Here is a 144,179-nt window from a genome sequence, read left to right as displayed (position 1 = left end):
GGTAACTAGGTTGTGTTAAGTAGTACTATTCTTAGCAGTTTAATCCCTGTTACTCCCCCTATCGGGGGAGTTCTATATGGCCTTGATTTTCGGAACAGGGAGATGGAAGAAGATGATTGGTCTGTCCTCCTACTTCAAATTTGGCCGAAACACAAGTGGCTGTCACAAAACAGTCCGGCCATGAGATAGATAGATTTGATAGATAGATATACATAGATTGATAGTTAGATAGAATCGATAGAACATAAATAGATAGATTTGATAGATATATAATTACCCTGACAAAATATAACAATAAAACATGCGGTCTGGGACCCATGGTAACTAGGTTGTGTTAAGTAGTACTATTCTTAGCAGTTTAATCCCTGTTACTCCCCCCTATCGGGGGAGGTCTATATGGCCTGAATGATTACCCTGACAAAGTATAACAACAAGACATGCGGTCTGGGACCCATGGTAACTAGGTTGTGTTAAGTAGTACTGTTCTTAGCAGTTTTATCCCTGTTACTCCCCCTATCGGGGGAGGTCTATATGGCCTGCATGATTACCCTGACAAAGTATAACAACAAAACATGTGGTCAGGGACCCATGGTAACTAGGTTGTGTTAAGTAGTACTGTTCTTAGCAGTTTAATACCTGTTACTCCCCATATCGGGGGAGGTCTATATGGCCTGCATGATTACCCTGACAAAGTATAACAACAAAACATGTGGTCTGACACCCATGGTAACTAGGTTGTGTTAAGTAGTACTGTTCTTAGCAGTTTAATACCTGTTACTCCCCATATCGGGGGAGTACTATATGGCCTTCATGATTACCCTGACAAATTATAACAACAAAACATGCGGTCTGGGACCAATGGTAACTAGGTTGTGTTAAGTAGTACTATTCTTAGCACTTTAATCCCTGTAACTCCCCCTATCGGGGGAAGTCTATATGGCCTGCATGATTACCCTGACAAAGTATAACAACAAAACATGTGGTATGGGACCCATGGTAACTAGGTTGTGTTAAGTAGTACTATTCCTAGCACTTTAATCCCTGTAACTCCCCTTTTCGGGGGAGGTCTATATGGCCTGCATGATTACCCTGACAAAGTGTAACAACAAAACATGCGGTCTGGGACCCATGGTAACTAGGTTGTGTTAAGTAGTACTGTTCTTAGCAGTTTAATACCTGTTACTCCCCCTATCTGGGGAGGTCTATATGGCCTGCATGATTACCCTGACAAAGTATAACAACAAAACATGTGATCTGGGACCCATGGTAACTAGGTTGTGTTAAGTAGTACTGTTCTTAGCAGTTTAATACCTGTTACTCCCCATTTCGGGGGAGGTCTATATGGCCTGCATGATTACCCTGACAAAGTATAACAACAAAACATGTGATCTGGGACCCATGGTAACTAGGTTGTGTTAAGTAGTACTGTTCTTAGCAGTTTAATACCTGTTACTCCCCCTATCTGGGGAGGTCTATATGGCCTGCATGATTACCTTGACAAAGTATAAAAACAAAACATGTGGTCAGGGACCCATGGTAACTAGGTTGTGTTAAGTAGTACTGTTCTTAGCAGTTTAATACCTGTTACTCCCCATATCGGGGGAGGTCTATATGGCCTGCATGATTACCCTGACAAAGTATAACAACAAAACATGTGGTCTGGGACCCATGGTAACTAGGTTGTGTTAAGTAGTACTGTTCTTAGCAGTTTAATACCTGTTACTCCCCATATCGGGGGAGTACTATATGGCCTTCATGATTACCCTGACAAAGTATAACAACAAAACATGCGGTCTGGGACCAATGGTAACTAGGTTGTGTTAAGTAGTACTATTCTTAGCACTTTAATCCCTGTAACTCCCCCTATTGGGGGAAGTCTATATGGCCTGCATGATTACCCTGACAAAGTATAACAACAAAACATGTGGTATGGGACCCATGGTAACTAGGTTGTGTTAAGTAGTACTATTCCTAGCACTTTAATCCCTGTAACTCCCCATATCGGGGGAGTACTATATGGCCTTCATGATTACCCTGACAAAGTATAACAACAAAACATGCGGTCTGGGACCAATGGTAACTAGGTTGTGTTAAGTAGTACTATTCTTAGCACTTTAATCCCTGTAACTCCCCCTATTGGGGGAAGTCTATATGGCCTGCATGATTACCCTGACAAAGTATAACAACAAAACATGTGGTATGGGACCCATGGTAACTAGGTTGTGTTAAGTAGTACTATTCCTAGCACTTTAATCCCTGTAACTCCCCCTTTCGGGGGAGGTCTATATGGCCTGCATTATTACCCTGACAAAGTGTAACAACAAAACATGCGGTCTGGGACCCATGGTAACTAGGTTGTGTTAAGTAGTACTGTTCTTAGCAGTTTAATACCTGTTACTCCCCATATCGGGGGAGGTCTATATGGCCTGCATGATTACCCTGACAAAGTATAACAACAAAACATGTGGTCAGGGACCCATGGTAACTAGGTTGTGTTAAGTAGTACTATTCCTAGCACTTTAATCCCTGTAACTCCCCCTTTCGGGGGAGGTCTATATGGCCTGCATTATTACCCTGACAAAGTGTAACAACAAAACATGCGGTCTGGGACCCATGGTAACTAGGTTGTGTTAAGTAGTACTGTTCTTAGCAGTTTAATACCTGTTACTCCCCCTATCTGGGGAGGTCTATATGGCCTGCATGATTACCTTGACAAAGTATAACAACAAAACATGTGGTCTGGGTCCTGGGACCCATGGTAACTAGGTTGTGTTAAGTAGTACTATTCCTAGCACTTTAATACCTGTAACTCCCCCTTTCGGAGGAGGTCTATATGGCCTGCATGATTACCCTGACAAAGTGTAACAACAAAACATGCGGTCTGGGACCCATGGTAACTAGGTTGTGTTAAGTAGTACTGTTCTTAGCAGTTTAATACCTGTTACTCCCCCTATCTGGGGAGGTCTATATGGCCTGCATGATTACCCTGACAAAGTATAACAACAAAACATGTGATCTGGGACCCATGGTAACTAGGTTGTGTTAAGTAGTACTGTTCTTAGCAGTTTAATACCTGTTACTCCCCATATCGGGGGAGGTCTATATGGCCTGCATGATTACCCTGACAAAGTATAACAACAAAACATGTGGTCTGGGACCCATGGTAACTAGGTTGTGTTAAGTAGTACTGTTCTTAGCAGTTTAATACCTGTCACTCCCCATATCGGGGGAGTACTATATGGCCTTCATGATTACCCTGACAAAGTATAACAACAAAACATGCGGTCTGGGACCAATGGTAACTAGGTTGTGTTAAGTAGTACTGTTCTTAGCAGTTTAATACCTGTTACTCCCCCTATCTGGGGAGGTCTATATGGCCTGCATGATTACCTTGACAAAGTATAACAACAAAACATGTGGTCTGGGTCCTGGGACCCATGGTAACTAGGTTGTGTTAAGTAGTACTATTCCTAGCACTTTAATCCCTGTAACTCCCCCTTTCGGAGGAGGTCTATATGGCCTGCATGATTACCCTGACAAAGTGTAACAACAAAACATGCGGTCTGGGACCCATGGTAACTAGGTTGTGTTAAGTAGTACTGTTCTTAGCAGTTTAATACCTGTTACTCCCCCTATCTGGGGAGGTCTATATGGCCTGCATGATTACCCTGACAAAGTATAACAACAAAACATGTGATCTGGGACCCATGGTAACTAGGTTGTGTTAAGTAGTACTGTTCTTAGCAGTTTAATACCTGTTACTCCCCATATCGGGGGAGGTCTATATGGCCTGCATGATTACCCTGACAAAGTATAACAACAAAACATGTGGTCTGGGACCCATGGTAACTAGGTTGTGTTAAGTAGTACTGTTCTTAGCAGTTTAATACCTGTCACTCCCCATATCGGGGGAGTACTATATGGCCTTCATGATTACCCTGACAAAGTATAACAACAAAACATGCGGTCTGGGACCAATGGTAACTAGGTTGTGTTAAGTAGTACTATTCTTAGCACTTTAATCCCTGTAACTCCCCCTATCGGGGGAAGTCTATATGGCCTGCATGATTACCCTGACAAAGTATAACAACAAAACATGTGGTATGGGACCCATGGTAACTAGGTTGTGTTAAGTAGTACTATTCCTAGCACTTTAATCCCTGTAACTCCCCCTTTCGGGGGAGGTCTATATGGCCTGCATGATTACCCTGACAAAGTGTAACAACAAAACATGCGGTCTGGGACCCATGGTAACTAGGTTGTGTTAAGTAGTACTGTTCTTAGCAGTTTAATACCTGTTACTCCCCCTATCGGGGGAGGTCTATATGGCCTGCATGATTACCCTGACAAAGTATAACAACAAAACATGTGATCTGGGACCCATGGTAACTAGGTTGTGTTAAGTAGTACTGTTCTTAGCAGTTTAATACCTGTTACTCCCCCTATCTGGGGAGGTCTATATGGCCTGCATGATTACCTTGACAAAGTATAACAACAAAACATGTGGTCTGGGTCCTGGGACCCATGGTAACTAGGTTGTGTTAAGTAGTACTATTCCTAGCACTTTAATCCCTGTAACTCCCCCTTTCGGGGGAGGTCTATATGGCCTGCATGATTACCCTGACAAAGTGTAACAACAAAACATGCGGTCTGGGACCCATGGTAACTAGGTTGTGTTAAGTAGTACTGTTCTTAGCAGTTTAATACCTGTTACTCCCCATATTGGGGGAGGTCTATATGGCCTGCATGATTACCCTGACAAAGTATAACAACAAAACATGTGGTCAGGGACCCATGGTAACTAGGTTGTGTTAAGTAGTACTATTCCTAGCACTTTAATCCCTGTAACTCCCCCTTTCGGGGGAGGTCTATATGGCCTGCATTATTACCCTGACAAAGTGTAACAACAAAACATGCGGTCTGGGACCCATGGTAACTAGGTTGTGTTAAGTAGTACTGTTCTTAGCAGTTTAATACCTGTTACTCCCCCTATCTGGGGAGGTCTATATGGCCTGCATGATTACCTTGACAAAGTATAACAACAAAACATGTGGTCTGGGTCCTGGGACCCATGGTAACTAGGTTGTGTTAAGTAGTACTATTCCTAGCACTTTAATCCCTGTAACTCCCCCTTTCGGAGGAGGTCTATATGGCCTGCATGATTACCCTGACAAAGTGTAACAACAAAACATGCGGTCTGGGACCCATGGTAACTAGGTTGTGTTAAGTAGTACTGTTCTTAGCAGTTTAATACCTGTTACTCCCCCTATCTGGGGAGGTCTATATGGCCTGCATGATTACCCTGACAAAGTATAACAACAAAACATGTGATCTGGGACCCATGGTAACTAGGTTGTGTTAAGTAGTACTGTTCTTAGCAGTTTAATACCTGTTACTCCCCATATCGGGGGAGGTCTATATGGCCTGCATGATTACCCTGACAAAGTATAACAACAAAACATGTGGTCAGGGACCCATGGTAACTAGGTTGTGTTAAGTAGTACTGTTCTTAGCAGTTTAATACCTGTCACTCCCCATATCGGGGGAGTACTATATGGCCTTCATGATTACCCTGACAAAGTATAACAACAAAACATGCGGTCTGGGACCAATGGTAACTAGGTTGTGTTAAGTAGTACTATTCTTAGCACTTTAATCCCTGTAACTCCCCCTATCGGGGGAAGTCTATATGGCCTGCATGATTACCCTGACAAAGTATAACAACAAAACATGTGGTATGGGACCCATGGTAACTAGGTTGTGTTAAGTAGTACTATTCCTAGCACTTTAATCCCTGTAACTCCCCCTTTCGGGGGAGGTCTATATGGCCTGCATGATTACCCTGACAAAGTGTAACAACAAAACATGCGGTCTGGGACCCATGGTAACTAGGTTGTGTTAAGTAGTACTGTTCTTAGCAGTTTAATACCTGTTACTCCCCATATCGGGGGAGGTCTATATGGCCTGCATGATTACCCTGACAAAGTATAACAACAAAACATGTGATCTGGGACCCATGGTAACTAGGTTGTGTTAAGTAGTACTGTTCTTAGCAGTTTAATACCTGTTACTCCCCCTATCTGGGGAGGTCTATATGGCCTGCATGATTACCTTGACAAAGTATAACAACAAAACATGTGGTCTGGGTCCTGGGACCCATGGTAACTAGGTTGTGTTAAGTAGTACTATTCCTAGCACTTTAATCCCTGTAACTCCCCCTTTCGGGGGAGGTCTATATGGCCTGCATGATTACCCTGACAAAGTGTAACAACAAAACATGCGGTCTGGGACCCATGGTAACTAGGTTGTGTTAAGTAGTACTGTTCTTAGCAGTTTAATACCTGTTACTCCCCCTATCTGGGGAGGTCTATATGGCCTGCATGATTACCCTGACAAAGTATAACAACAAAACATGTGATCTGGGACCCATGGTAACTAGGTTGTGTTAAGTAGTACTGTTCTTAGCAGTTTAATACCTGTTACTCCCCCTATCTGGGGAGGTCTATATGGCCTGCATGATTACCTTGACAAAGTATAACAACAAAACATGTGGTCTGGGTCCTGGGACCCATGGTAACTAGGTTGTGTTAAGTAGTACTATTCCTAGCACTTTAATCCCTGTAACTCCCCCTTTCGGGGGAGGTCTATATGGCCTGCATGATTACCCTGACAAAGTGTAACAACAAAACATGCGGTCTGGGACCCATGGTAACTAGGTTGTGTTAAGTAGTACTGTTCTTAGCAGTTTAATACCTGTTACTCCCCATATTGGGGGAGGTCTATATGGCCTGCATGATTACCCTGACAAAGTATAACAACAAAACATGTGGTCAGGGACCCATGGTAACTAGGTTGTGTTAAGTAGTACTATTCCTAGCACTTTAATCCCTGTAACTCCCCCTTTCGGGGGAGGTCTATATGGCCTGCATTATTACCCTGACAAAGTGTAACAACAAAACATGCGGTCTGGGACCCATGGTAACTAGGTTGTGTTAAGTAGTACTGTTCTTAGCAGTTTAATACCTGTTACTCCCCCTATCTGGGGAGGTCTATATGGCCTGCATGATTACCTTGACAAAGTATAACAACAAAACATGTGGTCTGGGTCCTGGGACCCATGGTAACTAGGTTGTGTTAAGTAGTACTATTCCTAGCACTTTAATCCCTGTAACTCCCCCTTTCGGAGGAGGTCTATATGGCCTGCATGATTACCCTGACAAAGTGTAACAACAAAACATGCGGTCTGGGACCCATGGTAACTAGGTTGTGTTAAGTAGTACTGTTCTTAGCAGTTTAATACCTGTTACTCCCCCTATCTGGGGAGGTCTATATGGCCTGCATGATTACCCTGACAAAGTATAACAACAAAACATGTGATCTGGGACCCATGGTAACTAGGTTGTGTTAAGTAGTACTGTTCTTAGCAGTTTAATACCTGTTACTCCCCATATCGGGGGAGGTCTATATGGCCTGCATGATTACCCTGACAAAGTATAACAACAAAACATGTGGTCAGGGACCCATGGTAACTAGGTTGTGTTAAGTAGTACTGTTCTTAGCAGTTTAATACCTGTCACTCCCCATATCGGGGGAGTACTATATGGCCTTCATGATTACCCTGACAAAGTATAACAACAAAACATGCGGTCTGGGACCAATGGTAACTAGGTTGTGTTAAGTAGTACTATTCTTAGCACTTTAATCCCTGTAACTCCCCCTATCGGGGGAAGTCTATATGGCCTGCATGATTACCCTGACAAAGTATAACAACAAAACATGTGGTATGGGACCCATGGTAACTAGGTTGTGTTAAGTAGTACTATTCCTAGCACTTTAATCCCTGTAACTCCCCCTTTCGGGGGAGGTCTATATGGCCTGCATGATTACCCTGACAAAGTGTAACAACAAAACATGCGGTCTGGGACCCATGGTAACTAGGTTGTGTTAAGTAGTACTGTTCTTAGCAGTTTAATACCTGTTACTCCCCATATCGGGGGAGGTCTATATGGCCTGCATGATTACCCTGACAAAGTATAACAACAAAACATGAGATCTGGGACCCATGGTAACTAGGTTGTGTTAAGTAGTACTGTTCTTAGCAGTTTAATACCTGTTACTCCCCCTATCTGGGGAGGTCTATATGGCCTGCATGATTACCTTGACAAAGTATAACAACAAAACATGTGGTCTGGGTCCTGGGACCCATGGTAACTAGGTTGTGTTAAGTAGTACTATTCCTAGCACTTTAATCCCTGTAACTCCCCCTTTCGGGGGAGGTCTATATGGCCTGCATGATTACCCTGACAAAGTGTAACAACAAAACATGCGGTCTGGGACCCATGGTAACTAGGTTGTGTTAAGTAGTACTGTTCTTAGCAGTTTAATACCTGTTACTCCCCCTATCTGGGGAGGTCTATATGGCCTGCATGATTACCCTGACAAAGTGTAACAACAAAACATGCGGTCTGGGACCCATGGTAACTAGGTTGTGTTAAGTAGTACTGTTCTTAGCAGTTTAATACCTGTTACTCCCCATATCGGGGGAGGTCTATATGGCCTGCATGATTACCCTGACAAAGTATAACAACAAAACATGTGATCTGGGACCCATGGTAACTAGGTTGTGTTAAGTAGTACTGTTCTTAGCAGTTTAATACCTGTTACTCCCCCTATCTGGGGAGGTCTATATGGCCTGCATGATTACCTTGACAAAGTATAACAACAAAACATGTGGTCTGGGTCCTGGGACCCATGGTAACTAGGTTGTGTTAAGTAGTACTATTCCTAGCACTTTAATCCCTGTAACTCCCCCTTTCGGGGGAGGTCTATATGGCCTGCATGATTACCCTGACAAAGTGTAACAACAAAACATGCGGTCTGGGACCCATGGTAACTAGGTTGTGTTAAGTAGTACTGTTCTTAGCAGTTTAATACCTGTTACTCCCCCTATCTGGGGAGGTCTATATGGCCTGCATGATTACCCTGACAAAGTATAACAACAAAACATGTGGGCTGGGACCCATGGTAACTAGGTTGTGTTAAGTAGTACTGTTCTTAGCAGTTTAATACCTGTTACTCCCCATATCGGGGGAGGTCTATATGGCCTGCATGATTACCCTGACAAAGTATAACAACAAAACATGTGATCTGGGACCCATGGTAACTAGGTTGTGTTAAGTAGTACTGTTCTTAGCAGTTTAATACCTGTTACTCCCCCTATCTGGGGAGGTCTATATGGCCTGCATGATTACCTTGACAAAGTATAACAACAAAACATGTGGTCTGGGTCCTGGGACCCATGGTAACTAGGTTGTGTTAAGTAGTACTATTCTTAGCACTTTAATCCCTGTAACTCCCCCTATCGGGGGAGGTCTATATGGCCTGCATGTTTACCCTGACAAAGTATAACAACAAAACATGCGGTGTGGGACCCATGGTAACTAGGTTGTGTTAAGTAGTACTATTCTTAGCAGTCTAATCCCTGTTACTCCCCCTATCGGAGGAGGTTTATATGGCCTGCCTGATTACCCTGACAAAGTATAACAATAAAACATGCGGTCTGGGACCCCTGGTAACTAGGTTGTGTTAAGTAGTACTATTCTTAGCAGTTTAATCCCTGTTACTACCCCTATCGGGGGAGGTCTATATGGCCTGCCTGATTACACTGACAAAGTATAACAATAAAACATGTGCCTGGGACCCATGGTAAGGTTACTTCCTTTTGCACAATAGAGTACAGGTATGGCATCGATTTTAGGAACCCGGAGATAATTTTTAGGAACCGGGAGATGGAAAAAGATGCTTGGACACCCAGTACAGGTCGTTCTCCTTCAGCCTTTTTATACGAGGGTCCCCGACCCTCAACAGAAACAGCAGCATGAAACACCACATATGCCATCCTTTTGCACAATTCAGTACAGGTATGGGATCGATTTTAGGAACCCGGAGATAATTTTTAGGAACCGGGAGATGGAAAAAGATGCTTGGACACCCAGTACAGGTCGTTCTCCTTCAGCCTTTTTATACAAGGGTCACGACCCTCAACAGAAACAACAGCATGAAACACCACATATGCCATCCTTGCAAGTGGGCCTGGCACACACGCTGGGAGGCAGGCAACTGCAATTAGATTACACTAGCTGACTGATGTTTCACAGTCAAAAAAGTTTTTTATTTAAATATTTACAATACTGTTATAACAAATATGATTGGTGGCACTAGTTGGCAAGTGGGCCTGGCACACACGCTGGCAGGCAGGCAACTGCAATTCAATTGCACTAGCAGACTGATGATTCACAGTCAAAAAAGTTTTTTTTTTAAATATTTACAATACTGTTTTAACAAATATGATATATGATTGGTGGCACTAGTTGGCAAGTGGGCCTGGCACACACGCTGGCAGGCAGGCAACTTCAATTAGATTACACTAACAGACTGATGTTTCACAGTCAAGAAAGTTTTTTTAAAAAATATTTACACTACTGTTATAACAAATATGATTGGTGGCACTAGTTGCAAGTGGGCCTGGCACACACGCTGGGAGGCAGGCAACTGCAATAAGATTCCACTAGCAATCTGATGTTTCACAGTCAAAAAAGTTTTTTTTTAAATATTTACACTACTGTTATAACAAATATGATTGGTTGCACTAGTTGGCAAGTGGGCCTGGCACACACGCTGGGAGGCAGGCAACTGCAATTAGATTACACTAGCTGACTGATGTTTCACAGTCAAAAAAGTTTTTTATTTAAATATTTACAATACTGTTATAACAAATATGATTGGTGGCACTAGTTGGCAAGTGGGCCTGGCACACACGCTGGCAGGCAGGCAACTGCAATTCAATTGCACTAGCAGACTGATGATTCACAGTCAAAAAATTTTTTTTTTTAAATATTTACAATACTGTTTTAACAAATATGATATATGATTGGTGGCACTAGTTGGCAAGTGGGCCTGGCACACACGCTGGGAGGCAGGCAACTGCAATTAGATTACACTAGCTGACTGATGTTTCACAGTCAAAAAAGTTTTTTTAAAAATATTTACAATACTGTTATAACAAATATGATTGGTGGCACTAGTTGGCAAGTGGGCCTGGCACACAGGCTGGCAGGCTGGCAACTGCAATTCAATTGCACTAGCAGACTGATGATTCACAGTCAAAAAAGTTTTTATTTTAAATATTTACAATACTGTTATAACAAATATGATTGGTGGCACTAGTTGGCAAGTGGGCCTGGCACACACGCTGGCAGGAAGGCAGGCAACTGCAATTCAATTGCACTAGCAGACTGATGATTCACAGTCAAAAAAGTTTTTATTTTAAATATTTACACTACTGTTATAACAAATATGATTCGTGGCACTTGTTGGAAAGTGGGCCTGGCACACACGCTGGCAGACACACGCTGGCAGACAGGCAACTGCAATTAAATAACACTAGCAGACTGATGTAAAGTTACACTAATGTTACAACAGATAGGAGTGGTGGCACTGAGGATGGAAGTAGGCACAGTATATGCTGGCAGCCTGACACACAGGCTGGCACTAGTGGCAGGCTGGCCTGGCAAATAAAATTAAATAACACTAGAAGACTGATGTAAAAGTTTTTTTAAAAAAAAATTACACTAATGTTACACCAGATATAAGTGGTGGAAAACAGAGCTATTAATCACAGTATATGATGTGGGCCTGACACACAGGCCTGATGGAAAATGAAATTAGATTACACTAGCAAAATTATGTAAAAGTTTTTTTTTTTTAAATTTACTCTAATGTTAACCAGATATCAGTGGTGGCACAGAAGAATTAATCACAGTATATGATGTGTGCCTGACACACAGGCCTGATAGAAAATGAAATTAGATTACACTAGCAAAATGATGTAAAAGTTTATTTTTAAAATTTACACTAATGTTAAGCAGATATCAGTGGTGGCACTAATCACAGTATATGCTGTGAGCCTCACACACAGGCTGACAGGCAGGAAAATGCAAATAATATTAAAAAAAAAACTGAAGTTCTAGCCCTAATAAGGGCTTTTTGGGCTGAAGTTCTAGTCTTCAGGACTGTAGTGGACACTAAATACAGGGAGTGCAGAATTATTAGGCAAGTTGTATTTTTGAGGATTAATTTTATTATTGAACAACAACCATGTTCTCAATGAACCCAAAAAACTCATTAATATCAAAGCTGAATAGTTTTGGAAGTAGTTTTTAGTTTGTTTTTAGTTATAGCTATTTTAGGGGGATATCTGTGTGTGCAGGTGACTATTACTGTGCATAATTATTAGGCAACTTAACAAAAAACAAATATATACCCATTTCAATTATTTATTTTTACTAGTGAAACCAATATAACATCTCAACATTCACAAATATACATTTCTGACATTCAAAAACAAAACAAAAACAAATCAGTGACCAATATAGCCACCTTTCTTTGCAAGGACACTCAAAAGCCTGCCATCCATGGATTCTGTCAGTGTTTTGATCTGTTCACCATCAACATTGCGTGCAGCAGCAACCACAGCCTCCCAGACACTGTTCAGAGAGGTGTACTGTTTTCCCTCCTTGTAAATCTCACATTTGATGATGGACCACAGGTTCTCAATGGGGTTCAGATCAGGTGAACAAGGAGGCCATGTCATTAGATTTTCTTCTTTTATACCCTTTCTTGCCAGCCACACTGTGGAGTACTTGGACGCGTGTGATGGAGCATTGTCCTGCATGAAAATCATGTTTTCTTGAAGGATGCAGACTTCTTCCTGTACCACTGCTTGAAGAAGGTGTCTTCCAGAAACTGGCAGTAGGACTGGGAGTTGAGCTTGACTCCATCCTCAACCCGAAAAGGCCCCACAAGCTCATCTTTGATGATACCAGCCCAAACCAGTACTCCGCCTCCACCTTGCTGGCGTCTGAGTCGGACTGGAGCTCTCTGCCCTTTACCAATCCAGCCATGGGCCCATCCATCTGGCCCATTAAGACTCACTCTCATTTCATCAGTCCATAAAACCTTAGAAAAATCAGTCTTGAGATATTTCTTGGCCCAGTCTTGACGTTTCAGCTTGTGTGTCTTGTTCAGTGGTGGTCGTCTTTCAGCCTTTCTTACCTTGGCCATGTCTCTGAGTATTGCACACCTTGTGCTTTTGGGCACTCCAGTGATGTTGCAGCTCTGAAATATGGCCAAACTGGTGGCAAGTGGCATCTTGGCAGCTGCACGCTTGACTTTTCTCAGTTCATGGGCAGTTATTTTGCGCCTTGGTTTTTCCACATGCTTCTTGTGACCCTGTTGACTATTTTGAATGAAACGCTTGATTGTTCGATGATCACGCTTCAGAAGCTTTGCAATTTTAAGAGTGCTGCATCCCTCTGCAAGATATCTCACTATTTTTGACTTTTCTGAGCCTGTCAAGTCCTTCTTTTGACCCATTTTGCAAAAGGAAAGGAAGTTGCCTAATAATTATGCACACCTGATATAGGGTGTTGATGTCATTAGACCACACCCCTTCTCATTACAGCGATGCACATCACCTAATATGCTTAATTGGTAGTAGGCTTTCGAGCCTATACAGCTTGGAGTAAGACAAAATGCATAAAGAGGATGATGTGGTCAAAATACTCATTTGCCTAATAATTCTGCACTCCCTGTACACTAGCCTAGCTATCTATTTCCCTATAAAATCAGCAGCAGCAGCACTAAACCTCCTCTCACTAAGAATGCAGGATCGTAATGAATCTAAAATGGCTGCTGCCCAGGAGCTGGGAGGGTCTGTGAGGGAGTGTCTGCTGCTGATTGGCTGAAATGTGTCTGCAGACTGTGAGATACAGGGTCAAAGTTTCCTCAATGATGACGAATAGGGGGCGGATCTAACATCGCATATGTTCACCCGCCGCAGCAAACGCGAACAAGCTAAGATCGCCGGGAACTGTTCTCCGTGAACAGTTTGCGACATCACTAGTAATCAGGTCTCGGGGAATTGCAGTGGCGCCCTATCTGGATGACATATTGGTTCAGGTGCCATCTTTTCAACAAGCAAACTCTCATACAGAGATCTTTTTGTCTTTTCTATGTTCCCATGGATGGAAAGTGAATCTGGAGAAAAGATCCCTTGTTCCAACTACAAGGGTGGTTTTCTTAGGAATCATAATAGATTCCCTATCTATGAACATTTTTCTGACAGAGGTAAGAAAATCCAAGATTATTTCCTCTTGCCTCTCTCTTCAATCTACTGTTTGCCGGTCAATTGCTCAATATATGGAGGTAATTGGTCTGATGGTCGCGTTCATGGACATCATTCCCTTTCCTCGATTCCATTTGAGAGCTCTGCAGTTATGCATGCTCAGACAATGGAACAGAAACCATTCGGATCTGTCTCAGAGGATAGATCTAGACCAGTCGACAAGAGACTCTCTTCCGTGGTGGCTTGCTCAGGAGCATTTGTCTCAGGGCACATGCTTCCGGAGACCTTCCTGGGTGATAGCCTACTAGGCTGGGGAGCAGTCTGGGACTCATTTAAGGCTCAGGGACTATGGAGGAGTCTGCTCTTCCAATTAACATCTTGGAGTTGAGAGCGATTTACAATGCTCTGATGGCTTGGCCTCAATTGTCCTTAGCCCAGTTTATCAGGTTCTACTCGGACAACATCACATCAGTGGCTTACATCAACCACCAGGGAGGAACTGGGAGTTCTTTAACCATGAAGTAGGTCGCTTGGATTATTCAGTGGGCGGAAGCTCACAATTTTTGTATATCAACCCACATTCCAGGAGTGGACAACTGGGAAGTATATTTCCTGAGCACACAGACATTTAATCCCCGGGAGTGGACTTTCCATCTGGAGGTGTTCTCCAGGTTAACTCTCAACTGGGTGGGTGCTTGAGTTGGATCTGATGGCGCCTCTGCAGAACGCCAAGCTTCCAAGCTACGGTTCAAGGTCAAGAGATCTGCAGGCCGCTTTGATAGATTCTCTGGCAGTTCCTTGGGTTTTTGGTCTAGCATACCTGTTTCCCCGTTTGCACTCCTTCCACGAGTCATTGCGCGTATCGAACAGGAGAGAGCATCGGTAATTATAATATCTCCTGCATGGCCTCGCAGGATCTGGTATGCAGACCTAGTAAAGATGTCATCTCTGCCACATTGGGGATTTCCTCTGAGGAAGGACCTTCTAACTCAGGGTCCATTCCTCCATCCAAATCTCGTTTCTCTGAAGCTGACTGCTTGGAGATTGAACGTTGGGTTTTCTGAGTCGGTCTAAAGGCTCACAAGCCTGTTACTCATAAAATTTACCATAATATATGTTGTAAAAATATTTATTGGTATAAATCCAAAGGCTACTCTTGGAGTAGGGTCAGGATTCCTAGGGTTTTGTCTTTTCTCCAGGAAGGTCTGGAGAAAGGGTTGTCAGTCAGTTCTCTGAAAGGTCAGATTTTTGCTTTATCTATTCTTTTACATAAGCATCTGGCAGGTGTGCCAGATGTTCAATCTTTTTGTCAGGCCCTGGTTAGAATCACGCCTGTGTTAAAACCTGTTGCTCCTCCTTGAAGCCTTAACCTTGTTCTTAAAGTTTTGCAGCCATTTGAGTCAATACATTCTATAGATATTAAGTTATCTTGGAAGATTTTGTTTTTTATTGCTATCTCTTCTGCTCAGAGAGTTTCAGAACTCTCGGCTTTGCAGTGGGATCTGCCTTACCTTATCTTTCATGCAAACAAGGTGGTTCTTCATACTAGATTGGGTTTTCTTCCGAAGGTTGTTTCGGATTGAAATATTAATCAGGAAATTGTTGTTCCTTCTCTCTGTTCCAATCCTTCTTCTTATAAGGAACGTCTGTTGCACAACTTGGATGTTGTGCATGCTCTTAAATTCTACCTACAGGTGACTAAGGATTTTTGCCAGTCTTCTGCCCTGTTTGTTTGTTTCTCAGGAAAGCGTAAGGGTCAGAAGGCTACTTCTACTTCTCTTTCCCTCTGGTTGAGAAGTATAATTTGTTTTGCTTATGAGACTGATGGTCAGCAGCCTCCTGACAGAATTACAGCTCATTCCACTAGGGCTGTCTCCTCTTCTTGGGATTTCAAAAAATGAAGGTTCAGTGGAATAGATTTGCAAGGCTGCAACTTGGTCCTCTCTGCATACTTTTTCTAAATTTTACAAATTTGATACTTTTGCCTCGTCTGGGGCCTCTTTTGAGGGAAAGGTTTTTCAAGTGGTGGTGCCTTCTGTTTAAGTCTGCCTGTCTTGTTCTCCCTCCCTATGCATTCTGTGTCCTCTTGCTTGGGTATTGGTTCCCACTAGTAATTGGAATGACGTTGTGGACTCTCCATATCTTAGGAAAGAAAACAAAATGTATGCTTACCTGATAAATTTCTTTCTTTCCGGATATGGAGAGTCCACGACCCCACCCTTAATTAATACAGTTATTTTTTAATAAACCTCAGGCACCTCTACACCTTTGTGTTATTCCTTTTTCCATTTCCCTTCGGTCGAATGACTGGGGATTATGGGTAGTGGACTGACACTTAACAGGTTTGCTGTGGTGCTCTTTGCCTCCTCCTGCTGGTCAGGAGTGATATTCCCTCAAGTAATTTGAATGACGTTGTGGACTCTCCATATCCAGAAAGAAAGAAATTTATCAGGTAAGCATAAATTTTGTTTTTTCTGCATAAGGATACTACCACGAGAATGCAAAAATTTTACTTGTGACCTGTAATACGTGCCCAATTGGGTTGCAATGGTAAAACCTTTGAGTGCAGATAAAACACTCATAATCTAGACCATATTTGTTTTTAAAAAATTGTATTATACACTTCTTGTAAAAATTGTGCTTTGTCCCATGCTCCCTAGAGAGACCAAAAAGCGAGAATTGTAACCTGCGTTTTAAAAATTCTGAAGATTGCCTAAACAAGCTATATCATTTGCAGGTTATATAATTTGCTTTTTGGCCTCTTGGGGAGCATAGTACAAACCTTTTTTTTTTTTTACACTAAAGTTCTGAGCTATATGTTAAGTAGTATCAACATTAACTCAAAGTACATGTGTGCATATACTCAAACACACACACATGCATAAAGACAGCCATAAACACAGGCACAAACCAGGGTTTGATGACTTGCAAATCGACTCAACATGATTAACCCCTTAATGACCACAGCACTTTTCCATTTTCTGTCCGTTTGGGACCAAGGATATTTTTACATTTTTGCCATGTTTGTGTTTAGCTGTAATTTTCCTCTTACTCATTTACTGTACCCACACATATTATATACCGTTTTTCTCGCCATAAAATGGACTTTCAAAATCTACCATTATTTTCATCATATCTTATAATTTGCTATAAAAAAAAATACAAAATATGATGAACAAATTGAAAAAAACGCACTTTTTCTAACTTTGACCCTCAAAATCTGTTACACATCTACAACCACCAAAAAACACCCATGCTAAATAGTTTCTAAATTTTGTCCTGAGTTTATAAATGCCCAATGTTTTATTGTTTACATGTTCTTTGCTTTTTTTGCAAGTTATAGGGCAATAAATACATGTAGCACTTTGCTATTTTCAAACCACTTTTTTTCAAAATTAGCGCTAGTTACATTGGAACACTGATATCTTTCAGGAATCCCTGAATATCCCTTGACATGTATATATTTTTTTTAGAAGACATCCCAAAGTATTGATCTAGGCCCATTTTGGTATATTTCATTCCACCATTTCACCGCCAAATGCGATCAAATAAAAAAAAAAAATTCACAAAGTTTAGGTTTCTCACTGAAATTATTTACAAACAACTTATGTAATTGTGGCATAAATGGTTGTAAATGCTTCTCTGGGATCCCCTTTGTTCATAAATAGCAGACATGTATGACTTTGGCTTTTCTTTTTGGTAATTAGAAGGCTGCTAAATGCCACTGCGCACCACACGTGTATTATGCCCAGCAGTGAAGGGGTTAATTAGGGAGCATGTAGGGAGCTTCTTAGGTTAATTTTAGCTTTAGTGTAGTGTAGTAGACAACCCCAAGTATTGATCTAGGCCCATTTTTGTATATTTCATGCCACCATTTCACCCTCAAAAGCGATCAAATAAAAAATATTTTCACTTTTTCACAAACTTTAGGTTTCTCACTGAAATTATTTACAAACAGCTTGTGCAATTATGACACAAATGGTTGTAAATGCTTCTCTGGGATCCCCTTTGTTCAGAAATAGCAGACATATATGACTTTGGCATTGCTTTTTGATAATTCGCTTCCAGCTGCTTTCCAGACCGAGGACGTGCAGGGTACATCCTCAGTTGTTAACTGTCTTTTTTTTTTAAGACGTACCTTGCACGTCCTCGGTCGTTAAGGGGTTAAAGAAGACTTGTGACTCGACTTAGACAACAATGTCTAGCGACTTTCCTTGGGCATGTGCCCTCTGACATGGAAAGTCTTTATACCTTCTAAAACCAAAGATCATAGTTCACTCTAGGCTGGTTCCTGGAGCTTGACAAACAAAACAATATATATGTATAAAATAACTATCGGCTAGATTACGAGTTTTGCGTTAGATGCTGTGCGGTGCTAACGAGCAGTTTATGCTCACCGCTCACTTACAGACAGCGCTGGTATTACGGGTTTTTTAAAACCCAGGGTTAACCACAAAAAAGTGACCGTAGAGCAAAATTTTGCTCCACATCTCACCTCAATATCAGCGCTGCTTACGTTAGCGGTGAGCTAGCTGAACGTACTCGTGCATGATTTCCTCATAGGAATCAATGGGGGAGAGTCGGCTGAAAAAAACCTAACACCTGCAAAAAAGCAGCTCCTAACGCAGCCCCATTGATTCCTATGGGGAGACAAAAGTTATGTCTACACCTAACACCCTAACATGAACCCGAGTCTAAACACCCCTAATCTTACACTTCTTAACCCCTAATCTGCCGCCCCCAACATCGCCCACACCTACATTATATTATAAACCCCTATTCTGCTGCTCCGGACACCGCCGCCACCTACATTATACTTATGAAACCCTAATCTGCTGTCCCCAACATCGCCGACACCTACATTATATTTATTAACCCCTAATCTGCCACCTCCAATGTCGCTGCAACCTACCTACACTTATTAACCCCTAATCTGCCGCCCCAACGTCGCCGCCACTATATTAAAGTTATTAACCGCTATACCTAAGTCTAACCCTAACCCCCCTAACTGAAATATAATTTAAATAAATATATATAAAATAACTATCATTAACTAAATTATTCCTATTTAAAACTAAATACTTACCTATAAAATAAACCCTAAGCTAGCTAAAATATAACTAATAGTTACATTGTAGCTAGCTTAGGGTATATTTTTTATTTTACAGGCAAGTTTGTATTTATTTTAACTAGGTACAATAGTTACTAAATAGTTATTAACTATTAAATAACTACCTAGATAAAATAAAGACAAAAGTGCCTGTAAAATAAAACCTAACCTAAGTTACAATTACACCTAACACTACACTATAATTAAATTAATTCCCTAAATTAACTACAATTAAATACAATTATCTAAAGTACAAAAAAAAAGTTTTTTAAACTAATTACACCTAATCTAATCCCCCTAATAAAAAAGCCCTACCCTATACTAAATTACAAATAGCCCTTAAAAGAGCCTTTTGCTGGGCATTTCCCCAAAGTAATCAGCTCTTTTACCTGTAAAAAAAAATACAAATCACCCCCAACATTAAAACCCACCACTCACACAACCAAACCTACTCTAAAACCCACCCAATCCCCCCTTAAAAAAACATAACACTAACCCCCTGAAGATCACCCTACCGGGAGACGTCTTCATCCAACCGGGCAGAAGTGGTCCTCCAGACGGGCAGAAGTCTTCATCCAAGCTGGGCAGAAGTGGTCCTCCAGATGGGCAGAAGTCTTCATCCAGACGGCATCTTCTATATTCATCCATCCGGCGCGGAGCGGGTCCATCTTCAAGACATCCGACTCGGAGCATCCTCTTCTTTCCACGGCTATGACTGAATGAAGGTTCCTTTAAATGATGTCATCCATGATGGCGTCCCTTCAATTCTGATTGGCTGATAGAATTCTATCAGCCAATCGGAATTAAGGTAGAAAAAATCCTATTGGTTTATTGGATCAGCCAATAGGATTGAAGTTATTGGCTGATACAATCAGCCAATAGGTTTGAGCTGGCATTCTATTGGCTGTTCCAATCAGCCAAAAGAATGCAAGCTCAATCCTATTGGCTTTTCCAATCAGCCAATAGGATTTTTTCTACCTTAATTTTACAGGTACTTTTGAATTTATTTTAGCTAGGTAGTTATTAAATAGTTAATAACTATATAATAACTATTCTACCTAGTTAAAATAAATACAAACTTGCCTGTAAAATAAAAATAAACCCTAAGCTAGCTACTAATAACTATTAGTTATATTGTAGCTAGCTTAGGGTTTATTTTATAGGTAAGTATTTAGTTTTAAATAGGAATAATTTAGTTAATGATAGTTATTTTATTTATATTTATTTAAATTATATTTAAGTTGGGGGGGTTAGACTTAGATTTAGGGGTTAATAACTTTAATATAGTGGCGGCGACGTTGGGGGCGGCAGATTAGGGGTTAATAAATGTAGGTAGGTGTCGGCGATGTTAGGGATGGCAGATTAGAGGTTAATAAAATGTAACTAGTGTTTGCGAGGCGGGAGTGCGGCGGTTTAGTGGTTAATATATTTATTATAGTGGCAGCGATGTCCGGTTCGGCAGATTAGGGGTTATTTTTTTTTTAAATGTCTGCGATGTGGGGGGGGGGCTTGGTTTAGGGGTTAATAGGTAGTTTATGGGTGTTAGTGTACTTTTTAGCACTTTAGTTAAGAGTTTTATGCTACGGCGTTGTAGTGTAAGACTCTTAACTACTGACTTTTAAATGCGGTACTAGTCTTGACAGGAGAGGGTGTACCGCTCACTTTTTGTCAGACTTGTAATACCGGCGCTATGCAAGTCCCATTGAAAAAAGAGGATACGCAATTTACGTAAGTGGATTTGCGGTATTTCCGAGTCTGGCTAAAAAAGTGAGCGGTACACCTGTACCTGCAAGACTCATAATACCAGCAGGCGTTAAAAAGCAGCGTTGGGACCAGCCAACGCTGCTTTTTAAGCCTAACGCAAGACTCCTAATCTAGCCGTATATGTCTTACAAGGTGAAGAGTAGTGATGTCGCAAACATAAAAATTTGGGTTCGCGAACGGCGAACGTGAACTTCCGCAAATGTTCGTGAACGGATGAACCGGGCGAACCGCCATAGACTTCAATAGGCAGGCGAATTTTAAAACCCACAGGGACTCTTTCTGGCCACAATAGTGATGGAAAAGTTGTTTCAAGGGGACTAAAACCTGGACTGTGGCATGCCGGAGGGGGATCCATGGCAAAACTCCCATGGAAAATTACATAGTTGATGCAGAGTCTGGTTTTAATCCATAAAGGGCATAAATCACCTAACATTCCTAAATTGTTTGGAATAACGTGCTTTAAAACATCAGGTATGATGTTGTATCGATCAGGTAGTGTAAGGGTTATGCCCGCTTCACAGTGCGCAGTGTAGGTGATATACCTGCCCTGACCATGCTTTGCAGACCAGTATCAGTGGTCAGATGGACCCTTGCCCCAACACTGTGTGCCAGACATGCCATTATAGTAGACTTATCTAGCTTTGGCGTTGCTTTTTGGTAATTAAATGCCACTGCGCACCACACGTGTTTTATGCCCAGCAGTGAAGGGGTTAATTAGGGAGCATGTAGGGAGCTTGTAGAGTTAATTTTAGCTTAAGTGTAGTGTAGTAGACAACCCAAAGTATTGATCTAGGCCCATTTTGGTATATTTAATGCCACCATTTCACCGCCAAATGCGATCAAATAAAAAAAAATTGTTCACTTTTTCACAAACTTTAGGTTTCTCACAGAAATTATTTACAAACAACTTATGCAATTATGGCATAAATGGTTGTAAATGCTTCTCTGGGATCCCCTTTGTTCAGAAATAGCAGACTTATATGGCTTTGGCGTTGCTTTTTGGTAATTAGAAGGCTGCTAAATGCCACTGCGCACCACACGTGTTTTATGCCCAGCAGTGAAGGGGTTAATTAGGGAGCATGTAGGCAGCTTTTAGAGTTAATTTTAGCTTAAGTGTAGTGTAGTAGACAACCCAAAGTATTGATCTAGGCCCATTTTGGTATATTTAATGCCACCATTTCACCGCCAAATGCGATCAAATAAAAAACAATTGTTCACTTTTTCACAAACTTTAGGTTTCTCACAGAAATTATTTACAAACAACTTATGCAATTATGGCATAAATGGTTGTAAATGCTTCTCTGGGATCCCCTTTGTTCAGAAATAGCAGACTTATATGGCTTTGGCGTTGCTTTTTGGTAATTAGAAGGCTGCTAAATGCCACTGCGCACCACACGTGTTTTATGCCCAGCAGTGAAGGGGTTAATTAGGGAGCATGTAGGCAGCTTTTAGAGTTAATTTTTATTTTATTATTATTTTTATTGAAGCTATAAAGAACATTACAGAACATATTCATCCAGTGACAATGAAAATATATCAATAAGACATACATTAGATACCCAAAAACATAACAGGAGAATAGAGATAAAGACATTCTGCGCATGCGATTTGACTGTCTCTGGGAGAATATCAGAACCAAAGTTATATAATACAGGACAGTGTCAGGTATTCACTTTACAAATATTGTGAGCAATGAGATATACAACTAAAATCTAACAAACAAGAGTATAGTTAAGAGATATGTGTGACCTGAGTAGAGATAGAAGGGAATGGAACCTCATTTTTGTATATAATAAAGCTAGGAATGATCCTCCAATTGCTAGTCATACAGTTAATTAATCTGAAGAGGAGACAGCATTTAAGGCAATTGGGGGTTAGATCTGGTTTGGCCACTTTTGGACCAAGTTAGCGGGGAGGGAAAAAGGGGTGCAGCGGGCAAGAGCCGCTCGAAGTGGAGTAGGGGGGGAGATGGGGGGCGGAGTCTTATAACGAACTAGACTAGTGAGGCTGGAGAGGCCAGCAGGGATCATATTCTATAAATTAAACAAGCAAACAAAGGGTATACTTCAGAGGGATAACCTGTTGTATATGCAGTAAATAGGCAGTGACATAAGACCCTCAGGATGTAATGTGGAACATGATAAGATATATCTATAGCACATAATATTCCCGTAGAATCCTGTATATACACCTGCGCCTAAGTATCTAAATAAGGGCTGTGCTTAATGCTCCATGAGAAATATAGCTGTCAAATTGTTCCTCTGTTAAGGCTATTTGGTATACTGCCACATGAATTAAAAGCTTATACTCTAGGGACTCAGCAATGGCCCACCAAAATATCACTGTAGAAGACAGGCACATATATTATAGGCGTAAACATGAGTTATGTTTGCTATCTGCGCACTGTCTAGTTAGATATAGATGTTTTGGAAAGTATATACAATCAAGCATACATGTAAATCTTAATTTAAGGATTATATAAGTAATATTATAACAGAAATAACAACAGAAATATGCAGATCTCAGCCTGACCTATATGTAAACATCACAACTGTATATTGTGAGCATATCACAGGGCTACCCCGCCTAAGCAATGCGATATCGGTGGGATCTACAGGAGACAACCGCAAAGGGATATTGAGGCAGTACTAATATAAACTACTGTATCTAGAGCATGATTACATCGCCCCATCTCTAACTGTGCAGTCGTTTACACAAAGGACTATGTTACTACGTACACAAGCTCAGGTACTTAGTTATGCAGCTCATACATAGGTAGTATAAATGGGCATAATCATTTTTAACAATCATCTTAGCCCTACCTAGAGAGGGCCCCAAAACATCTGCAGATAGTAAAAGAACATGTGATGTGGAATATTCAACAAGTTATAGATTTAGTGCTTAACATACAACTAGATCAATAAACGTGAGGGATGCACCAGTCTCTGTGAAGGCATTAAGAAAAGGAAGACTAGCAGGGCTGGGAGTTTGTTACCTGTATAGATAATAGTAATATGATTCAGCCAATACTAAAGCTATGTGGGACCATGTCTAGTGTTCCTGGATTGGGGTTCAGTGATCAATAACCTTAGGCAGTGTGGGACATCTTCTCAGATATCAAGCTCTGTCCTCATAAATCCCAGCGGCTGTCCCTGCTGAAGAGATGATGGACCTGTTTCAGAGCTATATATAGCTTAACCTATTCCGTACCTGCGTGGGGCATAGTGAACCTCTGGGCTCACAATGTGGGCTAAACACTGGGGTAAGTGGTTGTCTGCATCACAAAATCATAGGGGGCTATGTGAGAGTATATATTTGAGAGAACAATCTCATTAAAATAACTATAAGTCAATTGACTTTACTATACAGTCCTCCAAACACATCTACAAAGGGAAACATTTAGCATGAAAATAAAAAGGAACAAGCAAGTGTTAAAATAGCAATTAAGAACAGTGTCTTACAATACATTTTCTCAGAGGGACAGGCTCAGTCTGTGGTATCAAACTGTTAAGTTTTCATCTATGACTAAGTCTCTAGAATGGTAAGCGACAAGTCCTTGCTGTAGCTGCTAAAAGTTAGTGATTAGCTCGGGAGCAGCCAAAGATAACTTATCCGATGCCTATCTTGAGATTCATCAGGGGTCTTGAGCAAACTAATCCACTGCAGAGTAGCTTTGAGAATACAGGAGCTGAGTTGAACCGGACGATCCGTGTTCTGTTATTATTCTGTATCCTGGACCAGCCCGCTCCTGAAGTTGCGTGTGTTAGCGATCTCGTTCCCAATTCTAGGACCATGTGTTCAGCAGCTGAGACAGCAGCGGAGGGCTTTCCTTCTTCATTGCGCACCCAGGAGTTAACTGTCTCCTCAAGTACTACAGGATCTCTGTTACCGCTGGTGTTGGAGTCTGATGACCCTATAGGGATCGGTATGTTTCTTGCAGACCAGGCGGCATCTTGTGAGGTGAAATGCTGGCAGGTATCTGTGCCTAATGGGGCTAGATTGTTTTTAGATTCTGACCTCTCTGGTGGAGAGGGAGAGGGGGCGGCCGATAAAGCGCCTGCATGCAGAGTCAGCCTTGTGTGGGGTACGTATACCTCTCCAGAGGTATCTCGCTCTGAGACAAGCTCCTCATGTAACTCAAGGAAATGAATGTCTAGCTTTGCCTCTAGTTGCCGCAACAAACATAAGATCGCCGCCATCTTGGTTAGGTTTCGAGTCTAGTGTGGAGTAGTAGACTTTTGAGAATTAGCCATGTGGAAAATTAAGTTAAATGGTGTTGCTGTATTACATGAGAGAAATGCACACTGAAAGCTGCTATTGTTACATATAAGCCACGCTACCGGCCGGCCCTCCAGACCCTGATAGATAAGGCCGCGTGATGGTTCTCTAAGCGAAGTGTATAAGTTCCTTCAAATTCCTGTGTCTCCGACTTTTCCTCAGCCCCAACATTACAGCTATTCCTTCTGGACTTGAAATTGAAAGAGCTTGGTTATAATTCTTAAGGGAAAAAGCTGTTTTAAATGAGATGATAGCAGGAGCTTCCTGAGAACATGTCTTACTTCTTTGACGGCTAGCACCACCCCTAGAAATCTGTATTTCTTAATGTGAAGGACTGCTGTAGGTGAAATCTTTTTTCATCAGGTCTCAATGGATGGCCTCTTGTCCTTTGTATAGTCCTGCTCTTGATCTTCATAGTCTGTAGAGACCGCAGCACCAGAAGTACACTGCAGGCAGTTTAGAGTGCAGCAGGCATTTACTCCTTCCGCTTTTAGAGTTAATTTTAGCTTAAGTGTAGTGTAGTAGACAACCCAAAGTATTGATCTAGGCCCATTTTGGTATATTTAATGCCACCATTTCACCGCCAAATGCGATCAAATAAAAAAAAATTGTTCACTTTCTCTTGTTAAGTGTATCCAGTCCACGGATCATCCATTACTTATGGGATATTAACTCCTCCCCAACAGGAAGTGCAAGAGGATTCACCCAGCAGAGCTGCTATATAGCTCCTCCCCTAACTGCCATTACCAGTCATTCTCTTGCACCCAACGACTAGATAGGATGTGTGAGAGGACTATGGTGATTATATTTAGTTTTATACCTTCAATCAAAAGTTTGTTATTTTATAATAGCACCGGAGTGTGTTATTCCTTCTCTGGTAGAATTTGAAGAAGAATCTACCTGAGTTTTTACTATGATTTTAGCCGGCGTAGTTAAGATCATATTGCTGTTTCTCGGCCATCTGAGGAGAGGTAAACTTCAGATCAGGGGACAGCGGGCAGATTAATCTGCAAAGAGGTATGTAGCAGCTTATTATTTTCTGACAATGGAATTGATGAGAAAATTCTGCCATACCGATATAATGTAAACTCAGCCTTAAATGCAGTAGCAGCAACTGGTATCAGGCTGTCATGTATGTATATTTTACACTTCAGTATTCTGGGGAATGGCACTTCACTGGAATTATACTGTGTGCATAAGACATTAGCCTAATTTGCAGGGACTGGCAACAGGCTCTTTAATAACACTTAATTTATGTTAAACGTTTTTTGCTGGCATGTAAAATCGTTTCATTTTCTGAGGTACTGGGTGAATAAAATGTTTTGGGCATTATTTTTTCCACTTGGCAGTTGTTTTATTTAATTTATGACAGTTTACTGATCTCTCTCACTGTTGTGTGTGAGGGGGAGGTCAAAAAATTCAGTCAGAAGCTCATTGTATTTCCTGCATGATCCGGTTCATCTCTACAGAACTCAGGGGTCTTCAAAACTTGTTTTGAGGGAGGTAATCATTCACAGCAGAGCTGTGAGATTGTAGTTGACTGTGATAAAAAACGTTTATTTCTGTAACTTTTTTTTCTGCTATCAGGGTTAGTTATCCTTCGCTAATGGGAACAAGCCTTTGCTAAAATTGTGTTTTTTACAAAGATTTGATGCTATAACCTTTCAGTTTATTAACTTTCAACTGTCATAACTCTTTCTGTGCTTCTTATAGGCACAGTACGTTTTCATATTATAGTAAATTACTTGAAAAGTATTTCCAAGTTGCTAGTTTATTTGCTAGTGTGTTAAACATGTCTGATTCAGAGGAAGACATCTGTGCTATATGTGCTAATGCCAAAGTGGAGCCCAATAGAAATTTATGTACTAACTGTATTGATGCTACTTTAAATAAAAGTCAATCTGTACAAATTGAACACATTTCACCAAACAACGAGGGGAGAGTTATGCCGACTAACTTGCCTCACGTGTCAGTACCTGCATCTCCCGCTCGGGGGGTGCGTGATATTGTGGCGCCGAGTACATCTGGGCGGCCATTACAAATCACATTACAGGATATGGCTACTGTTATGACTGAAGTTTTGGCTAAATTACCAGAACTAAGAGGTAAGCGTGATCACTCTGGGGTGAGAACAGAGTGCGCTGATAATGTTAGGGCCATGTCAGATACTGCGTCACAACTTGCAGAACATGAGGACGGAGAGCTTCATTCTGCGGCTGACGGTTCTGATCCAAACAGAATGGATTCAGATATTTCAAATTTTAAATTTAAGCTGGAAAACCTCTGTGTATTACTAGGGGAGGTGTTAGCGGCTCTGAATGATTGTAACACAGTTGCAATACCAGAAAAAATGTGAAGGTTGGATAAATATTTTGCGGTACCGTCGAGTACTGACGTTTTTCCTATACCTAAGAGACTTACTGAAATTGTTACTAAGGAGTGGGATAGACCCGGTGTGCCGTTCTCACCCCCTCCGATATTTAGAAAGATGTTTCCAATAGACACCACCACACGGGACTTATGGCAAACGATCCCTAAGGTGGAGGGAGCAGTTTCTACTTTAGCTAAGCGTACCACTATCCCGGTGGAGGATAGCTGTGCCTTTTCAGATCCAATGGATAAAAAGTTAGAGGGTTACCTTAAGAAAATGTTTGTTCAACAAGGTTTTATATTGCAACCCCTTGCATGCATTGCGCCTGTCACGGCTGCAGCAGCATTTTGGTTTGAGTCTCTGGAAGGGACACTTGAATCAGCTCCATTAGATGAGATTGCACACAGGCTTAAAGCTCTTAAGTTAGCTAACTCATTTATTTCAGATGCCGTAGTACATTTAACTAAGCTTACGGCTAAGAATTCCGGATTCGCCATTCAGGCGCGCAGAGCACTGTGGCTAAAATCCTGGTCAGCTGACGTTACTTCTAAGTCTAAATTACTTAATATACCTTTCAAAGGGCAGACCTTATTCGAGCCCGGATTGAAAGAAATTATCGCTGACATTACAGGAGGTAAAGGCCATGCCCTGCCTCAAGACAGAGCCAAACCTAAGGCTAGACAATCTAATTTTCGTTCCTTTTGGAATTTCAAAGCAGGAGCAGCATCAACTTCCTCTGCTCCAAAACAAGAAGGATCTGTTGCTCGCTACAGACAAGGCTGGAGACCTAACCAGTCCTGGAACAAGGGCAAGCAGGCCAGGAAACCTGCTGGTGCCCCTAAAACAGCATGAATTGAGGGCCCTCGATCCGGGAACGGATCTAGTGGGGGGCAGACTTTCTCTCTTCGCCCAGGCTTGGGCAAGAGATGTCCAGGATCCCTGGGCGCTAGAGATAATATCTCAGGGATACCTTCTGGACTTCAAATACTCTCCCCCAAGAGAGAGATTTCATCTGTCAAGGTTGTCAACAAACCAAATAAAGAAAGAGGCGTTTCTACGCTGCGTACAAGAGCTTTTATTAATGGGAGTAATCCATCCAGTTCCACGGTCGGAACAGGGACAAGGGTTTTACTCAAATCTGTTTGTGGTTCCCAAAAAAGAGGGATCTTTCAGGCCAATCCTGGATTTAAAGATCCTAAACAAATTCCTAAGAGTTCCATCATTCAAAATGGAGACTATTCGGACAATTTTACCCATGATCCAAAAGGGTCAGTACATGACCACAGTGGATTTAAAGGATGCTTACCTTCGCATACCGATTCACAAAGATCATTACCGGTATCTAAGGTTTGCCTTTCTAGACAGGCATTACCAGTTTGTAGCTCTTCCATTCGGATTGGCTACGGCTCCGAGAATCTTCACAAAGGTTCTGGGTGCTCTTCTGGCGGTACTAAGACCTCGAGGAATTGCGGTAGCTCCGTACCTAGACGACATTCTGATACAAGCTTCAAGCTTTCAAACTGCCAAGTCTCATACAGAGTTAGTACTGGCATTTCTAAGGTCGCATGGATGGAAGGTGAACGAAAAGAAGAGTTCTCTCTTTCCACTCACAAGAGTTCCCTTCTTGGGGACTCTTATAGATTCTGTAGAAATGAAGATTTACCTGTCAGAAGACAGGTTAACAAAGCTTCAAAATGCATGCCGTGTCCTTCATTCCATTCAACACCCGTCAGTAGCTCAATGCATGGAGGTGATCGGCTTAATGGTAGCAGCAATGGACATAGTACCCTTTGCACGCCTACATCTCAGACCGCTGCAATTGTGCATGCTAAGTCAGTGGAATGGGGATTACTCAGACTTGTCCCCTACTCTGAATCTGGATCAAGAGACCAGAAATTCTCTTCTATGGTGGCTTTCTCGGCCACATCTGTCCAGGGGGATGCCATTCAGCAGGCCGGACTGGACAATTGTAACAACAGACGCCAGCCTACTAGGTTGGGGCGCTGTCTGGAATTCTCTGAAGGCTCAGGGACAATGGAATCAGGAGGAGAGTCTCCTACCAATAAACATTCTGGAATTGAGAGCAGTTCTCAATGCCCTTCTGGCTTGGCCCCAGTTAACAACTCGGGGGTTCATCAGGTTTCAGTCGGACAACATCACGACTGTAGCTTACATCAACCATCAGGGAGGGAAAAGAAGCTCCCTAGCAATGATGGAAGTATCAAAGATAATTCGCTGGGCAGAGTCTCACTCTTGCCACCTGTCAGCAATCCACATCCCGGGAGTGGAGAACTGGGAGGCGGATTTCTTAAGTCGTCAGACTTTTCATCCGGGGGAGTGGGAACTTCATCCGGAGGTCTTTGCCCAAATACTTCGACGTTGGGGCAAACCAGAGATAGATCTCATGGCGTCTCGACAGAACGCCAAGCTTCCTCGTTACGGGTCCAGATCCAGGGATCCGGGAGCAGTTCTGATAGATGCTTTGACAGCACCTTGGACCTTCGGGATGGCTTATGTGTTTCCACCCTTCCCGATGCTTCCTCGATTGATTGCCAGAATCAAACAGGAGAGAGCATCAGTGATTCTAATAGCGCCTGCATGGCCACGCAGGACTTGGTATGCAGATCTAGTGGACATGTCATCCTGTCCACCTTGGTCGCTACCTCTGAAACAGGACCTTCTGATCCAGGGTCCCTTCAAACATCAAAATCTAATTTCTCTGAAGCTGACTGCTTGGAAATTGAACGCTTGATTTTATCAAAACTTCGTTTTTCTGAGTCAGTTATTGATACCTTAATACAGGCTAGGAAGCCTGTTACCAGAAAGATTTACCATAAGATATGGCGCAAATACTTATATTGGTGCGAATCCAAGAGTTACTCATGGAGTAAGGTTAGGATTCCGAGGATATTGTCTTTTCTACAAGAAGGTTTAGAAAAGGGTTTATCCGCTAGTTCCTTAAAGGGACAGATTTCAGCTCTGTCCATTCTTTTACACAAACGTCTGTCAGAAGTTCCGGACATTCAAGCTTTTTGTCAGGCTTTAGCTAGGATCAAGCCTGTGTTTAAAACTGTTGCTCCACCATGGAGTTTGAACTTAGTTCTTAATGTTTTACAGGGGGTTCCGTTTGAACCCCTTCATTCCATTGATATCAAGTTGTTATCTTGGAAAGTTCTGTTTTTAATGGCGATTTCCTCGGCTCGAAGAGTCTCTGAGTTATCTGCCTTACATTGTGATTCTCCTTGTCTGATTTTTCATTCAGACAAGGTAGTTCTGCGTACTAAACCTGGGTTCCTACCTAAGGTGGTCACTAACAGGAATATCAATCAAGAGATTGCGGTTCCATCTTTGTGTCCTAATCCTTCTTCGAAAAAGGAACGTCTGCTACACAATCTAGATGTAGTCCGTGCCCTGAAATTTTATCTACAGGCAACTAAGGATTTTCGACAAACGTCTTCCCTGTTTGTCGTTTATTCTGGTCAGAGGAGAGGTCAAAAAGCTTTGGCTACCTCTCTCTCCTTTTGGCTTCATAGCATAATACGGTTAGCCTATGAGACTGCTGGACAGCAGCCTCCTGAAAGAATTACAGCACATTCTACTAGAGCTGTGGCTTCCACTTGGGCCTTTAAGAATGAGGCTTCTGTTGAACAGATTTGCAAGGCTGCAACTTGGTCTTCTCTTCATACTTTTTCCAAATTTTACAAATTTGACACTTTTGCTTCTTCGGAGGCTGTTTTTGGGAGAAAGGTTCTTCAGGCAGTGGTTCCTTCCGTATAAAGAGCCTGCCTGTCCCTCCCGTCATCCGTGTACTTTAGCTTTGGTATTGGTATCCCATAAGTAATGGATGATCCGTGGACTGGATACACTTAACAAGAGAAAACATAATTTATGCTTACCTGATAAATTTATTTCTCTTGTAGTGTATCCAGTCCACGGCCCGCCCTGTCACTTTAAGGCAGGTAATTTTTCCATTAAACTACAGTCACCACTGCACCCTATGGTTTTCCTTTCTCTGCATGTTTTCGGTCGAATGACTGGTAATGGCAGTTAGGGGAGGAGCTATATAGCAGCTCTGCTGGGTGAATCCTCTTGCACTTCCTGTTGGGGAGGAGTTAATATCCCATAAGTAATGGATGATCCGTGGACTGGATACACTACAAGAGAAATAAATTTATCAGGTAAGCATAAATTATGTTTTTTCACAAACTTTAGGTTTCTCACAGAAATTATTTACAAACAACTTGTGCAATTATGGCATAAATGGTTGTAAATGCTTCTCTGGGATCCCCTTTGTTCAGAAATAGCAGACTTATATGGCTTTGGCGTTGCTTTTTGGTAATTAGAAGGCTGATAAATGCCACTGTGCACCACACGTGTTTTATGCCCAGCAGTGAAGGGGTTAATTAGGGAGCATGAAGGCAGCTTGTAGAGTTAATTTTAGCTTAAGTGTAGTGTAGTAGAAAACTCAAAGTATTGATCTAGGCCCATTTTGGTATATTTAATGCCACCATTTCACCGCCAAATGCGATCAAATTTAAAAAAACTAAAAAAAAATCGCAATTTTAGGTTTCTCACTGAAATTATTTACAAACAGCTTGTGCAATTATGGCACAAATGATTGTAAATGCTTCTCTGGGATCCCCTTTGTTCAGAAATAGCAGACATATATGACTTTGGCGTTGCTTTCTGGTAATTAGAAGGCCTCTAAATGCTGCTGCGCATCACACGTGTATTATGGCTAACAGTGAAGGGGTTAATTAGGTAGTTTGTAGGGAGCTTGCAGGGTTAATTTTAGCTTTAGTGTAGAGATCAGCCTCCCACCTGACACATCAGACCCCCTGAACAGCTTCCTTCCCTCCCCCACCCCACAATTGTCCCCGCCATCTTAAGTACTGGCAGAAAGTCTGCCAGTACTAAAATAAAAGGTTTTTAAAAAAAATAATTATTTTTTTAGCATATTTACATATGCTGTGGTGTAGCATCCCCCCTTAGCCCCCAACCTCCCTGATCCCCCCCAAAACAGCTCTCTAACCCTCCCCATCTGCCTTATTGGCGGCCATCTTGGGTACTGGCAGCTGTCTTCTATTATTTTTAGTGTTTTTAGTGTTTGTTTTTTTAAATGTACACTACTGTTACACCAGATATGAGTGGTGGCACTGGGCAAGTGGGCACAGTATACGCTGTGAGCCTGACACACACGCTGGCAGGCAGGCAACTGCAATTAGATTACACAGGAAAAAAAAAAAAAAGCAGATGTTCTAGCCCTAAAAAGGGCTTTTTGGGGTGCTGTCCTTACAGCAGAAATCAGATGAGTCCTTCAGGACTGTAGTGGACACTGAATACACTAGCCTAGCTATCGATTTCCCTATTAAATCAGCAGCAGCTACACTGTCCCTCCTCTCACTAAGAATGCAGCTTCTGAATGAATCTAAAATGGATGCTGTCCAGGAGGTGGGAGGGTCTGGGAGGGAGGGTCTGCTGCTGATTGGCTGGAATGTGTCTTCTGACTGTGAGGTACAGGGTCAAAGTTTACTCAATGATGAGGAATAGGGGGCGGACCGAACATCGCATATGTTCGCCGTCCACGGCGAATGCGAACATGCTATGTTCGCCGGGAACTATTCTCCGGCGAACTATTAGCGACATCACTAGTGAAGAGATAACTGTAAAGAAGATAACTATAATCAGACACAGTGCTATCAGATGGGGGTAAACTGTTTTTCAATTCATAGCAATTGTCACCTGTTCCTTTTTATTGTCACATGCTCTCATCTTCTTTAATATTTTTGATCCACGTTTTCTTCTGGCTCTGCTCAACTTTTACCCTGACAAAGTCACATTACATGACAAAACACAGCAGTGGTACACTGAGTGTGTAATATTAAGAATTGAGAAACTAGTATGGTTTATTACATTAAAACTGAATCATAATATAATGAGAGATTTTTCGGACTAAATATTTAACCATATGCTAATTTTCCATAAAGGCTGTGAGCATTGTGGAATTTTAGACACAGGGATAAAGTCAGAAATCATCTGAAAGGGCACTCCACCCTGTAGGGTTGCTGCTGGTAGAAGTTTGCCTTTGAGCACATGTGTGCCTGTTATGTTATAGGGAAATCCATACCCTTTATCCCTCATGTATGTGATACATGATTGGAATACATGCTCATAATGTTTATTTATTTACACCAATGTACACTCGCTCTCTCTGCGATACTTTACTGATTTGTGTGATTATATTAGAAGGGATATAATTCTCATCATAAAAGTTCTCACACTCTTTTTTTTTTTTATTATTTTACAAATTTGGTGTTCAAGGAGAGTTTAATTTGGCATTAAACCCTTCCTTGGATACTTCATCTGGGGGTTCCTCTATATCAAAAAGAGTACTTACTAAAAAAAACTAGGTTACTTCACTCACCTGGCCATTCATGATGATTGGAGGATACTACACCCCTATTATTAAGATTACACTTTCTATTAATTCCCTCATCAAACCTACCTAAGACTCCATTACATAATCACATATGTCACAAGTTTAGGTTTTGGTAAATAAGCTGTAGTGCATCCCCATACTTGGTCAGATCATGCTGCTATAAGTTGTGATTTTGTATGGCCTATTATCAGATTTTCATAGTCTAGATGAGTCAAAAGAGTTTCCCCCCTTCGGCACTTCAATCACACATAGTAGTTTTACTAAAACCAACAAGTCAGTAGAGTTTATACAATATTATAGACCAATATACAGTATATACAGATAAAACTAGCTTTGAACCCCAGCATGAAGCTAAGGATAATACAGTAAAGACTTTACATCTAATTTTGTACCCACAGGATAATCATATTCCAATGCTATTGCTGTCAGCTAATGCTGAAAAATCCTTTGACCGGGTTAGCTAGAAGTTCCTATGGACAATCTTTTGGGGCATAGGTTTTGGCAAAGTTATCGAATAGAAGAGCAAGAAGCGCCAGAGGGCTTAAGTGTGCGATTATATGATAGATTTATTACCACATTGAAATAAAATACAAGTTAAAATGTGTAGATAAGACTCCAATAAGTGCTAGGTAGGTGTAGTTCTTATACAATGATTACACAATTTTTAGTCTATTATAAAAACATAAATGCAGATAAAAACACACTCGCCTAGATTTAGAGTTTTGTCTGTAAAGACCCGCGTAGCTAACGCAGCTTTTTTCCCAACGCACCCTTAAGACAACGCTGGTATTTAGAGTTGTCTGAAGGGCTGCGTTAGGCTCCAAAAAGGGTGCGTTGAGCCGAATGTACCGCCACTTCAACCCTCAATACCAGCGTTGCTTACGGTAGCGGTAAGCTGGCAAAACGTGCTCGTGCACGATTCCCCCATAGGAAACAATGGGGCAGTTTGGGATGAAAAAAAACCTAACACCTGCAAAAAAGCAGCGTTAACCTCCCAACGCAGCCCCATTGTTTCCTATGGAGAAACACTTTCTAAGTCTGCACCTAACACCCTAACATGAACCCCGAGTCTAAACACCCCTAACCTTACACTTATTAACCCCTAATCTGCCGCCCCCGCTATCGCTGACCCCTGCATTATACTATTAACCCCTAATCTGCCGCTCCGGACAACGCCGCCACCTACATTATACCTATGTACCCCTAATCTGCTGCCCCTAACATCGCCGACACCTATATTATATTTATTAACCCCTAATCTTCCCCACCCAACATCGCCGCTACCTTACCTACACTTAATAACCCCTAATCTGCCGACCAGACCTCGCCGCTACTCTAATAAAGTTATTAACCCCTAAACCTCCGCACTCCCGTCTCGCAAACCCTATAATAAATAGTATTAACCCCTAATCTGCCCCCCCCAACGTCGCCGCCACCTAACTTCAAGTATCAACCCCTAATCTGCCGACCGGACCTCGCCACTACTCTAATAAATGTATTAACCCCTAAAGCTAAGTCTAACCCTAACACCCCCCCTAAATTAAATATATATTTATTTTTTTTAAATATCATTTTTATTAGGAAGGACAAAATGCACACATAAAACAAGATTCCATGATGTTGTCATATTACAACAGGGAGTGGTTGTTCATTACAATGTTAGAGGGTAGAATACAAGTTCCATGTTTAACACATTATTTACCATAACAAGATAACAGTTGAAAGTTGTATTTCAGTATATGTCAGAAAATGGGAATGTCAGTTGTGCATAAGTCCTAATCCCAAACTCTACTTTTTCCTTTTTCCTTTTTCTTTTCAACATACAAAACCGTAAACCTAACTAAACAATATAACTCTAACTAACAAGTGCAAATAGTAAAACCTCTGTCAGAGGTAACCGTTACGGACCTGTCAGGGCAGGACCGCTGCAGTGCTGGAAAAAAAAAGGGAGGATATTGTAGTGGTAGTAATAGGGGAGGAGGGTGGAGAGGGAGATAGGAATATAGGTAGGTTACGGAGTTTGACATAAGATCCCCTATAAATTTTTAGTTGAGTAAGTGGTCCCAGTCTCCCCTAAGTGTGTCCTCCATGAAGGCAACTGAGTCCCTAAATGGTCTGAGAATTAGCCTCTGAACCTCCAGCTCAAAAGTGAGTATAAGTCTGCGCCATTTACGGAGGAACCGACTTAATCTATTCTGAACATCGGTTCTCACATCCATCTGTTCTATGAAAATTTGTGATTTTTGAAGCTTCTAAAAGAGGGGCCTTTATCTGCTATCCAGTGTTGTAGTAAGTGTTTCCTAGCCACTAAAATAATTAGGCTTAGTATCGAGTCTTGTTGTCGGAGTCTCTCATCCCACAACAGAAATATTATAGTCTCAGGGAGTATGTCAATCTGTATCTGTAACCGCCTTCTCAACCAGAATTGTATCTTACCCCAGTATTGCCTAATTGGGGGGCACTCCCATATGTAATGGAAAAGCCCGGGGTTAGCTAAGGCGCATTTGGTACACCTGTTCGGGCAGGATGGAACCCATTTTGCCAGTGCCCTTGGGGTGAGATAGGCCCTGTGCAGGAAACGTATTTGAGATTCTCTGTACGAAGCTGACAAAGTCGCTTTCCTGGTTTTTTTCCAAGCTGTTCCTTACTTCTATCCAAGAGACCTCTCTCATACCCTCTCTAACCCAACCTGCCTGTATCAAAGACTGATGAGAAGTGGAAAGGTGGTGTAGGAGTGTATGGTAAATTTCCGAAAGCGAGAACCTACCCATGGCATATAGTGTCTGAGAAAGGCGGAAGGGAGAACCCTCCCAAAAATCTGCACCGTCTCTGATCAGCGCCCCCACATAGTGACGAACCTGTAAGTAGGCATAGAAATGAGCTCTTGGTATATTGTAATCTCTCTGCAAAGCTCCAAATGTTTTGATTGTTTTTGATAGCGGGTCTAACAAGTGTTTAAGTGAAGACAGTCCACGCGTCTCCCAAATGCGAAAAGGCAGGGTCTCAGAGCCTGCCGGAAAGTCTGGGTTTCCCCTAATAGGTAAGTAAGGAGAGGCATGACAAGTTTTACCCAGGTATTTATGTGCCAGTAACCAGGCCTTCAAGGGGTCCTTGTATAGCATGCTAAGACCCAGGGGTCGCAGGGATCTTGCGTCTGGCATGTGTGGAAGGTAAGCCAAAGAGACATTACCCAGCACCGCCTGTTCTAGATTTATACGACAAAAGTGTCCAGTGCCAACCTGCCAATCCACCACCAGTCGGGTCAGAGCGGCCCAATTGTATAGCCGAAAGTCTGGGAGCGCCAGACTTCCGTGGAGAAAGGGCAAGCTAAGCTTGTCTCTTGAGATCCTTGATTTTTTCCCCTGCCAGATAAAGGCTCTCACTGCCGAATTTAAGAGTTTGATATCGGATTTGTTCAAAAGTAAGGGGAGCATGAGCAATGGATAGAGCAGTCGTGGGAGTACCACAATCTTGAGTAGGGCCACCCTTCCCGACAATGAAAGTGGGAGAGATCTCCAGCTGTTCATCTGAGCCTGAAGTTTCGCGCAAATAGGGGTCAAATTGTTAGCATATAGTCTGTTGGGATTAGCCGAAATCCTAATACCCAGATATGTAATATCCTGGTTAGCCACCGAGAAGGGGTACCTCGCATCCAAGCCCCCAGCGCGGTTCAACCAGAGAATCTCAGATTTTTGCACATTGACTTTATAACCGGAGAATAGGCCAAATTCAGCAAGAATCTGCAGAATGTTAGGTAGGTGCACTTGGGGGTCCTGCGCGAAGAGGAGCATGTCATCTGCGTATAGAGCCAGATGCTGCGGAATACCATCGATGAACGCGCATACATGAAGCCCGTCTGGTCCTCATGGATGATACTGGGCAAAATAAACTTCAGCCTCTCGGCAAACAACTTGGTAAGGATCTTATAGTCCGAATTCAATAAAGAAATCGGCCTATAAGACTCAGGTAGCAGACAATCCTTACCCGCTTTATGGATTAATGTGATAGAGGCCAATAGAAATTCCGGGGAGGGGGTTTTCTCCCCTTCGGAATAGGCTGAGAACAGATCCACAAGGGAGGGGGCCACTTGCGGTTTGAGTAGGCGATAGAATTCAATCGGTAGGCCATCGGGACCAGGCGCCTTACCCATCGACATGCTCATGATGGTTCTTTCTACCTCCTCTCTTGTTATAGGGGCATTCAGCGTGGCTAATTGCTCCTCCGATAGTTTTGGGAGAGTTATGGTCTCCCAAAAGCGATCCCTCGCCTCGTTCCCCGTGGGGAGCTCGCTTGCTTATAGAGAGGAGTAGTAGGAGGCAAAGGCCTCTGCAATAGCCCCCGAATCCCTCAGGACTCTGTCCCCGACCCTAATCGCCGCAATATGCTTGGAGGAGGTGTTTAGTTTCACCAGGGTGGCCAAAAGTTTTCCAGATTTGTCCCTGTACCGGTAATATTTACCCCGGGTCCGTGTGAGCGCCTGAGAGGCCTGGTGCGCAAGGAGTGAGTCATACTCCAGTTTGATGCCGGTATAAGCGCGGTAAGTGTTGTGAGAGGGGGCAGTGCAATATGCACGATAGGCCTCCGCCAAACTATCCCTCAATCCCGCAACCTTCTCCGTGCATTGCCTTTTTCTGCGGGCCATAAATGCAATGATGTTGCCCAAAAGAACAGCTTTAGCCGTGCTCCAAAAGAGTGCTGGCATATTTAGGTGTTGGATATTGTTTATCCTATAGTCATCCCAACAGTGAACTAGGTAGGACTGAAATTCTTGGGACGTTACCAGATATTTTGAGAAACGCAGGGTATGTCTGTTGGGCACCTTGGGTGTAGTATCAAGGAAAAGTGCTATAGGGGCGTGATCAGAGACAATAACTTCACCAATCTTTGTGTCTATGACCTGAGTGAACATCGAGTTTGAAATCATAAAGAGGTCAATGCGTGACATGGAGGGCGTTGCCCTGGAGATGCAGGTATAGTCTCTGCCATCAGGGTTGAGTTGGCGCCAGATGTCTGAGACATCCAGGGCGCCCCTCAAACCCTCAAAGACTTCTCTCTCAAATTTGTCTGAAACCTTGGGTAGGCTTCTCACTGCGCATCTGTTAGGGTCTCTAAGCCTATCACAATGGGGGTTGGGAGCGAGATTGAAATCTCCACCTAGAATGATGTGGGTACCCAGATAGGGCGTGAGTAGGGTCGCGATGGAATCCCAGAACTTTCTGTCTCTTTGGTTCGGGGCATAGATGTTACATAAGGTGTAGGTGTTGTCTAAGATTCTAATCTGCACTACCAGGTATCTACCTTCAGGGTCTTTAAGCACATCTAAAATCTCATATTCCAATTGCTTAACGAAAAGTATAGCTAATCCTCTACTAGCTGATTTATATGAAACAAACTCAACTCTTCCCCCCCAGCCAGTCTGCAATTTACTATGTTCTATATCTGAGAGGTGGGTCTCCTGTAAGAATACAATCTCTGCACGTTTTTTCCTAAGGTGGGTTAAAATCGTCTTCCTCTTAATAGGGGAGTGGATTCCCCCTATATTCCAGGAATATAAATTAAATCTTATCTAGTGGGTATGATGTTAGTGTTAAGGGCAATTTCATGGCTAAGGGCGTGAGGTGTAGGTGGCATCGCAGACAAACACAGGGGGAGTGGGTGGAAGGGGAAAAAGGAGGAGGACTGTGGGGTCGAAATAAGAGGAAAAAAAAAAAAAAACATTGTTTCAAACCTTTGCAGTGTGTGTAGAAGCTCCCGGTTCAGCCCTTCACCATGCCGAGTCCCAGCCAGGCCCCATTGAACAGACATTGCAAACAGTGGGGCTGTAAAGAAATTCAAATTTGTCATCAGAACCCAATCTAATACAGCATTTATAATAAGATCAGAAAAAATTAACATGTTATGACAGATATTCTTTTCATCATGTGCACCGATAGTAGGAAGCAGCCATAGAAAGGCTGCCTCAACTAAGAACTCAAAACATTTGTAACAAAATCTTGTGAAATCACAACCGGAACAGCCCTCTAAGGCTGTCCCGAGTGTGAACCCTGTGCCTGGGAGCGGGCCAAACACCCGGCCCTTCCCCAGGGAGGGTCCCAATAGTAGCATGATAAATTGAGACAAAGTCAGTATCCAAGCCCAATCAACCATTATGTCAATATAAGTCTGGTACAATTGAATATAATTAAACATTTATTAGCTATACCTATACTTCCCATTCAACCCTCCTCCCCTCTCAGTTGTCTCTGAGGGTTGTGTGTGGGGCTGCGCACTAGGGGCTCATATTTGTCTAAGAATTCCTGGGCAGCAGCTGGGGTCTCGAAGAATCTGGAGACCCTGGGGGTGACCAGTTTGAGCCTAGCGGGGTACAAAAGGTAGGCCTGTTTACCCTCCTTATGAAGCTGTGAGCAAAGGGGTGAGAGTTCTCTGCGGCGTTTCATTAGGTCCGCAGAGAAGTCCTGGAACAGTAGTAGCCTTGAGTTTTCAAACATCAGCTCGCCTACTTTTCTGTAGGCTCTTAAGATGGCAGTTTTGGTTTGAAAATGCAAGAATTTTATCATTATGGGGCGAGGTTGCTCCAAATTCTGACTAGGTCTATCCGGCCCTACCCTGTGCGCCCTCTCCACCCCTCCAATAAGGTCTTTGATAGATACATTCAGCAGTGATGGCAAAGTGTTTTCTATAAAGTGAATCAATTCCTGTTGTTTAACGGATTCTGGGAGACCAAGGAGACGCATATTATTGCGCCTCAATCTATTTTCTAGATAGTCTATTTTCATCTGGAGGGATGTGTTTTGTTTCTCTAAGTGAGCTATTTTACTTGATGTATTGATATTAGAGTCTTCCAGATCAGATATTCTACCCTCCGCCTCCCCCAACCTGGTTGAAAACTGTTTGACTTCACCCGCAAGGGTGTCTACACCCCTTTGTAGGTTGTCAATTTTAGGCATGAAAAGCAGGGTGATTTGTTTTACAATAGGGTGGGTTTCCACCTGCTCCCCCTCTAGCGGGGTTTCAGAACTGTGACCCTGAGTGGTTTGATCACTAGCAACTCTATGGCGGCGGTCATTGGCTTTACTACGACTCGCCATTGGGGTGTTGGTTAAATATTTATCCATATACCTAAGAACTGTCAAGGGAAGAAGTAAGGTATTTAAAAGCAGGTGTTACGTTGTTATTACAAAGTAAAATGGTAGATGCCTCTAATAAAGACACCAAGACAAGATAAGGCAATTATAGAACAGAATGCATCAACCAACAATGAGCAGAATAGTATGCAACAGAGGAAATATTGTCAAAACCTTTCAACAGTAGGGACATGGAATTCTTGCGCTCTCACCCCAGTCTGCAAGCTCCTCGCAAGAAGACAGAGTCCCAGTGTGAGCTAGGGAGCAAAACCAAGCTGCTTTATAGGGGAAAGAAGAGTGGTTAGAGGCAAAAACTGACAGCAATTATATACAATGCAGTACAATGCAACTTTATGCAATATGGTAAAGAGAAAATTGACCCTGGGGTTCTAGGAGAATGTCCCCCGTATAGGGGTCTGTAAGGTTTCTGTCCCTTGGATGACAAGGAGCACAGGCACAGTGTGATTCAGTTCCCCTCTCCAGAGGCCCTGCAAAGCACAGTGACCTCTTCTTTCTCCCCGCAATGCAGGGGCAGCCAGGAGGTGGTCAGTCTCTAGAGAAAGTTACTTTCTTAATACTTATTTCACCAGGTCCTGCTGTAAGATATCCTGTTAGGTTCTGGCGTAGGACCAGCAAGAATGTCCAGCAAAGTTCTACCCCGCAAAAGGCCAGGCAGATGTAGGAGTAGTTACCTCCATGAGTGACAAAGAGAGACCCAGTCCAGATGTCCAGGGGCCGTGAGGGGAGTGTATTGGTATCAAACAGGCCAAGCAAGTGTCTCTGTGACGTGTTTATAATGCAGTTAGCAACGGTGGCCGGTTATATGTATGGGCAGAGGAGGCTCACATGGGGGAGCAGGTGTAATGATCTTACCCGGTGTAGCGTCGGTTCCCTGTGAGCACGGGGCACCTCCCCGGTGTGCTTGTGAGTTTCAGTGCCAAGCGGAGAGAGCCTGCGACGGCCCTCTCCGGTGTCAAAGGACCCTCCTAGGCGAGTGGGCCGATTCAATGATCCTTCGGTCGTCCACTGCCAAACAGCAGCAAAGACCATGTGTCCAGGCGCCCAGCAGTTCAATGGAGCAAAGGTCCGGAGTCTGGGGTATCAGGCGTCGGGTGTTATAATGGCCTTTCCCTGCAATATTCGGCCTCACCTTCCGCTCCACACTACGCCGACTCTAGAGGACAGCGAGCCACGTGGGCCCAAGATGGCGTCAGCCGCGCCTGCAACGCAGTTCCCCACAGCAGACCCGTGCAGCCAGAAATCGCCGGGAACAGAGAGCGGGAGCCGGACTGACCCCCGCAAGTACAACGGCAAGTAGGCGTCCGATGATTGTGTCTCCTCACTCTGAGGTGTTAGAATAGGGGTCTTCGGTGGGGGAGCTGGAATCACTCCTGTGAAAAAGTGCAGAAGGGGATCACCACCAAGTAACCTCTCCGCTCCGGACAGCGGGACCTGCCTAGGATTTTTTCGTGGGGCTCCAGGGAGGCAGCTGGGTAGATGAGGGGCAAAATTAGCCTTAGGTGAGCTGCAAAAGGTAGTTTATTGGACAAGTAAGAGCAAGTTGGTGCGGAGCTCTGCTGCTCTGCTGCCTATCCCGGAGCCCGCCCACCGGAAGTCTTCAATTAAATATAATTTTAATCTAACTAAATAAATTAAATCTTATTAACTAAAGTATTCCTATTTAAAATTAAATACTTACCTGTAAAATAAACCCTAATATAGCTACAATATAACGAATAATTATATTTTAGGATTTATATTTATTTTACAGGCAACTTTGTATTTATTTTAACTAGGTACAATAGCTATTAAATAGTTATTAACTATTTAATAGCTACCTAGTTAAAATAATTACAAAATTACCTGTAAAATAAATCCTAACCTAAGTTACAATTAAACCTAACACTACACTATCAATAAATTAATTAAATAAATGATCTACAATTACATACAATTAAATAAACTAAACTAAATTACAAAAAAAAACAAAACACTAAATTAAAAAAAATTAAAAAAGATTACAAGAATATTAGGCTAATTACACCTACTCTAAGCCCCCTAATAAAATAAAAAAGACCCCAAAATAATAAAGGTCCCTACCCTATTCTAAATTAAAAAGTAACCAGCTCTTTTACCAGCCCTTAAAAGGGCTTTTTGCAGGGCATGCCCCTAAGTAATCAGCTCTTTTGCCTGTAAAAAAAATACAACCCCCCAACATTAAAACCCACCACCCACATACCCCTACTCTAACCCAAACCCCCCTTAAATAAACCTAACACTACCCCCCTGAAGATCTCCCTACCTTGAGTCGTGTTCACCCAGCCGGGCACCGATGGACCAAAAGAGGACATCCGGAGAGGCAGAAGTCTTCATCCTATCCGGGCAGAAGAGGACATCCGGACCGGCAGACATCTTCATCCAAGCGGCATCTTCTATCTTCATCCATCCTGAGCGGAGCCATCTTCTTCCAGCCGACACGGATCCATCCTCTTCAACCAACGCCTACTCGCCGAATGAAGGTTCCTTTAAATGACGTCATCCAAGATGGCGTCCCTCGAATTCCGATTGGCTGATAGGATTCTATCAGCCAATCGGAATTAAGGTAGGAAAAATCTGATTGGCTGATTAAATCAGCCAATCAGATTCAAGTTCAATCCGATTGGCTGATCCAATCAGCCAATCAGATTGAGCTTGCATTCTATTGGCTGTTCCGATCAGCCAATAGAATGCGAGCTCAATCTGATTGGCTGATTGGATCAGCCAATCAGATTTTTCCTACCTTAATTCTGATTGACTGATAGAATCCTATCAGCCAATCGGAATTCGAGGGACGCCATCTTGGATGACGTCATTTAAAGGAACCTTCATTCGGCGAGTAGGCTTCGGTTGAAGAGGATGGATCCGCGTCAGCTGGAAGAAGATGGCTCCGCTCCGCTCCGGATGGATGAAGATAGAAGATGCCGCTTGGATGAAGATGTCTGCCGGTCCAGATGTCCTCTTCTGCCCGGATAGGATGAAGACTTCTGCCACTCCGGATGTCCTCTTTTGGTCCATCGGTGCCCGGCTGGGTGAACACGACTCAAGGTAGGGAGATCTTCAGGGGGGTAGTGTTAGGTTTATTTAAGGGGGTTTGGGTTAGAGTAGGGGTATGTGGGTGGTGGGTTTTAATGTTGAGGGGGTTGTATTTTTTTTTACAGGCAAAAGAGCTGATTACTTAGGGGCATGCCCCGCAAAAAGCCCTTTTAAGGGCTGGTAAAAGAGCTGGTTACTTTTTAATTTAGAATAGGGTAGGGACCTTTATTATTTTGGGGGGCTTTTTTATTTTGTTAGGGGGCTTAGAGTAGGTGTAATTAGCCTAATATTCTTGTAATCTTTTTTTATTTTTTTTTATTTAGTGTTTTTTTTTTAGTTTAGTTTATTTAATTGTATGTAATTGTAGGTAATTTATTTAATTAATTTATTGATAGTGTAGTGTTAGGTTTAATTGTAACTTAGGTTAGGATTTATTTTACAGGTGATTTTGTAATTATTTTAACTAGGTAGCTATTAAATAGTTAATAACTATTTAATAGCTATTGTACCTAGTTAAAATAAATACAAAGTTGCCTGTAAAATAAATATAAATCCTAAAATAGCTACAATGTAATTATTTGTTATATTGTAGCTATATTAGGGTTTATTTTACAGGTAAGTATTTAGTTTTAAATAGGAATACTGTAGTTAATAAGATTTAATTTATTTTGTTAGATTAAAATTATATTTAATTTTGAGGGTGTTAGGGTTAGGGTTAGACTTAACTTTAGGGGTTAATACATTTATTAGAGTAGCGGCGAGGTCCGGTCGGCAGATTAGGGGTTAATACTTGAAGTTAGATGGCAGCAATGTTAGGGAGGGCAGATTAGGGGTTAATACTATTTATTATAGGGTTTGCGAGGCGGGAGTGCGGCGGTTTAGGGGTTAATAACTTTATTATAGTGGCGGCAAGGTCCGGTCGGCAGATTAGGGGTTAATAAGTGTAGTTAGGTAGCGGCGACGTGGGGCAGATTAGGGGTTAATAAATATTATGTAGGTGTCGGCGATGTTAGGGGCAGCAGATTAGGGGTTCATAGGGATAATGTAGGTGGCGGCGGTGTGCGGTCGGCAGATTAGGGGTTTAAAAATTTTATTATAGTGGCGGCAATGTGGGGGGACCTCGGTTTAGGGGTACATAGGTAGTTTATGGGTGTTAGTGTACTTTAGAGCCCTGTAGTTAAGAGCTTTATAAACCGGCGTTAGCCCATAAAGCTCTTAACTACTGACTTTTTTTTTTGCGGCTGGAGTCTTGTCGGTAGAGGCTCTACCGCTCACTTCAGCCAAGACTCTAAATACCGGCGTTAGGAAGATCCCATTGAAAAGATAGGATACGCAATTGGCGTAAGGGGATCTGCGATATGGAAAAGTTGCGGCTTGAAAGTGAGCGGTAGACCCTTTCCTGCATGACTCTAAATACCAGCGGGCGGCCAAAAGCAGCGTTAGGACCCCTTAACGCAGCTTTTGATGGCTAACGCAGAACTCTAAATCTAGGCGAAAGAAAACACAGTAAAAGGTGTATCTGTGCAGAAAAAAATAGAGTAAAAAAGATTGCTAAGTGTATACTTAATGGTGTCAGTGACCCATATCCACTTGGAAAAAATAAAGTGGATTAAATTAACCTAATTGGAAAAAAAACAAGAGAAAATAAATTTTTATATATACCGTAATGTTCCGAGCATAGTCCGCTCCTGATTAAAAGCCGCACCCTTAAAGTTTGGTGCCATTTTAAAGAAATTAAAATTGTATTATTACTGCCTCCTCTTAACCCACTCAGCCTCCTTCCCTCACACAGTGCCCACTACTCACCCTATTAACTACCTACCTACAAGCCTCTCCTCAGCCCTCCTCACCCTCTTAGCCCCCTTTTTCCTCACACAACCCCCTCCTCACCACTTATCATACATCCCCAATCCTGACTCACCCTTCTCACCCTCAGCACACACACATAAGGTGGCTCCCACCCTGGCTCCATCACACTCTCATCCTGTGTGCTATAGAGATTTACTGGTATTCTTAAAGGGGTTAACCTAGTAATAGGTAAAAGTAAATCAAATACAGTACTGTTAGACTTTATTGGGATCAATTTTAGTCTACCTCAATCCTGTCACTCTGCCTCCTGTGTCACAGCTGATACCGGTAACTCACAGCAGCTCCCACTCTCATCTTAAGCCCCTCCCACTCCCATCGATGTGGGCCGCATTGTTGCTGGGGGGATATACTGTGCCGGACATCTGCTTCTGTGGCACGGTGCGGTGGATCTCTGTTGGGATGGTCTGGTGGTGCTCTCCAGGTTGGGCTCATTGCGGGTGGGTCGGGCGGAGGGTTGCTTTTTTTCTCCTACTGAGTCGCCAATTACAAAAATAACTTTGAGTAGGGGATCGTCCCTGGTGCCCATCCTGTCTGGGAGTGTTGTGTGTGGGAGCTTCGGTTGTCAGCTGTAGACAGAATCTCCAGGAAGGGCAGTGGTTTGTGCACAAACTCCTCCCTGTAACGAGAACCGTGCTCCTGCCCAACCCGGACCACTCACGGCAACATTCCGAGTATAGGCCGCACCCCTAATTTAAAGACTTACCTCAGGGGACAAAAGTGCGGCCTATACTTGGAACAATACGGTATATATATATATATTTATATACGTGTGTGTGGATAAAGAGGACACAACAAGTGGGCGGACAGGTCCTTCTCCATTCGGCTATTGACTACAGTTTGTATCTCACCGCTGGAATACATTCTCTTCTGTACACTTTAGTTTTGTGCTCTCAGCGGACAAGTGGATATTTTACTAACGTCCTATTACACTCTCCAGAGTGTTATTTCCTATTTACTTAACTATATAATCATCTACATTTGTGCCATCCACTAACAGCACTGGGGACATCACTATACCCTATCATCTGCCTATCAAAAAAAAGGGTCTGTGACAAATATAACGATATACCCATCAGTTCACAGGTCCAACGAACTAATACAACAGGCAGTAGTTAAAACTAGCATTGGCAGTGAAAGTAGCTACACCATCAGTACCATCAGTGCTGTTTCAAAGCTTTTATCTTACCTCATAAATGATTGAGGTTTAATAATGTAAGCATATAAATAATAATACATAATAAATTTTACCTATAATATACAGTATTACGCTATGTGTATTTCTCTTTTCTTTTCCTGTATATCTTGGTTAACCATCTGAGGGGACAAAGATTCTCACCAACATCTGAAAGAAAACCAGAGAGTCCAAGATTTCCATTGAATCCATTGGCTCCTTCCAAACCAAGGGGACAACAAGTGGTCTAGGAAGCTTGGAGGTCACTACACAGGGATAAAGAGACACAATCATCTTTACTCATACAGAGCGGATACCTTACCTCATAAGATTGGGGTCAAAGCTGGTAAGCAGGAATTACTTTCTTCATTATACTACATTAAGAAGTCTCCGACAAAAGAAATCCATTTCAACAACACAGATCTGTCATTTAAAAACGGTTTAAAAACTGTTTTGATTTGAAGAAAATATGTTTATACTTCAGAAAGAATAAGTCTAGCAGTGCGCCTTTTCATCATTATTGATTGCTATTTTTAATATATATATATATATATATATATATATATATATATATATATATATATATATATATATATATATGTAGTGGGGGGAAAAAACAAAGTGTTCAAGATATAGAGGCTTAATATAAAATAAATGTCCAGAAAAAATAATAACAAGTAGATTGTGCAAAGTGTCAAAAAAATATATGTAATAGTCAAATGTTGCGGGTATTAGGTATCCAGAGGTTGTGCACATTGTAGTCGTAGTGAAAACCCTTAAATATGTTATTCTCCTTGGGGAACCTGTGGAAGAAAGAGAAGAAATGTGATATGTGTGTTTTGGCCGTTAACCCAGCCTTTTTTTAAGATTTCTTCTCTTTCTTCCACAGGTCCCGGACCAGAAGTTTATGAGGAATTTTCCACCATGATTGTTTCAGGTATACATAGATCCAGAATTGCAATCTGAACCACACATTGGAGATTGATACATAAATTATACTATATCACAAGCTTAATTTCTCATAAACATAATGAAATAACAATAACATTAATACTCTCTTTACAGTTAAAGGCTTTTCCCATATATGTATATATAGATGCAGATAGCTTATATGTTATATAACCTAACAGGGAATGTTGTAACACATCCATTGGGAAGACTTATAGAAAATGATGGACCTCAAAGTACTTTTTTAGACATTTGGTTATGAAACTATCCATAATATGGATCCACTTCATCTCCATATGGCCCAAAGAATTCTGAATGCCCCCCCTCTCCAATTAGGCTCCACCTTGTGGATGCCCAAGAACTGTAATTCTGCAATATTTCTATTGTGTTTATAATTGAAATGGGCGGAAACTGAGTGGTTGAGAAAACCTTTTTCGATGTTATAAATATGTTCGTTTAATCTGGTTTTCAATAAGGTACGTGCTACATTAATCAGATCACACGAGCAGCGTAACATATAAATGACATTCTTGCTGTTGCACATGATTAATTGATTTATGTCATAACTTTTTTTGCCATCTTTAGAATGGAAATGATTAGTGATTTTCGGTAATTGTTTCATTTGTTTACATGCATTGCAATATTGTCATCTTCTAAATCCCATTTGTGAAGGAAGTAGCCAATTTTTGCTAATTTTATTATCCACCTTGGTGAGATTATTAGAGAACTGATATTTAAGATTAGGAACTTTCTTAAAAATTATATTTGGACCATCCCCCAAGAACCCTGATAGACCAGAGTCTCTAGAGAGGATTCCCCAATGTCTCTGTATAATTTCCCTCAAATTTTTGCTTTGTGTATTATGTTGGAATATCAAAATGTTTGCCAGGTTCTCTCCATATTCATTACTGAAATATTCTTTATTCTTATATTTAAGCAATTCCTTCCTATCTAGTTTTAATATTTCCTCAATTTTTTCATCTAACTTGAATTCACAATAGTTTTTTTTCTAAAAAACATTTTTTAAGATTTTGAGATTGCTCTTTACAATTTCTTCTAAGACGGAGAAACTGTCCCTTTGATATGTTATTTAACCAATGTATTTGATGGTAACTGTTTGTATCAATATAATTATTTACATCTATACTTTTAAAATATTTTTTAGTTTTTAAAATATTATCTTCAATGTAAATTTCCAAATCTAAAAATTCCATTTTGGCTTTACTATATTTCCACGTTAAATCTACTTTGAATTAATACCCTTTTAAGTCTCTCATGAATTCTAGCAATTGTGCTTCACTGCCTGACCATATTAAAAATAGGTCATCTATATAGTGATGATAGGACACCAGATATTGCGCACAGGATGACTCATATATATATATTTTTTCCCAGTTTGCCATATATAGATTGGCTTAACTGGGCGCAAATCTGGTGCCCATTGCTGTACCCCCAATCTGTAAAAAATAATTATTGTCAAAAAAAAAAATTGTTTTTCGAAAGTAAGTTTAATGCCCTCCAGGATAAATTCTAATTGTTTAGGGCCTAAGGTCTCATCCTTTACTAGAATATTTTTTACAGAAGCTATACCCAATGACTGATCTATAATGGTGTATAGTGAAGAAACATCGCTTGTGACCAACCATCACGACTTATCCCATTCTATATGTTCCAAGATATTCAAAATACTGATGGGTATCTTTTAAATATGATTTCATGCTTTTAACATAAACTTGAAGAAATTGGTCAATATAAAAAGAAAGGTTGCTGGTAAGGGAATTGACACCCGACACAATGGGGCAGCCGGGCGGATTCTGTAAATCCCTATGGATCTTTGGTAACACATAGAATGTGGGTATCCTGGGAGATTTCACATTAAGAAAAGTATGTTCCTTTTTATTTAAGATGTTATTTTTTAATCCTTCCTTGAGATATTTATCTAGTCTATCTCTAAACTTCATAATTGGGTTGGAGGTAAGTTTCGTATAGGTATTAGAGTCATTCAGCTGTCTGTAACATTCTACCTGATACTGTTGCTTATGTAGTATAACAGTACCCCCGCCTTTATCGGTGGGCTTGATGACAATTTCCTTATTGTCCTTTAACTGTTGGAGTGCCAGTTGTTCATCCTTTTAAAAATTAGAATTATATTTGACTTTTAACCCCTTGTGCCATCACAGAGTTTCTCACTCAGGTGCTAACGACGGCTCAGAGCCGTCGCTAGCACTCTCCCACCTTGAGGAAGATCTGGGAGCTCCCACCCACTCCTACCCCAGCGATCGTGCCTGTAGAGTGACAGGCATTGCTGTGGCTTCCCGTTTTGCGTGGTGACGTCACGCGTAATGACGTGATGACGTCAGCACGCAACTTTATGTAAAAAAGACAATGAACATTATAGGGAAAGGGGGCATGCTGCTTAGAAGCCTGTATCTCAGGCATCTAAGCAGCTACAGACCCCCAAGACCCACCATTGGAAAGGTAATCACCTAACCTTTCCAATGGTATAAGTATTGGGGATCTGAAATTAAAAGAAAAGTAAAACAAAATGTAAAATTAAAAAACCCTCAAATGTGCTTAGCACCCAGGTGGGAAAGTGCTTAGCACTCAAAGGGTTAAATTATTGATGTCCCTATGTACTAATTCTAAAAACATTTCCATGGGAGTTGTTTTATATTGTGCCGGATTAAAATTAGATTTATTTTTAACTCCTACATGTTTAAACTTTGTTGGTTCCATAGAATTGTTTTTTATGATAGGATTATTGGCAAAGTATTTTTTAAGCCATAAGTTCCTGATGAATTTTTGTTCTCCAATATATGAGTCAAATTTGTTTATTTTATGACTAGGTGCAAAATGTAACCCTCTATTTAGAACCAAATTTGAGTATCAATTAATTTCGTGGAGGATAGGTTGAAATACCTTTGACCTCCTGATTGGCTTTGGTTCTATTTTTTTATATTTTCTGTGCATAATTTTCTCCTTTTGTTGAATAGATCTGAATATGACCTCCTATACCTTCTTTTTCCTGTGTTTAAAAAAACTCCTCATCTTCAAACTCATTTCTAGCCAAATAATTAAATCTGTTATGAGTGATAAAATATTTCTGATAGTGTACTCTAGAAGTTTTAAATTGATTTTTAGGTTGTTGCCAAATATTTTCTTCTCTAGTCTGTGTGGGTAATGTCGTTCATTATTGAAATCATCAGTGTATCTGTTCTTATAATAATAATCCTTTCTTTCTTTCCCAGCTAGTGTAGTAGGTTTCTGTCTAGTTTGTTTAGAAAAAAAAGCTATTGTGAATCCAAGTTAGATGAAAAAAATTAGGAAATATTGAAACTAGATAGGAAGGAATTGCTTAAATATAAATAATATAATATTCCAGTAGTAAATATGGAGAGAACCTGGCAAACATTTTGATATTCCAACATAATACACAAAGCAAAGATTTGAGGGAAATTATACAGAAGCATTGGGGAATCCTCACTAGAGACTCATTCATGATTGTAAGTCTATCAGGGTTCTTGGGGGATGGTACAAATATAGTTTTGAAGAAAGCTACTCGTGTGATCTGATTTATATAGGACATACCTCAAGACTATTGAAAACAAGATTAAACTAACATATTTATAACATCGAAAAAAGGTTTTCTCAACCACTCAGTTTCCACCCATTTCAATTATAAACACAATGGAAATATTGCAGAATTACAGTTCTTCGGCATCCACAAGGTGGAGCCTAATTGGAGATGGGGGGACATTCAGAATGCTTTTGGCCGTATGGAGATGAAGTGGATCCATATTATGGATAGTTTCATACCCAACGGTCTAAATAAGGACTTTGAGGTCCATCATTTTCTAAAAGTCTTCCCAATGGATGTGTTACAACATTCCCTGTTAGGTTATATAACATATAAGCTATCTGCATCTATATAAACATATATGGGAAAAGCCTTTAACTGTAAAGAGAGTATTAATATTATTGTTATTTCATTATGTTTATGAGAAATTAAGCTTGTGATATATTTAGCTCGTAATATATTGACAAATATGTATTTGTACTGTAATGCCTAAATTCATCTGTTCATGATGTATACAATATTGTTTCCGTTTTAGTCTTGACAAATGCTTCCATATATCACAAATAATGTATCTATTAATTTCTATTTTGGCCTTAACAAATTTTTACATATATTATAAATGATGTATCAAATCTCCAATGTGTGGTTTAGATTGCTATTCCTCATAAACTTCCGGTTCATTAGCAATAGGCTGTATAAAGGACGGATATGACATGCGCACTACATTAGTTGACAAAGCTGCAAGTTGGTCAGCAAAACGTACGTTGGAACTTTTAACTTTGCTACGTCAAAACATGCCAATGACTCTCAGGGCAGAGCTAGACCTAGCCGGTCAAAGACAGTGGTTAGTAAGCGGTTCAGTTTCTGCTTTCTATCCGCATCCATTCGGCAGTCTGGTTGACTCTGGACAGTATGTATTGACTGTTTTCCTTTGGTATCCCTGTATACTACTGTTTACTGAGCATTTGTGACGTATTTTAATATTTTAATAAATATTTCTTACCCGATCATGCTGTGGGATAATATTTGTCTACCAGTATAAAGTAGGTGCGCGCATCATATAGAGCTTGTATGAGCTCCAACAAATGTGAGTAATCATTCGTCCCATCATTATCTCTCGCCCAGTGGGCTTACATTGTTACACTTTTTTGTGTTTCCTCTCTTTTCTCATTTGAGGACCCATTAAAGATTCAAGACATTCAGAAAGTTTTGTCAGGAACGGACATATTCTTTCATTATTATTGATTTATTTACCTTTGTCTCACATTTATTTTATTATTATTTTATTGTTGTGATTTTTTGTACATTTATTTTATGTAAGAACTACTCCTACCTTGTACTTACTGGAGTTTTATCTACACATTTTAACTTTTATTGTATTTTATTGTTGTAATAAATCTGTCCTATTTGCACACTTAAGCCCTCTGGGCTCCATGCTCTTCAATTCTACTTCCTTTTAACAATCGTTTTAGGTGATTGTTTACCCATAGTGAGTTTGTGTGCTATTTCTTTTGGCGCTGAATTCTATATACCTTTCTCACAAAGTTATCCTCACAATCAGCCAATAGGAATTAGGGTTGCAAAAATCCTATTGGCTGTTCAAATCAGCCAATAGGATTTTAGCAACCCTAATTCCTATTGGCTGATTTAAATTTTTCAGCCAATAGGAATGCAATGGTACCCCCAGTATTAAAGGGGTAACTTGCATTTGAATCCTCAGTGTGCTGCAGACAATTGCATGAAGAGGACCTCCATGTCGGATCTATGGACTTCCGCCTGGACCTTTGTCTGGACCTCAGCGCATCGACCGCTCCACCTCTGCAGGGATAAAGAAGATGCCGGTCCAGCGATGGATGAAGATGGAGCCGCCTGGATGAAGATGGAGCCGCCGGGATGAAGATCGTTCAAGCGGGACTTCAGCAACTGTGAGTACCTAAAGAGGGGTTAGTGTTAGGTTTTTTTAAGGGTTTTTTGGGGTGTTTTTTTTTTTAGATTAGGGTTTGAGCATTTCTTAAAAGAGCTAAATGCACTTTTAAGGGTAAGAAAAAGAGCTGAATTCCCTTTAAAGGGCAATGCCCATACAGATGCCCTTTTCAGGGCAATGGGTAGATTAGTTTTTTTTAGTTAGGTTTTTTTATTTTGGGGGTGAGGATTTGTAATGTTAGGGGGTGTTTGTTTTTATTTTTAGAAAAAGAGCTGATTTATTTAGGGCAATGCCCTACAAAAGGCCCTTTTAAGGGCTATTGGTAGTTTATTATAGATTTTATTTTGGATTTTTTTTTAAAAAAAAAACAGGGTATTAGAATAGGAATGTCTTTTATTATTTTGGATAATTTGTTTGTTATTTTGTGTATTTTTTTTTTTTCTTTTTGGGGTGTTTTTTTTTTAGAATAGCCATTTTTTATTTTTAATGGGCAGCAAAAGAGCTGAATGCCCTTTTAAGGGCAATACCCATGCAAATGACCTTTTCAGGGCAATGGGTAGATTAGGTTTTATTTTATTTTTATTTTGTGGGTTTGGGGAGTGGAGGTTTGTATACTGTTAGGGGGGTTTGTTTGTTTTTTGTAGAAAAGTAGCTGATTTCTTTAGGGCAATGCCCTACAAAAGGCCATTTTAAGGGCCTACAAAAGGCCCTTTTAAGGACCCTTGGAAGTTTATTATAGATTAGGTTTTTTTTTTTTTTTTTTTAGGAGTATTTTTTTTAGGAGTTTTTTTTAGGAGTATTAGAATAGGAATACTTTTTATTGTTTTGGATAATTTCGTTTGTTATTTTTTGTAATGGTAGTTTTTTTATTTTTTATAATTTTAATGTTTTTTTATTTTTTGTAATGGTAGTTTTCTTTCATGTAATTAGCAAGAGTCCATGAGCTAGTGACGTATGGGATACACATTCCTACCAGGAGGGGCAAAGTTTCCCAAACCTTAAAATGCCTATAAATACACCCCTCACCACACCCACAATTCAGTTTTACAAACTTTGCCTCCCATGGAGGTGGTGAAGTAAGTTTGTGCTAGATTCTTCGTTGATATGCACTTCGCAGCAGGCTGGAGCCCGGTTTTCCTCTCAGAGTGCAGTGAATGTCAGAGGGATGTGAAGAGAGTATTGCCTATTTGAATTCAATGATCTCCTTCTACGGGGTCTATTTCATAGGTTCTCTGTTATCGGTCGTAGAGATTCATCTCTTACCTCCCTTTTCAGATCGATGATATACTCTTATATATACCATTACCTCTACTGATTCTCGTTTCAGTACTGGTTTGGCTTTCTACTACATGTAGATGAGTGTCCTGGGGTAAGTAAGTCTTATTTTCTGTGACACTCTAAGCTATGGTTGGGCACTTTTATATAAAGTTCTAAATATATGTGTTTAAACATTTATTTGCCTTGATTCAGGATGTTCAATATTCCTTATTTCAGACAGTCAGTTTCATTATTTGGGATAATGCATTTGAATAATAAAAATTTTTATTACCTTAAATTTGACTTTTTCCTGTGGGCTGTTAGGCTCGCGGGGGCTGAAAATGCTTCTTTTTATTGCGTCATTCTTGGCGCTGATTTTTTTGGCGCAAAAAAATTTCTTTGTCATTTCCGGCGTCGTACTTGTCGCCGGAAGTTGTTTGTGATTGCGTCATTTTTTTGACGTTTTGCGGCAAAAATGTCGGCGTCGCCGGATGTGGCGTCATTCTTGGTGCAAAAAGCATTTAGGCGCCTAATAATGTGGGCGTCTTTTTTGGCGCTAAAAAATATGGGCGTCATTATTGTCTCCACATTATTTAAGTCTCATTGTTTATTTGCTTCTGGTTGCTAGAAGCTTGTTCATTGGCATTTTTTCCCATTCCTGAAACTGTCATTTAAGGAATTTGATAGATTTTGCTTTATATGTTGTTTTTTCTATTACATATTGCAAGATGTCTCAGATTGACCCTGGATCAGAAGCTACTTCTGGAAAAACGCTTGACTGAGTTCAGTCCTACCAAAGCTAAGTTCATTTATTTTAAATTTTATGAATGTTTATCTTTAGCTATGGTTTGTAATAGGTTATCATGATAAACTTTTACATGCAGAATCCATTAGTATTTATGCTTTATATATTGCCATTCTTTTTACATCTTATGTACAAGAAATATTTAGAAGATTTTTAAGAAATATTTTTCTGATTCTATTTTTCAGGCTTTGTCTGACTTTGTGCCTTTCTAATAAAATTTTTAGGTCTTTTTCAACTTCTTTTTTAATTATTGAAGTTTCAAATGACCAACAACATACTGATTTATCCTTCTCTGATGATGTTTTTTCTCATTCAGAATTTTCTTCATCAGATATTGACACTAACAAATCTATTTTTTTATTAAAGTACATTTGTTCTTTGTTGAAAAGGTGTTGATTATTTTGGATATTAAGGTAACTAGTTCTTTAAGACTAGCTGACACTATTTCTGCCTATTTATTTCTTCTGTGTTTTCAGAGGTTTTCTTTCCAATTCCCCATTCTAGGGAATGGAATAGGCTGAGAATTTTCTTTTATTCCTTTTTCTAAGGTTTTAAACTATACTCTTTGCCGGCAGTTTAATTCAATTTGGAGGGTTCTCCAATTTATTGGGGCTATCTCTACTCCTACTAATTATGCTATTGTTTCTATAGCAAAATAGTATTTATTTTCCTTTAGATGGTTGTATCTTATTTATGGAAAATTATTTAGTTTCAGGTACTTTTCTTGGACCTATGATTTATTTTGATGTTGCAATTGCTTCATTTTTTCTGTTTACTTTAAGTTCAAGTATCAGATTATGATTTATTTTAGCATTGTTAAAGGGACAAAATTTACTAGACTAGGTGCTGTTGCATTTGTCTTGTTGTTTTGCATTTATTGATTATGCAAGTCCACTGTATTGTCTGGTCCTTTAACTGGACTATCATGCTAATAATTTAATTTGTGTCTTCATTTTATTGAATATTTTCGCAAATGAGGTTTAATCTATGTCTTTAGCTGTTTGAGCTAGAAGAATTTTGTGATTTCTAAAAATCCATATTTCTTTTGTTCTAAGATAATCAATTATCTGTTTTATAATTGGATTCAATTCTTAACTGTTACTCTGGGCTTCAAGATTGAGTTCTAAGATTAAAACTTTAAGCTTATACTAGTTTGGTTGTTTCTTATTATGGAATGAATTCCTGAATTTTTTACCAAGTAACATGTTTTTAATTGGAAATTTTTTCCGTTCGAAATCAGCTCCCTTAAATTGCGATGTATGTGCCGTATTCCAGCTTGGCTGGAAAGGGGCAGGTTAAGACTTTTTTGAAATGTATTTGGTTCTATTCAGGTCCAAATTTCTTTGATTTTATTCCAGTAAGGCTAACACTTTCTTTAAGTGTGTTTCGGTCCTATTTATTTTGGGTACTGTTGAAGCATGGCTGGTCACCCGTGGGGTTCAAGCGCTGCTCAGACCTTGAATCTTCTGGGGTATTTCTTCCAGTTCCATTTTTAGGAACTGGGTTTTGGAGTTTTTATTCAACTATTCTGCCATTTTTTGGGCAGTGATAGCATTATTTGTTTTCTTTAGATTCAATAAATGCATATTTTTTCTGTATTCATTCAGATTATTTTCTGAGGATGCGGAATCTCATATGATTCACTTTGTTCTTCAGGACATAGTTAGAGGATCTTTTTTTCAAAAGCTCTTGATTCCTCTCACAAGGGTCACCTTTTTTTGGGTTTCCAGATAGTTTGTGTCACTGTCTTTGTCTCTATCAGACAAGGGACAATTTTATTGGGTTCCGTCTGTCGGTACCTTTAGTCTCTATTATTTCCTTCAGTTGCTATATATGCATAGAAGTTTTTGGTCTTATGGCCACAGCATTGGATTCAATTCCCTTTGCTCATTTTCAATAGAAAGAACCTTTCCAGTCTTTTATGCTGAATTATGGTGCAGGGATTCTAGGATTTCGCTTTTTAAATCTTCAAAATCCTAATATTTATCTCTCTTGATTTGGTGGTTAAGATCACCATCATTTAGTTCTACAGGTCTCTTCATTTCTTTCAACCTGGACCATGATCTCTACAGATGTGAGTCTTTTTGGTTGGGAGGCTGTCTGAGGATCTCTGTCAGCACAAGGGGTTTGGAAATCTCAGGAGGCAAGATTACCATTTGATATTTTAGAACTCCGTGTTTTCTCAGAGTTTTTCAGTTAATTTTCTTTTTGAGGAAGAGACGTTTATTGTTTTTCAGACAATATCACAACTATGGTGTATGTCAATCATCAGGGTAGGACTATCAGTCCTTAGGCTGTGACAGAAGTGTCTCGGATATTAGCTTAGGCTAAATCCAGCTCCTATCTAAATTCAGTGGTTTTTTTCCCAGGTATAGATATTTGGGAAGCGGATTATCTCTGTTAATCAAGCTTTACATCCGGGAGAATGGTCTCTCATACCCAGATATGTTTTTCATTTTTTCAGATGTGAGCATTTCTAGAAATAGATCTGTTGGCATCTCATCTGAATAAAGAACTTCCCAGGGGCCTATTCAGGTCCGGGGATCCTCAGGCGGAAGTAATGTATGCATTGACATTTCTTTGGAAATTATCTTTTTTGCCTATTTCTTTCCGCCTCTAGTTCTTCTTCCAAAGTGATTTTCCAAAATTCTTATGGAGTATTTGTTTGTTATGCTGGTGGCTCCAGCATGGCCTCTCAGGTTTTGGTATGCGGATTTGCTAACCTTGAACACTTCCGTTTAAACCAGACCTTCTTTCTCAAGGCCTATTTTTTCCATCAGGATCTCAAATCATTAAATTTGAAGGGATGGAGATTGAACGCTTGGTTTCAGGCTCATAAATCTGTCTCTAGAAAGATTTATTATTAAGTATGGAAGACCTACTTTTCTTGGCATTCTTTTAAAATTCATAGAATTTTATTATTTTTTTCAGGTTGGTTTGGATATGGTTTTGTCTGCAGTTCTTGTTAGGACAAATCTCTACTCCTTCTGTTCTTTTTTCACAGAAAGATTGCTAATCATCCTGATATTTATTGTTTTGTTCAGGCTTTGGTCCGTATCAAGCCTGTCATTAATTCAATCTCTCCTCTTTGGAGTCCCAATTTGGTACTGAGGGCTTTACAGGCTCCTCCGTTTTGAAACTATGCATTTTCTGAACATTAAATTACTTTCTTGGAAAAGTATTGTTCCTTTTGGTTATTTCTTCTGCTAGAAGAATTTTTGAGTTATCTGCTCTTTTTTGTGAATATCTTTTTCTGATTTTTCATCAGGATAAGGCAGTGTTACTTCCTGATATTCATCATTTTTTTCAGGTATCAAACCTGTCATTAAGCCAATTTCTCCTCCTTGGAGTCTTATTTGGGTTCTGAAGGTTTTTCAGGCTCTTCTATTTGAGCATATGCTTGCTCTGGACATTAATTACTTTCATGGAAAGTATTGTTCTTTTTGGACATCTCTTCAGCTAGAACAGCTTTTGAATTATCTGTTTCTCTTTTTTCTGATATTTTTCATCAGGAAAAGGTGGTTTTTGCTGTCCTCATTTCAATTCTTACCTAAAGTTGTAAATTCTAACAAACATTAGGGAGGAATTATTCTTTTCCTAAGACTTCTTTGGTGAGATTCTTACTTTCTATGTTGAAGCTATTCAGATTTCAGATAGACTTCTAGTCAATTTTTTATCTTTTCTGGTTTTAGGAAGGTCAAAAAGCTTCTGCCATTTATTTGGCATCTTGCTTAAACTTTTGATTCATCATGCTTATTTGGAGTCGGGTGGATTCCCGCCTCGGAGGATTACGGCTCATTCTACTAGGTAAGTTTCTACTTCCTGGGCTTTTTTAAGAATGAAGCTTCTGTTGATCAGATTTGCAAAGCAATGATTTGGTCTTCTTTGCATACTTTTACTATGTTCTATCATTTTGATGTTTTCTCTTCTTTAGAAGCAGTTTTGGTAGAATGGTACTTCAGGCAGCTGTCTCAGTTTGATTCTTCTGCTTATAATTTCAGTTTTTTTCATTATAAAACTTGAAACTTTTTTGATTTGGGTAGTGGATTCATTTTTCGGCGGAATTGGCTGTCTTTATTTTTATCCCTCCCTCTCTAGTGACTCTTACGTGGAAGTTCCACATCTTGGGTATTTATTATCCCATACGTCACTAGCTCATGGACTCTTGCTAATTACATGAAAGAAAACATAATTTATGTAAGAACTTACCTGATAAATTCATTTCTTTCATATTAGCAAGAGTCCATGAGGCCCACCCTTTTTTGTGGTGGTTATGATTTTTTTGTATAAAGCACAATTATTCCAATTCCTTATTTTTTTGATGCTTTCGCTCCTTTCTTATCACCCCACTTCTTGGCTATTTGTTAAACTGAATTGTGGGTGTGGTGAGGGGTGTATTTATAGGCATTTTAAGGTTTGGGAAACTTTGCCCCTCCTGGTAGGAATGTGTATCCCATACGTCACTAGCTCATGGACTCTTGCTAATATGAAAGAAATGAATTTATCAGGTAAGTTCTTACATAAATTATGTTTTTTTATTTTTGTAATGTTATGGTTTTAGTGTAAAGCAGCTTAGGTTTTATTTCACAGGTAAGTTTGTATTTATTTTAACTAGGTAGTTAGTAAATAGTTAATAACTATTTACTACCTAGTCTACCTAGTTAAAATAAATACAAACTTACCTGTGAAATAAAAATAAAACCTAAGCTAGCTACAATATAACTATTAGTTATATTGTAGCTAGCTTAGGTTTTATTTCACAGGTAAGTTTGTTTTTAGTTTTAAATAGGTATTATTTAGTTAATAATTGTAACTTTAATTTACCTCTATTTTAATTATGTTAAAGTTAGGGGGTGTTAGGTTTAGGGTTAGGTTTAGGGGTTTATATAGTTTAATTTAGGTTGTTGCAATGTGGGGGGGCTGGCAGTTTAGGGGTTAATAGGTTTATTTAGTTGTAGTGATGTGGGAGGCCAGAGCTTTAGGGGTTAATAACTTTATTTAGTGGTGGCGATGTTGGGGTGCGGGGGAATAGGGGTTAATAACTTTAGTATAGTGGTGGTGATATCGAGAGCGGCAGATTATGGGTTAATAGATTTATTTCAGTGGCGGCGATATCGGAAGCGGCAGATTAGGGGTTAATAACATTATGTAGGTGGCAGCAATGTCGGGGCAGCAGATTAGGGGTGTATGTTAGTTTAAAGTAACTTTTTTCCCCCATAGACATCAATGGGGCTGCATTATGGAGCTTTTCATTCCGCCCTTCAGGTGTTAGTTTTTTTCTAACACTCTCTGCCCATTGATGTCTATGGGGAAAGTGTGCACAAGCACGTCAAAGCAGCGCTTGTATTTTGTGTGGTATAGAGCTCAACGCAACCATATTGCACGCACAAGCCGGCTTTTCAAAAACTCGTAATGGCAGCGCTATGGAGGGTGAAATAACGCAACTTTTGTTGCGTTCGTTTTGCACCTTCTATAGCGCAAAACTTGTAATCTAGGGGAATATGTTCGAGTGAGGCTCAATATTTTATTAATAGCATTTTCAATTACTAACGGCAAGGATGCCCCCTATCGCCTCTTTTATTTGTCTGTTTCATAGAAGCCCTAGCAATTAATACACAACGGGATTGAATTACGTTATTTGCTGACAATATACTATTTTATATCACACACCCCAGGACTTCCATCCCCTCCCTACTAACTTTACTAAAATGTTCCATTATGTATCCAACTTTCTCATAAATTACACTGAATCTGAAATATTTTTCAGGGAAAATTGATCATGTGTATTTACATAAATATTAATCAGTATATGTAGCTATTATCTAGTGTTGCTTGTCAATATATAATTGCATACAGTAAAGTTTTTAAACTTTAACAAAATAATTTATATTTAGCTATTATGATATTCAAGGTCCCCAACATAGCTGCATTATTCCTATCATTATATTTATGATATAAATAGCCACAAATTTCCCCATGTTATTCATATATGGTTCCAGTAAGTCTCTAAGTGTATAAACATTAGTGGGTTTTACAAATAGAGAGAAAGCAATGGCACTACTTTGTATTGTAAATAACTATATATATATATATATATATATATATATATATATACACAGTATATATATATATATATATATATATATATAGTATATATATATATATATATATATATATATATATATATATATATATATATATATATATATATATATATATATAGGCAATACCAGCCAAATCACAGGGTGCTACACCTGTACACATGTCAAGGGGATATTTATATTTAAACTGTTGTTGATAAACTACCCAATAGGAGTCTCAAAGTATCTGGCTACACAATATCATAGCTGCTATGTAGTTAACACTGTATATGTGTAACATATTGTTATTTGGTCTATTACCTTGCTCACTGACTCTGCAATTTTCACTAGAGGTACATCAGAGTGATTTTAATATTCACTTTAATATTTACTTTTCCTATTTTAATTGTGTGTGTTTTTTTACTTAATAAAGGTTATATTTTAATGTAGTTTAACCCTTATACATAAGTGTTGCTACCACTTTCCCCCTATTCCACTCAGCTACATAGCTGCAAGTTATCAACAGTCTCATTACTCAGTCTATGAACTATTACACCTCATTAACCCCTTTAGTGCTATATATGTAGTCTTTCTTAAAGAGTGGGTCTCTCCACCTCTCTTTCGATTTTTTGCAAATTAGTGGGTTTTAACCTTGGTTGATGGTCAAATAGAGATACTGACTTGTTTTTAGAAAAAAATTATCAAATACATTTTTGTTTTTTTATAGCTTAATGATGAGTGCCTTTTTTTTTAGGGAAAAATATTCTGACTGCTAAATCTTAGCTCATTAACAAAAATATTAATTAATCTGTAATTAATGTGAACCTATCCTAATCAGTTGGGATGGAGTTAAGTGTTTTCCATAAAATACACACTCACCTACAAAAGGGGGGCACAAGCAGGTGTCACAAGAGGGGCCACACAAAGCATGCACAATCGCGAAATCCTGTCCAGAGGAGATGGGAGGCTAAGCTGACCAAATAGTCAAGTGAGGATAATGGTGAGAAAGGGGCCAGGGGTAACCTAAAAGGGTCTATTTACACTGAACCCCAGTGAAGGATCTTACAATATTGAAAAGTATGAAATAAACCCACAAGAAAAAGTTTTGTTAGTATAACTTAAGTTTTTTTTACATTTATATTTGAAAATTTAAATCTTATTTTATCTTATAGTTTGCCATGATTATTAGCTTACCTGATACTTGCCAGCTATGCTAAGAATTTAAATAACACGCGTTTCTGTTTCTCTATTATACACACAAGCTAATAATAATAATAAGGAACCACTTGAAACATCCACCTTTCCCTAATCAGCCTGGCCATTGCTCCACCCATCTGACAATGCTACAACCTCCCACTATCAGAGGGTAATGGCACTCCAACCTATAAGGCACAAGCTCAGCTTAAACTGGGTGAAGATTTTTTTTTTCCATGGGCTTACCAAGGCAAGCTGGAATAACCCTACCCCAGCCATAGAAGAACCACCAACAACCCTAAAGGAAGCAGCGAAACACTGCCATCAAGCAAATCCCCAGGGAGGAAGGGTAAGGAAAACATTGCCTTCACCAGAACAGAAGAGGACCTGATGGACACAGAATTTAAATTGTACCCACAAATGCTCCTTACCAATCCCTACCAGGCATTATCCCATAATGGTGTTTCAATCCCATAAGATGATTTACACTACTATTTTCATGATACTGCAAAATATAAAATTCCATGGTAGCAAGACATTGAAATAACATTTACTGTGCAAATATACCAGATTTATCAGTAAAAGATTGCCATCTAAAGGTGGAAATAAATATTAAATATTGCAAAAGAAAGTACTTTATTGGACTGATAAATTAATGACCAGAATTTTGAAAGGCTTAAATCTGGAAGGCGACATAAAATGTTTATTATTGATATTGTCATTTATTATGTGACTTTTCAAGGTCTACATTGTTTTCTTTAATAATCATAGATTTTATCCTATGATTCAGCACCATATTTAAGCCTGAATCACATAAGGATTGTTTGAGTATCTGCCACCCATGCCCTTTTTTAAAGTAATTACAATAATGTGATCTGTTTCTCGTTATCTGCCCCCCCCTCCCTTATTACTTATTAGTGCAAAGGCAGCTTGGATTATATTGTATGACATTGCATAAAAGACTACAATCATTGCAAGATGTCATATATTTTATTTATTTTTTACAAGAATATATTAATAATCAGAGATAAAATTTCACAGCACTTATTTATTATTTTGGATAGAACCAATATTTACCACCTTACTCTGACTATAATAATAACAATTAATCATGAATACTAGACCAAAAATAACATTTATGATGTGATATGGGATCAAATAGACAGATGATCCTGATAATTGTCTGATGCTCCATAACATATATTTAAAATTTCCAAACAAAAAAAATGGGTTCCATGTCTCTTTAAATTCTTAGATTAAAATCCTGTTCAAATGAAAAACAATAATTTGTTGGATATTGCAAAAGAATTTTACAAAACAAAAATCATAAAAATAAAAATGTATATTGGGATTATTGACATTTTGCATTATAGCCTTCTATCCATTTTAAAGACCATCTTTGTTTCAAGGGTTTGCTAAATAAATTCAGTACAAAATATAGTTCCCAATAATTTGTCAAGTGAAAAATGTATTATGTACATGTAGGACACAAACTAAACAACTTATATAGCCTGTATCTCCAATTTTAAAATAATTAATAAAAAAAATATATAATATTAAGGACTATAGGATCTTACTCAAAAAGTAGAAAATGTGAAAAAATTAATTTGATTAAAACACAGTTAATATTTAGAATAATTTAATGGTCATAATAATATTAAAAAATATATATATATCTTGTATCAGATGGCATTTATTGTAGTAGGAAATACTTGTTTTGACGCATACACTTTATGATAATTTAAAATAATATAATTTAAATATTTGTTGTTCATTTAAATAAATAGAAATAATACAGTGATGACAGTCAGTGTTTACCAAGTCTGTAATAATTGAAGCCCTAACTACAGGATATACCTTAAATGTTAAATATATTTAAAGTGTAGCATTAATACAAATAAAACATTTTTTATATTTTTATTGTGCATGTTTTAAAATAATTTATGTTATTCCATATGCAAACAAGAAATATGTTTTATTTTTCTAATATAGAATTATTAATTTAAATTATGACCACTATATTCCTCTAGTTTAAACTCATTAACAAAAAGATAGCAGCTTTATATTTATGAAAAAGCATTTGCTTTCGGTTATTTAAATATTTATTTTGGGTTTATCATTATAGATTATATAAAGTATTTTCTGCAAAAGATAAAGAACCAAACAAATACTTCTGTTGTCTTTGGCAACAGAAGATAAAATGGCTCTTACAAATCTCTCTCCCTTAGGGAGCCCTCAGGTTATCCCTTCCCCACAACAAATTTTTTAAATATATATTACACAACATCATTTTCTCAACGAAAAAAATATAATACATTAAAAAAAAAAGTTTGATTGTTAATTATTTTATCTCAAGATAATAAATACAGAGTGGGCGCATGCAGCTCACATTATTTGCTTCTAATGATATTTACATATTTATAAATATGTAATAGTTTTCAATCCATTTCTCATATTAATGACCAGAGAAAAAAAATATGTAATGCAACACATAGAAGCACTTTGTATCTACAATATTTTAACCAACATGAAAAAAACGAAATGCACTGTGAAATACCAAACCAAAGATTAATATTTTCCTGCAACAAAAAAATGTATATACTTTAGCAAAATTGTTCTTCCAGTTGAAACACTAATCATAGAATGTATCTACAAACAGTTGTTCCAAGTTTCCTGGATCCTCTAGGGAACTCCCACTTTTGGATCTCTATCCTGCATTCCTCCATTTCTCCCTGTTTGTCATACCTTTTAAAGAATGCCTTAAACATTGTTTTGTTCCAGACAGCCTCAATTCTCTGAGTGAGCCAAGATCCATGGACACTCAGATCCCTCTCCTAGGACACACAGAGTCTACTCTTCAAAACCCAGACTTTACCGCTGAACTAAGCAGAGCAGCATGACCTGCTCAGATCCTCCATAAAAAAAACACCCAATACCTGCACTCAGGCCACCAACCATAGCTTTCAGCTACTCAAATCTCCCTGTATCTCCTTCTGGTCCTTTCTTACTGTTATAAATGTTGATAGTTGTACACAAATATGCCAGATATTTCAATGAGGAAAAAGGTTGATAAGCTTTGCAACTTGTACAGAATCTACCCCTTGTTTTGATATTGGATTTCTATATTTGGTCTATATGTTAAACGGGATAGGTAAAAGTTATCAACCTATTTGCAGCCAAGGAGTCAAAAGAGGAAATGTCTGTGCTCATGAAATTGTATGTTGTTTTAAGTGAAGCGCAAAAAAAAAAAACACATTTATTTTAGCACTTGAGGCTCTAATTTTGATGGAAATGACTAATCTTTTCTGGACCATCTCATCACATGACCTTTTGTACTAAGACAATGCATTCTGCATTGCTTTCCTTTTGTAGACTCTAAGCATCGAGCAAAGATCTTGGACTTTCTCAACCATAATAATTTAAAATGTTTTCTTGAACTGATTACATATTTTAAATAAAATGCACTGTCTGATTATTTAAAAAGAAATACTATAATATACTTTGTGTTACTAAACAGTATTTTATAAAATACAAGATTATCACATATATAATATTTGTTGAATGTAGTTTCATCACAGTTTGCTTGGGAAGAGGTGGTGCTGTCAGTGCAAAAAAAAGATGTTTTGGAAAGGTGATGATTAAGAAATGGGCAAGCTTAATAAAATTTAATATTATAGTACAAAAGTATAGATTGCCATATTGGTCCTGGAGAGTAGCAAATTTGTTGCAGTGTATGATATCTTTTTGGTGGAGCAACTGTAGATTCTTCATAAAGTAAATACGTATGAACCTTCACTTAAAGAAGAAATCGTATTGGTTTTGAAAGCTCTCCTACTTACTTATGAATTATTATTACCAGTTGGTCCTTTTAAGACATCACATAGTCGAATATACTAATCAATAATATAATATTATGATATAAATTTTTAAATATATTCAAATTGTTTTTTTTTGCAAAAAATAACCACACAGCATGTAATTAAGGAATATTTCTCATTCATTCATAAGTTGTTTGAATGTTTTACACTTTTTCAGGTTATTGTTTGTTATCTATAAAAAAAAAGATGACTGTACTATAGAGGAAGTACTTTCAATAAATAAATAAATACTTGCATTTGCTGTTTTATTCTTCTTTCAAACCTCTTGTATATTCTGCAACTTCATTTGGGGATGATTGGCAAACATCTATGAACATTTTATATAGAGCGTTTTTGCAAATATTTTTTGAGATTCTCCTAGCCAATTTCAGAGAGGGCAATACAGTTTATATAGGAAGCAGCTGTAATTATCACAGAAACATTCTTATCTACTGTATATTCTGGGTTTTAGTAACCCGTTTTACCCATCTTTCCCCGCTAGCCAAAGCTATCCTTAAAACAGATTCTCTTATTTGCTACCTACTTAGGTATCATGATATATTTAGTTTATATTATATGTCCATTTTCCCTTGTTATAGTTACCACTGCTCCACCATCAGATCAATCATTCTGTTGATACTTAGGTCTGGAGAGTCAAAAATGTCAGTAGAAAATATACTCGAACTAATGGGGCTGCTGGGCCCAAAATTAGAAGTAGATCCAGAGGTCAATGCTTCTAGCCAATCTGCTGGGTCAAAGGGAGCCCGAGACAATGAAGAAGAAGGTAATTGGGAAATATTTTTTTCATGATGATCTGGTGAAGGTGGCATTTCAATCTGATCAGCAGAGAAGATAACTGAGAGACCTTCTTGACCAGACAGTAAGTCATAATGTCCAGGTACAGGAAATTCCAGGATTCCAGAATTATTTATTGTTGAATTCTGGGGTGTGATATCACTGTAGAAATGTTTTGGAAAATTTCCATGTTGCATTGCAGGAGATGGCGCACTTCGAGGATCCATATCAGACTTATAATGTTCCAATATGTTATGATCTAAATGCATCAACTCATCTGAAAAATAAAAGTAATTACATTGATATCTATTGCTCTCTTTCGCACAACTGAGAAACAGCTAATGCTAAAATGCATGAAAATATGTCAACATGAGTCAGCTGTATACGATTGTTGGTGTTATTTGTAATTTGTTTATTTTTTACTTTAGATCATTATGCTTTAGTTTGTACTTTTATTTACTTGACAGAATAGTAACCTTCTGAAACATTAAACATATTTGTACTTTTCTGTAAATATACATCACCCTTTTTACAATTAAATGGACAAGGAAGTCATTTGTTATGATCTAGAAAGTTTAAAATTTAAAAAAATGTCTAATTTACTTCTATTATCAAGCTTATCTTGTTCTGGGTTTCATGACAGCATACCTAGATAGGCTCAGCAGCGTATTGAGCACTATATATAACATTACTACACATATTAATTCAAATATTGCTGCCATATAGTTCCCAAGACATAAGAACATTCTTGAGCATACCTTGGTATAATTTCATATAAAGGAGTTAACTTTTAACAAAAGATACCAAAAGAAAGAGGAAATTTTAATAATATAATTATATTGGAAATGTGTTTATAATTGTACTCTCTGTTTCATTACTTAAAGTTTAAGATTAATTTCTATGTCACTTTAACTAGTACATGTCAGGATTATTATTATTATTATTTTTGTATTATTATTATTATTCCGCCACTTTTTCAAATGCTTATAATAACAGCAGCATAACTCAAAAACTCATGAAACTTGGCACAGTGCTAGAGATCTAGGATGTGCATAATCCTGTGCAACATAAATGTATATATTGTCCTAGATTAGAAGGGGAGCACAAAAATAATTGTGCTATTGTGCTTTAAAGGGACATAAACTGCACAACTACAGTTGGTTGGTTACTACTCACAATACTATGGTTTTTCCTCCTGTGTCTGCAGCTGTCTTAAAAGTTATTCTCTTATTTTAACCCCTTACAAATATCAGTTAGTGAAGCTCTGCATCTTAATACTGGGTGCCGCCATTTTGGAGCTTCTATTTGTTATATTTGCACTTTCCATTAAAAGTATAGGGTGAGCTACAAATGTTTTAGCCATGTTAAGATACTGTGGTTAAAATATTTGATTATTCACTTAAGAGGACATTGTACTGTATTCTTTGAGAGAAGTTATTTTAAAAAAACATACAGTTCACTATCAATTGCGCTCCTCTTGTAATCTAGTCCATAGTGTTTTAAAACCATTTATCTTTCACTATATACAGATAAGTGCACTCTTGTTTTTTGTGGTTTTTTTGTGGGGTCAAACTCTTGCTAAGCAAACAGATGCTTTTTACTTATCTTTTATCTGTTTAAGAAAAAACTTTATTTTAATGAATATCCTGTGCTCTCTTGTGTGCTGTGGCATTTTGTAGCTAGCTCAGAAGGAAGCCATTTTAAGAAAATAACAAGACCCCAAAGTCCCTAGTAGAATTACTTGCTGTTTGACTGAATATCTGGTTTGACCTTTACTTGTGTGCTCGTTTGATAATCTACTAAGATTTTAGTTGTCGTGTAAACGTTATACCACCCAGCTACATTCAGAGACAAATAAAATAAGCGGTTTTACTTCAAATATCCTACCTGTACACGTAAGTGGCTCATCTTCCAATATTTCTTCAATTGATTGACTAATTGCCATCTGTGAAGAAAAAATACATGTTTGCTTAAGGACTGCTGTTATATAGCATTATATGTACGCTTATTTGGTGAATTCAATATACCTGTGCTTTCTGAATGGCTTCCTGCAACTCTTCTTCAAAGGAGCGAGGCTTTTGAACAGGACTCTCTGGGCTTGCAGTAATCTGCATGGGAAGCTCAAAATCTTTGCCTATCAAGTCACAGGACTGAGGACAGAAGACCTACAGAAGAAGATGTTAAATTATAATCAAAGGGATTATTATTTTACTGCCTAAAATTAAATAATTAGTTTTTATACATATAATTAATGCTCCTTATTATTAAAGTTTGATAGATAGATAGATAGATAGATAGATAGAACAGCAATGTGGTGCAAAAGTTAATAGTAACATCAATATAAAAGCATTAATCACTGCATGGATACCTGTACATTTATTTGTGCCCACTTCTGTATTTCCCATCCAACTTTCAGTTGGCAAACTAAACATGTCTGAAGCACTATATGGCCGCAGTTTTGCAAGACTAATCTTAAAGGGCCACTGTAAGTAAATATTTTCTATGCCTGTTACTAACTAACTACCCCAAATACTCTTTTATCAATAGCATTTCATTAACATATCTCTACCGTATAGCAGAAATCTTGTCTGCAAATTTAATTGTTTTCCAAACCCACTCCGTGGGTATCCTTTGCTCTGTACCAATCCGTTTACAATACCTAGGTTGGTTTTAATTAATCTTTATAATATGTTAGTTGTTAGTTGTTTAGCTTAAAAATTATAACAAAAAGTAATCCTTTAACAATGTTACAGCTAGATTATGAGTTTTGCGGTATGAGTGAAAAAGCAGCGTTATGGCTCTTTTTGACTATTGCTGGTATTACGAGTCTTGCAGGTTTAGCTGCACCGCACACTTTTTTGGCCGTAACGCAACGTAAATACCGCAGCTTTCAAAGTCCTTTTTCAATGGGACTTCCATAGCGCCGGTATTATGAGTCTGCCTGGGAGGCCAAAAAGTGAGCGGTACAGCCAATATCGTCAAAAGATCCATACCGTAAACTGAAAGTCAGTAGTTATGGGTTTTATGCAACAAAGCCATAACATAAAACTAATAACTAAAGTGCTAAAAAGTACACTAATACCCATAAACTACCTATTAACCCCTAAACCAAGGCCCTCCCGCATCGCAAACACTAAAATAAAATTATTAACCCCTAATCTGCTGCTCCCGACATCGCTGTCATTATAATAAAACATATTAACCCCTAAGCTGCCGCCCCCCACCTACATTACACGTATTAACCCCTAATCTGCCGCCCCTAACATTGCTGCCACTATACTAAAGTTATTAACCCCTAACCCTAACACCCACTAACTTTAATGTAATTAAAATAAATATAAATAAAACATACTATTAATAATTAAATAATTCCTATTTAAAACTAAATTCTTACCTATAAAATAAACCCTAAGCTAGCTACAATATAACTAATAGTTACATTGTAGCTAGCTTAGGTTTTATTTTTATTTCACAGCTAAGTTTGTATTTATTTTAACTAGGTAGACAAGTTAGTAAATAGTTATTAACTATTTACTAACTACCTAGCTAAAATAAATACAAATTTACCTGTAAAATAAACCTAACCTGAGTTACACTAACACCTAACCTTACACTGCAATTAAATAAATTACATTAATTAAATACAATTAACTAAACTACAAATAAAACACTAAATTACACAAAATAAAAAAGAAATTATCAAATATTTAAACTAATTACACCTAATCTAATAGCCCTATGACAATAACCCCCCCCAAAAAAAATAAAAACCCCTCTAGTCTACAATAAACTACCAATGGCCCTTAAAGGGGCCTTTTGCAGGGCATTGCCCCAAAGAAATCAGCTCTTTTACCTGTAAAAAAAAATACAAACAACCCCCCAAAAGTAAAACCCATCACCCACACAACCAAACCCCCCAAATAAAATACTAACTAAAAAACTTAAGCTCCCCTTTGCCCTGAAAAGGGCATTTGTATGGGCATTGCCCTTACAAGGGAATTTAGCTCTTTTTCAGCCCAAACCCTAAACTAAAAATAAAACCCACCCAATAAACCCTTAAAAAAACTAACACTAACCCCCGAAGATCCACTTACATCCATCCTCAACGAAGCCGGGAGAAGTTTTCATCCAAGCGGCAAGAAGTCCTCAACGAAGCCGGGAGAAGTCTTCATCCAAGCGGCAAGAAGTGGTCCTCCAGACGGGCATTAGTCTTCATCCAGATGGCATCTTCTATCTTCATCCATCCGGCGTGGAGCGGCTCCATCTTCAAGACATCCGGCGCGGAGCATCCTCTTCTGACGACGGCGACTGAAGAATGAAGGTTCCTTTAAGTGACGTCATCCAAGATGGCGTCCCTTGAATTCCGATTGGCTGATAGAATTCTATCAGCCAATCGGAATTAAAGGTGAAAAAATCCTATTGGATGATGCTTTTTTCACCTTTAATTCCGATTGGCTGATAGAATTCTATCAGCCAATCGGAATTCAAGGGACGCCATCTTGGATGACGTCACTTAAAGGAACCTTCATTCTTCAGTCGCTGTCATCAGAAGAGGATGCTCCACGCCGGATGTCTTGAAGATGGAGCCGCTCCGCGCCGGATGGATGAAGATAGAAGATGCCATCTGGATGAAGACTTCTGTCCATCTGGAGGACCACTTCTTGCCGCTTGGATGAAGACTTCTCCTGGCTTCATTGAGGATGGATGTCCGGTCTTCAAAAACTGTAAGTGGATCTTTGGGGGTTAGTGTTAGGTTTTTTAAGGGTTTATTGGGTGTGTTTTATTTTTAGCTTAGGGTTTGGGCTGAAAAAGAGCTAAAAGCCCTTTTAAGGGCAATGCCCATACAAATGCACTTTTCAGGGCAATGGGGGCTTAGGGTTTTTTAGTTAGTATTTTATTTGGGGGGTTTGGTTGTGTGGGTGGTGGGTTTTACTGTTGGGGGGTTGTTTGTATTTTTTTTTTACAGGTAAAAGAGCTGATTTCTTTGGGGCAATGCCCCGCAAAAGGCCCTTTTAAGGGCCATTCGTAGTTTATTGTAGGCTAGGGGGGTTTATTTTGGGGGGGTTATTTTTATAGGGCTATTAGATTAGGTGTAATTAGTTTAAATATTTGATAATTTCTTTTTTATTTTGTGTAATTTAGTGTTTTTGTTTTTTTTGTAATTTAGTTAATTGTATTTAATTAATGTAATTGATTTAATTGTAGTGTAAGGTTAGGTGTTAGTGTAAGACAGGTTAGGTTTTATTTTACAGGTACATTTGTATTTATTTTAACTAGGTAGTTAGTAAATAGTTAATAACTATTTACTAACTATTCTACTTAGTTAAAATAAATACAAACTTGCCTGTGAAATAAAAATAAAACCTAAGCTAGCTACCATTTAACTATTAGTTTTATTGTAGCTAGTTTAGGGTTTATTTTATAGGTAAATATTTAGTTTTAATTATGAATTATTTAGTTATTAATAGTAGGTTTTATTTAGATTTATTTTAATTACATTAAAGTTAGTGGGTGTTAGGGTTAGACTTAGTGGTTAATACCTTTAGTATAGTGGCGTTGATGTTGGGGGCGGCAGATTAGGGGTTAATAAGTGTAGGTAGGTGGCGGTGATGTTGGGGGCAGCAGATTAGGGGTTAATAAGGGTAATGTAGGTGTCGGTGATGTCGGGGGCAGCAGATTAGGGGTGTTTAGACTCTGGGTTTATGTTAGGGTGTTAGGTGTAAACATAATTTTTGTTTCCCCATAGGAATCAATGGGGCTGCGTTACGAAGCTTTACGCTGCTTTATTGCAGGTGTTAGGTTTTTTTCAGCCGGCTCTCCCCATTGATGTCTATGGGGAAATTGTGCACGAGCACGTAAAACCAGCTCACCGCAGCTCACTGCAGCGCTGGTATTGGAGTTCGGTATGGAGCTCAATTTTGCTTTACGCTGCAATATTGCCTGCTAACGCCGGGTTTTTGTAAACCTGTAATAGCAGCGCTATAGGGAGGTGAGCGGTGACAATAAATTGCAAGTTAGTACCGAGCAGCTCTTACCGCAAAACTCGTAATCTAGCCGTTATACATTTGCAAAGTACTAGATGGCAGCAGTGTTTGCATGTACTGGTCCAGATCTGATCTGTCTAAATCATGAAAGAAAAATTTGGGGTTTCATGTCCCTTGAATTATGAGAATATACAAAACACTGCTTGTTCTGCTCTTAATAAGCAGTTGCTCGCCATAGATCTTAAATCAAAACGGAGTGCGTTTTCATTTAGAAACCTTTAGTAACAACCATATTGAAGTAAAAAAGCAAAATGTACTTGTTTCTATAGCTGCACCAATAACATTTTATATTATTGTGTGTGTATATATATATATATATATATATATATATATATATATATATATATATATATATATAGATGAAGAAGCTATTGCTGACCATTAAAACTGAAGGCACTGGAGTGGTTGAAACGTATACAAGCAGGGAAAAACAGGGTACCTGGTGACATCATAGTACAAGAAGATATAGTTATTGGAAGTTCATACTTACCTCATATCGATTAAGGTATAGTGAGTGCACACTAGAAAGTTAGAATATTCTTCATCATACTAATTACGGATTAACCTCTTCACTCTGAGAACACTTTCTAAGTGCACTATAACTATACATATAACACCGATAAATTAATATAGCATGCAATATAAAAGTTTGTATAATTTAATAATTATGGAGCTATATCTCCTGTCTAATTTGTCCACAATCTTTCTAAATTAAAAGGTAGTAGGCCACGAGAGTTATGTATAGCTTAGGACCCAGGGGTACTAATTGTGAAAGAGTAACTGGATCATATACCAGAGCTTATAAGGAAATGTTAAATTAAGAAAGACATTAATAAATCATACATTTTACCTTATTTGTGTGTGTGGCTCATATATATAGAAGGTTATTTATTTGACTGCCTTGTAGAACAATTCTACTCAAAGATCGATGTACAAATCGCCGCTCCCCACTACCTATCCTCTCTAATCAACAAGTATACTCCAGCCCGCCCTCTAAAATCCAATAATGACCTGCTCCTTGTATCTTCGACTATCACCTCTTCCCATGCTAGACTGCAGGACTTCTGTTGTGCAGCACTTACCCTCTGGAACACTCTCCCTCGTTCTGTCAGGCTTTACCCTAATCTTTCTTCTTTTAAATGCTCCCTGAAGACTTTTTTGTTCAGAGAAGCCTACCACCCAACTCAGTAATAAATTAATGTATCTTACCTAACATTTTCCTCATCTAACTCTTCATTAACATCTTTCTCAATCTTGCAGTCCTCACCTCCTGTTCCTCAACCTCCTAACCTTCTAGATTATAAGTTCCCACGGGAATAGGGCCCTTAATTCCTCCTGTATGTGTTTGTAAAATTTTGTCTTGTCTCTTACATGTTTATATCATTGTTTTATTTAAATGAATTGTACCCATGAACAGCGCTGCAGAATATGTTGGCACTTTATAAATAAGGTAATCTTATCTCTAGGTAATGTGTAAATGGGGCCCCTGGCAACATAAATCTAGTCTTACTGATGTGGGTAAGTATACAATCTATTAGATGGATTTTTTGGCATACCATCCCTTTACTTACCATACAAGTGTCATTAACTTCTGGGTTTACTCCTGATTCTTGCAAAGGTTGCTGCACCTCTAATCTTTCATTGCTGAGGCTGTACACATATGAGGTCTCTTCAGTTTCTGATCTTCCACAAGGAGAAGATGACGGTGTACAAATCTCTGTTTTAATAGCCGATCTAGGTATTAGTTTTTCACTTTTGCGTCTATTTTTTAAACGTTTGTGCATTTCTAGCTCTACCCTAAGGTCTTCTGCTTGCTTGTGTTCCTGCTGTAGTTTCCATGTCAGGTTTTCAATTACCTTCTGCTTTTCTAGAAGGACTTCGTCCTCATCAATCCCTTGCATAGGTATATCCTTATCGTCTATGCTTCCCGGCACTTCAGAACTCTCTGGTTGACTGCAAGGTATCTCTGATGAGTCTTGTGGTACTTCACCAGATGGAGGAGATGAAACAGTCCGAAAGGTACAAAAACTGGATTGAGTGTTTTCACATGTTGGCCGATTTGCAAATGTGGGAAGTTCAAGAACTGGAGTTAGCAGTCCTGTACTTTGAATGGGGGCTGGGATTGGCTTGGCATATTGAATTTGATAAGGCCTTAAGCGTTCTAGTAATGCTGGCTTTGTTCCTGATACAGGAAGCCCACGTTTGCGCAGATGTTGACGAAGTTCAGAAACCTAAATTTAAAACAGAGTAAATTTTATTAAAATTGCTACATATACACAAAAAGCAAGACTGGTAGAGCATAACATGTGTTTTCATCTATTTGTTGTCCATAATTTAAAACTCCATGCCATCCTCCATTCTAAACTGTACCTCAAACCTCAACAAATCCTGTAATCTCCCGAGCTATCTACTCCTATCTACTTCTTCCCATATCATTGACAGAAATCATCCCTTACCGTTAGATCATCCAAGTTTGCAGGCAGCAACTCTGGTTTCAGAGGTGAAGATGCAGTTGAATTAGAGGCAGTTGCCATAGCTGTTGTACCAGGTGGAGGTGACAGGTTTATTGTGGAGGCACCAGCAGGTGATGCCCCTGTGAAGCTAATGACCTGATCTGCTGAGATGCTAGAATATAAAACAAAGGAAATAAATGTATAATGCAATCTAATATTGTCCCTATTTCTCAAAATACTCACAAAGATATCTATACAAAAAAGAATAAAAAAGCAAACAGTGTATAAAAAAATATTAAAGGTACAGTCAAGTTAAAATTAAACTTTCTTGATTCAGATAGGGCATGTAATTTTAAAAAAAAATTCCAATTTACTTTTACCATAAAAGTTTGCTTTGTTATATTGGTATTCTTTGTTGAAAGCTAAACCTAGGTAGGCTCAAACTGATTTCTAAGCCTTTGAAGGCCGCCTCTTGTCTTGGTGCATTTTGACAGTTTTTCACAGTTTGACACTGCTAGTTCATATGTGTCATATAAATAACATTTTTCTCACTCCCATAGAGTTATTTATAAGCCAGCACCAATTGGCTAAAAGGCATGTCTGTCAAAAGCACGGAGATAAGGAGGCAGTCTGCAGAGGCTTAGATACAAGGTAATCACAGGGGTAAAATATGTATTAATGTAACAATGTTGGTTATGCAAAAGTGGGGAAAGGGTAATAAAGGGATTATCTATCTTTTTAAACAATAATCATTTTGGAGTAGACTGTCCCTTTAAGCAAACATTCCATTAAGAGCTACCTTGTGGTTAGTGGATGCACAGCTTGAACACAGAATGTTTGGTTTTGCTGTTGATTGAGAATCTGTAGTTGCAAAAATATCTGTTGCTGTTGCAGCAAACGAGAATAGGCAGCATCCATTGCAATTGGTGGCCTTTCTGCTTTTTGATCTGGTGGAATGTACTGGTGATATTTCAGCTTCTTCACCTTTGGTTTTGCATCTTTTGGCTTCTTCTGACGTTGGCTCTTTCCTACATCAGATGGCTTAGATGCAACCTGAGGTTTTAAAAAAAAAAAAAAAGACAGAAATTGTAAAAATGATGCTAAATTTATTTAAACATGCTGCAAAGGAAATTTCATTATTCAGAGAAATAAAATAGAAGAAAATGGCCAGTCTAGACAAGTGGTTCTACTCTCTTCTGATGTCCTTTAACCTACTGATTGGCTTACCTCTATATGGTGATCTAGATTATTGGTCTCCAGATAAGTGGAGCTAGATGAACACATATGGTGAGCCAATGATAAGAAGCATGTATGTGCAACCACCAGTCAGCAGCTAGCTCCCAGTAGTGCTTTGCTGTTTCTGAGCCTGCTAGATAAGCTTTTCAACAAAGGATACCAAGATAATTAAGCAAATTAGATTACAGAAGTAAACTGGAAAGTTGTTTAAAATGAAATTCTCTTTCTGAATCATCAAAGCTTATTTGTGATTTTACTGTCCCTTTAAGGACTTGATTCTGTAAAGCTGAAGGCTCAGGCAAGACTCTTTGAAATGTTCTATCAGTACTAGGAGATTCTTTACAGTATTCTCTATAGGCAACTTTTACTTTAATAGTTGTGTATCTTGCTAAGGGTAGTATGCTACATTTTCATATTAGTAGAAGAGAAACATAAATGAGAGTATAGTCCTAAATAAAATTTACACTTTGCAATTTAAAGTGTATTAAAAGATATACAAATTTAAATTAAAGTACACATTAAAAATCATATTACTAAAACACATTACATTTTTTATTAAATGTATGCATCAAAATGTGAATTTAGATTAAGAAGAGTCTAATAGCCTCAGTGATTGGGCTAAACAGGGATTTTTTTCTTTAGACATGTCTGAAGTTTTCTCATAGGTCTCATAGCATTTAATCATGATATAATTGTCAGTCTCACTGTTTTATCTGACTGACAAGATTGTTTCAAACTACACAGTGCACTGAATATACTGGTAGCAAAAGACATATATGAAACATAGTGAATGCACTGAAAACGGTGCAATTTGATTTGCATACACTTCAAAAAGATATGTCACTATTAGTGCCAGTGGCTCCCTGTCACATATGCTCTCCCTTGTGAGATTCTCTATTGCCAAGAGCTTAATTAATTTCTATGAGACACAGCTTGCCACTCATTGGGACTTAGCCTCCTTTCTGAAGAATTGAGTGAGTTCTGAATATGCGTAGTTAGCGTGATTTTTCTCTCACGCCAGCAAATGTTAGAGTCTCTAAAGCGAGGATTAATTTATATTCTCCTGAAAAACAGCTGTAATGCTAGAATATTGTATACTCATATCTGCGTTAAATGACCAGTAAATATAGTAGATGCAATAGCACTGTATATTTCCACTCTTATATAATGCATTTTGTTATTGGAAGTAAATTGGAAAGTTGTTTAAAGTCATGAAAGTTTAATTTTGACTTGAGTGTCCCTTTAACAGCGGTGCACAAATGTATTTTTGGCTTCTGATTTATTCAGTATTTACTCTCCTGGCTCAGATCAACAGGATTATCCTGTTACCAGCATGCCATTAAATTAAATTAAAGAATAAATAAATGGCAAGGTTAATGGAAAATACATTTAAAAATGTTCACAGGTTTTCTTCCAATTAATCTTTAGATTAAATTGTAATGATTTATTGGAAAGCTCCGAACCTTTGGTGCACCAGATGACATCTGTGTAGGGTGATGAGGTACTGGCCTGATGGTTGCCAAACTAACAGCCTCTGTAACTGCTCCTGCATTTGGCTGGTTCACCTCAATTATCGGGGGTAGGTCCAGCTGGAAATCAATTAAGAGAAAAATAAGAAATAAATATATACTCACAACTCAACTGGTGACTAATAACCCTTTTATTTTTTTTAACATAAATAACCTCTTCTAGTATAAAATGTATCTTTTCCCCACTGATTATTGGCAAAAAAAATAAACAGGGGGAAGAGTAGAGGTGAAGTAAAATATATTAGTGATGAAAAATAAACAAAAATGCACAGTATACAGGGAAACACTATTGTTTTAAAAAGGGGCATCCTGTCTCAAACTATTTACTGTTATAAACCCTTAAAGGGACAGTCTAGTCAAAATTAAACTTCCATGATTCAGATAGGACATGCAATTTTAAACAACTTTCCAATTTACTTTTATAATCAGATTTGCTTTGTTCTCTTTGTATTCTTTGTATAAAGCTAAACCTAGGTAGGCTCACATGCTAAAGCCCTTGAATCTGTCTCTTAGTGCATTTGGCAGCTTTTCACAGCTAGACAGCGCTAGTTCATGTGTGCCATATAGATAACATTGTGCTCACTCCCATGCAGTTATTAAGGAGCCATCACTGCTAAAATGCAAGTCTATCAAAAGAACTGAGATAAGGGGGGCTGACTGCAAAGGCTTAGATACAAGTTGATTATGCAAAACTGGGGAATGAGTAATAAAGGGATTATCTTTCTTTTCAAACAATAATGATTTAGGACTAGGAGTAGACTGTCCCTTTAATAAAGACACGTACTGTAGGATCTAGTATCCATAAGATGAGATCCTTTCTTACAAATGCCCCCCAAAAGAAATAGCAGGTTCTGGTTCAGTAATACTGATGCAGTATACAAACACAGATAATGTGTACATACAACAAGTCAATCTGCTGCAATACTATTAATAATGAGAATACAAGAGAGTGCTATACCAAACCCAACATACGCTTTGGTACAGAGGATTTCTTTATGGGTTTTATTCCATAATTAAGAGAAGAGAGGGATCTGATTACTTTATTTCCCATTCAATGTGATCAAGGGAGGTTTTACAAAATAAGAAAACAAATAAAATGCCCTAAACTTTAGAAGCCAAAGAGAAGCTATGTGCCAGACATAATAATTAAAATTTAGTTTGAAAAAATATTGTATGAATGTCATAAAAGATGATTTTGTTTTCTAACAGCTCAGTGTGATATAAAATATAAATATGTCATACTTCATCTGTAGCATGCATGTTAGTGGGTATCCAGACTAGTTAATGAATGGTTAAACTATTATATATCCAATGCATATATTTCTATAAAGTAATTACCTATAACCAATCACAATGTTCAGCAATGATTGGGTGTAGGTTGCATGTATCACCTCATGGTATTGTCTTTCTCATTATGCGCCATTCTGGGATCTGACCTTACCTGGAATACAGTGCTAGTAGATGTTGGGGACAAGTTAACTCCAAGCCCAGGGGAAGGTGCAAAACGAGGTGATGAAGAAGTAGAGGATGAGGAGGAGCTGCTCCCATCATCATCAAACGAGAAAGTATCAGTAGATGAAGGGAGCTGGATATGGTCTATTGGAAAACAATATGTTGTATATTTATATTTTGTAATTATCATAAAAACATGAAGGTCTTAATGAAAACAAATGTAAAGCAAAGCCAAGGTACAGAACCATTTTAAAGCATGTAACTGTTGGTATATAATATGTCTAGGGTTGCCACCTCGGCCATGTTTTCCTGGACACTTATGATTTACACATGCTGCAGGGTGTGCAGGGAGGAACATAAATAGTGATATCCAGGTTCACTATTCATGTGCTGTTTAGGTCTGCAATGCATGTTCCCCTCTGCTTACCCTACAGCATGTGTAACTCATAAGTGTCCAGGAAAACATGGCTGAGGTGGCAGCCCTAAATATGTCAGCAGCATGAAAGTGCACGTGAGCTGCACATCATTTTATAAACAATTGCTCATTGGCCTAAAAGATGTGACTCAAGTAGAGAGTTTATGATTGGACATAACAAGCGAAATTCCTGAGATAGGGCACTAGCCCCCACTTTGGACACATGCAAAGTGTCTGCAGTAGATTACCGCACCTTTTATCATTAGAAAAGCTATTCTGATTCCTGCATAGTAAATTATGTTGCTGTTTTGCCATTGAGTTAACCTGTTGCATTAAAGGGACATTCAAATAATAAGTATAATGGAAATATACATTTTAACCAACTATTGGCTTTGACTTTGTGCTGATCTAAGTGCATAGGAAGCTAATGATTGATACACACAAAATATGCTCTTAATAAATGGACATAAAACACATCTTTTTTTTGTATACAAATTGTTCCTCCCACACTCCCTAGAGAAGCCAAAAAGCAAGTATCCTGCAAATGCTGCAAAGCAAGTAGCTGGTTTAGGCACGTTGCTGCATTCTGAAAACTTAGGTTACAGATTTTGCTTTTTGCCCTCTCTATGAACAAAGCACATGTTTTTGCACAAAGCAAGATGTATATAATGTCCCTTGAAAGGCACACAAATTGTGTATGCACCATCCAGCAGCTGCATATTCTCAGCATCAGAGGGGCGATGCCAATGTTAGAGAGCAGGTCTAGAGTAGAATGTTTATTGGACATAGGTTCACAGCACAAAAAAGAAAGATAGAAGTAATCAAGTAGTCTGTTGAACACATTTATCAGATGTAAATGATAAGGGCTAGATTACAAAAGGAGCTCTTATTTATTGCGCACCCACAAACAGGAAAATTTGCTCGTATGCGGGCGCGATAAATAATCAGCCAGAGATCAGATCTCAGGTTAATTTTATGAAATGTTCCCCAAAATATAATGGTGTGTATTTTATTAAAAAATAAAAATTGTAGCATTTTTATTTTTTAATAAAATAACTGCACTAGGCAGTTTTTGGGGGTAAAGCTGGTGGAAGTGGGGTTCTTGCAAAAACGGCACTGAAAAGTGCCTTTGCATTGCAGTCTATGGGAACTGTGTGTTCCCAGTAAATATATAAGTATATGCTTATATACATATATATATTTATGTGTTAATATGTGTACTTACACATATTAACACATACATATATATGTATATATTCAAATACATACTGTATATATTTACACTTTGCTGCCCATCGCTGCGTGACTTACCCCCGTTGCTGCGCTTTGATTCTGTGCAGCATATGACGGCATCAGAACGAGGCTCCCATTGGAGCCTATGGAAGTGCGCGCTCATGAATGCAATGCTTCCCAGCATTACAAATGCAAGCTCCAGTTTGCATTGCTGACAACTTGTAATACCAGCACACATTATCATGTGCTGGTATTACTCAGTGCAGTGCAAATATCACTTTCACAAAAGTGATATTTAGTGATCCACTAGTAATCTGGCTCTTAGTTTATTATAACAAATAAAAAATTTATGTAAGAACTTACCTGATAAATTAATTTCTTTCATAATGGCAAGAGTCCATGAGCTAGTGACGTATGGGATATACATTCCTACCAGGAGGGGGCAAAGTTTCCCAAACCTCAAATGCCTATAAATACACCTCCCACCACACATATACTTCAGTTTAACGTATAGCCAAGTAGTGAGGTGTAAAAAGGAGTAAAAAAGCATACAAAAAGAGGAACTGGAAAATAATATTGTGCTTTTATACAAAAAAATATAACCACCAAAAACAGGGTGGGTCTCATGGACTCTTGCCATTATGAAAGAAATGAATTTATCAGGTAAGTTCTTACATAAATTATGTTTTCTTTCATGTAAATTGCAAGAGTCCATGAGCTAATGATGTATGGGATAAAATACCCAAGATGTGGAAGTCCACAGAAGAGTCACTAGAGAGGGAGGGATAAAATAAAAACAGCTATTTCCGCTGAGAAATTAAATCCACAAATAAGTTCTTATAAACAGAAGAATCAAACTGAGACATCTGCCTGAAGAACTATTCTACCAAAGACTGCTTGAGAATAAGCAAATATATCAAAATGGTAAAATTTAGTAAATGTATGCAAAGAAGACCAAGTTGCTGCTTTGCAAATCTGATCAACTGAAGCTTCATTCTTAAATGCCCACGAAGTGGCAACTCATCTAGTAGAATGAGCTGTAATTCTCTGAGGCGGAGACTGTCCCACCTCCAAATAAGCCTTGTGAATCAAAAACTTTATACAAGATGCCAAAGAAATGGCAGAAGCTTTCTAAACTTTCCTAGAACCAGAAAAGACAGCAAATAGACTAGAAGTCTTCCTGAAATCCTTAGTAGCCTCCACATAGTATTTCAAAGCTCTTACCACATCCAAAGAATGTAACGATTTCTCAAGAAAATCCTTAGGATTCAGACACAAAGAAGGAACAGCAAATTCCCTACTAATGTTGTTAGAATCCACAACCTTAGGAAGAAGTTTAAACGAAGTCCGCAAAACAGCTTTATCCTGATGGAAAATCAGAATAAGAGACTCACAAGAGAGAGCAGACAATTCAGAAACTCTTCTAGCAGAAGAAATAGCCAAAAGGAGCAACGCATTCCAAGAAAGTAGTTTAATATCCAAAGAATGCATAGGCTCAAAAGGAGGAGCCTGCAAAGTCTTCAAAACCAAATTAAGACTCCATGGAGGAGAAATAGACTTAATAACAGGCTAGATATGGACCAAAGCCTGAACAAAACAGTGAATATCAGGAAGTTTAGCAATCTTTCTATGAAATAAAACAGAAAGAGCAGAGATTTGTCCCTTCAAAGTTCTTGCAGACAAACCTTTATCCAAACCGTCCTGAAGAAACTTTAAAATTCTAGGAATTCTAATAGAATGCTAAGAGAATTTATGAGAAGAACACCATGAAATATAGGTTTTCCACACCCGATAATAAATCTTCCTTGAAACAGACTTACGAACCTGCAATATAGTATTGATTACTGAGTCAGAAAAACCTGTATGACTAAGCACTAAACGTTTAATTTCCATACCTTCATATTTAGTGATTTGAGATCCTGATGGAAAAAAACGGCCCTTGAGACAGAAGGTCTGGCCTTAAAGGAAGTGACCAAGGTTGACAACTGGACATCCGGAAAAGATCTGGATACCAAAACCTTTGAGGCCATGCGGGTGCTATCAGAAACACATGCAATTGTTCCATTATGATCTTGGAGATCACCCTTGGAAGAAGAACTAGAGGCGGAAAAATATAAGCAAGTTGGAAAGGCCAAGGAACTGCTAATGCATCCACCATCTCCACTTGAGGATCCCTGGACCTAAAAAGGTATCTGGGAAGCTTTCTGTTTAGATGGGAAGCCATCAGATCTATTTCTGAAAGACCCCACATCTGTACAATCTGAACAAACACATCTGGATGGAGAGACCACTCCCCTGGATGCAAAGTCTGATGGCTGAGATAATCCGCTTCCCAATTGTCTACACCTGAGATATGAATCGCAGAAATTAGACAAGAGTTGGATTCCGCCCAAGAAAGTATCTGTTATACTTCTTTCATTGCTAAAGGACTGTGAGTCCCTCCCTGATGATTGACATATGCCACAGTTGTGATATTGTCTGTCTGAAAGTGAATCAAAAGTTTTCTCTTTAATAGAGGCCAAGCCTGAAGAGCCCTGAAAATAGCACAGAGTTCTAAGATATTGATTGGAAACCTCGCCTCTAGAGGATTCTAAACCCCTTGTGTTGTCATAGACACCCCCAGACAGCTCCCCAACCTGAAAGACTTGCATCTGTTGAGACTACAGTCCAGGAAGGATGAACAAAAGAGGCCCCATGAATAATACAATGATGGTCTAACTACCAAGTCAGAGAGAGTATAATGCTAGGATTTAAAAATATCAATTGTTATATCCGAGTATAATCCCTGCACCATTGATTCAGCATGCAAAGCTGCAGAGGTCTCATATGAAAATGAGCAAAGGGCATCGTGTCCAATGCTGCAGTCATGATACCTAAAACTTCCATGCACATAGCCACTGAAGGGAATAATTGAGACTGAAGGTTTCGACAGGCTGAAACCAATTTCATTTGTCTCTTGTCTGTTAAAGACAGAGTCATGGACACTGAATCTATCTGGAAACCTAAAAAGGTGACCCTTGTCTGAGGAATCAAGAAACGTTTTGGTAAATTGATCCTCCAACCATGTCTTTGAAGAAACAACACTAGTTGATTCGTGCGAGATTCTGCTAAATGAAAAGATCAAGCCTGTACCAAAATATCGTCCAAATAAGGAAACACCGCAATACCCTGCTCTCTGATTACAGATAGAAGGGCACCAAGAACCTTTAAAAATATTCTTGGAGCTGTCGCTAGGCCAAATAGAAGAATGACAAATTGGTAATGCTTGTCTAGAAAAGAGAATCTCGGAAACCGATAGTGATCTGGATGAATCGGAATGTGAAGATAAGCACCCTGTAAGTCTATTTTGGCATGTAATGACCTTGCTGAACAAAAGGCAGAACAGTCCTTATAGTCACCATCTTAAAAGTTGGGACCCTTACAAAACGATTAAAAAACTTCAGATCCAGAACTGGTCTGAATAAAATTTCTTTCTTTGGGACAATGAATAGATTTGAATAAAAACCCAGACCCTGTTCCTGAAGTGGAACTGGTATAATCACCCCTGAAAGCTCCAGATCTGAAACACACTTTCACAGGATTTGTTGGAACGTGAGAGAGAAAATATATTCTCACAGGAGGTCTTACTTTGAAACCTATTTGTTACCCTTGAGAAACAATGCTCTGAATCCACTGATTCTGAACAGAATCTGCCCAAATGTTTTGATATAATTTCAATCTGCCCCCCACCAGTTGAACTGGATTGAGGGTCGCACCTTCATGCAGTCTTGTGGGCTTTGGTTTCTTATAAGACTTGGATTTTTTCCAACTTGAAGATGGCTTCCAATTGGAGCCAGAGTCCTTAGGGGAAGGAATGGATTTCTGTTATCTACTCTGAAGAAAGGAATAAAACCGTTTGGAAGCTTTAGATTTACCCTTAGATTTTTTTATCTTGGGGCAAAAAAACTCCCTTCCCCCAGTGATAGTGGAAATAATAGAGTCCAACTGAGAATCAAATAAATGATTACCCTGGAAAGATAGAGATAGTAATCTAGATTTAGATACCATATCAGCATTCCATGATTTAAGCCATAAAGCTCTTCTAGCCAGAATAGCTAAAGACATAGATTTAACATTAATCTTGATGATATAAAAAATAGCATCAAAGATAAAATGATTAGCATGTTTAAGCAAACGAACAATGCTAGACAAATCAAGATCTGTTTACAGATGTGCTAAACTATCCAACCAAAAAGTTGATGCAGCCGCAACATCAGCCATAGAAATGACAGGCCTGAGAATATAGCCAGAATGTAAATAAGCTTTCCTTAGATAAGATTCAATCTTCCTATCTAAAGGATCCTTAAAAGAAGTACTATATTCCATAGAAGAAGAGTTAAAAGAAGCACCAGGCTTAGACCATTCTTTAGCAATCACGTCAGAAACCGCATCTGGAACAGGAAAAACCTCAGGAGTAATCACAGAAGGTTTAAAAACAGATTTTAAACATTTACTGGTTTTGTTATCAAGAGGATCAGACTCCTCAATACCCAAAGTAACCAATACTTCTTTCAACAAAGACCGAATATATTCAATCTTAAAAAGGTAAGAAGATGTATCAATTTAAATGTCTGAAGTAGGATCTTCTGAAGCAGAGAGCTCCTCTTCAGAGGAGGATATTTCAGTATGAGACGTTTTAAAAGACCTTTTACGTTTATTAGAAAGTGGAATAGCAGACATAGGCCTCAATTTATCAAGGTCTGTCGGACCTGATCCGACAGTGCGGATCAGGTCCGACAGACCTCGCTGAATACGGCGAGCAATACGCTCGCCATATTCAGCATTGCATTAGCAGCTCACAAGAGCTGCTGGTGCAACGCCGCCCCCTGCAGACTTGCGACCAATAGGCCTCCAGCAGGGGGGGTGTCAATCAACCCGATCATACTCGATCGGGTTGATTTCCGGCGATTTCTGTCCACCTGCTCAGAGCAGGCGGACAGGTTATGGAGCAGCGGTCTTTGTGACCGCTGCTTCATAACTGCTGTTTCTGGTGAAGTTGGGGCAGCAGATTAGGGGTTAATAAGTGTAGGTATGTGGTGGCGACATTGGGGTGGCAGATTAGGGGTTAATAAATATAATGTAGGTGTCGGCGATGTTGGGGCTAGCAGATTAGGGGTTTATAAGTATAATATAGGTGTCGGTGATGTCGGGGGCGGCAGATTAGGGGTTAATAAGTGTAAAATTAGGGGTGTTTAGACTCGGGGTTCATGTTAGGGTGTTTTACGCTGCTTTATTGCAAAGTTCCAAATTGCAGTCTATGCAAATATCCTGTTTGTTTCTACAAAGTTCCAATTTGCAGTTTATGCAAGTTTCCTGTTTGTTTCTACAAAGTACCAGTTTGCAGTTTATGCAAATTTCCTTAAAGTACCAGTTTGCAATTTATGCAAGTTTCTTTAAAGTACCAGTTTGCAGTTTATGCAAGTTTCCAGTTTGATACAACTGTGTCCAGTCTACAGCATATGCAAGTATCCTGCTTGTTATTACAAGGCTATGCATTCCTGCCTGTTATTATACAGTTCTACAGAATATGCAAGTATCCTGCTTGTTATTACAAAGCCCTGCATTCCTGCCTGTTATTTCACTGTTCCAGATTATAGCATATGCAAGTATCCTGCTTGTTATTACAGGGCTCTGCATTCCTGCGTGTTATTACACAGTTCCAGTTCTACAGCATATGCAAGTATCCTGCTTGTTATTACAAAACCCTGCTTTCCTGAGTGTTATTACACTTTTTTTCAGCCGGCTATCCTTGTTGATTCCTATGGGGAAATCGTGCACGAGCATGTACGACCAGCTCACCGCTGACTTAAGCAGCGCTGGTATTGAAGTGAGATTTGGAGCAAAATTTTGCTCTACGCTCACTTTTTGTCTTTTAACGCCGGGTTTCTAAAAACTCGTAATACCAGCGCTGCATGTAAGTGAGCGGTGAGAGAAAACTGCTCGTTAGCACTGCACAGCTCATAACGCAAAACTTGTAATCTAGCCGTAAGCTAGCTACAATATAACTAATAGTTACATTGTAGCTATCTTAGGGTTTATTTTTATTTTACAGGTTTGTATTCATTTTAACTAGGTAGAATAGTTAGTAAATAGTTAACTATTTACTAACTACCTAGCTAAAATAAATACAAATTTACCTGTAAAATAAAACCTTACCTGTCTTACACTAACACCAAACCTTACACTACAATTAAATAAATTACATTTATTAAATACAATTAACTAAACTAAATTGCAAGAAAAAACCCCACTAAATTACACAAAATAAAAAAAGAAATTATCAGATATTTAAACTAATTACACCTAATCTAATAGCCCTTTCAAAATAAAAAAGCCCCCCCAAAATAAAAACTAGCCTAAACTAAACTACCAATAGCCCTTAAAAGGGCCTTTTGCGGGGCATTGTCCCAAAGAAATCAGATCTTTTACCTGTAAAAAAAAAATACAAACAACCCCCAACAGTAAAACCCACCACCCACACAACCCACCCCCCAAATAAAATCCTAACTAAAAAAATCTAAGCTCCCCATTGCCCTGAAAAGGGCATTGTATGGGCATTGCCCTTAAAAGGGCATTTAGCTATTTTCTGCCCAAACCCTAATCTAAAGCTAAAACCCACCCAATAAACTCTTAAAAAAACCTAACACTAACCCCGGAAGATCCACTTACAGTTTTGAAGACCGGACATCCATCCTCGAAGAAGCCGGGAGAAGTCTTTATCCAAGCGGCAAGAAGTCCTCAACGAACCCAGGCGAAGTCTTCAACCAAGCCAGCAGAAGTGGTCCTCCAGACAGGCAGAAGTCTTCATCCAGATGTCATCTTCTATCTTCATCCATCTGGCGCGGAGCTGGTCCATCTTCAAGACATCCAGCGCGGAGCATCCTCTTCAATCGAAGTCTTCTTGCAGAATGAAGGTTTCTTTAAATTACGTCATCCAAGATGGCGTCCCTTGAATAGAATTCTATCGGCCAATCGGAATTAAAGGTGAAAAAATCGTATTGGCTGATGCAATCAGCCAATAGGATTGAGCTTCGATCCTATTGGCTGATCCAATCAGCCAATAGGATTGAGCCTGCATTTTATTGGCTGTTCCAATCAGCCAATAGAATGCGAGCTCAATCCTATTGGCTGATTGCATTAGCCAATAGGATATTTTCACCTTTAATTCTAATTGACTTCTCCCGGCTTCGTTGAGGACTTCTTGCCGCTTGGATGAAGACTTCTCCCGGCTTCATTGAGGATGGATGTCCGGTCTTCAAAACTGTGGGGAGCTTAGGTTTTTTTAGTTAGGATTTTATTTGGGGGGTTGGATGTGTGGGTGGTGGGTTTTACTGTTGGGGGGTTGTTTGTATTTTTACAGGTAAAAGAGCTTATTTATTTGGGGCAATGCCCCGCAAAAGGGCCTTTTAAGGGCTATTGGTAGTTTATTTTAGGCTAGGGGGGGTTTTATTGGGGGGGGGGGCTTTTTTTATTTTGATAGGGCTATTAGATTAGGTGTAATTAGTTTAAATATCTGATAATTTCTTTTTTTATTTTGTGTAATTTAGTGTGTTTTTTTTTGTAATTTAGGTAATTGTATTTAATAAATGTAATTTATTTAATTGTAGTGTAAGGTTAGGTGTTAGTGTAAGACAGGTTAGGTTTTATTTTACAGGTAAATTTGTATTTATTTTAGTTAGGTAGTTAATAACTATTTAGTAACTATTGTACCTAGTTAAAATAAATACAAACTTGCCTGTAAAATAAAAATAAACCCTGATAGCTACAATGTAACTATTAGTTATATTGTAGCTATTTTAGGGTTTATTTTATAGGTAAGTATTTAGTTTTAAATAGGAATTATTTAGTTATTAATAGTATGTTTTATTTAGATTTATTTTAATTATATTAAAGTTAGGGGGTGTTAGGGTTAGATTTAGGGTTAGGTTTAGGGGTTAATATGTTTATTATAGTGGCGGCGATGTCAGAAGCGGCAGATTAGGGGTTAATAAATTAAGTAGGTGGCGGCGATGTTAAGGGCAGCAGATTAGGGGTTAATTATATTTAACTAGTGTTTGTGATGTGGGAGTGCGGTGGTTTAGGGGTTAATATGTTTATTATAGTGGCACCGATGTCTGGGGCGGCAGATTAGGGGCTAAGTATAATGTAGGTGTTGGCGATGTCGGGGCGGCAGATTAGGGGTTAATAAGTGTAAGATTAGGGGTGTTTAGACTCTGGGTTCATGTTAGAGTGTTAGGTGTAAACATAAATTTAGTTTTCCCATAGGAATCAATGGGGCTGCATTACGGAGCTTTACGCTGCTTTATTGCAGGTGTTTTTTCAGCCGGCTCTCCCATTGATGTCTATGGGGAAATCGTGCACAAGCACGTAAAACCAGCTCACCGCAGCTTTCAGCAGCGCTGGTATTGGAGTGCGGTATGGAGCACAATTTTGCTTTACGCTCACTTCTTGCCTGATAATGCCGGGTTTTTGTAAACCTGTAATACCAGTGCTGTAGGGAAGTGAGCGGTGACAATAACGTGCAAGTTAGCACCACACTCCTCATAACGCAAAACTCGTAATCTAGCCGTATGCAATGGGAATAAATTACTCAAGTCCAGACTGGCTATTTTTAGTGAAGAGTGACCATCTAAAAAGACATGCAGCAAACAAGACGTTAATTTGTTCAGAGAACATTCAGACTGTATATTTTTTAATCTTTTGGAAGCTAAAAGGAAAAAAAAACATTTTGCTTTACAAGATTTTTACTGTCCTTTTAAAAGTGTCTTACAATGTCATATCTAAATCATGAACATTTTATTTTAATGTCTATGCTTCTTTAAAAATAAAACAAGCTGTTCAGCACCTTCTATCTAAGAAGAATACTACCTCACCCTTCATTCCATTCTTCATGCCTTGAGCCAAAGGAAGTATATTTTTCTTTACAAGTTCTAATGGTCCAGGCCTGTGAAGGATTTTTTCATTCAAATCTTCAGCCAGCCGAGCCTTTTTCTCTTTAAGTTCTTCAGACTCAACTAATCCTTCTAAATAAAAGAAGAGAGTGCTCTTAGTATCTAGCTTTATATAAATACCAATGGTCTATTAAAAGGGACAGTCTACTCCATAACTGTTATTGTTTAAAAAGATAGATAATCGCTTTTTTTACCCATTCCCCAGTTTTTCATAACCACCACAGTTATATTAATATACTTTTTACCTCTGTGATTAACTTGTATCTAAGCATCTTCTGACAGCCCCCTTATTTCAGTTCTTTTGACAGACAGTTTTTTGACAGCATTTTAGCCAATCAGTGCTGACTCGTATGTAACTTCACAGGAGTGAGCACACTGTTATCTATATGGCACACATGAACTAGAGCTGTCTAGCTGTGGAAAACTGTCAAAATGCACTGAGATAAGAGGTGGCCTTCAAAGGCTTATGAGTTAGCATATGAGCCTACCTAGGTTAAGCTTTCAACTAAGCATACCAATAGAACAAAGCAAATATTGATTCTAAAAGTAAATTGGAAAGTTGTTTAAAATTCCATGCTCTCTCTGGATCATGAAAGTGTAATATTGACAAGACTGTACCTTTAAATGACACCGTCTGGTGTTCAATATATAAAACATGTCTATTTGCCCCAATTCATAACAACAACAAAAGAACTAACACAAAGTTATGCCTCAAAAATATGATTCTTAGTTAATACAACACATAAATCCAAAATGACACAGAATTAAATCCAACCTTCTGAAAAATGCATCTTCACAGCTGCCCCTTTGTGAAGCTTGTTCTGGCCATTGCACTTCATTAAGTCTTCAGTCTGGTACAAATATAAAACATTTCATAAGACAGCTGTCCATAACAAGTGTAACATGTTTATATATCTCTATGTTTTCATGCAGTAGCTCATATGGGACCAACAACAGAAGGGTGTTAGGTTTTTATGATGATGGTCAATACAGCAGTAAATTAGGCTGAGATTTAATACAAAGTTAGGATCCTTCATTACTCCAGACCAGTTACAGATAAGTTCAAGTCATCACTGAAATCCATCTGTACTATGGCCCCAAGCTATAATCTGAAGCAGTAATGGATGACTTCCTAACACATAGGCAGCAGATCAATATTTTAAAAATGTTGAGGGTCGCACATAAATGTATGGCTGTTAAACAAACACATAATATATGTCCCAGTAGCACAAATACAAATTTAGATAAGGTAGCTAGTCTTCCCTCCGTGGGGCTTTTTTGAGGTTTTGTCACCCCAAAGTACATATTTTTAGCATTCTTTTCTCCTGGGGCCACAAACACTATACCACACATTTTTAGTATTCCTTTCTCCTGGGGTCACAAACACTATGCCCAAATTTTTAGTTCAGCTTTTCCAGTGGGGCCACAAAAACTAGTACAGAAGGCAGCATGTAGCCGTCTGGCCAACAGTTGTTCATCCCTGATCTAAAGTAAACCATTCTCAAGCAGAAGGAATGAAAGGAACTTACTTTGTTTTGTCCCATGATGCCATTTTGCTCAGGGAAGTTTGAATGTGTCTTATTGGTTGCTAATGATGTAGGAAAGAGATAAACAGAGATACAAATAGGTTAATTTAAAGGTTAGCCATCTGACTTCAAATATAGACATATTTTATGGGAGGTATTGACTTATACTATTCCGGGTTTTTATGTTCCTATGTATCATACTGTTTGGTTTGGATCCAGGTTTTGCTGGTGTTGGATTTGTGCTTTCTTACTGATTGTTAATATCATAATCTAAAAATAAAATACTCTTCAAATGTTACATCACATTAGCCAAATGTATAATCCAATTTGAATATATGAATGCCTGTTACATGTGTATAAAATGTAGGACACAATGTTTCATATAGTTATGTAGGTTTCTGTCCAGAGAAAGTTTCTATTGGGGGCAAACCATAATGAATAGATAGATAGATAGATAGATAGATAGATACATAGATATAGATAGTAAATGTTGAATACATAATCAATAAACCTGACTGCTAGCTAAACAAATATAATTCTGATTGTTATATTTGATAGAGTGAGGTTTGAGCTACAGTATATTGTTAACTTTTTAAAACATAATGGAATACCTGTAATTTACTGGGCGTGTGAAAAAAAAATGTGTATATATAATAATATATATATATTTATATATATATATATATATAACAGCTTTGAGCAAAATTAATTTATCAACAGATAAAGGAGGTTGAACTAAAAATGTCCAAGATCATGTGATATGCTGATTGAAAGGTGATATCTGATGTAATGACATGCTGCTGGATTAGTTTAATACAAAGAATTAGTGTATTTTACACAGGCACCCAATAACACCAGATAACAGGGTTTAATTAGAAAACATGGCAAAAAAACAGAGTGGAGCATTTTGCATGGTGTTTCTAATGGATTAGAACAGACCACATTGTTTATACTAAAATCATTTTTGATGAGTGCCACTGTTTGGAGTCTGCCACTGAACTTTTATACTTTATGAAAAAGGTCATAAGATTACAAAATAAATAAATAAGATTTAAATAATATATAATGTGTAAAAAATAACCCAAGTCTAATGGTTTAATTAGTTGTAAAACTCACACGGCATCAGGTTGCGCTCGGACATTTGCTCCTGGGAACGTCTATGCTGCATTCTTAGTTGGAGCACTGAAAGAAAAAGAAAACACAACATTTAAAAATCTTTAAAATGAAAGAACAAGTATGTTATAGCTATAATTCACCCTAGCAATCTGTAGCTTCCATATCAGATGATTTACTTATTCAAGTCTTGCATGATATTACCATTGTGATCCCTGAATGTCACAAGACTTTAATGTATCTGTACTGTCAGAAGGTAATGCCTACATACATGATGATAGAATGCCTTTTGTAATACTATAGTAAGAAATTCATGGAATGAGAAGTACCCTCAGATTCTGACCTCATTAAAAAGAGAGAGGATTTGTGGAGGGACATCTTAATTAAAGGGACACTAAACATTGTTTTTTGTTTTGTTTTTTTTATGTTATATACGTTATCTATCTGAAATTCTTTATTGACCCAACAGGTTACTGTTGTTACTTTAGTTGTGTATTTTTTTTATCCATGTAGACACTTATTTGCCCATTATTATTTTTAATTTTTTGTTATACAGTTGTACAACCAACCAGCAGTCCCATTAACAATAAACAGAGCATTTTCTCTCCTCCTATGCTCAAGCTGTATTAATATAGCATAGAAAGATCATATATATGAGGTTTACTTTCCCCTTAAGGAAGTTGATGTTGATGTAACAAAAAAAATGGAACATTAGTGTTTTTTAGTTTTCACCCATATATGAATGTTATATAGTTGATAAAAAAAATGTTATTTTTTGCAATAAAAACAATAACTTATTAAGTATTCGGATACACAATAGTTACTATGACATACTACTATTTTTTAGGTTCATGGTCCAGCAGCAATTCACTGTATTTACAGAGATGATAGTTCCAACCACATACGTAGAACTAGCGGTGTGCTATCTACTAGTACTAATAATATATTCACTAATTATATGGGAGAATATAAAGGGACAAAGACTTCTAAAATATGATCATGCATTAAAAAAAAGAACATTAAACATGTTGAAACTATTTTTATTTATATATTTTGATAAAAAGTTTGTTATAAGTATTTATTTTGATTTTCAAGATAAAAGGAAGTGTAACAGGGCCTTAAGGCTTGATTGCTCATTGGCTGATAAGTAGAACTCATCCAGTTTTATTGTTTGACAGCGACCTTGTAACCATAATTTTTTTTTCTGGACTTCAAAATACCAGTGCACATTTGCGTGCGCTGGTATTACGAGTGGAACGCAAATATAGCACTCACGAAAGCGCAATTTTGCGCTCCGCTCGTAATCTGGCCCAAAATTTCCCTAAATAAACTGCTGAATATGCTTCATAGAACCATCTATGAATTGGGGAGATTTGTATCACATTCAATAAGAATTTCTATTACCTTAAAATGTTGCTTTTTCATTAAAGTTTTTAATTACAGTTGATTTTTTTTTTTAATTGAATGCCTACTATTTGGTAAAATCAAACATACCTTTCTATTAATTGTATTCCAAAAGCAATGCATAGTCAATATGATATAATTTGTTTTTGTTTTTAATAGATTTAGTTGCATGTTTTTGTTTGATTTTTGTTTTTTTTGTTTGTTTTTTTTTGTTTTTTTAAAGAATGGTAACATAATAAATATCTGTTTGGAATAAAACCCCATTCCTGTTTTTATGTAATGTTTAATCTCCATGAGCTACAATCAGTATAATCACAATATGGTTTACAAATGTATAATGGAATATTACTTTAAACTGTACCATTTCTGGACCTTAATACATGAGAAGCCAAATGTTCTCCAAGCCCCCTTTCCCACCACAGCCTGTGTTAGATTTCAGCTGAGAATTTTTCTGAGGTCCTGGGATGACACGAGAGGCCGAGGAGATGTGGGTCATGTTCTATATCAGTGTAGTTTCATGCCCCCACAGTTGTCTCTGCCCAATGTTTGTGCTGAGCAGCTGAATGATTTTGAGTGAAGGCTATTCTATTTATTCCAGTAATATGAGATTACATATCTGTTAACCCCCCTCATTTCTCATACTCCCTTTATCCAAAACATACATCATAACAAGCAAAATAATGGTACAGTGTACTCCTTTATACATACATTGAGAATATATCTTGATCTTTTTAATATTATCTTATTTTATAGTACCTGTTATATATGATTTTCACTATGTACCTTTCCTTTTAACACATTTATTATAGGCTTAAAGTTTTGAGTAAATAAGGATCAATATTTTAAAGGGAAATGGAACCCAAAAATGTTCTTTTGTGATTCAGACAGAGCATACAATTTTCAAAAAGTTTCCAATTTACTTCTTTTATCAAATTTCCTTCGTTCTTATTGTATTTTTATTGTTGTTAAATAGATACCTCGGTAGGTGTCTGGAGCACTACATGGTAGGAAATAGTGCTGTCATCTAGTGTTCTTGTAATTAAATAACATTCTTGCAAAACTTCTGCTATATAGTGCTCCAGATGTTCTTTTTAGATTAAAGGGAAAATATATATTTTTTAGTATGGTGCCCACACTGATCTGAAGCACTTGTATGACAGCAGTTTTGCAAGAATGTTTTTAACAAAGTTATACATTGCAAGAGCACTAGATGGCAATAGAGTTTACACAAACTGCTGCAATATATAGTGCTCCAGGCACATGGTATCTATCTACCATGAGAACAAAATAAATTTGTAAAACTGAAAAAAAAATTCTAAAACTTTAATTCAATAAAAAAGTACTACTACATATATCTGAAACACTGTGTTAATATGGCTGATCAAAACTCTACTCAATACACAAGTGTATTTACAGGAAAATATGTATACTTAGTGTGGGAGATCCTTTCTCATGGAAAAGGTTTGTTTCTGAAATGCTAATTCGGCATTACTCTAGATCAGACTTTGGATGTTAGAGTCAGACCAAGTTTTAACAAGACTTTTCTAGACAGTGGTTTACAGCTTTCATTATAATAGATTCCATCCAGAAACTGTCATGTAGATCTGGACCTCATGAATTAACAGCAAAAGATAATAATTATACAGGAGACACTGAAATGTGTCATTATTGGGTGTAAATTTATTGGCAGATTAAATTTCATTCAAGAATCATGCCCATATGAAATTTAATTGAGTGAATATGCTTCTCTGCTGAATTTAGTTTCTCATCCCAGACACATTTTAAGATTTAATGTGCTTAAGGTGTCTAAAATGTCTTTCTATATTTAGAAGATACTACCCTTTAATTCTTCCTGACTGTGTAAGATACAGTGTCTAACTTTTCCTCATAGACAAGGTAGTAAATCATAAAGGGCTAGATTACTAGTATGTTAGCAATATTGAAATATCGAACTTGCATGGGTATTACAAGTTGAAAGTAAATGCAACAACACGAGTGCAAACTAGATTTGCAGTAGTCGAGTTGGCGCGTCTGAAAAGGGTTAGGGCTAAATAAAAAGTTGCACCAAACACAACTTCTTTGTAATGAACACTGGAATGTAAAGTATGAATAAATATCTTACGTTAAGTTTAGTTTGTTTAATGTGCATCTGGTTAGCATGTGAGCGATAAGTGTTAGTTTTTTTCAGTTTTCGCACAGCATTGAAGTCTATGGATAGAGGAAGTTTACGCGGTCACAATATCTGAAGTCCTTTCGTTTGCGCATAAACCATTTACTTTTAACTTGTAACACGTGCGCTAACCCATGGTGTTTCTGCATGAGCCAAAGCACTAAATAGTGCACCTTAAAATAATTCTTGTTGGGTTAGTGCACAAGAAGAATTAGTATACTCCTGTCGGACAACATGAGTTATATTAAGGTGCGTTATGTATTTATTATATATAAAATATTGAAAAATATTAATAATTATTTTAGATGTACTAAAATATTCTAAAAAAATACATAGAATATATATGTATATTTTACAGTTTCTCTCACAATTCTTAATAATTATTCTTAACATTTTTTCAATATTTTATATTTAATATTTAGGTAACGGGCCTTTAGATAACTAATTCTTCATGTGCACTAACCCGAGACCACAAAAGACCTAAAGCTTGCACTCTGAAAAATGTATATATAGATATAGAAATATTTATTTAAAATAAAAATGATCCTGTATGTGAAGAACATTGAAATGTGAAATATTAATAACTCCTGTTGGGTTAGCACACGAGCGAAAAGTGTTTGTTTTTTTCTTCTGCGCTCTCCATTAAAGTCGATAGGGAGAATAACCCAGTCACGATATCCAAAGTCCTAAAGTTAGTTCACGTCAGGTTTCGCTTGCATGCAAAAGTTTAACTTTTAACTTGTAGTACGCGCACAAAATCTTTACTTCTAGCAGAGTTAACGCTCATGCGAAAGCACTAAATCTCACGCCACCTGTAATCTGGCCCATAATACGTGTTGTAAATCTATTGCTAGATGTTTAAATAAAAGGTAAAACTATCTGAGTGCATTTGTATATGCAGCAACACAAAACAACCATTCATTTAAAGGAATATGAAACACAAAAATGTTCTTTCATGATGCAGAGCACACATTTTTTTTAAAAAAATTCCAGTTTACTTTTATTATCAATTTTGGTGGTATGCTTTGCTTAATGAGTTGCAATGCTTTACTGGGAGCTAGCTGAACACATTGGTAAGCCAATGACAAGAGTCCTATATGTGCAGCCACCAATCAGCAGCTATCTCCCACAGTCTGACCCTACCTAGGTATGCTTTTCAACAAAAGATACCAAGACAACTAAGCAAATTAGAAAACCTAAGTAAACTGGAAAGTTGTTTAAAAATATATGATGTATCTAAATCATGAAGAGAAAAACATGTGGGTTCATGTCCAATTAAGGTCTCACCTCATGGTCTAGTTCACTGTTCTCCAACATCCTCTACTTGATAGCTTCAAACAACAGTCTGCCAAAGAGGAAGCTACTGATGATTTTGCTGACCAGAATGTAAAGAAAGTAAATCTCCCTTTTCATATATAATGGCAACACCACAAATTAGTTTAAGGAGATACTAAAGTCAAAATTAAACATGATTCAGAAAGAACATACAGTTTTACTTCCTTTACTAAATGTTGTACACTGTTTTTTATTAACACACTTTCTGAGGCAAAAGCTCCTACTGAGCAACAGCACAGGTTCTCATTATATATGTATACTAGTCTGTGATTGGCTGATGGTTGTCACATGATATAGTGGGTCAGCAAATGGGGGGAAATAAATTTGCCAGAAAAAAAATCTACTGCCTATTTGAAATGCAGAACGTTATATTGCATTGTCTTTTTATTATGCACTTTTTAATTATGCAATTCTATTGTATTTAATGGTCATTTAAGGTTATTCATAACATTAATCTATTCTCTGCCATATACATTAATTTAACAAATGGTGTTTACCTGTTAATCATCTAACTTGTCACATCTCAAATACTGCAACTCTATACACTTTGGCCTAACACTTGGCCTAACACTTTGGCCTAACACACCTGCTGTTTCCCACACATCAATTTTAAATGTTACTGTCTGACATATTCACCCATCAGTAATCTTCTGCAACTTATTTGTGCCAATTCTTTAAATGTTTACCAAAATACTCTCTCTTACCTATAGAGACCTCTATAAAATTCCACATTTAATTATTGTCCCCCCAAATACTCTCATAAAGTGACCCTTTTTATTGGCCATGATTTATGTCATTCATGATTGACACTAAATTGTGAAAATGACTAATTCTTCTGGTTTGCCCATACTTTCATCTGAAATACAGTTTTCAACCAATATTGAACAAGCTTTCCTCTAATCATTGTTTCTCTACCTCTTAATTTCAAATGACTATACTATGCTTACTTTTAACTTCATAGTTAATTTTAAGATAAATCTTTATTCATCAAAAACACAGTCAAATTAAGTAGGCAAATTAAGTTTATCACTATTTTCTGGTGCTATACCAGTTTCCCCATGTGTTTACACTGTATTAAATCCAGTAACCCACATGTAATCATATTCATTTCAGTAATTGTGGGGCAAATATCTCTTTTTCGGAAATAACTCTGCAGCTATGATCCCCAAACTAAAGGATAGGATAAGCTTAAAGCCAAAGACAGTCTTAAAATATTTCAACTTTTTAATACACATTTAAAAACCTGTTTAAAAATGTTACCTATCCCATCTCATTGATAAAAAAAAAAAAAAAGATACAAGCTCACTAAAATAAAAATTGACAATTGGGTTAAAAAATGCAAAAACAGATGTTTCTTGCACAATCATCAACCAGTAAAATAGCTGCAGGGTACAAAATATGGGTAACAAAATGGATCACTAATGAAATAAGGTTTGAATGCAGAGCCACATAAAATCCCTACTTTTCTTATCAAGTTCAATAAGCAAGATCAATCTTCAATGATGTAAGGACAGAAGAACTAGACTGACAATATATGCAGCAGTTTTAACAAGCAAAAGCAGCTGATCCAAATGACAAAATTAAGGTAGAGGAGCTATTCGTAGACAATTTAATACATTCCAGCAGGTAAATGGATCACGGCAAACACAATAAAGGGGAGACAATTTTACAGTACAATATTCCCGTTATGTGTAAAACTTGTACAAAGCTGTTTTATACATATGTTCTTGGCTTTCTGCAATTCATTACAAGACTATTTATGCTCAAACACAAGATAAACTATACAAAAGCAAACAATGAATGTGCAAGATTATATACAAATGAACCGTCTGAGTCTCAAGGCATATATGTAGTAAAACTCTTGCAGCTTTATTAGAAACAAATTTTCATCAACAGGATAAGTAGATAGATTCTCCTTTAAAAACAGATATATTTCATAAGATCAGCTGGAGCAGTACTGTCTTACGCGTTTCGGCTTGATATCAGCCTTACTCATAGACATACATTAGCAAGACCACTAGATGGCAGCACTATTTCCTGTCATGTAGTGCTGCAAACATGTGCACACTACCTATCTGAATATCTCTTTAACAAAAAATAACAGGAGAATGATGCAAATGTAATAAAATAAGTAAATTGGAAACTTTTTTAAAATTTTATTCTTTATCTGAATCATTAAATCATTTTTTGGGTTTCATGCCCCTTTAATATAAGTTATGTCTGTGTAGGGCTACATGAAGCAACCATTAGGCTACTTTATTACATTATAAAACCTGTTGGAATTTTACAAATAAAGGATAATATATAACACAGTTCCCTATACTTCACAAAAACTAAAATGGTCCCTCTAAGGCTCACCAATTCATATGATATTCCAAGGGGCCTATACAGAATGAACAAATTACCATAGTTTGTTTTGAAGATACACTACCTAAAATATTATAGGATTAATGTATAAAATGTAAATAAGTGTATAATATATATGCAACATTTAATTAATTTGTCAATTTAAAGGACATAGAGGTATAAAAGTGGTCTAATGTGAGTATTGTATTATTGCGCTATTGCTTGCACATCACTGCAAATTGATTAAACACATAATTAAAGCCAGCTCCAGAGCAAAAATGCACTACTGGGAGCTGAAAACAACGGACAAGCCAATTGAAAAAGAAATATGTGTGAGCACACCAATCAACAGCTAGCTCCCAGTAGTGCAGCTCCTAAGCCTACCTAGGTATGATATGCAAAGAGCAAAGTACTTTTTATAAAAGTAGTAAAATGAAAAGTATCTTAAAAATGACATGCTCTATCCGAACCATGAAATTTTAACATTGGCTGTCATGTTCCTTTAAAGGGACATGAAACGCAAAATGTTTCTTTCCTGATTCTGATGGAGACTACAATTTTAAAACAAGTTTCCAATTTACTTCTATTATTTAATTTGCTTTCTTCTCTTGTTATCTTTTTGCTGAAAGGTTTATCTATGAAAGATCAGGAGCAGCAAAGAACCTAGGTTCTAGTTGCTGATTGGTGGATGCATATATATATATATATATATTTCTATATATATACTGATTGTCATTGGCTCACGCATGTGTTCAGTCAGCAACCAGAAGTGCATTGCTGCTCATTCAACAAAGCATACCAAGAGAACGAAGACAATTTGTTAATAGGAGTAAATTAGAAAGCTGCTTAAAATTTCCTGCTTTATCTGAATCATGAAAGAAAAATTTTGGGTTTCATGTCCCTTTAAGCTTGGTGAGTATTAAAGTGAGGAAAGTCCATCACCAAATAAAGACAATACTTAATTGCTTAAAGGGATATGAAACCCCACATTTTTCTTTCATGATTCAAATAGAGCAGGAAATTCTAAACAGCTTTCTGATTTACTTCTATTATTTTTTTTTTTACTCTTAGTATCTTTTGCTGAAAAGCAGGGACATATGCTTAGGATCCAGCCCATTTCTGGAGCACTATCTGGCAGTAGTTTTGAAATAATGTTATCCATTTGCAAGGGCACTAGATGGCAGCACTATTTCCTGACATGTAGTGCATCAGACATATACCTAGGTATCTCTTCAACAAACAATACCATGGGAACGAAGCAAATTTTATAAAATAATTAAATTGTAAACATTTTCAAAATGATATGCTCTGTCTGAATCCCAAAATAAAATTTGAGTTTCATATCCCCTTAATACTTAAAGGGACATTAAACCCACATTTTTTCTTTCATGATTCAGAAAGAGCATGTGCTTTTAAACAACTTTCTAATTTACTTCTATTATCTAATTTGCTTCATTCTCTTGATATCCTTTGCTGAAAAGCATATCTAGATAGCATCAGTAGCTGCTGATTGGTTACTGCACATAGATGCTTTGTGTGATTGGCTCACCTATGTGCATTACTATATCTTCAACAAAGGATATCTAAAGAATGAAGCCAATTAGATAATAGAAGTAAATTGGAAAGTTGTTTAAAATTGTATTCTCTACCTGAATCATGACAGAAACATTTTGGGTTTAGTGTCCCTTTAAAGCTTAAAAAAACAGCATTTCCTCTGCATTTTGATAAAAGTGGATGGGGCATGCTAACAAGCACATAGTGTATGTATCCTCTGAAATCTGAAAATCATCATTTATATAATAATCACCATCCTTTGTATTGTACCCAAAATGAATAATATTTTGTAACAGCAGTGAATAGGGTGGAACAAATGTTTGCTATAGATCTTGCCAGAGATGCCAGAAACTTGGACAAGCCCTTTCTAATATTATAAATATTAGGAGTTTAATTCTGTACTGGTATGTAAAGGGGATCCTGGCTAATCCACTGCAGAGAGGAAGAAAAAAAGTCTGTGAAAAAAAAAAACTTCACTGAGGTAATTTTGCTGTCTTCAGTTGCAGCCAAGTCAGGATTTACACAGATTTGATGGCACAGGTGCCAGTGAGTGATTGACAGGCCCAAGCTGCAACTGTCCTCTGCAAAGATGACATCACCAGACAGTCAGGGACAGAAGGGAGGTGAAAGAGGATACATTAGAAAATGGATGGTGATTGGAATACATAATATGTATCTACATTATATATATAAAAAATATATATATAACGTATATATATATATAAATATATATATATATATATATATATGTGTATTGTATATATGTGTGTGTGTGCAGATTGGTTTAGCCGTATATATATATATTTATATATATATGTGTGTGTGTGTGTGTAGATTGCTTTAGCCATATATATACTATATATATACTATATATATACTATATATATATATATATCCTCTTGATTGCCAGAGAAATTTGGAACATACTATGTGCATCTCTAGAGTCCAGAAGTTTAATTCTACATTGTTATGTGGATTTTTAATCCATTTTTGCATTATTTTTACCTTTTCTGTATTATTGCTATGATAATTATTTTCATTTTGAATTATCTGTAAAGCACAATTACCATATTCTGCGGGACAATGACAATGGGCGATGGCATAATTGCTTAATATTTCTGAAAACCCAGTTGCACAGACTGTAAAGAGATGCAATCCTATGATGTTTTCCTCTGTGATGAACAACACATTTACATACTAAAGACAGTGACTGAAATAAATAACGTGTCAAATAATTTTAATATGTGAAATTCTCAAGCATGACTTCAATTTCTCATTTTACTTATCCCCCGGGTCTGAAAATCCACAAATGTGTAAGGATAATTTGATGCAAATAAAGATACATATTTTGAATACATGTATGTGTGCACCGCCATCGTGTCATTAAGAACTTCTTCGAAAAGGTGTAATAAAGTTTTAGTGAAAACTAAATAATGTAAGTTGCTTATTGAGCACATATGTTGACAGCCTAAGGGATTTTAATATTTATTACTCTAAATGAGTATACTCTTTAGATATGAAAAATAAAATGATGTGTATAGGTTTACTACAGTGCGTATTCACTAAAGTTTATAGATGATCTTGTAGATTATAGAGAGTAGTCTCTATGCACTTGGATTTAAAGGGACAGTAAACATGCAAGATCTGTTGAAGGTCAACACTTATTTCTAAAACTAACAAAATAGTTTGTGTCATTTTGCTTTAAGTTCAATTTCCTGGTTAACAAGTACTGTAAGCTTTTTCACTAATTCATACTAATTGCACCAGGTGATCTGTAGAATCTAGTTAACACATAGGTGACACAATACCACCCTAAGTTAAGCAATAAAGTTGAATGACAGTTGTCGAGTGACAATTTCAGTGATGTGCAAATACAAAACATTTAGTGTTAAAGCATCAAATGTGAAGTATTTTGTATGCCTTGATGTATTTTGTTCGTGTTAGTATTTTTACTTTTTTATTTAAATGGACATAAAAATCTGTTTTTATTTGGTGCATTTTAAAAAGGATATTTAATTATTTATGTGAGTGGCCCCTGTCGGCCAATGAGGCTTTCGAATAATACAATTATGCACAAATATACATTTCCTGATTCCTGTTAAGTTTCATTATTACTGTAAACATCTTTAACTTAATCTCTCTCATATAAAAAAATATTTGATCCTGTTTGTTTTTCTCTTTTTGATACACGTTAGAAAATAACTAACTAGCATTTGAGCAACATTTATACATATACAAATAAAGTATGATTTTAAGGTTTAAATGTGATAATTAAAGGGATTCTAAACCCACATTCTTTTCTTTCATAATTCATACAGAGCATGAAATTTTAAGCAACTTTCTAATTTACTCCTATAATCAATTTTTCTTCGTTCTCTTGCTATCTTTATTTAAAAAGCAGGAATGTACATCTTAGCAGCCCATTTTAGGTTCAGCACTATGGATAGCGTTTACTTATTGATGGCTGACATTTAGCCACCAATAAGCAAGCATAACCCAGGTTCTCAACCAAAAATGGGCCGCCATCTATGCATCATATTCCAGCTTTTTAAATAAAGATAGCAAGAGAATGAAGAACATTTTATAAAAGGAGTAAATTACAAAGTTGCTTAAAATTGCATGCTCTACCTGAATCATGAAAGAAAAAAAATTGGGTTTAGTGTCCCTTTAAGCTGTGATATGGCAAAGCTGAAGCCCCTTTTTAGCAGCCAATAGGTTAAGATTTTAAGACGTGCCAGGTAATTTACTAGCATTTCCTGTTTTTTATTGTTTTTCTTTTTTTAATCCTCTGAGCTTTTGCTTGTAAATCAAGATTTGATATATTTTCTTTGGGCTAAAATGAATTAAAAGTACAGATCCAAGTGTTTGTGTCACCTCTATTGAGTTTACATTTTATGAAAAACTTGAGAAGTTTAGAACTCTTAGATTTAATTCTGCATCCCAGTAAATGAAAAACATTACTAGTAATAGGATTAGCAAGCTTCTTTCTAAACAAATGTGAAGGTGTGAAGAGCAATGGATGATCAAGCATTTCATTAACATGCTGCTTAAAGGGACACTGAACCCAATTTTGTTCTTTCGTGATTCAGATAGAGCAGGCACATCTAAGCAACTTTCTAATTTACTCCTATTATCATTTTTTCTTCGTTCTCTTGCTTTCGTTATTTGAAAAAGAAGGCATCTAAGCTATTTTTTGGTTCAGGACCATGGAAAGCACTTTATGAATTTATCCACCAATCAGCAAGAACAACACAGTGTGTTCACCAAAAATGGGCCGGCATCTAAACTTTCATTCTTGCATTTCATATAAAGATACCAAGAGAATGAAGAAAATTTGATAATAAGAGTAAATTAGAAAGTTGCTTAAAATTGCATGCTCTATCTGATTCACGAAAGAAAAAAATTGGGTTCAGTGTCCCTTTATTTCATGGAACAATATTTTTTTTCTTAATTAAAATTAGTTCTTTCAAATGCCATATATAAAAAATGATGTATACTGTATGCCTTTAAATTAGGGGCAGCTTCACTACAGCACTGGGCCTAGGGTTGCCACCTAAGCCATGGTTCCCTGGACACTTATAAGTTACACATGCTGCAGGGTGTTCAGGGAGGAACATGTATTCTGTTTCTGGACAACACTATTCATGTTCCTCCCTGCACGCCCTGCAGCATGTGTAACTTATAAGTGTCCAGGGAACCATGGCAACCATACCAGGGCACTTCTATTTAGATACAAATTAAAAGTAAACTATGATTAGGTAATTCAGCATATGAATTTGTATAAAATAAATAACCATATTCTCCATTCTTCAAATTAAAAGTATTTATTTTGATTATAAATCTAATTTATCTATGGCCATATTTTATGTATAATAATACTCATTGCCTTATAACAACAACACAACAACCTTTCATGAGCACAGGTGAAATAATCAGCAGATGGGTGGACTGGAGTTGAGAAAGACTGGTGTAAAGGAGCGCACCTCCGTACGCCTAACAAATTATTTTGGTTTATTCAGGACTGGTACATGTATTTAAAAAATCAAACAAAAAAAGCTAATACCTTTTAAAACGCTTTCTTTTACACAGTCATTTTAGGTACATTGTAAAGGGTTATACAACCCAAAAAAATTATTTAATGATTAAGACAGAGCATGGGGTTTTAAAACAACGTTTACATTTACTTTTATTATCTTTGTTTCATTGATTATCTTGGTATCAGTTGTAGAAAAGCATACCTAGGTAGGCTCTAGAGTAACAATGCACTACTGGGAGCTAGCTGCTAATTGGTGGCTGCAAATATATGGATCCTGTCAATGGCTCACTGATGTGATCAGTTACCTGCTGTCTCCAGGTAGAGCATTGCTGCTCCTTCAACAGAATATACCAAGAAATTTAAACAAATTTGGTAACAGAATTAGACTGGAAAGTTGTTTATAAATGTATGCTCTATCTGAATCCTGAAATACATTTTTTGGGTGTTGCGTCCCTTTAAACTATACTACTACAACAAATGTATCATGGTGTTGATTGTGTATAATAAGCTATAAATGTGTTTACAGATATTAATTACAGATATCACTGGTTATAAATGCAGAAGTGTGGGAAATGTTCAAATCTTAGTGTTGAACGAGAACAACCTTAGTAGCTCAGAGCTTACTTCTGTCCAACCCACAGAATATTGCTAATAATCCTTTCTACAACCCTGACAATGCAGTGTTTTCATCAATTTATATAGTTTGTGGCCTCTATGGCTTCTTTGTAAGCTTAAAGTAAAGGTCGATTTGGATGAATAAGTGCCCGGTTTTTAATAAACCTATTAAAAACAAGGGCACTTTAATTCATCAAAATGTACATTTCACTCCTTTTCTTCAAAAACGTACCTTTTAATCCTGACAGCCGCTGCAGCGCTTCCTCCGCACGTCGCAAGCCCTCTTCACAGGTCCAAAATGACGAATCCGGCCTTCTTCCAATAACGGCGTTGCATCAGGCCATGATCCCCCCTGGGAGGAAAGTCGTGATTGGAGGAAGCCGGATTCGTCATTTCTGATGAAAGAAGAGGTTTTGGATGGCTGGGGGAATCGCTGGAGCGACTTTCAGGATTAAAAGGTAAGTTTTTGAAGAAAAGGAGTGAAATGTCAATTTTGATGAATTAAAGTGCCCTTATTTTTAATAGGTTTATTAAAAACCGGCACTAATTCATCCAAATTGACCTTCACTTTAATTCAGAGAAACAATAAAGATTTATATATTGAAATAATGCCTTCCAATTCATATATCACCATTTGAAGCTGATTTGGAGAGATACCTCGTTGTTAATACATCTCCATAGGATATGGTAGTAATTTAAATCTAGGGATTTTATATCTGCCTTATCGTTTGGAACTGAAATAATCACACAATTTCAGCAGTTATTTGTGTATAACTCGCCAACTTGCTAAAAGAAAAGTATAACTGGCTTTTATTGATTCAATGTGCAGAGTATTGCAATATTGCCTTTGACTCACCAGGTATAATGGATTTCTGCAATAAGTTGTTAAATATATCTCCTAATAATTTATAAGTAATGGCATTGGATCATATTCAACCTTAATTACTAGAACCATTTCTATTAGGTCAGAGTCCTCATACCACAAGTCTTGGATTTCATGATAGCTCCACCATGTGTGCAAAAGCCTCAGCTCCAACTTCAGCACATCCCACCCAACATACACAGGAGACAACTTTGACACTATAACATAGCAGGACCTCTATAGCATATGGTTCCACATTTACATTTTGAGGCACACCCTGAGCTTATTTTCCCCATTTTTCTGTTCAGCTTAATCAGAACCCTCTATAAACTCAATAAACCCATACTCTTCAGAGACATTAACACAGTAGGATTTACTGTTAGATTAGAAGTATCTACCTATGTTGTCATTTTGAAGTGGGACACCTTTTCTGATACTTTTTATGTATATCATATAATACATATCTAGACTATATTTAATTCAGTTATATTTTCTCTTACACTCTGCAAAATGTTTGGACACATAAATAAATATATATTATTGCAATTCAATTTCTGTCATAGAGCAGAAATCATTCTACGAACACTTGAAACATCATGAAAAAATAACTTGTACACTATATAATATTGTATGAATTATTATTAATTCTACCATTAATTTACATTACCTGACAATCTAATTGTACAAAGAAAGTGATTGGTGGGACTTTGACAGGTGAAACTGTGAACATACCAGCTTCTTAGTATGAACCAAGTTTGATGCTTGGAGCTTGTAATATTAATAATAATAATAATAAAATTAACAAATAAAGTTATTTTTCATAATTACAAAAAATTGGAACTAAAAAGAAAAATGTGATGCTGAGATGAAATAGCCAATTCATATCTCCAATTTAAAAAATGTTCCCTATAAAAAAATAAAATAAAGTTTAAAGTGTAATACAGATGATGCACTTATGTCATAGTGACCCAGAATTACCTCTATGTACTTATCATAAGATTCAACATTCCTTGCTTTTATTAATCTCCCAAATTCCACAATTTGGCTTCATACACATCTTGTGCGTTGCGCTTCATCCCATTTGGATTACACTGGACATTTGCTTTAAAGGGAGTCCAAGTATTTAGTACCAGTTGGTGAGTTTAAGGCTAATTCTTTTGATTTGACACCCGCAAAACAACAGCAGGGAAATCTTGGCATTCATATTATATTTCCAAACAGACGGAGAGTAATGTTGGCAAAGTCTGGGAATTCAGATACATAAGAAAAGAATGCAACTTCAACAACTAAAAAGTAGTTTGTGATAAAAATTAAAAATATAAATATGAAATGCATTTCTCAAGTGGGAAATAAAAAAGTAAACAAAATTGTGAAACATTAACATGATCATTTCTTGCTTTTTCTCTTTGTTTAATAAATGATCTTATAATTTGATGATTCATGGTAATCCCAATACAGAAGTCTCTCCGCAAAATCTTCATATTAGCTTTAATAACAATGATAAAAAATACTATTTCACTGATCCTTGAATCCTTAAAGGGACATATGCAGGCATTAACTATTTGTTAGACACATATTTAAATATTTCAAATTCTCTGTTGGGGGACTGAGAGAGAGCAGAATGTGTGGGAAAATAACAAATGGATTGATGGTATTGGGTACAGAACACTCTAGTGCTAAAGACAAAATAATGTTGTATGAGACACTGGGTAAAACATACTATAGTATAAGTTTATACTGAGACTTTTTCAGTAAAATAATTTGTGCACAAATATGTTCCATGTTTTTTCAGGTTTTTGCTTAAAGGACCTTTAAATACAGTTGAATTGCACAATTAATGCATAATAAAAAGACAATGAAATAGGACCTTCTCTGAATTCCAAATGAGCAGTAAAAAAAAAATTATTCAAAATTTGCTTCCAGTTCCCTGCCCCCTGTATCACGTGACAGCCATCACTGAATCACAGACTCATATACTGTAAGTATACACTGTGAACTATTGCACATGCTCAGTAGGAACTGGTGCCGTAGAAATTCTATATAAAAAAGACTGTGTAAAATATGATAATGGAAGAAAATTGGAAAGTTTTTTTTTTTTTTTACAAAATCCATAATCTATTCTAATCATGAAATGTATGCTGCTCTTTCATATGAATGGTTCAAAACCACTTGCTTTCTATGTCACTTTGAATAATAGTGTCAAAATTAAATGTTCATGATTCAGATAGAGGGGCCTATTTATCAAGCTCCATATGGAGCTTGAAGCCCCGTGTTTCTGGCGAGCCTTTAGGCTCGCCAGAAACACAAGTTATGGAGCAACGGTCTAAAGACCGCTGCTCCATAACCTGTCCGCCTGCTCTGAGGAGGCGGACAGCGATCGAATACGATCGGGTTAATTGACACCCCCTGCTAGTGGCTGAGAATCTGCTAGCGGTGCAATGCTGAATGCGGAGAGCGTAATGCTGTCCACATTCAGCGATGTCTGTCGGACATGATCAGCTGATCGGATCATGTCGGACAGACATTTGATAAATAGGCCCCAGGGCATGCAATTTTAAGAGACTCCACAATTTACTTCCATTATCAATTTTTCATTATCTTTTTATACGCAACTTCTGAGGCACCAGCTGCTACTGAGTATGTGCAAGACATCACAGTGTATATGTATATGAATTTGTGATTGGCTGGTAGCTATCACATGATATAGGGGGCTGCTAAAAGGAAATCATTTTTTACATTTTTCAGAAAAGGTATATTGACTATTTAAAATGTAGGGTAAATTCTATTGAATTATCTTTTTATTATGCATTTAATTATGCATTTCTATTTTATTTATTGGTCCTTTAACATGACTGGAGTACCAATAAGGGATTTAATCAGTACCCAAACACAACCCATTTAAACAATTTTCCCCAACATTGCAACTAAGACACAATACAACTCATTATATCACGGAAAAGGATACAACAGCAAATATTACAGATATGCACCATAACAAAATTTAATTTGAAAAATCAACTATTAAATCCCAACAAATAATATAAATAACAGAAATATCTGTACTGTTTAAAATTAACTTAAATCATTTTTCCGCCCCACAGAATGTAATCCCAAACCGCCAAATATTCTTGACAACCACAGAACAAGAGTAGTAAAGCACTAACTTGTCCCTTGCAGTTCTGGTATTGAAAACCATGGTGTGAGGGAAATCACCAAATGCAAAATATTCTAAAGCAAAACAAATCTCTACTTCCCCTACTCCTTTAATTTGGTGAGGAGGACACCACCACCACCCCATATGCTTTGACAGAACAGACAAAGAGGGAGGAATATTACCATAAACTGGTAGATACTGGCTACAATACCATTGTGTAGCACCGGGGATACTTCTCCTATCCTGTAATACCTCATTTTCACTTCCTAAGCCATAACTAGTCCTAGGCTATAACTAGTCCTAAGCCATAACTAGTCCTATGCAATAACTAGTCCTAAGCCACAACTAGTCCTAAGCCACAACTAGCCTAAGCCATAACTAGTCCTAGGCTATAACTAGTCCTTAGCCATAACTAGTCCTACGCTATAACTAGTCCTAAGCCATAACTAGTCCTAGGCTATAACTAGTCCTTAGCCATAACTTGGCTTCCCCTTCCTTGGACATGTCCTTACTAAAACAAGGCCTTAATGAAAGTTTCATGTAGGGCTTTCTATTAAAAAGTCTTAATGTAGGAGGAATGTATAAAGTGAAGGAAAGTGTAGGTGCTTACTTTTTCTATCCCCCCTGGTATAAATAAAATGTTGCTTATTGATGAGCAATACTGTATATTACCTCATAACTTTATTAATAATTTGCACTAGATACAAATTTTTATTGGAGAAATGTGTCTCAAAATCGAGCCAGCCTTATCTGTAAGTTCTGAAGTACCAGGACAAAGAGGCCAGAACAGAAGTAGAAAAGTCATTCTTGAATTCCCTCACAGCCTTTGACTTTACCACCTATATTGTATGTTTATTATATTAACCATCCTTTCAATAAACAAGTGTTATGTTACAACATACACAGGTCGCTGGAGGTTATTTTGATATCTTTCTTCAAACTACACCTGAATCTACCTTACAACATGTGATCCTGACCACTTTCTCTGGTTTTTCTATATATATTTTTCTAAAAAAGTGCACAATTTCTGCTTAATATTATGCATATTAAAAAATATATATGTAAAATACTATATAATTGGTTACTTTAGAGAACATAGCATAAAAGGGTTAGATTAACCAAAGTTTAATGAGAATAACTAGATGTAGGTTTAGTACTTTTTAAATAGCTATCTGCATATTCACTGAAAATATTATTTGTATCATGTCCTTATGCTACTGCCAAAAAAGTGTTTGTTACCGACCATTCAAAATACCACTTTTAGAACAGCTACAGAACAATTTCAACAATAATCCAAATGTGAACATCTTAGTTTTATGTGCAAGGGTTAACCTTTTTGGTGGCATCCCAGGCAGCTTACTGCAAAGCAAAGTCATTTCTGGGATTCAATTAGTTAATTATACCAATATTTTAAATCTGCTACATTTTTAACATTGCTGAAATGCTGATTGCTTTTTGTAAAGCTCTATGGGCCTACAGAAATTCTATTAACTATTAGCTGAGAATGTCTTTACTACTTAATGTTATCACTTTGTAACCCAGATAACTGTATAATTCCAAGAGCATATGTTAATACTTTATGGAATATTCAAGTGTCTGTCTGGCATCCAAATTAAATAAAAAAAACTTTCTAAAAGTGAACATTTAAAGTTTTGCCTTTCAAAGATATAAGCGGAGGATGGTATTACAAGCAAAGGATCTTGGGCCTTCTGTATTATTATAATAAGTTTGATATGATAATATTATTTGTAGGAATGGAAGCGTTTTAACTACAAATACCAATATGACGAACATTTTCTCTGCTGAATGATGGTTTAATTGTTGAATGTTACATTTAAATATGTTTGATATTATTATGAGTTCTCAATATTTTATATTGTTGTCTAGTGTGATCTAGAGAAATGTATCTTTATGGCAAATGTTGGATATATACTTATGATATAGTTCTTTTAAGACATTGATGTTATGGGAAATTTAATTAATGTGAGTGATACCTCCCATTTCACCTTTCAAATTTTCCAGTCCATCTCACCACTCCACTCCAATAAACATCAAAGGTGAGTTTACAATTAAAGGAACATGATATCCAAATGTTAAAGCACTTGAAAGAGATGCAGCATAGTTGTAAAAAGCCGACTAGTAAATATCACCTGAACTTCTCAATGTAAAAAAAGGAAGATATTTACCTCAACATTTTGTAAGTATTCCCATCCCACTGTAAACAACAGCCAATCCGAATGCTAGCCACAGGACTTGCAAGGGAGTGTGCATCTGGCTTGTGCAGGCATAGTCACGTTATTTTCCTATTCAGTTTAAGGAAGTTTACTATGAGATTTAAGTGATATCTCACAAAATCACAGCAAAGCAAAGCATGGCCTCAGCTGATGCTGATTCGCTATTGTTTTTGTCTTGTTTTTCAACTTGCAACTGGAAAGCAGCTTAAGTGTAACTGTTCACAGAGCACTTTCTCTGGTGAGCTGAAGAAATTGTGAGTTAAAATATCTTCTCTTTTTACATAGAGATGTTCAGGTGATATTTTCATGTCAGCTTTTTACAGTTATGCTGCATCACTTTCAAGTTATTTAGCATATAAGTATTGTGTCCCTTTAAATATTAATCCTAGACAAATGAAACACGTTTGCGGAAGGAGCGAGCTTTCGTGCACACTCATGTTATTTCCCTATTCAGTGTAAGGAAGTTTACTATGAAATCTCATGAGAATTAAGTCAAATCTCATGAGATCACAGTAAAAGAGTTCATGACCTCAGCACTGTTGATGCTGATTGGCTGCTCTTCATGTCTTCATTTATTTTTTATTTTTTTTTACCTGCAGCAGCAGCTGAGTATAACTTTTTACACAGAACTTACTATGCTGAGCTGAGGAAATTGTGAGGTAAAATATCTTCTCTTTTTACATAGAGATGTTCAGGTGATATTTTCATGTCAGCTTTTTACAGTTATGCTGCATCACTTTCAAGTTATTTAGCATATAAGTATTGTGTCCCTTTAAATATTAATCCTAGACAAATGAAACACGTTTGAAAAAAAGGACTTGGGAATTATTATGAATTGATGCTTGGTAAAAACCAGGAATACAAAACGAAACAAATAGCAGTATTGCAGCAAGTAAGGCCAGTAAAATGCTTGGCTGTATAGGAAGAGGTATTGGTAGCAGAAAAAGTGCCACTTTATTGATCACTCAGCAGGCATCATCTAGAACAGGGGTCGCAAACCTTTCAGACCATAGGGACCACTAAACTCAATTTGGAATCCCGTGGACCACTAACATGATTTTTTTTTTTTAATAGGGTACAAACCTCTATAATGTGTATATATACATATAAACACACATACTGTGCATACTGTAACTAGTATAACCATAGCTAAGTTTACAGTATATATTTACACATTTTTAAGAATTATTTTTTGGAATTAACTAACTGAATGACAGAACTGAGAGAATACTTCCAAATGACAGATGAAGGGTGAGTGCAAACTTTTGAGCTGGAAACAGAAAGGTATAAAGCGGGGAAAAAAAGAAGTATGTTTAAAAGGACCACAAGACTTCCAAGTCACCTCCCCAGTTAGGAAATATTCAAAACTACTTATGATCATGGACAGACATTGGAGTCATAAACTAAGTTTATATCAAAAAGCTCTGAATATGGATGTGAGCTAACCATGACTGATGTTACTGGCAATGACTATAATACTGGTGGGATATGGCTGATCTGCTGGATGGCAATTACTGGAATTCAGGTGGAATGGCTTTGTGTTTGGGAATATTATTAGAATGAAAAATAATTAATATTTAATTAAAAAAAAGAAGATGGAGGGGTGTAAGAAAAACAGTGATGTAAGTCCATCTAAAGGAATTAGGAAAACTACTACACAGAGACGAGACAGGTAAAGGGAAGAAAATAAATGAAATATGAGCATTTTTTTCATAAGATTTTTTTTTAATTTATACTTTAATTCCACTAATTCAAGCCAAGACTATACCAACCTCTGCTGGCTTTAGATTGGAAGCATCTTCTTTTGAGCAGCGCGCTGGGCGGGAGGAGTTAAAAATACAATTTAGCTACGCAACGTGCATAGGGAGATTGTAATTTAACTCCTCCTCCATCCATTTTTCACTGATATCCAGTCAGGCACTGTAGGGAGTTGTGGCACGACGGGGGTGACACCATCAGAGGAGATTAATTCCTGCTTGATGGTGTCAAGGACCACCAACATCTTCTCGTGGACCACCAGTGGTCCATGGACCACTCCTTGGCGACCGCTGATCTAGAATATTGTGTACAATGCATTAGACTGTACTGCCAGAAAGATCTACATAAAGTAGAAACTGTTTAAAGAGGGTAAGTAAAATGTTACTTCATTGTCTTAAAGGGATACTAAACTTTTATGATTCTGATAGAGCATGCTATTTTAAGCAACTTTCTAATTTACTCCTATTACCTTTTTGTCTTAGTTCTCTTGCTATCTTTATTTTAAAAGCAGGAATGTAAAGCATAGGAGCTGGCCCATTTTAGGTTTAGCACCCTGGATAGTGGTTGCTTATTGGTGGCTACATTTAGCCACCAATAAGCAACCGTAACCCAGGTTCTGAACCAAAAATGTGCAGACTCCAAAGCTTTACATTCCTACTTTTCAAATAAAGATAGCAAGAGAACGATTTTTTTTTTTATATTTTAGGAGTAAATTAGAAAGTTACTTAAAATTGCATGGTCTATCTAAATCATTAAAGAACAAATATGGGTGTAGTATCCCTTTAAAGTGACAGCCTACTCCAGAATTGTTATTGTTTAAAGACAGATAATCCCTTTATTACCCATTCCCCAGTTTTGCATAACCAACCCAGTTATATTAATATACTTTTTACCTCTGCGATTACCTTGCATCTAAGCCTCTGCAGACTGCTCCCTTATTTCAGTTATTTTGACAGACTTGCATTTTAGCCAATCAGTGCTGACTCATAAATAACTCTATGGGAGTGAGCACATTATCTCAATGGCACACATGAACTTGCACTGTCTAACTGAAAAACTGTAAAAAAGCACTGAGATAAGAGGCAGCCTTCAAGGGCTTAGAAATTAGCATATGAGCCTACCTAGGTTTAGCTTTCAACTATCTAAACCAAGAGAAGTCAATTTGATTATATAAGTAAATTGGAAAGTTGTTTAAAATTACATGGTAAAAGGTTAAATGATAAAAAAAAAAATAAGCCTATTAAGGAATTTAACAACAGAAGAGATAAAATAAGCAGTTTACACAAAAAAATTGTAATACTAGAACAAGGGGGCATGAGCTCAAACTGAACAGTAACATGAGTAATTTGCTAACATTTGTCAATGAACTTAGACCAGTCTGTTTCAATAAATATGGTACATTCTAACAATAATCTGATCTAAATAAAGAAATGTCAAACACCTGTTATTAAGAATCTTATACAGCTGTGTTGTACAAATTAAAAAGCCCCCTCGCATACCCTTTATATGCTTGGGAAAGTTACGTATTCTGTAAATACCATTTACACATGGCTACATAATATGCATGACAATGGCATATAGTGTTCTGTGCAAACATATATATATATATATATATATATATATATATATATATATATATATATGTGTGTGTGTGTGTGTGTGTGTGCGTATATGTATGCTAAGGGGTCATATTAAGGTCAGTCATCAATTCTGCACTAAAAGATAGAAGTTATTTACAAGCTAATTGAGTGTGTCTGATACAAAGCGGGATCATCACTTGGAGGCATTTGAATCAGTTTCTATTATGTACTGATTGGAGGGCCACTGTTAACATTTGCAGGGCCCCGGGCAAGACAAATTAGTAGGGCCCCTCAGCTGAAAGCTCTTACCTCCTTCCCCCTGTATGCCCTTTTCCCTGCATGGCCCACCCTTTCCAAATATTCAGTGTTACCTATATAAAGAATAGCACTATATATTACACCTCCTGATATTGTAAACCCTTCGTCATAAACTAAATACAGGATGTACATTGCACCTTCTCATACCTTCACCCCTGATGTTGTGGGGACTTGGACAGGTGCCCCTCTTGCCCTGGCCCAAAGGGCATGCCTGACTGTTTGCATGACAGCTATATAATACATACAAAGTAAATAAGTGGGCTGACCTGCAGCAGCACAGGCAGACATAACATGTAATGTTGCTTTTCACCGATGACACAATGCTAATTTACATATTCACTATTTAGAGTAGAGGTTATTACACAGCCTCCCATGGTACAGTGTAATAATCGCTGGTCACATGTTCTATAAAAAAGGCACATAGTAGAAAACTGCACAAATCTATCCTCACCATCACTAAAATAATGTAGTGTTATGTTATATTGTATGTTACATGGCAGTGGGTCAGTATTTTATTATGTGTATATTATTTATATATACATTTGCTGGGTATGGCTTGTCTTATACACTAAACAAATGCATGGGATTATTTGCCATTTTAAAGTATGTAATGACTAGAAAGGTTGGAAAGTGAATCTTTAGAGTAGTGGTGACAACAAACAACCTAAGGGTGACAGTTGTCCTTTGCCCCAGCACTGAGTATTCTTGTGGAGGAAGTTTTATGTTTACAACAAAAAAGCAAACCCATGATACGTCACACATTAAATAACTGTTTATTTAGTTATCAATTATTTCCATACAATTTTCATCTTAGTATTCCCCAAAAAATAACCTTCTGCTCACATACATAATGAAGTTTACTCTTTTGCTGTGTCTCCATAATAGATTGTAAATTCAATGTGTGGTGCTTTTGATGATGTTTATTGCTAAACCAAATCTGATAACAGCTCAAGTTCCAAAGTCTGAAGCCAAGTGTTAGATGCCAGCCCCTACTTTTAATAAAATATCATATGTTAGTAGAGGCATCATACTCAGTTTCTTTTCTAATAATGCTTAGTAAAACACATTTGCCATGTACATTCATTATTAGTTTTGTCACCTTTTCCTGTTGTTTACCCCTAAAACTGTGTTTTTCCCAATGAAGCATGGAGGGCATCCTAAAGGACAAACATGCTTTTATGTGCATATTTTATTCACAAAATTACACTTTTAAATGCTTCTAAATTAGTTATCTTGTATGCATTTATTTTAAAGGTACATACTTGTGCAATAATAAAATGCACTGATACTTTAGATAATTTTATTATTGTCAAAATGTTTGCCTCTAACTATGGGTTTAAGACTCACCAAGGGGGTTAAATGCATAGTTAAAGTGAGCTTAGGAGCCTTGGTGCATTGTGTCTCTTCAAAGGGCATGAAACCCATTTTTTTCTTTCAGGATTCAGACAGAGCATACAATTTTAAACAACTATCTGACTTCTATTATCAACTTTCTTCATTTTCTTGGTATCCTTTGTTGAAAAGCAGGGACGTAAGCTCAGGAGCATGCACATGTCAAGAGCACTATACGGCAGCAGTTTTTAAAGAGCACAAAATGGCATCACTACTTCCTGCCATATACTGCTACAGACATCAAGTATCTCTTCAACAAAGAATTGCATAAAAATGGAGCACATTTGATAACAGAAGTAAATTAGAAACTTTTTAAAAATGTTATACTCTGTCTGAATCACAAAATACATTTTTAGGGTTTCATATCCCTTTAAGCTGGCTATGGCAGGTGGGCTAATCAGGAACAGGATATATATGTATAGAGCTCAGAAGTTCAGTCTTTGGGGCCTATCTATCAAGCACCGTATGGAGCTTGATGCCCCGTGTTTCTGGCGAGCCTTCATAACACCAGTTATGAAGCAGCGGTTTAAAGACTGCTGCTCCATAACCTGTCCGCCTGCCCTGAGGAAGCGGACAGACATCACCGCAATTTAACCCGATTGAATATGATTGGGTTAATTGACGGCCGATTGCCCACGAATCTGCAGGGGGCGGCGTTGCACAGCAGTTCACAAGAGCTGCTGGTGCAATGCTAAATGCGGAGAGCGTATTTCTTTCCGCATTCACCGAGATCTGTCGGACATGATCCGCAATAGCAGATCAGGTCCAACAGGTCTTTCATAAAAAGGCCCCTTTAACCAATTTGTGAAAGTTAAACATATACTCAGAGCAAACATGTATGCAATAAAAAAGAGCTAACACATTAGATCATTTTATTATTCTACATGTTTGTCCCTTTAATACACTAATCAGGGACAGTCAACTCAAAATGTTCTATTGTTTTAAAAGATAGATAATCCCTTTATTACCCATTCCCCAGTTTTGCACAGAAAGCATGGTTATATTAATATACTTTTTACCTCTGGGATTACCTTGTTTTTAAGCATTTTCTGACTGCCCCCTGATCACATGACTTTGTCTATTGACTTGCATTTAAGCCAATTAGTGCTGTGTTGTTAGAATCCACGGGCGTCAGCACAATGTTATCTATATGGCTCACATGAACTAGCTTTCCCTGATGTGAAAATCAAATACAAACGCATGTAATCATGGGGCTGTCTTTATGGACTTAGAAACAGACAGAATTTTAGAGGTTTAAAGGTTATAAAGTATGTTATTATAACAATGTTGGTTGTGCAAGCTGAGGAATGGGTAGTAAAGGCATTATCTATCTTTTTAAACAATAACAATTTTTGTGTTGACTTTCCCTTTAACTACTTTGCTGACAGAGAGGGCTGCAGCATCCTTTATAAAAGGCAAGTGGTTAAATATATTAAAGGCTTGTGATTTTATCCTTTAATTTATTTTATCTTCCCTAGCAGTAAAAAATCAAGCTGATTTAACTAATTTACTGCCAGGCCATTCAATTACACTTCAAGTAGCAAATAGTGCTCTCATATTTCAGTGTCTGTGCACTAGTAATGTCACTGACTGCAGGATCTACGGTTAGAAGTTAACTTAACACCTGCCTGTACTCCATGGAATTTTACAGACTGACGCAGCCTGTCCTAGCAAGGTGCATGAATAGTATGTTGTATGAATGACACCCCAAACCATTAAAAGGACATTCTATTGAAAACTGACATGCAGTAATGCAATACATTGTTATAACATGACATATTTGCATTACTAACCTTAGTTAATTATGTGTTTACCCCCCACAAATGGATTAAATACCTAGGAAAAGTCCCACACTGGAGCCACAAGACTTGCAGCTCCGAAACCAATTAACAATTGGTGGCAATGTGTGACTACCTCTCCTCATTGGCTGACCCCAGCTGTGACTTGCTTGCATATCGTAAGTGGGACTAAACTTGTGTTTCAGCCTCTGTTTTTCAGGGTTCCACGAAAATATGCCGGACCTCATACATTTCAAACGTATTTCAAATGCTAATTATGTCCATTTATTTTAATGACAATGTATTGTAATCATTTAAAGTATATGAAACCCAACCATTTTCTTTTGTAATTTAGACAAAGCATAAGATTGTTTTTTTAAAATTTCAAATTTACTTCTATCAAATTTGCTGTGTTCTCATTGTATTCTTTGTTGAAATAATACCTAAGTAAGTGTCTGGAGCACTAAATAGCAGAAAATAGTGCTGCCATGTAGTGATAACATTCTTGTAAAGCTGCTGCCATATTTGTGCCACAGACACGTGCACGCTCCTGAGCTTACTTCCTTGCTTTTCAACAAAAGAAATCAAAAGAACAAAGAAAATTTGACAGACATAAATTAGAAAGTTGCTTACATTTGGGTTTTATGTCCCCTTAAATGTTCTAAATTCTTTTAATGTTAAACAAAACCTATTTTCTAACAATGTGTTTAAACCATATTTTGCTCCAGGTGCTCTCTATGTTTTTATGAGCAGAACACAGCCAGTGATTGGTGGCTTTATTCACATGAAGTTACTGTTTGGCTCATTGGTCGCGTCTAGCTTGGGAATGGCAATTAACTATGATTTCTTAGTGCTCTAAGTGATTAGCGATAAGCATTTGTTCAGTAATAACATGATCTATCAAGTTAGAGGAGTGTATTAATTGGACAGTCTAATGTAATAATAAATAAAGGAATAGGTTTAGGATTTGGAATTTGAGACTATAAAGGTTCATATATCACTTTTTATAGTTTTTTGTATATGGGAGAATTGTAGCAAAAATGTTATGTTATATCAGGCTGAATTATTATAACACAGTACATCCTGCTATGCATTTATAGTAGTGGGACATATTTAGGTGATATAGTATTGTGGGACATCTGTATTGCTATCTGCATTTTTATAAAATCTAGTTCTCTTTTTAGCAGATCCTCATTCTTATCTATACCGGCTTTCCCACCTGCTGCTTCAAATTTCTATATTATTATTTATTATAATTTATTTTTAAATCCCCCAACATATTGCGCAGCACAATAGCATTAGGTATAACGTTGCAGAGTACAGTAATAAAAATGCATTCATATGAATTGTATAGGTAGAGAGTTCTGCTTGTGAGTCACTGCTAGCTGTAAACCACTTTCTTTACATGAAATCATTTATACAGACTTGTGAGCTTAAATACAGATGTATATTGTAACCTATGCATAATTTGTTGGAATTTCATATAAAAATAAATAATAATTCAAGTTTTTGGGGCCTATACAGGGCAATGATTTGGGCTTGTTTTGCACATATTTGGTAATGTAGAAAGTGTGTATGATAAAAAACAACAATGGACAGTACTTACCTGAGCGGAACTTGCTCCGGATGAGTAGAGAACGCTCGGAAGCCAGTAGGGTCATATTTGGGGATGAAATTCCCGGCGTCCCAAAGGGCCGCGAGAGTGGGATAGAGACAGACGTAATTGCGCCCTTTTGTTAACAATTTAAAAACTGAAATATATCCAGCGATGTGGAAAAGCAGAATACAAATAAATACTTAGCAATAGAAAATAGTCTTAATAATTATTTCTGCACTAGGAAATATAAAAAGGAAATAATTGATACAGTTTTTAAATATTTTCTTGTTCTATTACAGGCAGTCCTGGCAAATTCTCTTATTTCAATAATCTGTATTTTCTCCGTATTCGCTTTTGCTTTTTTCTTCACAGTTATTTTTTCCACTTTGTTGTCATATAGTTGCCTCTGTTATTAAAGCCTTGTTGATTTGCTTAAATGAAACAAGTCCTTGAGTGTTAAGAGTTTGTAATAAACAAGAGTTAAAGAAGAAGAGAAGGCCAGAGAGAGAAGAGAGAGTCCCTATTGGTCACAGGGAGACTTTTTGCAGTTAGGGAGCTTCATGAGTTGTGCTCATTAGATGAAAGATCTCCCTTCTCTGTGTGTGACACACACAGGCACTTTCTTTGCTTCGTCCTCTCTCCCACCCCCCTTTTTTTGACTGTCCCTTCCCCATGTGTGATAAAATGCCATCTGCTTTGTCACTTGACACCCCACAATTCTGTGACAGGCATGCAGTGCTGTATCAGCAAGGATCTCCTCTTCTTTCATACCCCCCTACAGGCTCACACCCCCTTCTAGCCCCTATTAATGCAGCCACACTACATTACAGATACTGATTATTTAATACATTGAATATTAATCCGTTTTTAATACTTTAATTGTTAATGGATTTTCAGATATATTATATAGGTGTTTTGCATCTAATAGAGGCTATTTTAACTGCCAATGTAGACGTGGGAGTTGTCCGTATTAGTCAGTGGCCAATTGATTTTTGAGTATCAGCTGTGTAAAGACATGATTTTGCTGTTAGTTTGAGTATCACTTTAAACAATCTTAACCAAAACATTAAAAAAAAATGTAAAGGAAAATCATATATATATAGTAGCACCCATTTAAAAGGATATTGACATTTTTTATATGCATAGCATATAATAACACTATTGGAAATCAACTGCCTGCAAAACAAATGTTTTAAAAGCACTAACTTTATTTTTTTTGGAGAAGAGTTTGCGTTGCGTTGCAGTCCAGTGACACACTCTTTGATTAGTGTTTTGATCTGTTTTATCTTAATTCCTTTGCTGTGCGAGCTTCTGTACTAATCAAGCTATCTTCATGAAGAATGTTGTAGGGTAGAAATTCTGATATCTAGAGACCAGCTCTGCTGGGGACATTGGAAAAAAACATAGTGTTTAGAATTAATTACATGAAAATCACATACATTATGTATATTGCTATTTTATTTACTTTACATATTGAAATATTGTATGGGCAATTCATTTATTCATTGCTGAGTTTAATGTCATTTTAAGTGACCAGCATGTGTGTTAGTGCAAAAAGCAACATACAATAATATATAATAACATTCTGTAACATGCTAATGTATTTTTATTGTTCTATTGCTTCCAAAGGGGTTAAATTCATAGTTAAAACCAGCTCTGGTTTGGTTATGCACTTCTGCTTCAGAGGTGCAAGTTACCCATAGCTATGCACATATGCAGCTTCTGATTGGCTCAGGATTGGAGTTTTTCTTTGGGCCAGTATTCTATTTCTCTTCTGGAGCTGCAGTGGTTAAACACTCAATTCTGTGCAAGCAATAGTGCAATGAAGAAATGTCACTATTTATATTTTAATTATAATACCATTGGCTGCCAGTAAGTTTTGTTTGCTTGTAGCCCTATTTGGCAACCACAAGGTTAAAGGGAAAGTATATAACAGAAAAACTGCACCTTCCAAAAAACATATACAAATAGGAAAAAAGATAGCAGACACAGTATGTGCCTTTAATAATGTTTCTCAAAAGAGAACATGAAGTAACCTCATGGTAAGTAAGTACAGGTAATCCAAAAAGCAATAACAATCTAAAAGTCATCTCAAACTGAGCTACAACTGTGTTATGGATCTAATGTTGATAGCACAGGCTGCAAATGGCAAGCACAGCAGGTGCCACAGCAGAAATACATTGCAAGCAGAGTAGTGTCATTTTTATATTCAAGCAGTAATGTGTGCACTTTATTTTTGCAACTCATACACCCAAGAGTCTAAATTTGGGACATAAATAATAGTGCTATTAAGAATACTAGGGCTCTGTAGAAATCAGTGCTACTGCATTATAGGGATTCATCTGTCTCTGGGGTCAAGTCCAGCGGGAACGCATGGGAACAGAGTTCCTGCGCTATTTTTGCAGGAGGAACTAAGTTCTCCCTGGAAAGAGAACAGAAATGTTTCAGTAAACACTGCTGCTGCTGGTGAGAGGAGCTGGAGCACAGTCTGGTTAGAGGGATAGTGAGATCCTCTAGTAATGGGCAGGAACACTTTCTACAATACACTAAATGCAAGCCTGTCAGTGGAACACTTGGTGCTTACATTTCTGTGTGCCTTGCTCTGGGGTTATTTTTGCTCCCCTCAGCAGAAATGGGACTATTGCACCTTAAGTAGGTGAGACTCTGTGACAGAGGAGGAGTCTCAGGCCCAAAGGCAACCATTCAAACCTTCATTGGTTTTAATTTGCTTTCATTAACCAAACTGTATATATTATATACATATAAAAACAGTGTGTGTGTATAAAACAATATTAATTCTGAGGGGTGGAAGTCTTGGTGAGTTCCCACACTTTCTTGCAGGCCTTGACCCCTGATCTGTCTCCATTAACCAATTAAAGGGGCAATATAGTGGAAATATTACATGTTCTTATTTGTTAGGCATGTCATTTTAAGACTAGCAATCCTGATCCTATATATGTGTAATGCCCACAAAGGGGTTAGGAGTTATTAAATGCTAAATATATTTTATAAGCATAGTGCTTAGGTTATCCCCCATCTCGTGTCATGGATGCCACCATTTTGAAATCTAGCTTTTACTGCTTTCCAGTTTGAATATGTGCAGCAACTCTCCTTCAGATACCTGCAGTGAAATCTAGGTTCCAAAATGGCAGAACCTATAGAGGGATGTGCATGAAATATGTTTCATTTTTAAAGGTCCCTTTAAACACATAGTAGAAGTACTGCATAGGAGCAGCAGAACACTACAAAAACCGCTGCTGACCCAATCAGCAGTACTAGTTGCACAGTAGAGTCATGTGACTAGAGATGTTGATTGGCTCATCAGCAGTTTCCCCTAAGGACCAGCAGTGCTCTGTGGGTCCTGAGCAGTACTTCTACTTTGTGTTTAACCCTTTTGTGGGGGTTAAACACAGTGAGGTATCCTGAGCAGTACTTCTACTTTGTGTTTAACCCTTTTGTGGGGGTTAAACACAGTGAGGTGCAGGATCACTAGTCTTAAAATGACATGCTCTAATAAATTATAGCATGCCATTTTTTTTACTATAATGGCCCTTTAACCTTAAATGAGAGTTATAAATGCAGCAGCCATGTTTGCAATACAGTGATGAATGACTTGTAACACGTGTTGCTTTCAATCATATTGTAGAGCTAAAATATCTTTTAATATAATGGATGAAAACATTCATATCTAATCTAACATTCTCACCACAAAGAAGGACGATATAGTAACTTGTACTCTGGTTTCAGAGTGTCCAACCTTTTTACATGAGGGGCCACACTTTTTCTGCTTAAAGGACAAGAAATTAAACTTTAGAAATATGCCTTATAGCCAAAAAAAAAAATGTAATGTAAATATAATCAACCTTTAAATTAACCAATATATACTTGAAAGATTTACCCATATTGTTGTTGCATACAAAATCCCCAACTCAATTTTTATCTATTAAATATGCTTCTTGAAGATATATGCATATATACAGAATATATATATATATATATATATATATATATATATATACACTCACATATACATACATATATATACACACACATGGTAAGTATAATAAATCCAGAGTGCCTCATTTTATGAGGTTTTTTTTTTTAAATGTTTGATCAGTTCCAACACCTAGACAATATGTGTGCAGCCACCAATGAGCAGCTAACTCCCAGCTCCTGAGCCTACCCAGGTGTGCTTTTCAACAAACAAAAAATTGTATTCTCTCTCTCTCTCTCTCTCTCTCTCTCTCTCTCTCTCTCTCTCTCTCTCTATATATATATATATATATATATATATATATATATATATATATATATATATATATATACAGTATATATATTTATACTAATATATTCTCTTGGCATAGAAAAATTTGCCACTCGACTTTTAACTCCTTGCGCACAGAGATTTGATTTCACTACTAACATTTTCAGTCATATATCTGCTTAAGAATAGAGTATACTTTCTGTTGTGCAAAAACGGATTATGTGTAATTTGTGCTTTAGCATAAAGACAAAAAGTAAGATGGCACAGATTGCTTTTATTACTTGAACAATGAGAAAGGTGTTTTAACGTAAACTAATGTAAATGTTTAAAGTGATAATAAATCCTAGCGTTTATGAAACGCTAGGATTAACCATTGGATCAAATAAAGGGGACTTTCATTCATGAAGTATAAAATACTTCATGCTGAAAGTTCCTTTATTTGTTTGAAGCGCTTGCCGCGCTGAGCTGCTCAGGAAGCCCACGGCAGAATGTTATTTTACTGAGAGGTGACATTTCCACCTCTTAGCCAATAGCCGTACGGGCTACCCGGCTTGGCACAAGTTGGAGCGCACGGCTATTTGCTGAGAGGTGACGTTTTCTGCCGCGTGCTGCCTGAGCAGCAGATTTTATACTTTATGAATGAAAGTCCCCTTTATTTGTTCCATAGTTGAATAGTGCAGCCACCGGATATTCAGCGTAAACTTTTATTTATATATATATATATATATATATATATATATATATATATATATATATACATATTCTATATATATACAGTATATATATATATATACTTATTTTTATATATATATATATATATATATATATATATATATATATATATATACTTGTATCTGCATATATAAAACATAAATACTGTTTATTTGTTATCTAACAGAGGGCAATTTAAAAATATATTAGTATTTTCTTTTGTTTTTATTTTTTTGGTGAATGTTCCTATGGTCTGTAACCACTGGAAATGTGGGATTTAGCCTTATCAGCCTGTGAGCTTCTATCCCAAAAACATGATGTGTACTAGGAATAAACTTTCTATTAGTTTCAGTTTCAATTTCAACAGCTTGAATTTAAATAAACTTTTTTGTACAAAAAAATATAATTAACATGACTTAACATTGTTCTTTCATTTGCAGGGATTAACGTCCCTTTACCATATTTAGTAATAAAACATATTTTATATGTTCAATTAGCAAAAGTATAAAACAACTTAACACAACTGGCAAATTAATCCTTCAATAACCTCCAAAATGTCAGTATTTTGTTTGTAAGATATGTAGAGACAGGTGACAGCTACTTATTCTGTCCTTCTGGCAGTCAATGACATGTACACACTACACAGTGTTCCTCACAAACATTCAGTGCCCATTTGCTTGTTTCACTACCTAACAACACACCTGTTGTTGATGTGCCAGTTATTTATCCAATCAGAGGAAGAGAATATCAGTGACATCACTGAGAATTCCAGGCCTGGTGCAAGGTTAGCGTATAGCACCACAATCAGTAGGAGGTCCAGCTGTTCACATAGTCATGTCTTTCAGTGCATAGGAACCACACAAGCAGGTGGTCAGTCTTCTGGTCATAGGAAACAAAGAAATATTCAGATGAATTTTTTTTTAAAAAAAAACCAGTAGGCTATAGTCTTAGGAAGAGCAATTGCTGTCTGCACCCTCACTATTTACTAACATTATGTTATTAATTCACACTCATTAGACTGATGGCAAATACTAGCATTTTTAAGACACTAGGATTTACCGGTGCTACAAATAATGGGGACTTTCAGTCATGAAGTATAAAAAACTTCATGCTGAAAGTACCTTTATTTGCAGTGAGTTTATGCTGCGCTGATAGGGTTGCCACCTCGGCCATGTTTTCTTGGACACATATGATTTATACATGTTGCAGGGTGTGCAGAGAGGAACATGAATAGTGCTGTTCAGTGTCACAATTTGTTTGCGTTCCATGGTTGAAATTCACGTTCCTTCTTGCACACCCTGCAGCATGTATAACTCATAAGTGTCAAGGAAACATGGCTGAGTAGGCAACCCTATGCACTGAGCACCCCAGGCCGCCCATGGCAAAATGCAATTTTTTAGCCAATAGCCGAGCCAATAAGCATTATGCCGGATAGCTAGCACACTATTGGCTAAGAGTTGAAAACACCACCTCACTGAGGAAATAGCGTTTTCCCATGAGCCACCGGAGGTGCTCTGCTCAACATAAACTTGCTGCAAAGTATTTTATACTTCATGAGTGAAAGTCCCCTTTATTTGTAGCACTGGTAAATCCTAGTGTTTCAACAACGCTAGGGTTTACCATCACTTTCATTAAATGAGTGTATATATAATGTAAATCAGCAATAAAACACTGTAAAAAGATCTCCATACAAAATAAATGTTTTCAAGGCATTTAAACTATACATTTTTGCACTTCAGGAACACACTCTCTGGAGAGTCTCTTGAATAAGTTTATCTTATCTCTTCTGTTGTTATCAAGCAATGACCGTGGAGAATATTGCAGTGTCAAATTTCTGAATTCTGAAGAATGCATTCCAAATTCTCTGGGGGCAGTGAGAGAGAAAAAGAATGAAATTACAATACAAATATTTTTTTTTTACTGCACATAATTTAAAGGGACATGAAACTCAAACATTTTATTTCATGATTCAGACAGAGAATATAATTTTAAACAACTTTCCAATTTACTGCTATGATATAAATTGCTTCATCTTCTTGTTATCCTTTGTGAGGGTGATCCTTTGTGTGTATGTGCAGCCACCAATCAGCATCTCCTGAGACTAACTAGGTATCCTTTTCAACAAAGGATATCAAGAGAACAAAAACAAATGAGACAATAGATGTAAATAAGAAAATTGTTTAAAATCACATGCTCTGATTCATGAAAGAAAAAAAAAATGTTTTGTTTGTGTCCATATAGCTGCATATGGCCTTGGGGCATCTGTTGTTGCTCCTCTACCTAACATATATAGCATTTTCTTGTCTGTCATAGTCAACATAACAGTCGCCCACTCAAAACCATACAATCTCATTTTATTCTGGAATATTATTCTTTTTCTAGCATGTACCTATCACAAACACTTTGGATTAAAATTGTAGCCATTTGTGCAAACAGGGGGTGAAAAATAATGTACAGTACAGCCTATGTGACAAGTTGAGGAATCTTTAAAGAGACAGTAAAGTCAAAATAAAACTCAAATTGATTTCATAGATCATGATGTTTTAAACAACTTTACAATGTATTTATATTATCTATTTTGCTGAGTTCTCTTGTATCCTTTAATAAAGAGTAATCCTAGGTGAGCTCAGGAGAGTGCACGTGTCTTTAGTCATCTGGCAGCAGTATTAGCAACATTGTTTATAGAAATGTTACATATAGTAGCAAATGCTGTTAAATACTGCTAAAGACACGTGCACACCCCTATGCTCCCACCTAGTTATACCCTTCAACAAAGAATACCAAGAGAACAAATCAAATTTGATAATAGAAGTAAATTGGAAAGTTGTTTAAAGTTGCATGTGCTATCTAAATCATTAAAGGGACATTAAACACTAAATAAATGCTAGATAGAATAATGCATTCAAAGAAAAGAGAATAACATGTAGATGTAATAAAGTTGTATTAGGGGTTTAATTAGTGACAAAATAAGTTTAACGTTTTTATGTCTATAAAACAATGGGAGCTGCCATGTTGTTACTTTGGTTACTTTCTCTGCTGTGGCCAATTAGCTCCTTTAAAGTGAATGTCAAGTTTGATGAATCAGTGCCCGGTTTTTAAAAACCCTATTGAAAACAGGGGCACTTTCATTCCTCAAACTTTACATTTCACTAGTTTTACCTTTACTTACCTTTTAATCTTGAAAGTCTCTGCAGCGATTCCCCCTCCTGCCGCTCGTCACTTCATACGTCAGCAATGACGAATACAGCATCCTCCAATCACGGCTTCCCCCCAGAGGAATTATTGCCTGAGGCAACGCTGTGATTAGAGGAAGCCGGATTCGTCATTTTTGACATATGAAGAGGCTTGCGACAGGTGGGGGAAGCGCTGGAGCGGCTTTCAAGATTAAAAGGTAAGCATTTTAACAAACTGAGTGAAATGTAAAGTTTGATGATTGAAAGTGCCCCTGTTTTTAATATGGTTTTTAAAAACCGGGCACTGATTCATCAAACTTGACATTCACTTTAAAGTTTTGACTTTACTGTCCCTTTAGACAGGTTTTCTATTCCAGCAAATTGTTACATAGCATAGTATGTAAGATTCCCTTTATTTAGTTTGATCTAATGGGTGCTGAACTATCATCAAAGCTATGTTTCTAATTGTTAAAGGAACAGCTGATACGTAGTGTAGAAGATGTGTAGAAATCCACACGTCTGATTCATGATGAGCACATTTGGCAGTGATGTTCAGCTCTGAGTAAACATATATAGGAAATGAGGTTATCTTCTGCACACTGAAACCATTCAGAATTAGAAGTTGTATCATTTTAAAGCTGTAGATTCCGACAGTGTTGTTATTATGAACTTTAAAGTACAATAAGCTGGTGAATATTTAAAATTGCACCTACTGATCAAAGTGAAATAGTTAAGAGTTAAAGGGACAAAAAACCCACATTTTTTCTTTCATGATTTAGATAGAACATTCAATTTGAAACAACTTTCCAATTTACTTCTATTATCACATTTTCTGTTTTCTTGTGATCCTTTATTGAAAAGCAGTGAGGTAAGTTCAAGTGTGCACAAGTCTGAAGCACTATATGGCAGCAGTTTTGCAACAATTTTATACATTAGCAAGAGCACTAATGTTTCCTGTCATGTAGTGCCGCAGACATGTGCACACTACCTATCTAGATATCTCTTCAACAAAGAATGAGAACAATGCAAATGTAATCATATAAGTCAATTATAAACTTTTTTTAAATTGTATTCTGGTTCTGAATCATGGAAGAAAAAAATTGGGTTTCATGTCCCTTTATAGCTAAACTAAACCTCCAAAACAATTGCATCTCCAGAAACTACTTCCTGAAATTCTCAGAACTTGAAATGCACCTTTCTGACTTCTCAAGGCTACCCCTGCTTCATATATTCTTCTAATTGGCTTTAGCAGATAGCAACTGCTAAATAATGAATTTTATATTAAAGGGATACTAACCCCACGTTTTTTTTCTTTCATGATTCAGATAGAGCATGCAATTTTAAGCAACTTTCTAATTTACTCCTATTATCAATTTTTCTTTGTTTTCATGTTATCTTGACAAGAAAAAGCAGTAATAAAAGGTTAGAAGCCGGCCCATTTTTAGTTCAGCACCTTTGTAGAGGTTGCTGATTGGTTTGCTACATTTAGCCACAAATCAGCAAGTGCTACCCAGGTGCTGAACAAAAAATGGTCTTGCTCTAAAGCTTACAGTACTGCTTTTTCAAATCAAGATACCATGAGAGCAAAGAAAAAACATAATTTATGCTTACCTGATAAATTCCTTTCTTCTGTTGTGTGATCAGTCCACGGGTCATCATTACTTCTGGGATATAACTCCTCCCCAACAGGAAATGCAAGAGGATTCACCCAGCAGAGCTGCATATAGCTCCTCCCCTCTACGTCAGTCCCAGTCATTCGACCAAGAATCAACGAGAAAGGAGTAACCAAGGGTGAAGTGGTGACTGGAGTATAATTTAAAAAATATTTACCTGCCTTAAAACAGGGCGGGCCGTGGACTGATCACACAACAGAAGAAAGGAATTTATCAGGTAAGCATAAATTATGTTTTCTTCTGTTATGTGTGATCAGTCCACGGGTCATCATTACTTCTGGGATACCAATACCAAAGCAAAAAGTACACGGATGACGGGAGGGATAGGCAGGCTCATTATACAGAAGGAACCACTGCCTGAAGAACCTTTCTCCCAAAAATAGCCTCCGAAGAAGCAAAAGTGTCAAATTTGTAAAATTTGGAAAAAGTATGAAGCGAAGACCAAGTTGCAGCCTTGCAAATCTGTTCAACAGAGGCCTCATTCTTAAAGGCCCAAGTGGAAGCCACAGCTCTAGTGGAGTGAGCTGTAATTCTTTCAGGAGGCTGCTGTCCAGCAGTCTCATAGGCTAAACGTATTATGCTACGAAGCCAAAAAGAGAGAGAGGTAGCAGAAGCTTTTTGACCTCTCCTCTGTCCAGAGTAAACGACAAACAAGGAAGAAGTTTGGCGAAAATCTTTAGTTGCCTGCAAGTAGAACTTGAGGGCACGAACTACATCCAGATTGTGTAAAAGACGTTCCTTCTTTGAAGAAGGATTTGGGCACAAGGATGGGACAACAATCTCTTGATTGATGTTCCTGTTAGTGACTACCTTAGGTAAGAACCCAGGTTTAGTACGCAGAACTACCTTGTCTGAGTGAAAAATCAGATAAGGGGAATCACAATGTAAGGCTGATAACTCAGAGACTCTTCGAGCCGAGGAAATAGCCATTAAAAACAGAACTTTCCAAGATAACATTTTTATATCAATGGAATGAAGGGGTTCAAACGGAACACCCTGTAAAACGTTAAGAACTAAGTTTAAACTCCATGGTGGAGCAACAGCTTTAAACACAGGCTTGATCCTAGCTAAAGCCTGACAAAAGGACTGGACGTCTGGATTTTCTGACAGCCGTCTGTGTAACAAGATGGACAGAGCTGAAATCTGTCCCTTTAATGAACTAGCTGATAAACCCTTTTCTAAACCTTCTTGTAGAAAAGACAATATCCTAGCGATCCTAACCTTACTCCAGGAGTAACCTTTGGATTCGCACCAGTATAGGTATTTCCGCCATATTTTATGGTAAATCCTTCTGGTAACAGGCTTCCTAGCCTGAATCAGGGTATCAATAACCGACTCAGAAAAACCACGTTTTGATAAAATCAAGCGTTCAATTTCCAAGCAGTCAGCTTCAGAGAAGTTAGATTTTGATGTTTGAATGGACCCTGTATCAGAAGGTCCTGTCTTAGAGGTAGAGACCAAGGCGGACAGGATGACATGTCCACTAGATCTGCATACCAAGTCCTGCGTGGCCAAGCAGGTGCTATTAGAATTACTGATGCTCTCTCCTGTTTGATTTTGGCAATCAATCGAGGAAGCAGCGGGAAGGGTGGAAACACATAAGCCATCCTGAAGTTCCAAGGTGCTGTCAAAGCATCTATCAGAACTGCTCCCGGATCCCTGGATCTGGACCCGTAGCGAGGAAGTTTGGCGTTCTGGCGAGACGCCATGAGATCTATCTCTGGTTTGCCCCAACGTCGAAGTATTTGGGCAAAGACCTCCGGATGAAGTTCCCACTCCCCCGGATGAAGAGTCTGGCGACTCAAGAAATCCGCCTCCCAGTTCTCCACTCCCGGGATGTGGATTGCTGACAGGTGGCAAGAGTGAGACTCTGCCCAGCGAATTATCTTTGATACTTCCATCATTGCTAGGGAGCTTCTTGTCCCTCCCTGATGGTTGATGTAAGCTACAGTCGTGATGTTGTCCGACTGAAACCTGATGAACCCCCGAGTTATTAACTGGGGCCAAGCCAGAAGGGCATTGAGAACTGCTCTCAATTCCAGAATGTTTATTGGAAGGAGACTCTCCTCCTGATTCCATAGTCCCTGAGCCTTCAGAGAATTCCAGACAGCGCCCCAACCTAGTAGGCTGGCGTCTGTTGTTACAATTGTCCAGTCTGGCCTGCTGAATGGCATTCCCCTGGACAGGTGTGGCCGATGAAGCCACCATAGAAGAGAATTTCTGGTCTCTTGATTCAGATTCAGAGTAGGGGACAAATCTGAGTAATCCCCATTCCACTGACTTAGCATGCATAATTGCAGCGGTCTGAGGTGTAGGCGTGCAAAAGGTACTATGTCCATTGCCGCTACCATTAAGCCGATCACCTCCATGCATTGAGCTACTGACGGGTGTTGAATGGAATGAAGGACGCGGCATGCATTTTGAAGTTTTGTTAACCTGTCTTCTGTCAGGTAAATCTTCATTTCTACAGAATCTATAAGAGTCCCCAAGAATGGAACTCTTGTGAGAGGAAAGAGAGAACTCTTCTTTTCGTTCACTTTCCATCCATGCGACCTTAGAAATGCCAGAACTAACTCTGTATGAGACTTGGCAGTTTGAAAGCTTGAAGCTTGTATTAGAATGTCGTCTAGGTACGGAGCTACCGAAATCCCTCGCGGTCTTAGTACCGCTAGAAGGGCACCCAGAACCTTTGTGAAGATTCTTGGAGCCGTAGCCAATCCGAATGGAAGAGCTACAAACTGGTAGTGCCTGTCTAAGAAGGCAAACCTTAGATACCGGTGATGATCTTTGTGGATCGGTATGTGAAGGTAAGCATCCTTTAAATCCACTGTGGTCATGTACTGACCCTCTTGGATCATGGGTAAGATTGTCCGAATAGTTTCCATTTTGAACGATGGAACTCTTAGGAATTTGTTTAGAGTCTTTAAATCTAAGATTGGCCTGAAAGTTCCCTCTTTTTTGGGAACCACAAACAGGTTTGAGTAGAACCCTTGTCCTTGTTCCGACCACGGAACCGGATGGATCACTCCCATTGTTAACAGATCTTGTACGCAGCGTAGAAACGCTTCTTTCTTTATCTGGTTTGTTGACAACCTTGACAGATGAAATCTCCCTCTTGGGGGAGATAATTTGAAGTCTAGAAGGTATCCCTGAGATATGATCTCTAGTGCCCAGGGATCCTGAACATCTCTTGCCCAGGCCTGGGCGAAGAGAGAGAGTCTGCCCCCTACTAGATCCGGTCCCGGATCGGGGGCTCTCGGTTCATGCTGTCTTTGGGGCAGCAGCAGGTTTCCTGGCCTGCTTGCTTTTGTTCCAGGACTGGTTAGGCTTCCAGCCTTGCCTGTAACGAGCAACAGCTCCTTCCTGTTTTGGTGCAGTGGAGGTTGATGCTGCTCCTGTTTTGAAATTCCGAAAGGGACGAAAATTAGACTGTCTAGCCTTAGCTTTGGCCTTGTCTTGAGGTAGGGCGTGGCCCTTACCTCCCGTAATGTCAGCGATAATTTCTTTCAAACCGGGCCCGAATAAGGACTGCCCCTTGAAAGGTATATTAAGTAATTTGGACTTAGAAGTAACATCAGCTGACCAGGATTTTAGCCACAGTGCCCTGCGTGCCTGTATGGCGAATCCTGAGTTCTTAGCCGTAAGTTTGGTTAAATGTACTACGGCCTCCGAAATGAAAGAATTAGCTAGTTTAAGGACTCTAAGCCTGTCCGTAATGTCGTCTAGCGTAGAGGAACTAAGGTTCTCTTCAAGCGACTCAATCCAAAATGCTGCTGCAGCCGTAATCGGCGCGATACATGCAAGGGGTTGTAATATAAAACCTTGTTGAACAAACATTTTCTTAAGGTAACCCTCTAATTTTTTATCCATTGGATCTGAGAAAGCACAGCTATCCTCCACCGGGATAGTGGTACGCTTAGCTAAAGTAGAAACTGCTCCCTCCACCTTGGGGACCGTTTGCCATAAGTCCCGAGTGGTGGCGTCTATTGGAAACATCTTTCTAAATATTGGAGGGGGTGAGAACGGCACACCGGGTCTATCCCACTCCTTAGTAACAATTTCAGTTAGTCTCTTAGGTATAGGAAAAACGTCAGTACTCGCCGGTACCGCAAAGTATTTATCCAACCTACACAGTTTCTCTGGTATTGCAACAGTGTTACAATCGTTGAGAGCTGCTAAGACCTCCCCTAGTAGTACACGGAGGTTCTCCAATTTAAATTTAAAATTTGAAATATCTGAGTCCAATCTGTTTGGATCAGAACCGTCACCCACAGAATGAAGCTCTCCGTCCTCATGCTCTGCGAGCTGTGACGCAGTATCAGACATGGCCCTAGCATTGTCAGCGCACTCTGTTCTCACCCCAGAGTGATCACGCTTGCCTCTTAGTTCAGGTAATTTAGACAAAACTTCAGTCATAACAGTAGCCATATCTTGTAATGTTATCTGTAATGGCCGCCCAGATGTACTAGGCGCCAAAATATCACGCACCTCCCGGGCGGGAGATGCAGGTACTGTCGCGTGAGGCGAGTTAGTCGGCATAACTCTCCCCTCGCTGTTTGGTGAAATTTGTTCACATTGTACAGATTGACTTTTATTTAAAGTAGCATCAATACAGTTAGTACATAAATTTCTATTGGGCTCCACCTTGGCATTGGAACAAATGACACAGATATCATCCTCTGAGTCAGACATGTTTAACACACTAGCAAAAAAAAACTTACAACTTGGTTATAATCTTAGCAAAAAAACGCACTGTGCCTCAAAGAGGTACTAACGATTAAATGACAGTTGAAATAATGAACTGAAAAACAGTTATTGCATCAAACTTTAAAACAACACAACTTTTAGCAAAGGTTTGTTCCCATTAGTAAAAAACAACACTAATTAAATTTGTACATAAGAAAACAAAACAACGTTTTTTATACACAGTCACTATAAGAATTCTCACAGCTCTGCTGAGAGAATTTACCTCCCTTCAAAGAAGTTTGAAGACCCCTGAGATCTGTCAGAGATGAACCGGATCATGCAGGAAATATAAAAGTAGCTGACTGGAATTTTTTGATGCGTAGCAAAGAGCGCCAAAAACGGCCCCTCCCTCTCCCACACAGCAGTGAAGAGAAACGAAACTGTCACAATTAAAGCAAAAAACTGCCAAGTGGAAAATAATGCCCAAATATTTATTCACACAGTACCTCAGCAATGTAAACGATTCTACATTCCAGCAAAAACGTTTAACATGAGAATAGTTATTAAAAGGATTAGTGACCTTTAACACAGTAGTTCCGGTGAAATACCATCCCCAGAATACTGAAGTGTATACATACATGTCATTTTAACGGTATGGCAGGCTTTTCTCATCAATTCCATTCAGAAAATAAAAACTGCCACATACCTCAATGCAGATTCATCTGCCCGCTGTCCCCTGATCTGAAGCCTTTACCTCCCTCAGATGGTCGAGAACAGCAATATGATCTTAACGACTCCGGTTAAAATCATAGTAAAAAATCTCTGTCAGATTCTTCCTCAAACTCTGCCAGAGAAGTAATAACACGCTCCGGTGCTATTTTAAAATAACAAACTTTTGATTGAAGTCATAGAAACTAAGTATAATCACCATAGTCCTCTCACACATCCTATCTAGTCGTTGGGTGCAAGAGAATGACTGGGACTGACGTAGAGGGGAGGAGCTATATGCAGCTCTGCTGGGTGAATCCTCTTGCATTTCCTGTTGGGGAGGAGTTATATCCCAGAAGTAATGATGACCCGTGGACTGATCACACATAACAGAAGAAATTGATAATAGGAGTAAATTAGAAATGTGTTTAAAGGGACTCCCGTTAGGGGGAGGAGCAAGTAAGGTGCTGCACGCTGTGGCTCCCATGCTTGTAATCCTATCCACCTACTCCCGCCTTCAAGCGCTCTTTGGCCGAAGAGTTTACCGGCCCAGACACCGGGCTGTATGGCCCATGAAGTGGAAGTTCTATACAGGCAACTACTAGCTTTGTGGCTGAAGCAATTTGTTCTACAGATTTTTACAAACCTGCAGTAACTCTGGCAATATGCCCTAAGTATTTTCCCAGCAATGATACAAAGTTAACCAGTATGTATCAGAAGGGACATAAGATACATTGTATACTCGCAGAAAGCACATAAATTCCAAATTGAAGCCGGAAAAGCCTGAGCTGGGGCTGAACTTAACTTTGGGTGTTAAAGGGAAACTGCAACTCAAAATACCCACCAGCGTCTTATCTAGAGACTGTTGAGTTCCCTGACGAACGAACAGAGTCCAGCTGAATTTATCTGGCTGAATCTACAGCACCCGACTGCTCCCTGGTGAGCATACAGACGCCTATTGGATTGATACAGCGGAATCGGGGATACCTGATTGCTCCCTGGTGAGCACACAGAGTTTCGATTGAACCAGCACAAGTGAATTCGAACCTGAGGCATCTGACTGGTGAATATACGGAGCTTTCCTTGTTTGGCATATTTGATTCTAAAGTGCCCAATTCCTCTTTGTTGAGCACACAAAGCCCCGCTTAACCCGAATATTTGAATTGGAGGCTCATTACTGCTCCCTGGTGAGCACATAGAGCCCTGTGAGAGGACATACCTGGGTCTGAGCGGTGGCCGGATGAGGAGAGTGCTGGCGCTGCTGGCATCCGCGGGTTCCTGAACAGAGTATCCGTCAGTGCGAGTGAACCGGGAGACCTGAGAGTGGAAGTAGCGGTGTCGGTCAAGACCGGAGGGCTTGTCCCGGGTAGCAGACACGGGGAGGAGGATTGGCTACGTCCCTGGAGCAGGTGACTGGAGAGGAGTCCAAGCACGTTGACAGCGTGCAGACGCATATCAGTGGGTGCCCGCTGGACACGCTTGAGTGTCGCTCCGCCGGCGTACTATTAGAAGGACTGCGGCCCGCAATCACATCGTGAGGAGCCTCATACATTAACTGACTGTGGATCTAAAAAAAAGCCAGTTGGGCACTCACAAGACAAGGTATAACCCTAGCTTAAGCAGCCTAAATTGCCAAGGCGCTATATGGAACTTGACCGAAGCTCTGCAACTTAAGTAAAGTATCATTATTGCTTTTTCATATTGTTTTGCTTACCTTCCTATGTTTTGGTGGTATATGTCTAATACGTAAAAAGATCTTTACAATCACCTGCATATTAACAGATGGATATTGGGGCAATGCTAGAAAGTGTGGCTATGATTCGATAAATACAAATGTATGTTATGTCTATGGGCCCCCCATGGAGCATGAGCGTATTTTTTTTCTAGAGGTAAAGAAAACTAAAAATCTCTCATAGTTATTTTTGCTTGACTTCAAACAAAGCAAATAAGGGGGTGTGAATCTCTGCAATCGGGTTGTGTATAGAGTTTTTTAGTGTTTGGAGGTTATTTAGAAATTTTAAGACACTAAGAAATGTCTAATGTTAACAATGTGGCCTGTTTTTTGTAATTATTTTCCTTGTTGCTAACCAAGAATATGTAGAATTGTTTTAGAAGGGACACACACAGATTTTGTTGGATTGCATATTAAGTCCTAAATAGTAAGAGTATAGTTCACACTGTATAGGCCCTTTTTTCACTTCTTTATTTAAACATTCTTTTCTTGTTTTTTTTTTCTTTTTTTTTCTTCCCTTTTTTCCTCCTTTTGTCTTTATCTTCATCAGACTTCACGCTGAATTCTTTAAATTCAGCTTGCACAATCACTTGCACTCACCACTTCTAGTCTTTTCACATTTTTCTCCCTTCCTGCTCTTAGCTTTATCTTTCGTATTTGTCTATATAAATATCCCTATTCCTGGATCCCAGGGACCAGAAGATAGAACCACAAGCACAATACACTTCACTTTTCATTTTTCCTTGTCTTTGGCTCACAAGCACTTAATTAGCACCTGGCCTACACAGGGGGACTCAGAATTTCATTACATATGGACAAATTTATGGCATCAGTCAGGAATTCTCCTACTATGCCTGTTAAGCAAAGAGAGAAAAAAATGCCAAAACGTAATGAACAGGCATTAGAGACATCACAAACACAAAATGAATCACATTTTGACATGCAAGAACTAATCACACAGATAACCAAGATTTTTACACCACAACTAGATTGTATGAAAACAGAGATTAAGCAGGACATAAATTGCCTTGCGGCAGAGGTAAGACAGTTTTCCACAAGGCTGATTGAAGCAGAGGCTAGAATATCTGAGATTGAGGACAAATTAATTATAATTGAAGCTAATAATGCTGAACATACCAAGAAAATCGCTAAACTGCAGAATAGGGTAGAGGATCTGGAAGACCGATCCAGACGTAATAACCTCAGAATCATCGGTCTCCCAGAAGGTAGTAAATATCTTGACTTGATGCAATTTGCCACGGTTACCCTCCCTCAGAGCTTAAAAATTAATACTGATGTTAGGATACCTATTGAGAGGATACACAGAATTGGCCCAGTGCGACATACGAGAAAAGATAATATCTCTACACGACCTATAGTGCTAAAGTTCCTGAACTTTCAGGATAAAGTACACTTTCTCAGGCAATACAGGAAAATATACCCACTCATCATAGACCAACATAAAATTTTAATTTTCCAAGACTTTTCTAGTGAGACGGCAGCAAGCAGAAAGGAAATGTCCCCATTTTGCTCAAAATTACTAAATGCAAATTATGATGTTAAAATGATTTATCCGGCAAAGTTGGTTGTAATAATAGATGAGACACAATTTATTCTAAATACAAGTAAAGAGGCACAGGCTTTCTGCAACGAGCAGGGTATACAATGATAAGGAATCTCAGCATTAGCTATTTCAAATTCGTTAGGAATTTTTACTACAACTGAGATGAATATGTACCTAATACCTGGGATGAGGTATGGATGTACCCTTTTTTTTTTTTTTTTTTTATTGGGGTTGTGTCTTATATTGGCCACATTTTTATAGGGGTCCCCCCGCTACTCCTGGTTTCTATCTTTTTTTTTTTTTTTTCTCTCCTTCCCCCTTTTCACTTTTCTCCTCCCTCTCCTCCCCTCCGCTGCCCCAATTCAATCCCCCCACCTACTACATTACTCGGCCTTAAGCCAGAGATATCCAGATCCCCCCCCCCATTGATATAACAACTAGGAAAAATCTTGATTTAAATTCCTTAAACCTTCTATCTTGGAATGTGGGCGGAATAACCTCGCCGATTAAGAGGAAAGCCATTATTAAACAATTAGGCCTGTATAAACCCGATCTGGCAATGCTCCAGGAAATCCATCTTAAAGAGCCAGAAATAACGAAGTTAAAAGGGAAGTGGGTAGGGGATGTCATTGCAATAGCCGGGGAGGATAGGAAGAAAGGCTTGGCAATATTAATTAAGAAACATCTAGCCTATGAATTGGTAGGCCTGGATGAGGATCCTGGAGGCAGATTCCAAATACTTAAAATAAGAATCAATTCTATTTTGTTCATTATTTGTAACGTATATGGGCCCAACGGACTAGATATACAATTCTGGAATAGATTTATAGATAAACTATTTGAATACGTGGGGAAAAATCTAATAATAGTAGGGGATTTTAATCTTACACCTGTTCCCAATATGGATAGGACTGGTAGGAAAGATATATACAGGAGTGATAGGAAGACTCGGATATTCCAAAAAATATGTAGCCAATTGGGGGTCATAGATATATGGAGGGTCCAACACCCGGATACTAGGGCATATACCTGCATGTCGTCAAGTCACCATAGCCTATCTAGGATTGATCTATTCCTAGTGGCAGAGGTCTTGATGGGGCTTGAATGCAGAACTGACATCAAAGATATAGCTTTGTCAGATCATGCAATTATATCCTTAGAATTTGGTGGACAGATATTCAAGAAAAGGCACAATAACATCTTATTCTTCCCTAAATACCTAGCAATGAATAGTCAATTTCAAAACTTCTTAAAAATCAAATGGAAAGAATATCAAACTTTTAATGAGCAACATCAGGAGAACACAGAAATCTATTGGGAAGCCGCTAAGGCTGTACTCCGGGGGCAAATAAAGGAATATATGTGCAGATTAAAAAAAAAAATTAAGCAAAAAGAATTACAACTCTCAAACACAGTCAGAAACACGTATAACGCCTATATTGCCTCCAGATCAAGTGAAAACTGGAATAGATACAGACATGCCAAAACACACTGGGATATTTTCTTAAAACAAAAGTGTATACAAGAGGGACTCAAACAAAAAGCCCTTTACAGGGGGTTCTCTGGTAGGGCTGCCAAATATCTATCTAGAATTACTAAACCAAAAGACAGTAATATGATAGCTGCTATCAGGCAGAATGGGACTAGATTTACCCAGACTGAGGAGATTAAAAAAGCTTTTTATAATTATTTCAAGGGTATATACAATGCAGAAACTCCTAGTCATATAGATATGGAGACATTCTGGTCCAAGCTAACCCTCCCCAGAATTTCACAAGAAGATTTGCAGCAATTAAAAGCGCCAATTACAGATCAAGAAATCAGGTTGGCTATTAAACAGGCTAAACTTAACAAAACCCCAGGACCAGACTGCCTACCCACAGAGTTCTATAGAATTGTCCAAGAGGAGGTGACCCCAACGCTGTGTCGTTTATTTAATAAATACTTTAGTTCACAAGTAAGATGCTCTAGATACTTTACTGCATCAAATGTTGTCTTAATTTAAAAAAAAAAAAAAGGATCCAGAATTAGTCGAGTCTTACAGACCTATCTCCCTGCTAAATGCAGATTATAAATTATTAACATCAATAATAGCTAGTAGATTACAGCCAGTAATCAAAGACATTATACATGAAAACCAAGTAGGCTTTATGCAGGGGAGAAGCCCAGTTAAGAATTTAAGGAAGACTATGATTATTTTGGACTATCTTTATAATAATCCACTAGTAACAAGTCGATAGGGACTTGATGCAGCTGTTTTATCTTTAGACGCAGAAAAAGCATTCGACTACATAGGTTGGGGTCACCTCTTCGAGACAATAGAAAGGTTTGGCTTCAGAGGGCACTTCAGTAATTTTATTCAGTCACTATATAGCAATCCAGTCTCTGCCCTTATTATAAACACCACAACCACAGATCTAATTCCTCTACATAGAGGTACCAGGCAAGGCTGCCCATTATCCCCCCTATTCAATATATAAATATATAGTCAATATTTCACTTGAACCGCTGGCCATATTACTTCGTGACCAGCTTGATGGTATTAGTATTGGAAAGCAAAAGTTTATCCTCTCACTCTATGCGGATGACTTACTGGTCTTTTTAAACAATCTTGAAGTTAATCTGCCGAAGCTTATAGTAATCATGCAGCTTTTTGGCTCAGTGTCAGGATATAGAATTAACTTTAATAAATCGGAATTATTGTGGATAAATAAACCAATAAATAGTTATATGAAACATCCCTTTAAAGAAACAAAGCATATAACTTACTTAGGTATTGTCCTAACTAATAATCCATCAGACTGGTATGAGATGAACATCTCACCCTGTTTAGGGGAAGTGCAGAAACAATTGGATAGCTGGGTCAATTTACCGCTATCGCTGATACCACGTATCATGCTGATAAAAACAATAATATTCCCTAAAATTCTGTATCTTCTGCAAAATATTCCTGTAATGCTCAAAAATAGGGATATTAGGAAATTCAACTCCATGTGTACCAAGTTTATATGGAAGGGGGGGAAACCACGGGTCGCCCTAACCAGGCTAATGAATGATAAGATGGTAGCAGGACTATCATTCCCCAATATTAAATTTTATAATTGGGTCTCCCTAGTTAAATTTGCTGCGGATTGGATTACCCAAAAAGACTACCTCACCTTATATCAGTGTGAATCTAATATTGTTGCCCCATTCTTTCTGAATGCATTGTTGCACTGTCCAATCAAGGAATTACCCTGTAATGTTAACAATTTAATGACATTTAAGAACATTATCTATGCATGGCAGAAGTTTTGTTCTGAAATTCAGATTAATCCCTATGCAACAGAATTCTTAACAATCCAGGGCAACCCCAAATTCCAACCAGGATATGATTCTCAAGTTTTTCAGAGTTGGGAAGAGAAAGGCTTAAAGTATGTGAAGCAACTTTTGCTACCAGACGGCGTGATTGACGCCTTTAATTCTATTTGTTCCAAATATGGAATACATAGCAAAGATTTCTTTGCATATCTACAGATCCGACATTATATAGCAGATATTCAAAAAGAATCTAGACCAGACTGGTCTCTGGGCCCTATAATGGCTGGAATCAAAATATATCAAGCCGGGAGATTCTCAATTGCAACCTTCTACAATATATTAAACACCAATAGTAATTTAAAACAACTTACATATATTCAGTTGACATGGATAAGGTATTTCCCAAACATGTCCATACTAGATG

General features: G+C 37.9%; 1 protein-coding gene across 2 annotated transcripts; it reads right to left on the bottom strand.

Moving 5' to 3' along the window:
• Positions 1 to 64,139: 64,139 nt before the first annotated feature.
• LOC128638591 (myocardin-like) lies at positions 64,140 to 122,589 on the bottom strand. Of its 2 annotated transcripts, none has more exons than XM_053690640.1 (13): positions 121,954 to 122,589; positions 93,815 to 93,880; positions 92,702 to 92,760; positions 91,948 to 92,023; positions 91,095 to 91,244; positions 80,524 to 80,678; positions 79,017 to 79,142; positions 77,117 to 77,370; positions 76,321 to 76,489; positions 75,436 to 76,095; positions 69,848 to 69,985; positions 69,708 to 69,765; positions 64,140 to 68,097 (listed from the first exon to the last, which is right to left on the bottom strand). In XM_053690640.1, the coding sequence occupies exons 1-13, from the start codon at positions 122,006 to 122,008 to the stop codon at positions 67,625 to 67,627; spliced, it is 2,439 nt and encodes an 812-aa protein (XP_053546615.1). In that variant the 5' UTR covers positions 122,009 to 122,589; the 3' UTR covers positions 64,140 to 67,624. The 2 variants fall into 2 exon arrangements, with proteins under 2 accessions (XP_053546615.1, XP_053546616.1); XM_053690641.1 differs by lacking the exon at positions 121,954 to 122,589 and adding an exon at positions 109,112 to 109,240.
• Positions 122,590 to 144,179: the final 21,590 nt, after the last annotated feature.

This window comes from Bombina bombina, chromosome 8, assembly GCF_027579735.1.
Source record: "Bombina bombina isolate aBomBom1 chromosome 8, aBomBom1.pri, whole genome shotgun sequence".
Lineage (NCBI taxonomy): Eukaryota > Metazoa > Chordata > Amphibia > Anura > Bombinatoridae > Bombina > Bombina bombina.
Note: the sequence above shows the minus strand (reverse complement) of the source record. Positions and strands in the feature narration are given on the sequence as shown.

Bases quoted from the DNA above. Each gene is read 5' to 3' on its own strand.
- LOC128638591 (XM_053690640.1), bottom strand. From the start codon at position 122,008: ATGACCCTACTGGCTTCCGAGCGTTCTCTACTCATCCGGAGCAAGTTC. The intron at 69,766-69,847 runs GTATATTGAATT...TTTTCTTCACAG, and splicing joins AAGCCATTCAGAAAGCACAG to ATGGCAATTAGTCAATCAAT. The intron at 68,098-69,707 runs GTAGGATATTTG...TTTATTTTTCAG, and splicing joins TGAGCCACTTACGTGTACAG to ATGAGTTGATGCATTTAGAT.